The 144,179-nt window shown below is 47.0% G+C and overlaps 2 protein-coding genes across 2 annotated transcripts in view; one reads left to right on the top strand and one right to left on the bottom strand.

Annotated features, from left to right (window-relative positions):
- Positions 1-5,609, top strand: part of LOC119385473 (uncharacterized) — a 58,780-nt gene extending 53,171 nt beyond the window's left edge. Inside the window, exon 6 of the mRNA XM_049414003.1 lies at positions 5,176-5,609. Within this exon, the coding sequence (XP_049269960.1) occupies positions 5,176-5,609 (434 nt within the window). The remainder of the gene's footprint in view (positions 1-5,175) is intronic.
- A 23,829-nt stretch (positions 5,610-29,438) lies between these two features.
- Positions 29,439-96,641, bottom strand: LOC119385472 (cytochrome P450 2C31). Its single transcript, XM_037652899.2, has 7 exons — positions 96,520-96,641; positions 87,057-87,163; positions 72,456-72,760; positions 69,314-69,429; positions 52,975-53,230; positions 47,644-47,834; positions 29,439-29,629 (listed from the first exon to the last, which is right to left on the bottom strand). The coding sequence occupies exons 1-7, from the start codon at positions 96,638-96,640 to the stop codon at positions 29,439-29,441; spliced, it is 1,287 nt and encodes a 428-aa protein (XP_037508827.2). The 5' UTR covers position 96,641.
- Positions 96,642-144,179: the final 47,538 nt, after the last annotated feature.

Here is a 144,179-nt window from a genome sequence, read left to right as displayed (position 1 = left end):
GCTCCGAAGGCCTCTGTAGGAAAGGTGGGTGCCTGAGTAAATGGCAGCGTGTGAGGTATCCTTGCCGCGCACAGCTGCAAGACTTGGCTGACATGTTCATAGCAATGTCTGATTTCTGGTGATACGCAGGATGTGTTTTCATACCAAGTCTGAGAGGTGGTTCATGACCCTTGCAAAAATTTGTTGCGATAGCAATTATATAAACACCGGAGGCCATGCATCAATAATAAATGAGAACAAAAAATTACGAAGTGCGCGATCAGGGATTCGAACCTGCGACCTCTCGCTACGCAGCGCGCAGCGTTAACCACCTGTACCACGCGTCCCGGGACTGCCATTACACTAACGGCGAGCTATTTATATATACCATTTACCGCTGGCAGTAAGCAGATCCAAAAATGCAACAAAAGCCGGGTGAGTTCGTGATTCTACAACATTCACTCCGAGTTAACACAACACAACACTATTCGTCAGCAGGTGCTTCAGCATGTTCTATGACCCGCGAAATATCGCGAAGAGTGCGCTTTAAAGTAACGCTCCTACATCTTTTTTTTTCAGTTTCAAAGCTGCCCTTGAGACGCGCACGATAAAGTCACCCCTTTCTGTATCCACTCGCGATATGGAACACAAAGCACACACTATGTCAGATGCCACCGCGCGGCAAGATTCGCAAAGGGGTCCACGCGCCGCAGTTTTCAAAAAAAGAAAAGAGAAATATTCAAGAGCGTTCGGTTGTGCAGAGTCGACACTTCCAGCGCGCCGCTCAGACACAAAGTAACAACTCTGACTGTTGTTAGTTCACGCTGGTTCTGTGTATACCTGTGCGTTCTTTTGGAGCGTCCTTTTTTGTGCTTGAGCAGCACGCTGCAAGTGTCGAGATGTAACAGTTATTTGTTCGCACTTGCCCGGTGTGTGTTCTTCTCGTGCGTTCATGTGCTTGAGCGCCGCGCAGCAAAGTCCGAGCTGCTTGTCGTTCTACGTGTGACATTCCAATTTCTTGCTAACGCAGTCTTTGCTTTGCCCTTGCGGCGAAACTGTTGCTTTTTACAATAGCGGTCATTAATAAGCTTCCCAAATCTACAAGTGCACAATCTCGCCCGTCCTCCAGCGTTTCTGTTGTCTAAATGAAATCCAACACGGCTGTATATGAAGCTATTTCATATGCAAGGTTATTCTTCAGTTTACAATATGCACTCGCTAGCCGTCGTTGTTGCACATTGTGACGGATCTAATGAGCACATCAGCGTACACAATGCCACCTACTTTATCGTCAGTTAACATTACCATCCTTTACAGCCGTTTTTCTGGTGTTCGAGCTTGAGCAGTCAGAGAGCTATGTTGCGCGGATATAACGAGTCTTCCGCTTGTGAGAGTGGACACGTACCCCCTTAGAATTGCAATATTGCGTTTCACGCGCCAGAACCACGATGTGGTTATGAGGTACATCGTACCGGGAAACTCTCGATTACTTTGGCTACCTGGGGATCATGAAACTGCACCGAAATCTAAATACGCGAGCGTTCCTGCATCCCGCCCTCATGGTAATGCGGCCCACGTGGTCAGGGAACGAACCAGTGCCAGTGATAATAGCAAAACAACGCCTCACCTCCTAAGCTACAACGGCGGCGGCACTCTAGTGTGCTATCCTCTGCGACCCGCTTCGCAGCATGTTGCCACGTTAGCTTCACGTATTATATGTTGCACGCCGTACACGAGATCAGGTATTATTTTTGTCCAAGATCGTAAACCTTCACCTCCTGTCTGTCTGCCTCCCCTCTTTGACAGACTGCGCTCGCTGCCTCGGCCCCTTCATTGGATACCGCGACATGCACAAACGCGACTGCCATTTCTCACTTGAAAGCGACGGGTTTCCTTCGTTATGTATAGACTATGTTACGTAAGACATGTGGGCGCCGCCACCTTGGGGTGGTAAACGAAATTTTGTTATTTTTGTATGTCGTGACGTGAGCAGATATGGTCAGGAAACGCCGAACATACCAACCCAACCATTTTCACCTGTATACGACCACCGCAGGGCTGTTCGCTTAGTTGTTAAAGCTACCAAACGGCAAGGTTAACAGCCCAATATGGCGGCAGCGAAACACATCCGTAAAATAGACTATTTAAGAAAGAATTCGCAATGCCCATAGACTGTCGCACCGCCAAGCGGAATTCAGGAGCGTCCCCTCGAGGAGGGTTAGTAGAAGGCAAAATGGCAGCACTACACAGTCACTCTCTTATTCGGCTGTGCTAGCCTCAGTGTTAACGCGTTGGCAAGAAAGGAACACCACGAGTTTACATGTTCCCTACATCAGTGAACAAACCGGGGCCCCCGTGACGCGAGAAATCTGATTCGTTCTTTTCGAGACGCGAAGTTTTTGTGAAAATACGTGGCAACTCGCGCTTTCAATGACAGCCCACAGCGCAGGGCTTAAAGTCTCCCTTCAAGGGAGGGGGGGTGCTCAGAGAGCGGCGACCTATATATACACATACACACATACATGCAGCCCCTCCTTAAGAAATGTAAGGGGGGCGGGCCCCCCGAGCCCCCCTGACTTTAAGCCCTGCCACAGCACATAGGTGTCTCTAGCCACATAGGTTAGTTCAATATTATCGTCTGACATTTTCAGTTGAAACTCACGCTGTTTTTCTTGCATATAGCATTCGTCAATGTTTTTCGTAGTGCATGAACCCCGTAACATTGTACGCGGGAGGTCGCGCGGGCTCGCGATGTGCTCATCTCAAGTTGGCGATACATGAAATAGAGCCTCTATCCTTTGTCAGGAAAGCGCTCTTACGTATCGTGCGAGCGACGTTTGAGTCACTCGAATACGCATGCGCTCCACGCCTTTCGTGGAGCGAACGCTCTCAACGCCGTCGTTCACAAGTGTTGTGTTGGTTTCATAGCCAGCGCTGCGCGGCTTGTTTTCGTACGTTTGTTGACAGGTGGCAGCACAAGGCAAGAGATTTGCTATTTGCTTGTTGACCGGTTTGAGAGCAAAACGTTCACCACGACCAGACGTTTTCTAATTGTAAACATGGCGACGCTGAGTGGACGAAGTCGTTCGGCGGAGGAAATTCTTCAGATTTCTTTCAGCAGTGATGTTGAAAGAAACCATCTTGACGACGAGGATTTTTCACTGCACATAGAAGGCTGGGAAAGCACCCAGAGTGACAGCGACGATGAACGATCAGCTGCTATCTCACGACAAGAGAGTTTCACTCCACGTCTCCTTTAATGTTCTTACACGCTCGTAAGTCGCTTTGATTGTATTTAATGTATAGTATCCTTTAGCGAGATGAAAATAAAGTCATAGTTTTTCTTGTGCATTGCATGTAGCGCAATTATTGTGGACATTACGGAGCGCCGCATGCTGTCAACACACTCGAGCTCGACCAGTGAATCGAAATGGTTAGTGCGATGAAACGTGCAGTCACAGCCACAATCCACGCCTCTCAGGTAACTTCTCTACTTCAGCGGTACCTTCCGAACGGCATTGCTGTCCGACGAATTCTTCGACGTTGCGAAAAGCATACCTGTGCATTCTTTTTTATATTCATATTTCGATCATGCTGATCGAACCTGCAAGATACGAGTGAAGTGAATTGCACACGACTATGGAGTCTGCGCAATTAGTTACTGCGCAAGTAATGATGACGGCGTAATATGTTTGCAAACCATCACCACGTACTTTAAACATGCCGCCTCGTGTAGCAGCGACAGCGCTACTCGCTGGCGGCCTACTACTGCGGCAAATTCGTTAGCCAGGCTCGGTACGTACTACCTCGGAGTGCCGTTAAGTTCATACGCCAGTTCTAGTTCATGTAGTTTTCTCTAGCACGCACAGGATTTCGCAAGGCATCGTTGATGCAAGGTAACGGAGCTAAATTTTACCTTTCACACCGCAGCAAATAGTCAGGTGGCGGGCACTTAGCACTATCGATGGTTTGGAAAAGTGTTTTGGTCTCATATCTATTTCAGTGCAGCTCGACTTCATCCGGTGAACGTGGCACAGGCGGTACGTCCGCACGTCCTAGCTGTTCTTATGCTAACAGACTGGTTGACTCTACAGCGGGCGCCATCTTGAATCGCACGGCGCGCCACCTATAGACGATTTTCCGCAGGGGCGCACGGGCGCTGCCATGTTTGATCACGTGATCGTAACTGCCCTTCCTCCAGCCATTTGCCCCAACCAACGCATTGGGCCAGCGAAGCGGTCGTGGCCGTACCACACAAGCTGGTTGCAGCAGGGTGTTAGCAAGACACATGCTTGCGCAGCAAAACATAGTTCTACATTCAATCGCCTCAAAGCTGAAAACGTTGAGCCATATGCGTTTGTTTGGTACGTACCACGCCACAACGAAAAGCGATATGTTTAATTTACTTCGTATTTATGGTGTATGCCTTTAATTGTTGTATTAGCAACCGCCAGTAGCTGTGGCTACTAGCCAACATGGCAGCACTCATGCAGACGCGACAGCCCGCTTCGATCCGAACTCACGTTTGCTACTCGCCCACTGTCCTCACAGCAATAAAGAAATGGCAAAATCGGCCATCGCTGGAGAAAAAGCGTCAGGTATGCTTTGTCTTTATTATTGCGATCAGCTGTGTTTATTTAGTCATGCCTGCTAAGGCTTGTCTCCGACAATATGAGAATGAATCTTGGAAACACTGCAAAATACCGACGAGCACATTGCTCTGGAAGCTTCAGGACGCGAATATAAAGCAAACAAATGCGTAGGTGTTGACCTTACGGGCCACACAGCGCAGGACGACGACGTGATAAGTTCGAGGCGGAAGCAAACTGCATCCATAGGTGCCGCCATGTTTACTTTTCCGGCGCTGCCGTCTGCTCGCTTTTACTCGCCTGCGCGCAGACGCATGGGAACGCCGAGCCGACGACGCGACGCGGATGGTGACATATTGAGCAGCGCTGCCAAAGGCCACAGCAGGAAGATGGCCATGCAGACGGCCATGGTGCGGTGGCGCCATCTAGTTTTGATTTAACAAACCAGCTGCAGAAAATCGTCTATAGTTCGTGAGCATTGCGAATAGACAATGCACGAGTCATTGCTTGATGACCAGTTGTCAGCCTACGGTGCCTAAGCTGTTCTTTCAGTGAAGTGGTGCCTTTATATTTAGCCTCGAGCTAAACAGGCGATCTTTTTTCGCAGCTGGAACAGCATCCACTGGCTTGAGGAGGCGGCAGAGCATCACTCGGAAGCCCGAAGAAGACAGCGCTCTTTCGCACCGAAAAGCGAGCCTGCCTACCGAAAGTCACCCTCCTCAGATCAGCGATCGACTGGTAGTGTCCGAGCCCGTCGCATCTGCAGCGCACGCGGGCAGCAGGAGGCCAAGCGTGAAGTCGCTCACCGACTTGTCGGGCAAGAAACCGGCTGACTTTGCGACCGCGTCGCCGGCCTCTACTTCGAAGCGCAGAGCCAGCATCGCGACACTCGGGAAGGGCTCCGACGGCGGTAAGCCTAGCGACGACCAATCAGCTTCGGCGGACAAGTCTCAGTCAAAATCGTCGCAGCAGTCGCTTGGCAAGCGGAGTTCGTCAAAGATCCGCCGTCCCTCAATAAGCGACAAGGGAAAGCCTAAGTAGTGATGCAGGGCATACAATTTCGTGAATTTTATCGACCATATTTTTAGATATATCCTTTTACGCCACCGTGATTGGTAGCAATACAAAATGACTCTAAAGTGAATGTCTGTGTCTGTCTCACTTCGCTTACTCTGTGCAATTTGCCGTTATAAGTAAACTAGACTTTACCAAATAACTTGCTGGAAGGAGTGTCTGGCGCATTGAAGAAAGAACAATCAAGAACAGTCATTAATTTGAGTGCCAAGCGCTGCTTACCTTCTATGCTCATTTCACGTTCTGAGCGCATCTCAACTTTAGTTACACACTACTTCCACTTGCGCCAGAGTTGAACTAGTGAATGCGCTAATTGTACCGTGATGGGGTGCCTTAAATTTAGAGCCGAACGCGTAAATGTCCGGCTTCTGAACTATCGGTGCTGTGTCGCTGCACCTGACTGTTACATGCTATATACTTCTATGTAATGCTGTTAACTCTCTCGAGATTCAGCAGTTAACGTTCAATATTTATCGCCTTAAGGAAGTTTTATTCCTTTATTGAATAGGGCGTATTGCCTATGAAGCCTACTAAGCAGTCCGTACTTCACTTAAAATTTTTAAGAATTCATGATTCCACTGGACATCCGTTATTGTGTTTAGGACAGTTTTGGTCAGGTGGCGCCAGCACGCACCAAAAAACTTGTTGTCATGTCTCATCAGTAAATTATGACGGGCGTCTTAACTCTTTTCAGAATAGGCATGAACAAGAAAGCACATGAAAGAAAATGGTATATTAGTGGCAGTTTATAAAAATATGCACTGCCGTACACATGCTGCTGTGTTGCTTAAGTCTGCTGTGCGTCATTCACTGTAGATCTTCCATTTGAATTGTACCTCACCATCGAACTAGCGTTAGTAACTCCGTTCTTCGTCACACAAGGCTCCTGTCAACATAGTAATAATATTAATAATAATACCTGGGGTTTAACGTCCCAAAACCACGACATGATTATGAGAGACGCCGTAATGGAGGGCTCCGGATATTTTGACCACCTGGGGTTCTTTAACGTGCACCTAAATCTAAGTACAAGGGCCCCAAACATTTTCGACTCCATCGAAAATGCAGCCGCCGCTGCCGGGATTCGATCACGCGTCCCCTGTCAACATAGTGAATTCGAATGTTTATTGCAAAACAACTTCATAGGTGCGAGAGTTGTGACTGTTCACTTTACACCGGTACCCAGTCCATATAAATGTCCTTGAATTGGTGTCCTTGAACTGTTGAACAAAACGAACCACCCCTCACGCTAGAGCCAACTTTCCTTGTGGCAGCTGCCGTTCTTTGTTTTTATATCGGCGGTGCCACTTAGAATACAATTTCTATGCTCTACGGAACCTGTAGAACTGTGTGCCCTTGTGTATGCATATCGTCTTCACCTCCAATGAATATACGGCTATAAAAAGACGAACTATTCGAACGCCCCTCGCACGTTGACGAAATATTGTTTAAATTGCGGTGTTGTCTTCGGCGTCGGTGTCGGCGGCATGGGTTAAGAAAGAAAAATGGTCGCTCTGTGTGAGCGAAAAATTGTAACTAACGCAAAAAAAGAGTAGCCCGTCCCCTTTTAGAAAAATGGCGGCAAGCGTCCTTCCTCCATGCCGGGAGTTGGGTCTTTACCCTCGTGCATGCCGGCACAAAGGTCCTGTTTCTACAGGCAGCAACGACGATCATGCGTGAAATCATGAAAAGCGAATCTTTCTGTACATAGAGGTTTGTATTTAAGGAAAATTCGGCGAACATACTTCAGTAAATCAGATGCGTCAGTAATGGCAAAGCATTACGCCCACAGAGAAAAGGATCAATTGAGCAATCTTTCGCCTCAAGGCCTCTTTCTCTGCTCCATAGACCCTGACTTGAAATCAAGACTTTCGCATCATCTTCCTCACCACCTTGAGACGTTCTATCAATGCAATCGCCTCAACGAAGCGTTCCCCATTAGCTACGTGTGCCGCCTTAGTTTGACCACTGACCCACACTGTGACAACTGCTGTGCATTAGAATCAGAACATATTTTGCTAGATCGCCAGGTATACAGAGAAGAAAGAACTTCTCTCGAAAGAAGTATATATGCTCAACTTGCAAGTACCGCTAGATCTAGGGAAAATACTTGGGCCTACGTCTTCTCCTTCTCAGCAATATCAAATTTTAAAATGTCTGTTCAGGTTCCTTCAGGATATTAACCTAATTGATAAACTGTAATGTAACTTACATCACAATCATTACCTTGTGACATCGACATACTACACTCATATTTTCTTTTTTCTTGTTTTTCCCTGCCCTCCTCCTCTGAGGCCCTTTCTGTCCTCAACTCCCTTCCGCTATACAGAGTAGCATGTAGGCGCCTTTATATACGCCGGCAGAATTCTGTTTCAAATGCGAAGCATTTCTTAGCGAGCTTAAGGCACTTTGAACGTTTCTATTTACGTATCTATCTATTTCGCCGCCTACGTCTGGGTGCTCTCGTGATCGCCCTTTTCGCTTGGTGTAGACCATAATTGGCCTGGGATGGTAAGAGGCTTGGCGAATATGACTGCCTGGTCATGACCTGAATAACGTGAACATCCTGTCGCGTACGTCGTCCGACCCTTTCCCCGAGACACGTGCGGCACATACCCGTATACCACGGGCCGCGGTAAGCGGGTATGCGCCACAGGTGATTGACAGTTTATATCTTCCCAGTTACGGCGAGAACAGACATCGGTAAGTTAAATGTGAGAGTGTAAGGAAAAACCGACTTCGGCAGCGTTGACCCGACGAATGTAAAGCATCAAAATCGGGATCCCAGCAGGAATCGCAGCCAGCGTGGCAGTCAGGCATTTTACCACAGAACTACGCCAGGTCTTGAAACTGCTTTTTAAAAAGACCCTATGCTGGCGTAATGTCAGTGCAGCGTCTGTTGTCGTTGCAGCGCTGGCTATCTAATTTTATAACACAGCAATAAGTACTATATATGTACTCCTACGACACAGGAGTCATGCCGGGTCAACGTCAATTGTGGTTCCAGTGTTGGTTCCGCTTTCACAGATGTCTAATAAACGTTGCATTTTATTCACATGGTTCAGCAAGCTATATTCATCCGTTGCTCGAGCAGGGAGGAATAGGCTAACAAATGGTACGTATGATATTCACATCATCGCACGGTAAAGTACACTCAGTTTTGATAATACTTAGGTCTGAGCTGTAAAGTTATCGCTGACGTTACGTCAGGCCATAAGTTGCCCTTTAAACGTCAGTGTAGTCGACACACCTGGGAAGGTCACGATGTGCACACAACTACTACGCTTACAGAAATAGGTCGATCCGCGTCGTAACGCTTGGCTCTAAGCCAAAAATGCAGCATAGACAACTACTCGCTGATTACTTCGCATAAAACAGGTTCCCACAAGGCGTGGGATCTGCCGAACGTTTTTCAGAATGGAACTTTCTCTCTCTCTCGCTCTCTCTCTGACAATGAAATGCAACAATAAAACACAACAATGAAATGTCTCAACGTGAAGTCACGAGTGATCTCAATAAAAAATCAGATTTCCATTTCATAAACGACTGATCACCGACAGTCCGATGATCGAAGGAGCATCAGGTATAGCAAGCAGCGTAAAATGCGCAGGGGACTGGAACACCTTCTGAAGGCCTATTTTTGTACACCCGCTTTTCTGTACACTCGGCGGCGCCCGCTTTCTCGGGAATAGTGCCACCGCCACCGAAATCTAACTCGTACAAGCTTGAGAGAGGGGTTTACAGAAAGGCAGCGAGGTCGGACATGAGCGATAGTATGCTCTAGCCTACTACTCCCCACGGAGGGAAGGGAAAGGGGAGTTAAAAGAGCGATGAATGACGATGGTGAGTTAGAGAGGTGAGTATATAGAGCACCGTCAATTTGGCGCTACGTGCTATACCCGCGCCTCCAGTCCGGTGGCCTGCAGGGAAGCTGTGAGCGCTGAAACGACCACACTTGCACTGTTGGTGTCAGGCCAAGGGCCCAACAGAAGCTCAGCAGTTATTGGCCTGTTATAAAATCATTCAGTCGCGGAAACCAATTTCTGCCGGTCAAGTCCGTATGCTGGGCAGGCAGAAAGTATTTGCTGAAGTGTTTGTGGCACTTGACAGTGATCACAATTGCGACCGGTGTCACTACAGCCGATGAGGTGTGTATAACGTCTTGTGAAGGCCACCCCAAAACGAATCCGGTGAATCATACTTGCGATGTGTCGCTTTATTTACAAGGCATGCGGAACTTCATTTCCTGGTCCCATTTGTGCAGTGGCCTGTGTCGTCGCTCCGGTTTAGACCAGTGCTAAAGTGGGAAGCTGCGCATTACGCACCGAAGCAGGGCGTTCGCGTCTGGTCGTGAAAACGCAATGCGCACTTCAGGGGCACTGTTTAAGGCTCTTTTGGCTTTAGTGTCCGCCTCCTCAGTTGCCATCACGCCACAGTGCGCAGGAATCCACTGGAAACTGATGAGGTGGCCATTATTTGAAGCAACCTGAAGAAGCTCTGCAATTTCTATAGCTAAATTATGACATCGGCATTGTCTAGAAGCATGGCTTACTAATAAAACCCAGGGGTTCGGGCACAAATCTCCTACAGGCATTATGCGTGGCAATCAGGTGTTCTACCGGAGCCACGCCAGTGCTTGCTTGAAACTGTTTTGCCTAGTCATGCGTCATGTCACGCGAGGAGCCGCGTTAAAGGCACGTTCGCACTTGGTCCCGAAGAGGGCGAAAACGGTAGAACTTACTAGAAATCTGCTCCCTTCGCCGTTTGAGCTACTGGGAAACCTGGCAGTGAGAAAATCGTTCTCCGATCAATTTTTTTCGCCACGCGATACATATTTTTTCGTCACGGGATAGCGGAACATCTTTCCGCTTGCGAACATCCGGTCGTAAATTTAAGTATGCGGACCATGGCGGCCAAAGGGCCACCTGAGACTCTGATCGATCCCATTAAGAACCATCCATGGCTGTGCGACAAGATGCGCACCCGTTATAATGGCGGTGTCCGAAATCTAGTCTTCCAAATCTCATCTTCTTCTGGTGGAGTCCCAAATCTCATCTCCCAAGAACGAGATTACGAACTACGTCGCAGAGGAGCTAACAGTTACCAGTAAGTACACACACATTTCCTCTATGAGCAGCGTATGAGCGACAAGTGTATTTGCCAGCGCTAGCTATCGTGAAGTATCCTCCATGCTGTCGCGTTCGATTTGGTTCAGTGTCACGCTCTATTAGGGGCGAAGCACCTTAGGGTATCGCGTTGTCTGTGTGTCATGTCGTCGTCACGGTACATCATAAAAGGCTTTGCGCCGCGAAAGTTCTGTTAATCTCACTACTCGCATCCGGTGAATGCTATGCATATTGTGAGTTAAAGGTTCGTCGTTACTGCCTAACACATCGCTTGACTTAGCAGAGGTGTCAGAATCCCCGACAAAATTTACCAAAGCTCTCAAGTTTCTTAGCTAAAACCAGACACAAACGTTCATTGCTACGATAAAGCCATCTATTTGAAACATCATGTCTTGAAACATACCTGCAAAGTGATGGTGGGTTAGTGTATCGGTGGCGAGTAAAGCAGTAAAGAGTGAAGACTTTGCTGTGGGAAACACTAGCGCACACTGCGTGTTTCGTCCCTCCCGAGGTTTCACGTTATTTGAGCTGAAACACCCATCCCTACATGCATTTTTTCATAGCGGCTCTTGCCCAAAGTTTTGAGGTGTGTTTTAAAACGGCGGCATGCGACTTTCAGCAGCGGGCACTCGCAGCGATTTGAGCTCTTATATGGGATTCCTCTGCTGCAATACAGTACCCACCCTTTCTTGCACACCGTTTCTGGTGAACTTTAATGTCTTCCCCATACTTCTGCGCTCGACCAAAAAAAAAGATAAAAAGCAGCACACGCGGAACCAGTGTTTATAGAACTTTGAACGTTGAGGACAGCACAAAAGAGAGGCATATGAGCGTTTATCTCACCGTGCTACAATTGTTTCTTCAGTCTTGAAAACGTCGTACCACAGAAATTGATAGCACCTGATATGGCAGCGTCATGAGCTCGTTCAGTTTCTGCAAGAAAAACTTAAATGGAGGACCGCGGTGCGTGCTACAGGCTCTGCTGTGAGTCCAACCGAGGAGATACGACACCGTATCAATTTTCAGGCCTTGAGCAGCTTCAGCCATCAAAGCCATTGATAAAATTTAGCTTGGCATTCCTGGACAGCTGTTTAGAAGATGTAGACCTGTTGTCTTGTGCATATCCGCTCAGGTAGTCAAAATCAAAAGTGGGCGGACACTGCAATTAGCGGCAAACGTCAACTTAACCGACCTCTTATACGGTGGCTCGTTATGTCTTACAGGTAGTCTCGTCTCCGATTATGTAAAAATGCGTCAACAAGTGTGAAAGAGTCTTTCGCCTTCAAGTGTCACAGAGAGTGTAACATGCGGCAGAACTTTCTGTATTTTCGCCACCAAGTGATGCAGTATAGTATGAACCGCTATTAACATATGTATAAGAGAAATTCATTGATTGAACATTTTGTCCAGAACTATTTTACGCCCATCAATAAGTCAATATCTGGTTAGGCCACGTTTTCAAGAATCCCAATGACCTGTATGCCGCCGCTGTAATGATGACACTCTGCTTTTGGGAAAGCTCGCCAATATCACGGAGCAACTCAAGGCTGCCCAGAGGGCCCGAACCGTCGCCCAGAGACTCCGTCTCCCGGTTCCGACTTGGGTGGAGCCACCGAACTGACTCGAAGGGGCCTATAATGTTCCCACGGTCCGTTTCCCTAGGAACTCAATTAAGTTCATTCTCTCTCTCTCTCTCTTGCCGTGAGATCTTTCATCCCGTATATCGCGATAAAAAATATGTGGCATCAGTGTTTTCGATGGCAGGTGCAACCAATTCCTTCAATAGGGATTTCGTTCCGTCATATATATTGGTTTGAAGAATTACACAATCACTTAAACCATAATATGTCGCGCATAGCCTTATTCACTGGCACTCCTGTTTCTCTTCCAAGCATACGCGGTCGAGAACATCCGATTTTCGGAATATCATAAAAAGTATTCTTAAAAATAGAAATGTATGCCTATCGTTCAAGTTAACAGTTATACTGGATACATGTGGTGTCTGAGCATAACTTAAGACGAAGGCCAGTTAACTCTCAGTATAATCTTTGAAAGCTAATTCATTGAGCTCATTGATGGACTGTGAGCAGAGCAAATCGTTGCGGCACCTACTGGAGCAGGTCCTAGCAACGCGCTGCATTCTACGTGGCCTCTCAGATCCGCTTCGGCAGCGCGCAAAACTCCAAGCGGCACACTAACGCCGACGTTCGAGTTCCCCACCAGACACAGAAAGTCTAGGATTAGGGTCGCCTCCAGAATTTTATTTCGATATAACGTTTCGTCATTTTTTTCTGCGCAAATAAACAACACAAATAGTTGTTTCAGATTCTTTCCTGTCAAAGAGCACTGTAATACGCAACTTTGTCCACTTACCGTTAACCTACGTTGCTATAAACCATCACGTTATTGTATTTATTGTACTGGCATTTTTAACACAAAGCTAATAAAGATAGACTAATATGCAAATGCTACTTACTCTAACAGCATCAACGTCGTGCTTATTGCTTGCCATGTGGACAAGGACAAAGAAGCCTATGTTCCTTCGCATTCAGGGCGACTTGCCGTCGTTCCACTAGTCTTAGCAAAAAAACATGGCTGATCCATCTGTCATAGGAATCGGGATAACACGAAAGTGAAACGTGTCTTCACTGACGTAGTTGAGCGTTTGTTGCGCATTCTTTCGTCCCAAGGGCGAAGGAATGAATGCTACAGCAACAAATTGTAATGTCACGCGAAGAACGGCAAGCAGCTCGAAACTTGCAACGCGCTGCTCAAGCAGAAAGGACGAAAAGACGTCGGAACGAACATACACAGGATGAGAGCGAACTGTCACATTTGTAACATTTCTGCGTGAGCACTACGCCCCTTCCGCAAAAGCGGCCGCTGCAGTGGGCCAAGTGACCTTCCTGCTCTCAACGCAAGACGTACGAACCACCGCAATCACGTGATAAGCGCACGCATGAGCCACCACGCCCTGTAGAGGCGGGCGCTCGTCGCGACGGCGGCGACTTTTAAAGCACGCTCTTCGAGCCCTTCGCGCCATCTCGCTACTGATAACGAAAACACGCTGTAACACGGATCTCTCAGCATCGTTACCGGCAAATGGTGTATATAAATAGCTCGCAGTTAGCATTTCAAAGTCCGTGGCCGAATCGTTTCGCGCTGCGCGCTGCGGAGCGAGGGGTCGCGAGTTCGATTCCCAGTGACGGAACTTTTCTTCTGTTTTTTTTCTTTGCCCACTGTTAGGCTTTATATTTTACAACGTCATATCCGTGACGGAAATACGTCAGTTGAGCCGTCACGGATATGACGTTATGATGGATATGACGTATAAAACACTTTCGTGTTAAAAACGTTTCCAAACGTTATTCAGAAAGTGAAGAATTACTGTTAACTCAGAAAATATTCTTTCACTTGAGGCATATTCTCTGGGCCACAGCAACAAGAACATTTGCTTAGCCGTATGCGTATTTCTTAGAGACACAATAAGAATTCCTTGTTATTATTCTCAAAATTTGGTACATCCGACTTCCTCCCGCTAATTCATTGTATTCCGTATGATTGGCACATTCCTATTTTTGTTAGCGCATAAACTACTAATTCTTCAATTTTTTTTTGTATACCCTACACGGCCGATTAGTTCATTTTCCTTCTTATAAATTCTAAATTTCCCCACTTCTATTAACCGCAGGTTTCATGGCCAATCCCCCGTAGTCGGTAAGAGCCAAGAAGGAAGGATCAAGCAAGCAAGCAAGCAAGCGATCACCACGGTGCCTGCTGCAAGATATCAGCGAGGTTCGCTCGAAGTGCGAGCGAATATCCCTGGAAGTCTGGTCCGCGGCCACTCAACCGTTAACCTGTCGTGAAAGACATGCTGATCTTTAGAGGTGCTGTCATGCAGCACCCCCGAGGAAGTACCTCGGCGCCGGCCATGTCACCGCACTACTGGATCCCGCCAACTTCGGTATCATGCACCGGCGTCACCGAGGTCCATTACCTACTGGCGCCTTTCTCAGCCGCCATAGCTCCGCGCCAACGTTGCCTTGGCGTAGCACCGCCAGTCAGTCATCGCGACACCGAAACAGGCATGGATAAGGCTGAAGGGAATGCTACCATTGTTTTCGTGCCGTCGGAACACCTCGGAATCAGCCTCGCGACTGAGCCGTCAGCCAAGAGATCGTGGAAAACTGGGATCGCATTCTTCCTCTCGGCGCTTCTGGCGTTCGGCGGTTCGTTGGTGGTCATGTTGGTCGTCGGCCAGCTGGTGCAGCCGAGGAAGCACGTGGTGGAAGAACACTTGGTGGGGCTGTTACCTCAGCAGCTACTGGTTCCCGGAGCTATCTTCAGGACATTGGTATAAATAAGAGGCGGTGGCAGCTTCCACGACATCACAACTCTACCTGGCTCTACCAACCATAGTCTGAAGCTGGACCGCGACGATTATTCAGCAGAGGCGACAACGATCTTCATAGCATGTCGCATAGTGTTGCACGGGCGAAGGCGCCGACGCTCCAAAAGGCCGCAGACCACTGTTCCCACTCCGCCGTCGCAGTTGACAACTCCCTCGGGGCAGAGACAACTCCTTGGTTGGATTAGCGAGAGCGTTCAAAATTTTGTTTGTTCTTTAGAAAGATGTTATCCTGATATTTAGCACATTGCACTCAGTAGTACCAATACTAACGTGTCTGAGTATATTATTTTAGAAATGAAATACTACAAACCTGGATTATCTGTTGCAATACGTGGTAAGCATATCTGCACAGTAGAGCCAGGATTATGAGGCTAATATATTTTGCAGAAATAATTTATTTGCCTATGTTTGTAGGGACGCCCAGCACAGACATGGACGTAATGGCACTATGCCGCATTCATCTACATTAACCGGGCTCACAATCATGGTGTACGAAATACTGTGTCTGCCTCAAAAGTCATATGTAAGTGCGGTTTCCTGGCATATAGGCAGATAGATTTGTACGACCTGTCTCACATTTTTCCAAGTACGCTTGCAGCGTTGTTAAATTAGTAATTTGTATTGCGAGAGCAATATCTGTTGAACAAATAAACGCGTCAACTTGTACGGTATACCACAAGCTCGCTGCCACAGGGTAGAAACTACGAAGTGTAAGCTACATGCTTGTATAGCAAGACATGTGCTTATGCAGCGCGAGTCGTAAAACATCGCGCCTTACAAGCACACAGCGAGCGAGCCCGATGAAAATGCCCACGAAGGCCAACGCACGCCTCACCAAAGGAAAACACGAAACTTTCTAACTGACTTCAAAGCCGGCGCGCCATCGAGGCGGTGGGCGCGTCGTCGGAAGGCGCGCCGCTTGCCGGAGAGGGGGTTGGAAGGAGTTGCGCGGAAAGGGAAGGGAAGGGCCGTATGCTGTGTTGCCGAGTTGTTTAGCGCATCGCGGTGCGGAGCGGCGTTCGCAGCTTCGCATACCCGGTTGCACGCTTCGAATAATTTCTTGCTAACTAGTTTTACAGCCGAGCTGTTGTGCCCGACGTTTGCCCGTTTCGTGTTGTAGACAGGAAACAATGATCATCATGCTGGCGCGCACTCTTCACCATCTTCATCGTCTGCGTCCCTATCCGAACGCGTGCGCCCGGCGCGTGCTCTCCCGCTGCGCCTCTTTATGCGGGGTGGCACGCAATAACTGGGATGGGCGAGAGAACGAACAGAGAAAGAAAGCGACAGATAAAAGGAAACAGATAGAAGGAAAAAGGAATATACAGAAAGAAAGGAAAGAATTGAAAAAAATATCCTGATAGTGAGATCCTGACATCTTCAGGGTACCCATGAGGAATACGTTGAAGATTCACTGACAACTTATGAAAAAGCGAGCATCAGGAACAAATGGGACTATCCCCAGCAGCTCAGGAACGCATTTTTTCGTTAACCGGTGTGACCAAGTTGTGGCACAGTCGAACCCGCATCTCAGCTAAAAGCGAAAATTCGATACACCAAATAATTCGATATACATATTTTAATTAGGCTATTGAATTTTCGATGGAAATTGCGGAGAAATAGTTGACGATATCATTAATGACGATAATGCAAGGAAGACGACTTCACAGCAATGCACGTTTTTTTGTATGTTTCTGCCGTTTGTAAGTGGGGATGCGGGGTTATACGCAGGGGCGGGTCACACGCGATAAACGAGTATCGATGTAAATAGCGCCTGAGAATTTTCATAGGCAGCTGTGAGTGCTCGCCGAGCACGTGAAGTGTCTAGTCTGCCTTGGCCATAATTTCGGCCTTATTCTTTTATATCATAATCACCATGCTTCTTGGGATTCCGTACGGAGGGGCGACGTCAGACTTCCTTTCCCCACGTTCTACTGTACTCATTATCGCCAGCGTTGGGCGGAGCAGCATGTCATTCTGTTTTACTGCACCCACAACGTTAACAAACTGACCGGAGAAGCGAACGGCGACCCCGCAAACGAGCAGCCGGTGCAGTGACGAGAAATCATGGGGGAAAGCACGTGATGGCAAGCGGTAGTTTCTACTCTCTCCGCGCTGTGCCCGCTACTCACACCGCTTGCTCCTTTAAACGCATGTGGGAAAGTGATGAAAGTGCCCTTCCCTGAGGAAGCGCTAACTTCTTGGGGCGTTTTGTGCGGCCTGATGTTCGATATATCAAGTGTTCCAGCTATTTTTATTCGATGTAGTCGTATATCTTCTTATGCATTGTTGTTAAAGCATTGTCTTCTTCGAATGTAGATAAATATAAAGGATAATTCGATTTACCCAAGTTCATTATAGTCGGGTTCGACTGTATAAAAATCACGAAGCTTACCTCCGAACGTGGGCGAGTTTCAAAACCACCGTCACAGAAGTTTTCGGTCGCCCTGGAGTGTGGACACTTTGCGCCGCACGTCCCCTACGAATTTGATCCTTGTAAACTGGTGAAACGGTAACCAGCTACATCGACGACATTGACCTCTGCCGACGTGTCAACAAGGAAGGTGACGTCATGAAGGGCATTTCCGATTGTGTCTTTTATATACTGCTGTCAAGAACCCTGACACTACTTTTCTCAGGTCATTGGGTATCAGCAGAGATTCTACGAGGTCTGCTGACCGTGTCTTGTCACACGCGGAGTGCCTAACTAAACCCTCCAGAATGTGACCACCGTTCCTGGTATTGAGTTTCCCGGCTTGATCAAGGAGTCCGTATGTACTGAGGTCGCTCGTCAGACAGGGATACAGAAAACTCTGCCAGTACTTCGAACCTGCCAGTGCCTGCCAGTGTTTCCATCCTCGTGCGGATAGCTCGGCCATGTGTCGCTCTTCATATACGCAGGCTTCCACGAAAATACAAGGCAAGAAAAGGGCTAGGAAGCAGCTTTAGGCCTGTGTGGCATCAATAATTATAGGCATAAAATGATTTATACAACAATTATGCATGTCGTATACATAAGCCGGCCTGTATGTAGCAACCATCCGTAGATAGCCGTATATTAATTTAGGGAGATAAAGCTATATGTGGCTTGCATTCATATGTCTACCTCAATCATGTATCGGCCTATCAGGAATTTGGCATTTCTGCCCATATATGACGGATATACATATATGGCGGCATATGCTCTATTTCTGATATAGCCATATATGGCAACCTGTATACAAGTCTATCGCATTTGTGTAAGAGAATTTGGCAGTTTTAATTGCTGCAACTGTGGTCGCTCTCCACTTTCACCCATTTTACCTTTCCGTCGTCGGGTGTTTGCGCATTGGGGCAGTTCATACACAATCGACAGAAATACCAGAAGCGTTTCGTCTGCCATGGCTGCAAAACAAAATGATCGAACAGAAGGCCAGCGACACTTACGCCTGCATCCCACTTCGCTCTGATTTCGTTTTAGGCAGCGTCGTAGTCGTCGGTCATATTTTAACAGAGGAGTTATTTCAGCTTGAGCTCTGACAGTGCCGAATGTTAGCAGAAAACTACGAATATAAACGGCCTCTACTTTGATCATGAACGGCCTCTACCTTCAAAGTGCCGAGCTTTCACAGGAAACTCCGCTTGACGAAGTGGAGAGGAGGAGCAGGAGACCAGAAAGAGAAACAGAGAGATAAAAAAAGCTTATACAGTTGCACTCAACGTGAAAGCTGCAGGAAGTGAGGACCAGTTTTAGGGGCGAAGCTCCTTAAAGCGGCACCCGTTCGTCCTTCGTAGTCGTAGTAGTGCGTAACCAGTCGTAACGCTAGTACCAGATCTTGACCTCTAAGGTGGTGCCGGTGGGAGATTTTTCCTGTGCGTTGTTGAACAATAAAAAATTCGCGGCGTGCGCGTTAACTAAAAGCCGAATTCTTCTGTCTCTCATTCCCCATTAGCAGCCATTGGCATGTTCCAGTAGGAAACGTTAGTAGAAGTGTACGTGTTAGCTAAAAGCCGACTTCTTCTGTCTCTCATTCCCATTAGCAGCCATTGTTTACCTCCAAGGTAGTGCCTGGTGAGATTTCTCCTGTGCGTGATTAAACAATAAAAATTTTGTTCAAAACGCCGTTGATTGATGAAATAAACCAACGAAAGACGCCAGATGTTTTCTAAAAGCAAAACGAAAGAACGCCAGATGTTTCTAAAGCAAAACGAAAAGACGCCAGCTGCTTAACGAAAGACGCCAGATGTTTTCTAAAGCAATGGTTTTCTAAACAATGAAAATTCACAGCGTACATGTAAAACTAAAGTGAGCTGCAAGTCGTCGTAACTCATCGAACCTTTAGTATAAACGCGCCCGACCTCACGTCGGTGATGATGTACTGGGCAGAATTCACGGAAGATTCACGGTTTACCGATGAACCTCCGCAGCTTCGCCCACTCATCATCATTCACTCCGTGGATATGCTGTGGTTTTTTCGCCTGTCCTTCATCGACGTTCGCGTTCACAGGCGCGCGCTGGCGTTCCAAACGTGCAGCCATCTCGGCGTACATGGCGGAAAAGGAAACCTTCATCTGTGATGCAGTCAACGCGGTGGTGCCCTCCCTCTTCCTCTTTTCCGTCCTCCTCATATAGTTTCTTATCATCATTACTTCCCTTTTTCAGTCCGTTGCTGGCTATGCATACATGGTTTTGCCTGCATGACGCCAAGCGACGACAAGAGATTAGAGCATACGACAGCCCGGGCCCATAAAGTGATCCGTACTTAAAAAGTTAACAAATAACCTTTCTAGGCGAAGCGGGGTTCGAACCGGAGTACGCATGGTCCGACAGCAAGCGTGATAACCGCTAGGTTAAGCATCCACCCAGCAGAACATGGTTTTTTGGGGAGGCATATGGTTATGTTGCTGTATGGTTTGTATGGGGAACTTGCTATAGGCGAGAGAAAGAGAAAATGAGAGGAAGAGAGCGAGAAAAAAAGACAGAGAGAAAGAGAGATATAGACGGTTATAGAGAAACGAAGAGAGAGACACATACTGGAAGAAAGAGAGAAATAAAGTGAGCGATATAAGTAGAGAGATAGAAAGAGAAATATGAAGAAAAGAAGAGAAAGAGATCGAAAAAAAGCAATCTTCCTTTGCGAGGTAGCAGTGTAGCCCGGTTAGCCACGGTCCGAAGACGAGCACTGAGAAATGGCACGTACTGACATTTAAGTGTTAAAAGTTAAGTGCCGGTTTGCTGAAAAATCGCTTCTCCTTTACGTGACATTGTGACGGTTTGCTAAGCCCCTTCTGGCATTTATTGTCTGCGATAGCAGAGCTGCCCCGAATATTTTTGTCGAGAACAACTATTTTACCCACTGTAACTGAATCAACGACGAACGCAAACGGTGTGAAAGCTCCGAAAGGAGTACTTCAGAAAATTCTCCTAGGAGTGTACTACCGGCTGCGAACTGGCGCACACTGGCTTATGCTGCTTTCACCGTGGCCTGGCGAGGAGTACCGGCGCTATTTCTGGGCTACAAAACGTCATCAGCCCCATGTGAGCGGCTCGACTTAGGCGTGTCCAGGCGGCGTGTCGACGAATTTCGTATTCACCGCGCTTGCTTTCGGCACGCTCAGCGGCAATGGGCACCTTTTTCATTCGCGGCATCAATGATCCACGCACGTATCACTCTAGCGAAGTTTCGTGGACGAGAACCGGCGCAATTCTGTCTTATACACAACACAGGCATGCGCCGTCGCGTTTCTGTGTTAAGACGTAATTGGCAAGTGTAAGGTCTTTTTTGGCCACATTTGACGTCTAGCACACATATATGTCTAGCGGCGTTTCTTCTCTTTTTTATTTTGTTCCTCTTAGCACCGTTTTTATGTTACTTCTCTGCACTCTTTAGCTAGTCGCCTGCTGCGCCCTTCCTATACGATATCACAATACCTTTAATACGCTTTTGGGGTAAGAGACAAAAGAGACGTCAAATGCCCTTTTGAGCTTCGCAAGAACACTTTTCTTTAAAAGGTGTCCGCAACACCTAGACTTTCGTTTCGTTAACATAGGGTCAAGCTCATGTGCTGCTGAACGTGCGGATAATAGTGTCACGCCCGCTTCTTTTATTTTGATGTGTTCGAGTTTGACCAGCAAGGACGGTTATCAACGCTCGACGCTGGCCCCGAAGCAGTGTTCGAGAAGCTTCACGATTTTGGTAGATCGTTTTGTTAAGATTGCGCGCCGCACGCGAATGTTCCAGCTTTGTCGAGAGATAACGCCGCCACCAGCGATATTGCTGGAAAGTTCGATAGCGCCTGTATAAAAGCCGGCGCGCGTGACCGCTTGTCAGTTGATCGACGGACGACGCCCTGTTCGCCGCTATCATTGTACAGCGTGTATTGCTGTAGTTCTAGTTCTCATTTTCCCGGCCACAAGTTCGGCCCAAATAAACAGTTTCATTCTGCAAACGCCGACTGCTGTCTTCGTCGACGTCACGACCACGTGACATCTGGTGGAGGTGCTGCTTCATGATCCGGACGCCACCGCGGAGCGCTGACCCAAGCCCAAGCTGCGAAGAAGACGACTCTAAGGTCAACCCGGATCCTCGAACCAGCCGCCGGCAGAAGGGACTACAACCAGAGTACGGGCTCCTTCCCGAAAACGCCAGGCAGCCGAAGACCATCACATCTACCGCCGAGACGATGACAGACCAACTGCCACCTACAACGGTAGTGATGCAACAGCCAAGGGAGCCACCAACTTTCCGTGGATCGTCTTTTGAAGACCCGGAGAGCTGGCTGGAGACGTACGAGCGAGTCGCCGCCTTCAACCACTGGGACACTGAAGAGAAGCTGCGCCACGTCTACTTTTACTTAGAAGACGCCGCGAAGACGTGGTTCGAGAACCATGAATCGAGCCTTCAATCCTGGGACCTCTTTCGGACGACGTTCCTCAATACCTTCGCGAGCATCGTCCGCAAGGAAAAGGCCGCTGCTTTGCTGGAGACCCGGGTGCAGCTGCCAAACGAAAACGTCACCATCTTCACGGAAGAGATGACTCGACTTTTCCGTCAGGGCGACGCTGCGATGGCGGAAGACAAAAAAAGTTCGCCTGCTCATGCGGGGTGTCAAACAAGAACTTTTCGCGGGACTTGTCCGCAACCCGCCCACGACGGTCGCCGAATTCCTCACCGAGGCTACGACTATTGAAAAGACATTGGACATGCGGACGAAACAGTACAACCGCTCGCCGCTGTCTGCAACTTATTCCGAAGTGCACTCACTAGCCACCGACGACTTGCGCGAAACCATCCGAGCGATCGTGCGGGAGGAGTTGCGCAAGCTGTTACCTTCGCCGCAGCCTCAAGTGGATTCCATCGCAGACATTGTCCGCGAGGAAATCAAAGAGTCACTGAGTGTTCCTCAGTCGGCACCGCCGCAGCTTCAAGCAATGAGTTATGCTGCTGCAGCCCGACGCAACGCCCCCCCTCCTCGCCCGCGTCATGACGCCGCGCCGCCCCAGCAGTTCCACCGCCAGGCACCACCGCCGCCACCACCGACGCCATACCGCCCGCCAACCGGCCAGCGATACACGCCGAGGAAGACTGACGTTTGGCGCGCCCCCGACCATCGTCCACTCTGCTACCACTGCGGAGAAGCTGGCCACACCTACCGCCGCTGCCAGTATCGACGGATGGGACTGCGTGGGTTCGCCATCGACGCGCCGCGTCCACAGCAGGGTGAACGACCACGTGACATCGCCGACTATCTGGCAGGAGCGCATTGGACCCCCCGAGGACCTTCCCGATCGCCGTCGCCAGGCCGCTACGCTTCTCCCCAACGCCGCCAGTACACTGGCCCGTTCCGGGGCCGGTCGCCTAGCCCGTATCCGGAAAACTAAGGGCAGCAACCGATGGAGGTGCGGTTGCTGTACGACGAACTACCGAAGATCCTCCGCCGACGACGACGACGTCGCGACGAAACCTTCAGAACACGACGCGAACCAGACAGAGCCCTGACGACGAAGCCTCGCGGACCGAAGTGGACCTGACAACGCAACGGGGAAGCAGCGGAACAAACCGACGTAGCCGTGACCCGACGCCACGACCTAACTGCAATGCAAGACGACGAACTAGCGACCTCGACGTCCTTATCGACTGCCACAACGTCACAGCTCTCGTCGACACCGGAGCCGACTATTCTGTCATCAGTGGACCGTTCGCCGCGAAGCTGAAGAAGGTTAAGACCGCTTGGGAAGGCCCCGAAATCCGCACCGCTGGAGGCCATCTGATAACGCCGATTGGTGTCTGCACGGCGAGAGTCACCATCAATAACCGGACTTATCCTGCGAGCTTTGTAATCCTACAAAACTGCTCCAGGCATGCAATACTTGGAATGGACTTCCTAAGTGAACACGGCGCCGTCATCGACCTGAGGTCCGAGTCGATAACACTAACCTCAGATAAAGCGCTCCCGCCCCGCGTGACGCCAGGGAACCATGCATTGAATGTGATAGAAGAGCAGGTGACCATTCCGCCGCGTTCCAGCGTCATTAAAAAGCTGAAGACATCGAAGGTGTCATCGAGAGCGATCAGCGTTTGCTGCTAGATCGTGACATTTGCGTCGCAAGGGGCATTGCTCGGTTGCATGAAGGAAAAGGAAGCGTGATGCTAACGAACTTCAGCCAGGAATACAGACACCTGAGCAGGGGCACGACGATTGCATACATCGAAGAAATCTCGGCCGTCAGCGATGCGTTTGCATTTTCGGATTCTGACGAAGCTACGACGACGATCCCTGAGCCACCCTTCGACGTAAACCCAAGTCTTCCCGCTCGCCAACAGCAACAGCTTCGACCGCCTTCTGCAGGAATACAGGGACTGTTTCTCGTCGTCATCGCGGGTCCGACAAACGCCCCTTGCTAAGCACCGCATCATAACAGAAGAAAATGCTCGACCACTCCGTCAGAGTCCCTACCGGGTTTCGACGCGGGAACGGGAGGCCGTTAAGAAACAAGTCGATGAAATGCTACACGACGACATCATCCAGCCGTCCAACAGCCCGTGGGCGTCGCACGTGGTGTTAGTGAAGAAGAAGGATGGGACCCCTACGTTTCTGCGTCGATTATCGTCGCCTGAACAAAATCACAAAGAAGGACGTGTACCCTCTCCACGGATAGACGACACCCTGGATCGACTCCACAACGCGAATTACTTTTCGTCGATGGACCTCAAGACCGGCTACTGGCAAATTGAAGTCGACGAGAGAGACCGAGAAAGACCGCCTTTATAACACCGGACGGCCTGTTCGAGTTCAAGGTCATGCCTTTCGGCCTTTGCTCGGCACCTGCGACTTTCCAACGAGTCATGGATACTGTATTAGCTGGCTTGAAGTGGCAGACTTGCCTTGTTTACTTGGACGACGTCGTTGTGTATTCCTCGAACTTCGACGAACACCTCCAGCGACTTCAATCCGTACTTCAAGCAATCAAGAACTCCGGGCTCACCCTGAAGCCAGAAAAGTGCCGCTTCGCGTACGAGGAGCTCTTGTTTTTGGGTCACGTGATCAGCAAGACTGGAGTGCTCCCAGACCCGCAGAAACAGCTGCCATCGCCGCTTTCCCGCCACCCACCGACAAGAAGTCCGTGCGGCCGATTTCTCGGCTTGTGCGCCTATTACAGACGCTTTGTCAAAGACTTTTCACGTATCGCCGAGCCACTAACGCAGCTCACGAAGACCGACGTCGAATTCAGGTGGCAAACAGCGCAAGTCGACGCATTTCATGAACTGAAACGACGCCTGCAGACACCTCCGATACTTGCGCATTTCGACGAATACGCCGATACGGAGATTCACACCGATGCAAGCAGCATAGGACTCGGCGCCGTCCTTGTGCAGCGGACGGGCGGACTGGAAAGGGTTATCAGTTATGCTAGCCGGTCGCTGTCTAAAGCAGAGGTGAACTATTCCACAACAGAAAAGGAGTGCCTCGCCATCATCTGGGCTACGTCAAAGTTTCGCCCCTACCTCTACGGCAGGCCCTTCAAAGTTGTGAGCGACCATCACGCCTTGTGTTGGCTAGCTAACTTGAAGGACCCTTCAGGTCGCCTCGCACGGTGGAGCCTAAGACTTCAAGAATTTGACGTTACTGTCGTGTACAAGTCCGGAAGGAAACACTCCGACGCCGACTGCTTGTCTCGTGCCCCCGTCGACCCACCAACGCCCGACGACCAGGATGATGACAGCTTCTTGGGAGCCATAAGTACCGAAGACTTCGCCGAACGACAGCGAGCCGACCCGGAACTGAAGGCTCTAGTGGAATACCTGGAGGGCAGGACCATCGTTGTCCCAAAAGTATTCAGGCGAGGATTGGCATCATTTTCCATGAAAAACAACGTCCTCGTAAAGAAGAACTTCACTCCGGCCCGAGCCAGCTACCTTATCGTTGTACCTTCGGGACTGCGACCAGAAATTTTGCATGCCCTGCACGACGACCCAACGGCTGGACACCTCGGACTTTCCCGAACGCTCGCACGAGAACAAGAAAAGTACTACTGGCCGCGCCTTGCCGCCGACGTCACTCGCTACGTAAGGACGTGCCGAGACTGTCAGCGACGGAAGACACCGCCCAGAAGACCAGCAGGCTTCCTTCAGCCGATCGAGCCTCCTCGGCGACCATTCCAGCAGATCGGGATGGACCTCCTGGGGCCGTTCCCAACGTCGACTTGCGGAAATAAATGGATCGTCGTGGCTACCGACTACCTCACCCGCCACGCCGAAACAAAAGCCCTGCCCAAAGGCAGTGCCGCTGAGGTAGCCAAGTTCTTCGTTGAGAACATCGTCCTTCGACACGGCGCCCCAGAGGTTCTCATCACCGACAGAGGTACGGCGCTCACGGCTGACCTGACTCAGGCGATCTTGGAATACAGCCACACAAGCCACCGCCGCACCACCGCGTACCACCCACAGACCAACGGCCTCACCGAGCGTCTAAATAAGACCATCGCCGACATGCTGGCCATGTAGTACGTCGACGTCGAACACAAGACGTGGGACGCCATCCTTCCGTACGTGACCTTCGCGTACAACACGGCCGTACAGGAAACGACGCAGAGGACGCCATACAAGTTGGTCTACGGACGGAGCCCGGCAACGACGCTCGACGCCATGCTACCAAACGTGACCGACGAGGAAAACATCGACGTGACCACCCACCTACAGCACGCCGAAGAAGCACGACAGCTCGCCCGCTTACGGATCAAGAACCAGCAGACGACTGACAGCCGCCGCTACAACCTTCGCCGACGCCACATGGAATACCAACCCGGTGACCGTGTATGGGTATGGACGCCAATACGCCGACGAGGACTTAGTGAGAAGCTTCTTCGACGATACTTCGGACCGTACAGGGTACTTCGACGCCTCGGCGCACTCGACTATGAGGTTGTCCCTGACGGCATTACGAACTCTCAGCGGCGCCGTGCGCGACCTGAAGTCGTCCATGTCGTGCGCCTTAAGCCGTTTTTTGCGCGTTAGCGAGCCTGGGGACTCTATTTTTTTTTCCTTTGTTATTGTAATTTATTTGTGTATGCACTTGTTTTTTTTTCTTCTGTGTTCTTTCACAAGCATCGGGACGATGCTTTTCAGAGGGGGGCAATGCCACGCCCACTTCTTGTCTTGTTTTGATGTATTCGGGTTTTGACCGGCAGGGACGGTTATCAACGCTCGACGCTGTCCGCGAAGTAGTGTTCTAGAAGCGTCGCGATTGTAGTAGATCGGTTTGTTAAGATTGCGCCCCGCACGCGAATGTTCCAGCTTTGTCTAGAGATAACGCCGCCACCAGCGATATTGCTGGAAAGTTCGATAGCGCCTGTATAAAAGCCGGCGCGCGTGACCGCTTGTCAGTTGATCGACGGACGACGCCCTGTTCGCCGCTATCATTGTACAGCGTGTATTGCTGTAGTTCTAGTTCTCATTTTCCCGGCCACAAGTTCGGCCCAAATAAACAGTTTCATTCTGCAAACGCCGACGCTGTCTTCGTCGACGTCACGACCACGTGACAATAGCTTACAAAAGAATTAAACTCTTCTTCACGTTCCCACGTCGCACCTGCTAAATTTTGTTAAGCGTCGCCGTGATATTGAAAGATGCAATATTTGTTCGAAATGTGTATAAGATTTTTACCCATAAAATGGACAGTATACACGACTTCCGCCAAAAGATTTCCTTCATACGGCGATCGGCTGATGCGTCGGAGATCAGCGAACATGCCTTTTCAAAGAAAAAAAGAAGCCCCCCCCCCCCCATTCTGAAATGTGGCACGTGAGTACAAACGCTAACCTCAGTGACTAGACAGTGCAATTTCGTACAGTCGCGCCCATTTACAACAGCCCAGAGGGGGTTATGGCGGCACCCAAGGAGCTTTCTGCGAAAGGTGCACGTTATCGTCAAAAAATGCTTCGAAGTCTTCTATGAAGTACATCAGTGTACGTGCAAAGGCAACTGTTCTGGTGGCTCTAGATTTAAGTGTACCGTATGCCGTTGAAACTGCGGCGTACTAAACAAGCCACGCTCGTTGTGTTGAACATAACGCTACTCTGTTGAAAAGCTATTGCCTTCAACTTCTTCCCACCGTAAAATGTGTCTAAAAGCTTTATGTCCTAAGTCGTGAATGTTCTAAGTCTCTATGAAAACACCAGTTATTCGTGCTAGTTGAATCATGCTCACACATGAAAGTGCCACCTAGCTACATAAATGATCTCCTAGCAGCTTCCTCTACTATCCATTCGTTTTACCACCACGCGGTAATATTTGAGGGAATAATTGAAACCAGGAACAGCGCTTCAGCGCTACTCGTCAACACATCGAAGAAGTCACCACATCGCATACCTGGTACTACAACGCCACCTTGCGGGTTACTCTGAAAGAATGAACCAGTCAAGAGAGCGACGGACGAAGGAGAAAAGTGGCACACAGCTACTGTCGGCGGAGTTGCAATGACTGGCTGCTTTTAAGGCCGGTAGCAGCGGAAAAATGGCTTGGCTGATTTCTGGCGAGATTCTTGTTCCCTCGATTTGAGCCAAACACTCAAAATCTGTGACACCTTGCAAAGTTAGTTGGCACTATAGACGATCATAAAAAAACACGGCAAGAATAGGACCAGTGCTGAACAGTAGGGCGACGCCGCAGCCACTGGCGTTCGAGTATGTGGCGTCAGAACATGGCAGCCAAAGCATGTTTACAGCTCTAAAAATGGAATTCTTCACTTGCATTACAGAACGAATAAACTTTAATGACAAGAATGGCTCAATGACCTAAGCAGGAGCAAGGGTTAAAGGTGATGATCAAGAAATAAATATAAAAAACTACACGTTCATGAACTACCGGTCAAGCAGGCCTTGCACAGAAAAAAACTAACAAATGCAAATGTTTTTGGATACGCGGCCGGGACTCGGGGAAGACTATTGTACGGGGCCTATTACAGACCACATGTTGCTTAACACGACTTTAAGCCATAATGGAAGGGAACAAGGCCATTGTAAGCGCTCCGTATCCAGAGCGCTCTCTACACCCATCGATATTAGAACTCGGATATCCGACGTACCGATTTAAATCGTCATTCCTCAGGATAGGGGGCGGGCGGCGATTAGGGAATACTAACAGTTCGTACCTTCTCATCATGGAAGGAATAACTGTGAAAGGGACTACAATTTATACGCAAAATTCGAGCAACTGTCACTATGAGGGCACTCACGACGCACACTCAGATTTACTTACTGTCGTTACTTCTCGTCCCTTAAAAGTTATGCCTGACGCGCTAAGGGAGTGTCCTTTTCGCAAAAGCGCAAGGAACTTAGTCATTCCGCACGAAATGATTATTGAAATCAACACATTATGCTTGAATCTCGGCAACTGTGATTGTAAAGTGTTCATGATGTACGTGTTTACATTTTCGCCGAAAGGGTTTTACATTTATTCATCTATATAAAAACGCAGAAGCTGCTTTGCCACAGGCATCACTACTTTTGGCTGCTATCACGGGCTTTGGCTCAAGTTGGCTACCTTCTAGCTTGGTTTTCCAATTTTATGGCTATTTTTCGTCTTTTCGACTTGGTAACCCTGACTGTCATTGTGTGTGTAACACTTCTCTCTTTTGTCTGTCGTCCTCTTGGCTGGTTTATTCTTTCAGCATTGTGTACCAGCCTTCAACATTACAGGGGGATACTTCTTATACTGTTCATAACTCAGCTAAGTCTGTAAGAAGCGATGATCAGGCCAGACAGTAATCAGAAATGAAACATCACGGAGTTGCATTTATTCGTGGTATACAGCGCATCTTGTATCGGCCGGGCTTCATAATATCACTGTATTCCACATCCACGTGAACCGCACTTCCGCTTACCGGAACAACGCGGTATCTCTGGACGATGCTGGTCAAGTATACGTATATCTCGACAGATGCGAAGATTTCGCCAGGGCACATTCTTCTGCCTGCAATGGATAAGACGATCATTTGTTTAAAGTGTGGTACTATTAAAGGTGCCCTCCAACAACATTCAAGCTCTCGTTGTCCAACTTTTTGTAGCGTTAGCTACGTTGCCTAGCCGGAGCCGATTTCGCGTGGATAATCATGAGCTGTGCTGCGCATGCGCGAGGATCAGTGATGTCATACAGCTGGGTCACCGGAGCCGGCATCTCAGGCGCTCTCCACCACCGCCGCTGCTGGTCTGCGCGTTCGGGAGGAGTGGCGTCGTAGCCGCAGCAGACACACTGGCGCCGGCGTGCGCGCGGACTCCGCTACCGCCGCGCGCGACTCGCCGCTGCTGGTCTGCGCATTCGAGAGGAGTGACGTCGTAGCCATAACAGACACACTGGCCCCGGCGCGCGCACGCAGCTATTCGCCTTCGCTGTGCAGTCGCCGTCTGACACTGCGCTGGGGCAGCTTGATAGCGCCTCTGACTGGCGTTTGCAGGTGGGTAACGCCACGGAGAAGGGGAGCGCAAATGCTGCTCAACGGCAAAGAAGAGCGAAGAAGCTTATGTCATCGGATCCCGAAGTAGTTACCTAGCAATTAGCGGTTCAGCGTACGAAGAATGAACAGAAGAAGGCTAATAATCCTAGACAATCTGGAAAGCTAAGAATAATCAGGTGAACCTTCGCTAACGCTACGTATATCCTGGCATAGCCGAGCTAAGCCACTGCAAATTTTTACTTTCGCGTTGTATAGACAGAGAGGTGGACAGATTAGTGAACTGTAATAAATGTAGGTAAATTCATACACCTATTTCTACACATTACTTCGTGCACAGCTTCTGCCCTAATTTGGCACACAGATAAGTTGCGGCATTCTCAATTTTCCGGTGGACCTCATAAGTCAGAAGCTTAGAAAATTCGACATATTTACACAGCGCTAATTAAACGAGGACATATGAAAGGACACAACAGATGCGCTGATTTCCAACTAAATTTTATTAGCGAAAACGCTAGAAATCTATACACATGATAACACCAGCACACATGAGCACAAACACACAACCTATTGCATTGCAGCCAGATACGCGATTTCATTTTTTTAGGGCAACGGATGGCATGCTCACACAGAGGTCACCCAGCTGTTGCATTTCATTACCTTCTGTGATTTCACGCGTGAGCTGCTCACGATGTTTCGCGACAACGGTGCACTTTTCAAATTCTGGCTTACAACCACAAGCTCTACAATGTATGCCGAGATGGCCCTGAACAGCTGTGTTGCCATGATAGTAATGCTCCTTTAAACTCTCGTTTAAGCATCTGTCCCTTTGCCCAACGTACTTCTGACCACAAGACAACGGGATCAAGTACACAACACCCATAGCGCATGCTCCGACCTGCCTCTTATGTTTTGCTATGCAAACGCTCCTTCGTGTGGCTTGGGCATTCAAGTGCAGTGATAGTCTTGATAGTCTGAAGCATTGGTAGTTTTTCCGGAGCTGAGAATAGAAACTTAACGTCTACCTTGTCCCCAATCTTTTTCAAGTTCTGTGAAATCGTATGCAGGTAGGGAAGCACAGCGACTCGTTTATTATCTCCAGCGGCACAGCTTGCTGGTGCTTCACCTTCCTGTTTAATGGTTTAAGCAGTTTTTCTGCTACCGAAAGCAGCACAAGCTCAGGAAAGCCGGCACGTCAGACGGGAAGCCTGTTCAAGAAAGCTGCATTTCAATGAGTGGCCGCAAGATTTCCTAAGAGCATTGGTGAAGCAAAGATTCGCAATGCCCTTTTTACAAGCTTTGAATGAGCTGACAGATACGGAACAAATGGCTTGCATCCTCGGGGCTCATACTTTTAGCGTAGGTGATCGCTAGAAATGCTTAATCGCAAATATTAAAAAAAAATCGGCAGCGTTGAGGCAAGCCCTTGACGTCCCCTCATGGGAGGCCTAGGCCCGGCCACTTAAACCTGCTGGTTTCCCTTAATAAAGTTTATTCCTCATCCTCCTCCTCCCACGTACCGTGGCAGTCGATGCTATGCGAAGCATTTGGCGGGAAGGTGACTGTGGCGTAATTTTTTTACATAGCGAAACGCTACAAAACAACGCTAAAGATATGTATAAATTCTATATGCACACATATATCTTGAGGAGCCGCATATGTGTTATATAACCAGTTTATAGCTGGGTAACGCTGCCAACGGGAACATGGGTGTCACGAACACGAGAAGCGGTATAGCTGATACGTAGTGCTAATATTTGTTCGTTATGATAGAGAACGTAAGCACGTTTCACGAACCCGTGTGCATGTATGGAAGAGGTTCTTGACAGTTTTTACACAAGGTCATCATCACCGTGGTCAGTGGCCACCAGCAGCTGGTCATGACTTGTGATTGGATCCGGTCGTGATCGCGGTGACGAGGGGTTCATATGTAGTGAGGTATGGTACAGCTCCTGGAAACGTGGATGCCTCGGTCATTTCTTCGACAAATTATCTGTCGCTAGATGCGGCGACATGTCGGAACCTGAAGTCACCCTTCTCATTGGTAAGTTATAGGCCGCCGAGGCTGGTAGGCCAGGATAGTGCTACGTAGACCAACATCAGTGGATGGCGCTTGTCGTACTCGTAGGCTACCTGGGCGTATGTGGTCTACGTAACCTAGTCTACAAAGCGGCTGTCAATCAGTCTGGAATCATCCTCGGTCAGGATGAGGTCATCGCCCAGCCTCGTAAGAAATTAAGAGGACACTGCGTCGCTCTGGCGGACCATTTGCATTTTACGGTGCGACGACGTGAATATCATACGTAACTTTTGGTAATGTATTCCTCCGGGGTCGAGCAACACCTCAATATACCTTGCTAAATCCTAAGAATACAAATGTAATGCTGATAAGACTGCAATAAAAGCGAAGCCAACACTGGAACCCCAGAGTCAATCTGATATGACGCCTGTATCGTAGGAGTACACGTCGTAGGAGTATCATGTAGTGTTTATTGCTTTCTTGCAAAATTCGATAGCCAGTACCATAATCACAATTGACGTTGCACCGACATTACGCCTGCATAGGTTGTTTTTCCGAACGGCTTTACAGACCTGGCGTGGTTCTGTGGTAAAATACCTGATTGCCACGCAGAATGCCTGGGTTCGATTCCTGCTGGGATCCTCATTTTCATTCTTTCCAATCGTGTCAACGCTGCAGATTTCGGTTTTTCTTAACGCTCTCGCATTTAAGTTACCAATGTGTGTTCTCGCCGTTCCTGAGTAGATGTAAACTGTCAATCACGTGTGGCGCATACCCGTACACCACGGCCTGTGGTACACGGGTATGTGCCACACGTGTCTGGAGGAAAGGGTTTGACGACGTACGCGACAGGATTTTCACGTTATTCGTGTCATGACCCGACAGTCATGTTCCTCAAATCCCCTTACCATCCCATGCAAATTTTGGTCTACACCAAGTTAAGGAGGCGACCATGAGAGCACCCAGACGTAGGCGGCTAGATAGATAGATAGATAGATAGATAGATAGATACGTAGATAGAAACGCTCAAAGTGCCAAAGGCTCCCAAAGAAATGCTTCGCATTTAAAACCTTAACGAGGCATCCCGCGGCAACTCATGCGTCAAGATTAGGAATGTGCGAATATCAATTTTTTTCGAATACGAATCGAATACGAATATCCACCTTCGAATATCGAATCGAATATCGAATATCAAAGGAAAAATTCCTCCACCGTAACGATATTTTATTTAACATGTAGCTATTTGAAAAAACAACATTAACAGCTTGACTGGCAACACAACATACACTGCTGTCTCCAGAACACAATGTCCAGGCTAGCACAATGCACATCACAACACAAGCAAATATAACGGCCCAATGAAAGTAATTACTAGATGTTACCATGAAGAAATATTAGTTGCTCCACATGATCAGGCAGCAGGCGCTCCCTTGTAACAGAGACAACCCTCCCTCCCCCCTTCCACTGAAAAGGTACGCTCGCTTGGAACAAAAGTGGCTGGTATAGGGAGATACATGGGGCACAGCTTTGCCAGACTGGGGTATCTAAAGGTGTCTACAGTCCGTAACCAGTCACGTGGGCCACTGTCATTCATCAGAAGTGATCCCGCATAGTGAACGAGTGGTAGTGCGGCACGTTACGGCCGCATAATATTGAAAATGTACGGTTACATGATCGCCAACAGCGCTGCACGTCGGAGACGCAGCAGCAATAAATCATAGGTATTGGGGCGCTCGTCGCAAGCTGACATCGTGCCTCCCTGTACTTACGATGTTTTTTACGTATAGCTACGTTTTTAGCTATACAAACGCAGCAGAAATGTGGAAGACGAGTTATTTTATGCATGATAATCGAATCGCATATTCGAATTTTTATATTCGAAACTTTTCGAATACACGATTTTCGAATCGAATACGAATATTGCAGATGTACTATTCGACGAATATTCGAAACTTTCGAATATTCGCACACGGCTAGTCAAGATTAGTGGTGACATACACTCTTTAAAATTACATAACGCGTTTGAAACAGTATCTTGAAAGCCCCTGTCAACACAATCAAAAAGCAAAAGAAGGTCGTCGCAAAAATTAAGACTTTCACAACAGTCGCTTTATTAAGGCGGCTAAGAAGTAGTCGGCCATGAAGAGCAAGAAAAATGTCACATAAAACTGGCTCTATGCATGAGCCGATGCCCAATCCTCTTTTTGAATGAAAATAACTTCGTTTCACGATGCAAAATTTGCTCTTATGTAAAAACCAAGGAGCTCGGGAAAATCGCTTGTCGATACAGCCGCCGCTTCTGGAAAGCAATTGAGCCAAAGTTGTCAATACAGTCCTCAACGCACCGTAGTAGCGTGTCGTGCGGTTAAGAGTAGTACAGGTCCTTCATGTCTACTGAGCAGGCGTTAAGGCGATCCTAAGGCTAGCAGGCGATTCTAAATCACCGACTAGCCCATTGTGCTGTTCTATCTAGAAAACTCAAAATACAAAAGGGAAGCCTACCCACTAGTCATTCTTGATGGACTTACGTGACAACATTTCAGTCATCACTGAAGTTCCAAGGCGCCGCCAGTAGAATATGCTGAAGGCTCTCATGTTGTGGAAGGCTTGCACACCAATTTGCGTGTTTCTGTTCGACGTATTCATGAAGCTCTTGCAATAACAACAAGATGGTGCCTCAAGAGTAAACCGCGCGTGTGAGACGACGCAGCTGGCGAACGCCTCTACTATATTTTGCATGTTTTGTAGTATTGGTCATAGAGCCTTATAGAATATTTACTAAAGGTAACTGCGGCACTGCGGTCGTTCAGGCTTCAAAGGAATAATGAGTAGTACATGGATTTGCCTTGTCTTCGTGCTTGCGGAATCAAACGAATTGTGGCTTTGCTTGATTTGGTGCTTTGGCTTTTGTTTGTCATACAGAAATGGCTCGTTGTTAACCTCGTGAGTTGATTCGTGTGAACCTCGCGAGCCTAAAATGATCCAGGTGGTGAACTGAGCCTGCTGAACATCTGCTAAGCAAAACTTCGCATTGTGACAAAGCTGCTGCAGGCCACATAGAGCCAGACGGAGACGAAAGCACGAGGCTTAGGCCAATCCATGTACTACCCATCATTCCCATGCAGGCTGAAGCGCCATACGTTGCAACTCCCATAGCCACTAGCGCCACATTTACCCTAGTGTACAGGTATGAAACTCAATAGTGTTAGAGATCATTTTTTGGTGCTACAGCGTCCACTTCAAAGCTCTTACATTATTTCTGCAGTTGAAAAACTACGTCGTGCGGCGCGTCCCCTGTGCATTTCCGGCAGCGCGGTGGCGTATTGTTCGCCTGGCGCCCCACATCACGAGTGAAAACAGAAAGGGTTCACTTTTTCGTGCGCGCCTAGGGGTGAGTTTTAAAAGTTTAAAGATGTGTGAGAGCGCTAGTCTGTTTGGCATTCGATGAGAAAGCATGCAAAAGAAAAACAAATTCGAATAATAATATATCTGATATGCAATGCTGTGATTACTTCAAACGTTGCATTTATCAAATAAGCAAGCTTGCGCTATTTTCCTACATTTCCGCTTGCAGTTATATGCACAGGCACGCACACATTAACACACACACACACACACACACACACACACACACACACACACACACACACACACACACACACACACACACATATATATATATATATATATATATATATATATATATATATATATATATATATATATATATATATATATAGCGCGATAGTATTTCAGATATACTTTTGAGTTTCTGTATTTCTAGTATCCAGATACATTTGAAAAATCTATTTGTATCTCACAAGTGAAATACTTTTACGATGTATCGTTTCGATCGCGATACTATGCAGGACACGGGTATCTCGTTACATTTTTTTGTCGGAAATGAGTGGAGGCGTGTTTCCAAGGGGGGAATGATATTTATTTTTTGTTTGTTTTTGTGCCAAGACTAGCAGAAGCGCACCGCCGGTCGCTTACAGAAAGGGCGGCGATGGTTTCCTCTCAAGCACGGAATGGCTATGGTGGCCATAGAATGGCCCATCTGGTAACGCTCGCGACGCCACAGACGGCAGAATCGCGAAGGCAGTGTTATCGGCCTCTGCCGACGAAAGTCGCTGTCTCTCAAGGCCAGTGCAGCACACCAAAATTTTTCGGGTGGCAAACCCTTACTTCGTGACCCCCCGCGCGGATACCGCCTTGGAACAGAGGCTTTGCAATGGTTCGCGTGCGTTCAGTTCTCAAAGCGGCGGCACTTCCAAAAGCACTTCCCGCAGCTGCGGCAGAAGTGACAAGATTTTTTATTTTAATATTATCTTGTTTTTAATTTTGTTTTCTTTCTATCCCTATGGGACAGCACCGATTGTTACGGGAGACGCAACGGCGGGGACACGCCGGATGGAGCGACGACTGACCAGGTGATGCTATAAGGAGCTCCGCTCCTAAAAGTCTAATCTTGAAGAAGCTGACTGCTGCCTTCGGGCACATCACGACCCCGTGATATGTCGTGGAGGTGCTGCTTCGTTCATGTTCCAGACTCCCGTCAGGCCGTGAGCACAGCCCAAATTGCGAAGAAGACGACGCTAAAAACCACCCTGATCGTCGAACCAGCCGTAGGTGGAAGGCACTGGCGCCAGAGTACGGGCTCCTCCCCGAAAACAGTTGGCAGTCCAAGACCGTGACTTCTACCACCGGGACGATGATAACCCTTGTGCCGCCTACACCGATCATGCTCCAGTAGCCCAGAGAGACGCCATCATTCCGCGGATCATCAGTCGAAGACGCCGAATGCTGGCTGCAAGAATATCACTGAGTATCCTCTTTCAAGCACTGGGGCAACGACGACAAGCTACGGCATGTCTATTTAGCTTTGGAAGACGCCGCTCTTACCTGGTTCGAAAACTAAGAGCACAGACTGACAATGTGGGATATTTTTCGCACCAGGTTCCTCGCCACGTTCCCAAGCGTTATCCGCAAGGAGCGGGCCGAAGCGCTGGTCGAAACCCGCGTGTTGTAGCCAAATGAAAATGTGGCGCTCGTCACGGAAGAGATGAAGAGACTGTTCCGCCACGCAGACCCTGTCATGCCCAAAGAGAAGAAAGTTTGCTCCCGCATGCGAGGATTTAGGCAGGAGCTCTTCGCGGGACTGATTAGAAACCCACCCAAGACCATCCAATAATTTGTCTCAGAAGCAACGACCATCGAAAAGACGCTGGAAATGCGAACCCGCCATTGCAATGGACGATCGATTCCAGACAGCCCAGCTATCCAAGTCCTCGGCTCCGAGGACCTGCGCGGAACGATCTTGCGGGAGGAACTGCGCGAGCTGCTACCCTCACCATAGTATCAAGTGAACTCCATCGCAAGTAGCGTTCGAGAGGAAAGCCAGAAGTCGCTGGGAATCCCCGAGTCAGCGCAACCGCAACCGCAAGCTGTGAGCTACGATGGTGCAGTCCACCGCCCTGCTCGCCCTCCGCGACAACGTCAAGACTCCGCATCGTCACTGTTCCGTTCTTATTGTCATTTCTATGTGTACGCATGTTTTTTCTCTTCCATATACTGTTTTCGTTTCACAGGGGGGCAAAGTCACGTGCACAACATTTTGTAATTCCATGTAACAGATCCGTTACACGTTTAGCCACTGCCTTTCGCAAACCGCGTGGAATGTCTGGGAAGCTTCTAGATTATTTGAGAATATTTTGATAGGCTTCAGAGCTGAAACGCGAACAGTTGAGTTTGTTCTGGAACTAGCGCAGTCACCAGCGCTAAGACTCCAATGTTCGAAGTCACGTGTACAAGAGCCGGCGCGCGTAGCGGCAGATCAGATTACCGTCAGCCGACGCTCTGTTCGAGGCTATCAGTGTAAGCGTGGATCGCTTGCAGTTGTTTACAGGGCACAGGTTCGCCCTCATAAAAAGTTTAGGCTCGAGCAAGCCGACTGCTGGTCGCCTTTGTCCACGTCACGACCCCGTGACTATAAATATATATATATATATATATATATATATATATATATATATATAGTTGAAGGACTGGTTGCCTTTGCTTGCCGTATAAGTATGAGAGGTGGCACTTCAAGAAAACTTCATTTATTACGTCGAGGTTTCGGTCAGAGCCTGACCTTTCTCAAGACCTCCGCGACAACGTCAAGTATCCTCTTTGAGAAAGTATCCTCTTTGAGGTCTTGAGAAAGGTCAGGCTCTGACCGAAACGGCGACGTAATAAATAAAGTTTTCTTGAAGTGCCACCTCTCATACTTTATATCTATATCTATATATATATATATATATATATATATATATATATATATATATATATATATATATATGCGGAATTGGTACGGCGGACCGGACACCTTCATGCTGTCACGAAATCCCCTTTACTCGTGCGGGCTCTAGTGCTCGGTCTCGCCTGAAAGCTTGATCCGAAGCGTCTCAGCTGGTTCCCGGTTCCCGGTTCACTTTCTTCGTGCAAATAGTGATGACACCACCATCTACATAGGCTACGTCATCGGACTTGCATATAAATTGTGATTACGGCGCAAGGGAAGACACGAGACAGAGACCAATTTGCGGTCTCAATTTGTGGTCACAATGTGAAATGGTATGCCAACTGCCCGTACTCATACCTTGCTTTGTATATAAAGGGTTGCCTGCAGACCATCATCGTCAATGGGTACGGCGGATCAAACAGCAAAATGTTGTCATGATATCCCCTTCTTTACTTTTTGCAGGTTAGTCCCGTGTAGAGCAGCTTCTGTGGTGATTATCGTGAGCTTCTGCCCCTGCCGTGCCCACAACAGTGCAGTACAATCGGATATGATGTATTCTCTTCGTGTACACTTCTTTTGTGTAGCTATGTGGCGACTAACCCACACCTTAGAACAGCAGAAATGCTGTAGGACCTGTTGGCAGGGCAAAACAAACTAGCTGAGGAAATGACTGTTCTTATGGATCAGCAGAAAATTATGGAAAAATTGATGTCTAGTCTTACATTGCGCCTTCTTAATATAGAACAACGAACTGCCAATGTCGAATCACTCCACAAATCAATCAACGTTTGGAAATCTAAATTAAACTATCTAGAAGACCGCGTTTAGTTATTTTTGGAATGCAGGAAGATCCGAGAAAAAAGGAAGATCCGATCGAAATTAATGCAGAAAGTTCAAAGCGATCTCTTTTTTTCAGTAAAGCTACAGCTATCCTTTGGTAGAATTTACCGCTTCGGCAGAAATATTAATTCTGGATCAATTCTAGTTAATTTTCAGTACTATGATGAGAAGCAAGCGGTGTTAAAGAACGCGCAAAAGTTTAAGGGGCAAAACTATACATTCAGAATGATTACTTTCGAGAAACACTGCAGAAAAGACTATTATGGCAAGTGATAAGTATAGAAGACAATAGCGAAACAATGTTTCACTTAGCAATGATAAACTGCGAGTCAGAGGATAGCCATTCAATAGAGATATTTAAAATCTACAGCGCCATCTGTCGACAAGCCCATAAACTCAATCCACCATGTTTTGTTGGGCGCGAACACGAAACCAGTCGCATATCACAGCCTTTCAGGTGCTAGCTACTGATTTTATTTTCGTTCTGCGATGACTTCCCAATGCTTCGTGCGCTGTTCAGGCAGCGAGCTGTGACAATGCCGGGAACAAGGTAACACTATTTTTAATCGAATTTATCAGCTACCTGAAGTAAGAAAAACAATGTACCGACGCCAACTTGTTTCGTCACCAAGATCGGCACTTTGATTTGGTTCGGAAATGACCGGCGCGCGCAAGAACGCTTTTCATTCTCAGCTGTTATTTCTCCGTGGAATTTATTTGCTCGCCGGCAACATAAGCTAGGCTTGCAGAGCAATATATTACGCTATACGCATTTTAAAAGAGACGGCCGACGTCGCACACGCCCGAGAGAGTCTCATTGATCAACATTAGGTCGTCAGTGCTGCAGATCGATAAAGGCAATTATTTACGTATGTAAACGTGCGTAGGCAGTGCCACATACGCTGCTCTGCACGTCCGCGGTAAATCAGTGCCGCCACACGAGACTCCATTGGCACAAATATTCCAACAGGCATTTATTTGCAACCTTTCCAAGGCAGTGTGCGCCAAAGTACATAGACCGCATTCCGCGTCTGCCCTTCACTTTGCCCCGCCTTATCGCTCCCCGTCTTTTATTTCTTTTGCTTTCGTCGGTCAGCGTGCACTGCGAACACGGAGAAAAGAGTTACGGAGCCGTACTGTAAATGGAGCTGGGTGTTCGGTAGATCATCGCACTCACTCATCCTTATTGCTGATGGCGGGTTACCATGAACAGCATGCGATCGCGGGATTGCATGCTGTTCGCAATAGCACGCGATTATGCACGCCTCCGTGGCATGCGAAATGCAAATAGCGGACAATTTTAAAAAGGTATGTCATTGAACGCACACGTATAGCGTTCAAGGAAACCAGAATGGCAATACTAAATCCGCACGATAGATTACGACCACAAAACAGTGTTAACAACCAGTGTTCAATAAGAGAGGATTACTCGGCCCACTCTCTTTGTATAGGCCTCGACAGCTCGTATGGTGGCGCTGCGGCGCTAGGACAATAAGCGCCACCAGTAGAGGCCGTGCGCGACATGTTGCGGGCGCTCTTTGCAGTGACATTGCGGAACGAGCAGCGCGCGTTATTGTCCGGATTCCGCAGAGCTGAACCCGTAGAAAGATATTTAAAATGCAAGCCGTCTTCCTCACGGCAATGATCTTTACGCCGGCAATCAGGTTTACGGCGTTAAGGAGGAAACTGTGTCTCCAAAGGGGCCCTCCCAATTCATTGGAAAGTGTGTTGCTCAGATGAAGACTTCGGCTAGGACTTCCACCATCAGGTTATCAATGTTTTATCAAGGCCTTGTATTAATTACAAATAATAAAAGTTTTTTTTCATCTATTACGCCAGGAGCTTCCTTTGACTTTTGCATCCGTTCTGTTGGTAGTTTATGTTCGGGCTAAACTAGAGAAAAGTCCGTTAGTTTCATTCCTCTCGCTTTTTTAAGGTGAAAGCCTTAGATGCCTCATCAAACGCAACATTTGACCACTGACGGGGTCCCGCGGCGTCGGGGACGAGTGATGCGAAAAATCATGACCACATGGCGTCATCATACGACGTCAGGATAACGTCGCAGATGGTCAAAATTTGTTGTTTTATGACGTCACAGTGACGTAGCCTCACATCATAACGTCATCACATCGCACCGTAGCTTGGTCAAAGGAGGTGCAATCACGGAGACAATGCAAAACCACGTGAGGTGCCTCCGGTCTTGGAGGCAGTGGAAAACCACGTTAGGTGCAGAAGGGTGGAGGGGAAGCATCAATACATCGGCTAAGAGGAAAAGAAAGATGGCTCCCCCTTCGTGTCGTCTTAACTGAATGCATAAGGGATCCTGTGAGTTTTTGTGCTCGCTGGTTCGTTGGGGCCGTTCTATTTTTCTGCACATTTCGCCAGGTGTCTGTAGAACCAGTTGCACAATGAGTGAGCAAGGTGCACATGCAAGGCTGGGCGCCGAGGATTGTGTCAAGCACGCCGCCGCCTTGGCTATGTTTCTCAAAAAGTGCGAGCACACATCCTGCACAGATCTACCATGCGCCGCCTGGCTCTGGCAATCGCCGCGTTTCCTTCCAGAGTATGAAAATCTTTAACGCTTCGTCGAAGGGTCACGTTGTCGTCTTTCCCATAACACGCAGGCAAAAGTGTCGAAACGTATAGGCAGAGAGCATGACTATCGAGCATTTCTCATCATAGCCTAAGAAATGGGCACGGCATATGCGGTTGCGGTGCTTCACAAGCTGCCGAAGACCTCCATCGGGGTTCAAAAAGGCAGAGTATATGACAACGAGAAGCAAATATACCCAATAAGCTCCCCAAGCACCGCTTAGTGGCGCTGCTACTCTTGGCAGGCAGCACCTTCTCTGAAAGACAAACAGAAACTGGGAATATACAACATGCATTTTCCCTTGTCGCCAACCGCGCTGCCACTCGCTTCATGCACATGCAGAGCTGCTCGCGGTGCACTTGCGGCGCCTCCTCGCCTGCAGTGTGGCTTGAAAAAGATCTCTGAGCTGGTACAGGCACATCAGAAAAGCGAACTTGATAAAAGGATCCGTCAATCACGTTTACGGCGTACAGCAGACGATCGACGACAACGGCGCTCGACTCAACGCGAAATGCATTTCCCAAGTCCGCGATAACACCGTCTACGACGTATACATCGAGGTAAGTATCATTCTCTTATATGGTGAAAGACACGTAATAGTCTATATGCACTGCGAAATGTAGCTGTGTACGCTATCGACGGCTTGCGTTGTGGACTATGAAGCATATGGTTGCTATTTTTATATGGAATGATTCAAGTAGCTGCTGTGTACTGTTGTGAACAAACGTTTGCGGCGGGCGAAAATAAAATGATACGGCGATGACACTAAAAAACCTGAGAAGGTTGGAGTGAAATTCTCGTGCCGTTGAGCATCAGCCGACGATTTAGCCGCGGGACAGCCAGCTGACCTTTAACCACTGTGAAGCAAGTTGAACTGCTCGCCTATTCTTTTTCTGCTCGTGCGTCATGCTTGCACCCTTTCTTTATGAGAATAATGACTTTACAAGCGTATAAAAGCTACTGCGCGAACGCGCTAGAAAATCGCACAAACTCCGAAGTTGGCTATACTGCAAGGTGGAAGCTGCAAAGCATGTATTAAGTGCCAGTTATATATATCGGCTTAAATACGTAGCATTCAATAAGTGACAGAAACAACGCAAACCAGCAGAACGATGTCAAACTTTAGTGCAAATGCACAGACGTCCATTCCGGCGCGATAATGCAGCCTTCCCGACACGTAAATTGAAGCGGACGAACTGCTGAAGGTATTGACTTGAATTAAACCACCAGCGCAGCGCTAACGCTATAACGCGACTGTGAACGTTCAGCAACGACAGCTAAGTCTCACACGGTTAATCAGAACATAAAGTTGTTTCACCTACAACCGTAACTGGACTTTCACAATGCGAGAAGACAGCGAGCAATCTTTGCTGTAGTCGCTGCGTGCATGCGCCGCGTTACGTACTGATTCAGGGACTCTAGACGAAAGAAAGCGATGAACTGAGATAGCCAAAACAGAAGGCGAGAAAGCGCTGTCAGCTAGGACATACTTCATTCTCCTTACTGTGGCGATTCACCCTTGTTGCCATTGTTTCTCGTCCGACCTGCCCTGAAACCTGTACAGTTTCACAAGTGGATCGCGTGCTTTTGTGTTGCCTGCGCTCTTGTGACAGCCTACGACACAGCAATACTTCGGACCTCGCTTCCGCGGCGTCGCTTCTGCCACCGTGGAAATGCAGCTCCGAACAGCAAGCCACTCGGTTCAGCATGCCGATCTGACGGCATGGCGCCCTAGTTCCCCGCACCGACTGAGCAACGCGCGCGCGCGCGCGCGTGCTGCCGCTGCCGATGCACTGGCTGAGTCTCCCGCGCCTATCCACAGTTTCGGAGATTATTCCAGCCAGAGCCGCAGCGCGGCGCTTTCGTCGCCCCGTAAACTTCAGCTTGGGTTCCCTATAACTAGCAAGTATTTAAATTATCAAGAGCGTCTGTTTATCTCGCACGTCGCACCACCTTCATCCAACGCTGTGATCACTTTTTCTCGTGAATCTTCCGTATAAATCCGTATACATCTATTTTTGACAGCTTAGCGGCGACGTCTCTGTAGCTGTTGTGACAGCCATACACGCAGCAATAGTATAGTTACACTCCGGTTTGACCGCGAATTAGCTTCGTTCTTTCCAGCTGCTGTAGTTCCGTCAGTATGCACCCGCTCTCAGCCGCCACTGATTAGTAGCGCGCCGCGCGCCGCGCGTCGGGCGGCGCCAATTTTTCAGTCATTATAGACAAAGCTCAAGCGCACTAGGCCGATACAGATGAAACGCGCGATCAGTACTTTTTGTTTGGTTTGCGGCGCACCTGCGCATGGCCATGCCTTGTTTATTTCGCAAATATACAAAACACGCTACTACGGAGGGTGTAGACGTACTTGTGGCTAAAGAAGTGAGCAAGGAAAGCAGCACAGCGTTGCACAGGTCGCGCAGGAACAACGTGGTGTAGATATCTGACGAGTGTTTGTGACGCGTGTATAAAATCAGTGAGAAATACAATGGAGATGTATTGCAGTGCAAGGTTATCTTAGAAGTTTGAAAGTCGCATCTCCTCTGCAACGAACACTTTTTTGAACGCCTACATCAGATCGGAAGCCCACGCCACTAGCGAACAGCAGTTCGGTTTTTCGAAGCAGTGCGCCTTTGAAGCTGCCGTCCGGGTGAGTTATTTAGGCGCGCAGAGCTCCGATATTAAGTTCTCGTCGATTTGTCGAAGCACAGTGAGGTCCTGCTGACCGTTAGGCGCTGTATGACGAAAGAAACAGCCTGATTTTTGTGGTCCGAAAGCTTTGCCAACGACAGCGGCTCCTTTCCTTATGAAGACGCTGGCAGACGATTCCTCGACCGGCCCCACAAAAAATGGCGGACGCGCCCAGTGTTGCCGGCGCACAAAGCATTATGAATATCCCCTATTGCGACAAGTATGCCCGAACCAGAATGACTGTTCATTTAGTTCATCGTGATTCCAAAAATGATTGACCGGTACGGACTTCTACAGAACAGCTAAACCTTATTAACATAAATGCGCGTAGCGTCTTCAGCAAATCGACAGAACTATAATATCCTTATAGTCCTGTTGAAATATTACATGACGTTCTGCGGTAGATACGCCATATGGACATTGCCGCAGTGGCGGGTGGGCGCTAGCTGTCGATGCAATGCGTAACAGCAGATATAAGGCAGAAAGAAGTTTGCGCGGCTAACGAAAGAAGAACGAAATTTTTCTAACGAGCACACAAGCTGGGAACGCTGGGTCGGCGTAAGGTTGCCAGCAATGAAGGAATTGTATACATCAGCGGGTGCTGAATCAGACCTGGAAACAGCACTAAGCGTACTAGAACTGGGACAGTGCGTGTCATCGGGTGCGTCCAACACTTGTGCGTCTTCGAGGGGTTCCGCTAGTGCCGAGACATTCCCCTCGCAGCAGCGTAAGAATGTGTGGGGACGGGTTGCTACCGAAAACTAGCTGTCGATGCCCTGAGTGACTCGCACTGGTCGCCAAAGCTCCAGCAAGCCTTTCCTAATGCAAACGCGGTCAGATAGCGAAAGGAGTGCAACGACGTCTTAAGAGACCGGCGCAGTAGGCAAGCACTTCTGTTCGGCGAGTTTGGGCGCATTTTCGTATCAGCCCTTGACGAGTAGCTTTTCTCTAATCCGATGGTCTGTCTGCCGGCATCATATCTCAGAACGGCGAGGGTTCTATTTCGGCTGGTGTGCAACGTCGTGGCGGGAGACAAAATCCCATCTTAGGATGACGCCGTGAGAACATGCAGAAATTATGATGAATTCGGCTGCGTACAGAGCGACCTGAATGACGACGCGGGCTGTGCATATGGCTTTAGGATGAATACTTTGGACCGCTAGCTGTACGGAGGGACAGTTTTGCTGTCCATAATTGATACGGCGGTTCCAGTGTCTACAAGGGCAGATGCGCGAACACCATTCACAAACACGTATATTACGTTCGATAGGCTTCGCTGAGGGCTTTCAGAATTCGATAGGGTCGCCGTCCTTGACTTGTGGACTGCCAGGACTAGTTTTCGTGGTCTCGCGCGACCGGACGTGGCCGCGTCGGCGAGAGCGAGCGGCGTCGTGGAGACGGTGAACAACGGGTATGTGGAGCTGGGCATAACGTTGGTGACATAGGCGGAAGTGGGTTGCAATACGGGCGGCTAGACTGGCTTTTGACAGGTGATGCGACTCGAGGCAGTGTGACTTGCCCGGCGTAAACGAACGCAAAGCAGATGGGCGGTTGTCGGAAATGCGCCACCGGTTCGCTGGGGCAGGTCCCACCCATGCCGGAGGGCTGGATGGATAGGGCAGCTGCTGATATATAAGCATGGTGGGTTGCAGTCGAGGGCTAGGGATGAAGTCGGCATATTTAGACTGCACACCCGCTTCGAAGGGCTGAGCTCTAGCTGCGGCTTCGGCGCCATTAAGTGGAGCAGCCACAGGGATTGCCTAGAGCAGCCTGGCTACAACTTGAGCGTAACTCAGTGGCGCAGGTTCCGGAGGGTGTTGATGGTATTCATGGCATGACCTAAGCGATTTCCTATTGAATCACTCGTTAGAGCGGAACGCAGGAGCGTGGTTGACGGCTGATGAACATGCCGCGGGTAGAGCAAAGGCAAGCAGAGTGAACTGGCGTGCAATTTCCTTCCGCAGTGAATGGCTTCACTTCTGCGAGCAACGTGGACTGGTGAGATATGACAAGCCAGCGAGCTCTGTGACGCATGATGGAGAGCGACGGGTCATCGACCGCTGCCGGTGAGGCTCCTAGTAGCTTTGGCAGAGCGTTATGACCTCTCCCACTGTACGAGTGTTTTTGGTGAGCAGCATCGTGAAGGCATCGTCGTCGGTGCGTTTGATAACATTCCTCATCTTGTCAGATTCCGACACGGTTGAGTTGGCTTTCTTGCACAAGACGCGGACGGCTTCTATATAGACGAAAACGTCGATAATGGTTGTCTTGAAGTCGGACCAACTCGGAAAATCGGATTCCGGGTTTTTGTACCACATGCTTGCCACACCGGCGATGTAGAATACCAAGTTGCTCAACTTTTCTACCTCGTCCCATTTGTGGGGTACGCTCACGCGCTGGCAAATTGCGAGCCAGTCCTCCACGTCGTCGCCACCGGCACCAGTGAACCCGGAGACAAGGGTCACAGGGACATGCGGTGGTGCGGGAGGAGGCGTTTCCTGGGCGCATCTTCAAGCATGGTAGATGGCAATATATGGGATATAAGTTTTAGGGGCATCGAAAGAGGATCGAAGTTGCTGTGAGGGCACAGCACTCTCCACCAATTGTAAAGGCGTTTACTGAACGCTGGCGTAATAGTCGAGCAGTAGCTTGATTTAACGCTGAATTCGCGGACTCCGCCAGCGAGCGGTGTTCACGAGCAATGCGCGGTACAGACAAACCTTATACTTGTCACTAGACAGGGTGATCCACTATAGCGTTCGTTCCTCTTCGCTACAATACGTTAACATTAAGACGAAGCAATGCAAGCAACGCTCGGATTGTCGTCCCTGTATAAGAATGCCTACCGCTTCTTTATTGTGGAGTAAGCCAAGCACGTATGTAAGAAAGGGGCGGAGGGGGGGGGGCTGCCCCCCTATCCCCGAAATTCGTCCAGTCCTGGGCAACTTTTTCCCGGGCAACTTTTTTTTTCATTTTGCCATGGAAAGACTTTCGCACAATTAGGCCTTCCCCCCCTCCGTCCCCCCCCCCCCCCTCCGCGAAAAAATATCCTGGCTGCGTGCCGGAATAAGCAAAATGCAGACAACCAACTACAGTAAACACTTACCGACAGAAAAGGGGATCACCCTCTGAAGCAACTCCGGGGACAGCGAGCCATCAGTCATCAAGAAACGTGTTGGGTCAAACTTATCCGGGTCCTTCCATAGTGCGGGATCGTTGTGCAGCGCCCAGACGTTTGGCACCACAGTCGCACCTTCCGGAATGAAGTATTCGCCGATGATAACGTCTTGACAAGCTCTGTAATGTGTTTTAGATGCGAAGTATCTTTAGGCGGAGCTCAATCCGGTGGAGGTGGTGGTGGTGGTGGTGTGCGGCGTGACCACCCTTACTGCGCATGCACATACTCTCTCCACACACCTCCCCTCCACTCACCCTCTTCCCTTCCCCTCTCCACATTCCCTCTCCCCTCCACCTCTCCACTTTACCCTCTACCACTCTCCCATACACCTCTCCCCTCCCCCTTTCCACTCTTCCTCTGAAACGCGGGCTAGACATGCCGAAATTCTCTCCTGCGCAACGCCGCGATGAGCTCGAGCGCATGTGCGTCCCCTCCCCTTCTCCCTCCTTTCCTACGCTGCCCCCCTCTCGCCCGCCTGTCGACCGCGTTCCCCGCTCGCCCTGTGAGAATTAACGGCCAGGCTAGATGGAAGATACGACGCGCGTAGCGTCCCTCTTCGCGTTCCACGACGCGAGGTCGGTAGCATACCCAACGAACGCCAACGGAACGCGATCGTGCAAGTGCTCCGGCTTCGCATCGCCTCATGGTCCCCTTTAGCGGGAGATGGTGTAATTTTTTCAGTGATCGAATGTTACTGCTTGTTTTCTTCGGGAGGCAGCACTTTGTTCCTAATTAATATATTCATAGATTTCAATATAGAGAACAGCGAGCTATGTTGCTGCATTGCGTCCTTACGAAGCGCGCGCTGATTCAGTAATTATAGCTGTCCCTCACCTCAGACTATTGCAAACATACTGTTGGGGTCGTCATTGATCACTGTCTTTTGGTAGAATCTTTGCGAAACAGGTGACGGCAGTTGCTAACATATTTTATTTTTTATCAAAAATGAAAAATGGCGTATTCCATATAATTTTCCAGCTCTCCATAATGTCACCACTAGCTCCCTCTAAGCACCACGACTGGTGCTCAGTATCGGATCTTTCCAGGCAGAACTTCCCAGACATTGCGATCGACTCTCTCTGATTCCGTTCTAAAATATCTTGAATAATCATTTTGGTGCGTCATTTGCTGTGGTGAAGCATTTTTGCAAGAAAAGTTTGTTCTCTTTCTTTAAGAGTGATTTGAACGTTGGCGATGTGGGCGAAACCTTGGATGCCAAAAATCACTCACAAAAATACAATAGCACAGGAAGCGCCTCAGATCTATGCCTGTTGATAGAAAAGAAATGGCGTTTTCTCATTACCTCTCAATGGCGTGAGCTACGTTGGCTCACGATGTGGTTTGCGGCCAAGCAATACGGAAACTTGGCGCCCATTTTGACATTTTTTCGTCTGTCAAAGCACGCGAGCGTGCGAAAGTAGATGACTTGTCCGAGAGGCTCGTTTTTCCGTATTATACCGAATTAATGACACCACCGACTAAGGCTGGGGGCTTGACCCTCGGGATGTAGTTTCTCTGGACCATAATAAAGTTCCATGCCATGAAACCTACATACAATTAAGCCAATGAAAACACAGGAGACATTACTTTTAATTCCTTAAGTGTATTGTAATGATTCTCACTTAAATTCAATGAAAAAAAAAGTGGACGAAAAGTGACCCTTTCCGTCGGTAGATCGGAACCCACAACCTTTGAATTACGGGTCCGATGCTCGACCATTTGAGGTGCAACGGAGGGTGCTCCCACGTCCACTTTTTTGTAGGCGATTTATGTGTGGTTAATAGCTGAGATTGTTACTGAGCGCCACCTTTAGCCGAGGCACCGAGTGCGGAACACCCTTTTTTTGCCAGAGGGCGTCACGGGGCACGTGATCTCTGCACGACATGGTGGCTGAAGAATAAACCCTCGAATGCTACACAAGGCTTCAAGTCTGCCGGGACGAAGCCCTTGCTATTAAATTACGAAAGTAGGGAATTGTCCGAGCGGCTCGTGTTTGTGTATTATACACAACTAATATAGCCTACACCAGAGTTAAGCCAAAGGAACATAGGGAAGATCATTTGAGGTTTCTTAATTGCGTTATGTTTATTGTAACCAAAATTTAAAGAAGTTAACATGGACAAAAAATCACCCCTTCCGTGTACGAACCCATTACCACTACATCACAAGGCTGGATAGTTTACACTAAGCCTGTCAAAAAAGTGTTGAAGCCCATGACTAAGCAGGATTGAAGTGAAATCCACGCAAACACAAAAAAATGTGTCAAGTCCTCATTAGTGCGACATTTCATGGATTTGTGACACGGTCCAAGTAAAAATGTGCCCCCACCTCCCCGAAGGGAATCGTGAGGAAATGCGAATGCATTTCTTGCACCGAGAGTACACGGCGTAGTAATTTTAATGGCGTAAATTAATGACGAGACGAGGATTTGTACCGTAACCATTTATTTACACATTCATCAGCAACTGTTTGTGTTGTCATTGTACCTGACGGCCATAATCTCAGCCTCTTGGTCACCGTTCGCGTTTCACAGCGGCGTCTCGAGCACACATTTCCGGATGTTCTTGAGAGGCGCCCAGCCAGCGAACGGTCGAGAGTGAGGCGCGGGCGGACGAGAGAGTGGGGCGCAGGGAGGAGAGAGAGCGAACGGCGAGAGAAGAAGGGAGCGGCGAAGCACTGCACCTACCCTCTCTACACTCTCTCGCACCACATGCTCCGGTTTCTAGGGGCGAGGATAAGCGCGCGCGCCCGCAGCTGTTGCTATGGGAGAGGGAGCGAGAGCGGAGAAATAACCCTGCCGGCGCGCAGACAACTGCCGGATGCCTTACATAGCCCGACTAAGAAATGTATTCGCAATTAAAAGAAAAAAACTTGGAGGACGCTTGAACTTTCTGCTTCTTTTTTTTCCTTTGACCTGTCTCGGTGCGCCTGTTTTTCACGCTCAGTATTTCTCAACTGGCCCGCCAACAATCAGTGTTGCTTGAGCTTCGCTTTCAAGAATAGAACGCGAGAGTGTAATCGGACCGAACAGCAACTGTGAACTTGGACTTAAGGGCGCCGTCGGGATGGCTGGCGCGTGCGCTATCTCGGCAGGCGTCAGCAGACGGCTCGTATACCCTTCTACGTTCTCTCACCGCGAGAGACTGCGAAAAGCCAAAGTGCGGGAGCCCTCCGGCTCATAGCTTTATATCCATCTACCTCGAACTTTCGCTCACAGACAACGCGGTTTGCTAACAAGCAAGGACGCCGCTGCCGCCACCGCCACCAGCACTGGAATTTCTGTGCAAGCGGTTCTTTAACGCTGTCGCGGTAAAATGCGAACTTTGATCAAAAGGGCGTGTCGCGAGCGCTGGCGCGTGCTATCTCGACAGACACCAATAGACGGACCGTATACCGCTTTGCTATCACCAATTACTTGGCTTTGAGACGGGAAATAGCACAGGAAGCACTTCAAATCTTGGAGAGGCATATTCCCTTACACCAGCGTTTTCTATAGCTACGCCAGATATGATCCAAAAGGGTTAGCTACACCCTCACTTCGTAAAACGTTCCAACTTGTCGCTACAGCATTCACTGCTTCGCCCATGCAGCTAAACTGTATTTTTATCACTGAAAACAACAATCGCTCGAGATAAATTTCAGGAATAAGTCTGCTTTGTACACTCTTTCAAATGAGGGAAGCATGAATTTTACTTAGACCACAGAACCAAGCTGCATGTGGCTAAACAAAAGGCATTTTGCAGATTTTGCCATCTTTGCGCGCCTTTCATATTGAAACTACTCAGTCATCAACCTCAATGCTTTTGTGGCAACGCTTACTGGCTACTACCCAACCTTTTCACGTTGTTTTGTTCGTAAACTTCAAAACGTCTCCACAATACCTATTCAATATTGGCGCAGAGTTGTCGTATTGCTTCACCACAAGTCATATTGAGAGCTGAAGTTGGTTACGTGAATAGGGGCTAATAGGAACGCGCCATATTATTTTTCTAGAAATAAATGAGATTTAAATGGGCGCTGCAGCACCTTTCCAAGTAATCTTTCTCTTGGTGAGATGGCGATCCCCAGCTCACATTTACTAAGTTTCGCTAAATTGTGCTTTTCCTGGTGGCCATCACCAATTCACGTGTCATCCCCAAGTCGACGAGCTAAAATTATCGGTTCAGGCCTCCATACGCAGGCAAGTCATTTTCGCTAAAAGATTTTAACATCTAAGAAGGCAGCTAAATGCTTATGTTTCGCCTACTCCGGAAACATTCAAATCACTCGAAAAAAGAGAAGAAATTTTTGTTCCAAAAATAGTTCACGAGGTCAAAGAATTTTGAACTGATTGTCCACCTATTCTTAGAAGAAAATCGGAGAACCCTGCAGGCAATGTCCTGGGGCATTTAGCGCGGCTATCCTTACTTAAAAAAGCGCCAAGTATTTCCTACACTGCGTACGTAAGTACGCTTTTCACTTGACATTCAGAGACGACGTTAAGTTGCTGGAGTACGTAACATGCCGGGATGGCCTGATTCTTTCTGTGTGGTTAGAACGGTTGCAGTGATCCATGCGTGCATCGGCTAATGGCAATCTTACGACAATTATTTGCGAGTGCGAGAGTGCTCTATTCACGTAGAAACCTCGATCGTTGCGTAATGTGCTGCCTCAAGCACGGTGTAAGATAAAAGAGGAGCGTTGACTCCGGCGCCGCCCAATGCATTTGCTCGGGACAAACCGTGCAACGCAGACGCGGCGGTCTAACTCATTCTTTAGCTCTCCCCATCCGCTGCCTTCACGCTTTGGCACATGATTTCTCCTCTCCTTGCGTTGATCACAACACGTGGCGCCATCTGCCGAGGCGCATGGAAATCATCCAACGCCTTGGGCAAGTGACTACAAGACTGACCCACTTACCAGCCTATATAACCAAGAGAAGGTTTACATGATGAGCATTTGCAGTTTCTGGTTAGTGACTTCTCGTCCTGTATGCTCTATTTCTGCAATGCACTTGGACTTGTTTTGTAGCCTGTGCCAATTTGGTCTTCTCGTACGCACACACTCTGGCGAATGTTTTTGCCTTATTGAACCACCTATAGATAGAAGTGCTATCGACTAGTCTTTTCAACCTGCCGTTAGGCTACAATTCCCGTCATTTTGTCCTGTTTTGGCTTGAACACACTGCCTGTACGCCCTGCTCTTTCTTCTTACTCTCAAATTATTCAACTCAAGAGCAGGCACCTTTCACGCCCATCTTACAATAAAATACCACCTCACCGCCTGGGTACTCCGAGTGGCATCATGGTGTATCTCCGGTGTGCCTCCCAGATAAAGGCCATCGTGTAGGGAGTCGAGATCCTGTCTTGCCAGGACGGCTTACGCTCGCCGCCTACTGAATCGGCGACTTCCCGTTGTATGCGAGCCTGCAATGTGTCCGGGTTGGCGGCGACCAGCAGCAGCTCTCTCATTAACGATGCCGCCGCGACAGTGCCAGCCAGCAAAAAAGCGACAACGTTGCCTGTTAATGAGGACACTGAAATGAAGACGAAACCAGCGCTTTTTCGCTTAGGTAGAGTAGAAACTTTTGCGTGGCATAGAGCCGCTCATTTTTCCTCGCGATACAGTGAACATGTGAACGTTCTTTGGCCTCATGCAGACGCTTCGATAACCTTGAAGTAACCATATACCCATGTCGCGCACCAGAGGCTCTATTTACTATGAGTGCGAGAATCATTCAGCATTACTTACGTGACATCGAAGCGGTAGCACGCTCCGCATAAAAAATGTGGCTGGCTCTTGCGTAATACATGTAAGGAAGAAATGGCTACCCGCAAAGCAGCTTTGTTGGGGATGATACTAGCCTACAACTCTTCAGCGTGTTATTTTTTTCATTTTCGAACATTTACTGCACATGCAAGTACGTTTCACTAGAGTCCTTTTTAAAGAACACTGGTTCTCGAGCGTTTAAAGCGATGCGAGACGCAGGTGCACTATCTTGAAAAATGCAGGCCTTAATGCGAAGGCATGTGCATTCGCCTTCTCGCACCCTTCTCTTGAGTCACTGCGAGCTGCGTGATAATCCTCTCCCCCTTCCAAAGAAGGCCCCTGGATTCGCCCCTGCGCTCGGTTGCAGCAGGTGCACATAGAAGCGTCTAAGACAGCATGCCTTCGTGTTGCTGAGGTGGACTGTATTCATCGAGCAAAAAAGAAACGAAGACAGCCATGCGTTATGAAATATTTTGTTGACTGCGTACATTCATGAGGAAAGAAGTTGGGCGCAATTGATCTCCCCAAGGCAATTAGACCTCCCATCGCGACGGCCACCGTGACGCCGGCGACCTGGCAGTCTTCAGCAAGATCAAGTGCTTGAAAGCAAAAGTGCGATTTGAAACAGTACGTAAAGGAAATGACCCATTTCATCAATTGCATTGCATACATGGTCGTTAATTAGGTTGCAAACTATTGTCAATGCAATCACGTTGAAGATCGCATACTAGTAATACCAAACCGTCAACCTTTACCACCGGAGGCTTTTTGGGCGCGTTTTATGGTGACAGCGTGAAAGCCCCTCACAATCATAAAATTTCCAGTGCAAAAAATCGCCTGGGCAACAGACGTGTTCATGTCGATAGGGTGATTTTCGGTGTGCAAAACAGCGTTTTTCGCCACCACTGAAATAGAGAGCGCTACCGTCACTCGGAATTACAAATGTGAGACTACCGCTCGCGACTGCTCGTGTCCAAGATGTCTCCTGCCATTCGGCGCCGTATGTCCCCTGACAAAGTAACGTGAGCGTCTCCAGAAAGTTTAGGCATTTCAAGAGTCGGGAAACGAAAATGCCAGCCTTGTTTGCACCAAAATTAAGGAAACTGTTCGTTCTCTTACATATAAGATTTCTAATTAAGCAGTTCCTGCTTGACCAGCCTGTTTTTATATAAAACCAAACGCTTCATTAAAACTGCTTCTTGCGTTCCTTTGCAGTACCGAATTAACAAAACGTTCTCTTACTTTCCAATGAAAAAAAATCCACAGCACATCCACGGGGTGAATGATGATGAGTGGGGCGAAGCTCCAGAGGAAATCATCGCTAAACCGTGAATACTCCGAGCGAAAGTGAAAGCGCGCCAACAGCGACCGGATTTTATTACAACGGTCCCCCTAGCGTACGTCGCCGCTCTAAATCGAACGATTGTCTTCCACCAATGACACGCGCCATATGTGAATCTTCCGTGAATTCTGCCCAGTACATCATCAACGACGTGAGATCGGGCGCGTTTATACTAAAAGGTCGGTGAGAGTCATGTCGACTTCCAGCTCGCTTGAATTTTACATGTACGCTGTGAATTTGTATTGTTTAATCACGCACAGGAGAAATCTCACACAGGCACTACCTTGGAGGTCAAACTCCGGTGCCTATATAAACGGGGTGGCCAGTGAACGGTTGCGCAGCGCGAGCAGTCGGTTTTTTCAATCAAGCAACGCGCTAGCAGACGCTGCCTGCGTCGGCCTCGCGATGCGAGAGAGAGGAGGGGGGGAGACTAGAGCACGCATCTGCAACGCTGCGAGCGCGGAGCGTTGGCGTCGCGAGGCGGGAGCTCGCCCGATCGGCGCTCGCCCGTTGCCGATCCACCTCGCCCGTTGCCAATCGGGCCAGGTGGCTACATGCTACTACTAGAGAGGAGGGAACGACCCACACCCTAAGGAGCTTCGCCCCTAAAAAAAGTGAACATTGCTGTATGGTGCAGGTTTCGCACGCGTACTTGAAAGCTGGCGGATCAGCGTTATATTGCCGGATGAAGTAATGTGATTAGCAGAATTTTGAGCAACGATTCCAGGTGTTTGTTCCTTCCGTGCAAAATCCATGAGTACAAGAAGAACTGTGGTATCGTTCGAATAAAGCTATAGTAACCGATGTTTCACAAGGCTATTTGCCAGATAACATCATAAGCCGTGAACGTTTCGTACGAAAACGCACATGTTGTATACGCTTGGAGACAAAAACCGCCTACAAACGGGCTACTCAGCGCAGTAACACATGCAGAAATTCTGCCCCCGGGGCTTTGGCAGTGCTGCAACAGAACGTTGCCGCCAGGTATAAGAGGATGTGTTGGTATAAGACGCCTGTTGGGGCCTTGGCGTCGATTGTCTCGTGTGGCGGCGCTAAATATTTTCCGCGGACGCACGCAGCAGCGTCCGTAGCACTGATTATTATTATATATCGTTCTCATTTTACGCTATCAACGGAGACTCCCAGCACCTTTATATAATAATAATAATCATATTATTAATAACAATAATAATTGTTGGGGTATAACGTCCCAAAACCACGATATGATTATGAGAGACGCCGTACTAGAGCCCTCCGAAAATTTCGACCGCCTGGGGTTCTTTAACGTGCACCTAAACGCAAGCACAATGGCCTCTAGCATTTCGCCTTCGTCTAAATGCGGCCGCCGCAGCCGCGATGCGATACTGCAACCTTCGGGTCAGCAGTCGAGCACCGTAACCGCAGGCCGCTGCGGCGGTGTTCATGCAATGCAATGAAGGGTTGGTATAAGGGCGCCACTTGAGTAAAACTATCTGATCCTGTACCTTCCCGTAACAAAGAAGTGACGGGCCTTGAAGGCGCGTTGCGGCAGCGTCTTGTCGAGGAAAGCGGCAAATAGCTCTCTTGCACCAGCGGATCGTGAGCTCACTTGCAGAACAAAACAAGTTTCCATCAATTCTTTCACTGCGCAGCATGAACCTAAGGATTAGCTACAGCGAAAGAGTGCTTCCATCGAAAATGCGGCCGCGGCGCCCGGGATTCGATCTCGCAACCTGTGGGTCAGCAGTGTAGCGCACACGTTTATATATGTAAACCATTTCTTTCGTCGATCAACAACACCAAGACGCTAATGATGGTCGATGATGTTCCTTCACGCGTGTGCGCCGTCCATCTTTTTACAAATACGTATATCGAAATTTGGTTCCGCAAGTGTACCTTATATTGTAGACAAGGCAAGTAACTTTTACGGAGAAAAAAAACTTGATCGACGCTTGAACTTCGCCTTCAAGGAGTAGAACGCAATAGCGCAAAAGGGCCCCGTGCGCATCGCCTTCAACCATGCCGTAAGGAAAGGATCGTTTGTTCGCGTAAGACTGGACGTTTCAAACTATCCTAGAACGTCCACTGGATGCGCAGTTGCTAAGTGCCAACTACGCCATAACTTTACCTCTTTCAAACAGACGTTTTACAAGCACAGGTGCGCCACCAACGGGCGCGCAAGCGCTCATGGGAAACGTGTGTACGCCGCAGCAGCCGCCGCGACGAGCGCGCGGGCCTCGCGCTGTATCTTTCCGCTTGCGTCCTACCAGCACTTCTCAGATAAATTGAATTTGGTGAGGTTCAACATATTACCGCGTAATTCAATCACGAACTTCTTCAGTTTTTAGCTGCGATGGCCTCTGTACGATTTTCGCCTGTTCCACTGTCGGACTATCTGAGTGACTCAGGAGTGCCACTTTTCTTTTTTGCACCAGTATGTCTTACGCCACTTATTAAATAACAAAGATGCAACTTGGTTTCGTATGAAGTACAGGAGCGGTCCATAATACCCGGATGCACTTGGAATCAGCGTCGATCAACACTGTGAACGAGCACAAGGTGAAGTTATGATATTTCAAGAGTACGCTAGAGAGCATAGACGGCATTTAGTAAAATGAGATACATTCACTAGACTGCCTGCGCATCACTCGCACCATAGTTAACAAACGATAAGCGTCTATCGCCCTTTGTTGACATTAACTACAGGTTTTGGATTTTAGAAACGCCGGTTCTGTTTTCGAGTGTTGGCTCACAGGTGACCATACCGTAGATACGTTTATAGTCACGAGTCTTGGATGGCAAGGCTAAAGACAGAACAATGGCTGCCTGACTGGGCCTTGTCACCCGTAGAACCAGGGCGTCTGTCGAGTTGACATTTCTAAATTGCCTGAATATTCGCTGAGTGAAACAGAACTTTGTTTAATGTCAAGATCGGTAGACACCATTTCGCTCGGTGATGTCACTCTCTAGTACGCACGTTAAAAAATAAAGATGACTTAATCCCATTTGAATAGTACACAGAACAGTTAAACCTCACTATAGCGAAGTAGGTAAAAGCGGCAATTTACTTCGTAATATAAAAACATCGTTAAACTGAAATTCGACCTTTCATGCAAGGCATAGCTACCGAAAGTATAATTTTCAACTGAAAATGACACAAGAATGCTTGACTAATACGGCAACATGAAAAGCTTTTTTTGCGTGAAAAAATCTATTTTTTGAGCCTGAGGTGCAGCAATCACAATTAGTTGCCTTGCCAGAGTGTCACGTGTAGAGGCGAAACAAATGCAGGTTTAACGCACTGTGAAATTGCGCTTATTCTGCTGCTGCAGCTTGTTGTCAAATCCTCGCGCGTTGCCCAGAGCAGTACGACGCCTTTGCTATCACGTTGCCCAACCGAACCATTTGCTCTCCACGAACGCGCAACATCGAAAACCGTCACACGTTTCAGCGCGAGAGCGAATTAATGAATCCGATAGCAACAAATAGGAATTTTATACGAGTATAGGCTAGCAGCTCACTCCTTCAGAAAACGCAGCCACTGCAGTAAGAGAAGTGGCCTATTCGCCGCGAGATCGGGCTACAGGTGGCAGCACCATCGTCGCGTTAGTGTGGATGGGCGGTTGTCGGCGCGTATACAAACGCACACAGGAGCGCTTCGTTGCGAGTGATTTTACCCGATTTCCGGCAAACATAATGCGTTGACTGCACCTTTCTGGTAATATGTGCGCTCTTCATTTCCGAAATAATGCACGACGCGCGCCGAACGTTACTATTACTGATGAGAGCAGAGCATTCTGCCAACGAGTGGGTTGCCCGCCTTCGGCAACAGTCAGTGTTTTCGCAATGGATGACATTTTCTTGTTGTTTAATTTGCACATGTTTAGCTTGTGTTCCACCTAATATTGGCCGCGAGATCGACCTATATGTGGCAGCACCGTCGCCGCTTTAGTGTGGAGAGGCGGTCGGAGGCGGTTATACAAATACACACAGCGGCGCTTCGTTGCGAGCGGTTTGAGCGAATTGTCGGCGAATAAAATGCGTTGACTGCAGCTTACTGGTAATATATACGTTCTTCATTGTTGAATCGATGCACGAAGATCATCCAACGTTCCTATTACTAGTGAGAGAAGCGCAATCTGCCGATGGAAGGGATGCTCGCCCTGGACGACAGTGCGCTTATGCACTATATGACGTTTTTTGTTGTTTTTTCTGTACGTGTTTAGCTTGTGTTTTGTGTACTACGCACTGCAGATTTGAATACTGAACTAATGTGTTTACTCCTTGTTTATTTGTATACCAGCCCATATCCTTGTCCAATGAGTTCAATAGCACTGTTCACGCGAATACGCATATATACGCAGGTAAGAATTTAGCACAGAGCTTTAATCGATTGATTACGCACACGACAGTGATGCAACAAAGGTCCGGCTATTTAATGGAACAAATATACCTCTTTTTTCAAACTAATAGTGTCCGCTGCCTTCCATCAATGTATAACTCCATGCAAACGCTCAAGATAATGTAAAAGAAAGGATGAGGTTTTGTGTGAAATTATACGACATAAATGTAAGGCACGACATCGGGATTAATGCTGAACATCTGGTTCCTTCAAAGCATACCTATAAATCTAAGCACACGGGTGGTTCTGCATAAATTTCGCCCCAAGTTAAAATTGCGCGCGGCAACTCTATTTTATCACTGCCGTGTCATTCCATTGTCTGTTTTTTCTTTTCTTTTTTTCTGGGACAGTTTGAGTACCGAAGTCTCAGACTTCACTGGATAGAAATACTTGGCTGTAGCGGGACCACTACCGTACAGTAAAAGGACATCTTAAGCACAACTAAAGCTCATCATGAACTCGAGTGCCGTAGTTGTACACCTAACAACAACGCGTATGTGCACGAGCCTCGTTTTCGTTTACCACCGAGTCGCTAAAACGCTGCATTCACACACTATTTACCGTTCCTCATGTTTGGGACCATACCAAGCGCACGTTAGGGTGTACTTGAACCAGAAAGCGGCACCAACACTGAAATGATTGTGGCGAACGAAGGGTACGACACCAATACACAGCCCTCTCGAAAGTCGCACTCACTGATCTTATTACAATGCGCATGCAGCCGAGCAAGCCCATTTGCTTCTGTACACCATGTTATACGTACGAGCAGTTAAACTCGCGCTAACATAACAGAACAAACCGCCCTTTGAGAACCTCCATGACGTATGCGCACATGCAAACACGACGTGGCTAGCAGACGACGCAGGGAGCAATCCACACTAGGCGCGCTTCGGCCAGTAGCCGCCAGGCGGCGACTCCGCTCGATCTCGCGGCCAATATAGGCTCAGGGGCAGGTCCAGGTGTCTACACTGGAAGGGGCGGGGGATGTCCATCATCCTATCGGGTAAGACGGGGGGGGGGAGTGTAAAGAAACTATCGATCAGCAAAGGAACCACACAGACAGCCGTTCATCGTTCCAACTTCTTCTTCTTCTACTGCAGTGCTCGCCTGCACGCGTTTATTCCTTTTCTTTTTCAACATACTCCCCCCCCCCAGTAGTGTCGCTGAATTCGAGCTTGTACAATTTCTGTACTGGCTTTCTTAAAAATTTTCCGTCTTGGGCTTTCACCCGGCAAGCTCGGGTTATGCCATCTTGACCCGGGTAAACGTCTGTGACTCGCCCTAGGGGCCAAACACCTCGAGAAATGCCAGGCTCTTCGTTGATTACCACATCATCTACTCGTAGACAGCTGCTGGGATGTGCAGGGTATAGGTGAAGTGCCCGCAGTTCTAGCAAATACTCTTTTTTTCCATCGCATCCACATGTGATCTATAAGCTCCTGTCTGTGTCTCAACTTCTTGCTGATGTCACTTCGAGTAGTCTGAGAACTTATAGCATCGTAGTCATTGTTGGGCCGCTCTGGAGAAGCTAGCAAGGAACGTCCAACAACAAAATGCGCCGGACATATCGGAGAAGGCTCTTTGGCGTCCGTATACGTGTAGGTCAATGGTCTTGAGTTAACAACTGCTTCAACCTCCAGTAGCATCGTCTCGGTTTGTTCGCTGGTGAGTTTGCTCTTTCTCATCACCTTGCGCAACGATGACTTCACTGTTAGGACAAGCCCTCTCCCACCAACCACCCCATCAAGGTGCACCCGGAACGATGAACTTCCATTCGATGAGATGGGTCAGTAGGAAAGACGCGAACGGAGAGCTCTTCATGACGTTGCAGATGTTCCTGAGGTCCCGTGATGCTCTCCTAAAGGCAAGAGCGTTGTCGGAGTACAGTGTTGCTGGTACCCCTCTGCGAGCCAGAAACCGGCGGAACGCTAGTAAGAAAGCGCTTGTCGAGATTGCACTCGTCAGTTCAAGGTGTACTACTCTCGTCGTCGCACAGGTGAACAGCAGGATGTAAGCTTTCGATGCATCACCATGTAGCTCCTGTTGCTTTATATATAGTGGACCTGCAAAGTCCAATCCCACTACATCAAACGGTCGTGACGAGAGAAGCCGGTCCTCAGGCATCGGCACATATTGTACGATTCCAGGTTTCATGTTGTACCTTCGGCAGAGAAAGCAAGCATTAATGATTCGTTTAACTTCTTGTCGAGCGCGGATAATCCAATAACGCTGTCGTATTTGCATCATAGTGCTTGCCACACCACCATGCAAAGCTCTGTAGTGAGCCTCTGTCACTACCAAAGCCGTGAAGGGATGTCTCTCTGGTAGTATGACCGGATGCTTTTCGTCTTACGTAGCGTCGATTCTTTCAAGTCGTCCGCCAAGCCGAAGCTGTCCGCTTTGGTCCAAGAAAGGGTGAATATCGAGCAGCTTCGAGTGTTTTGAGAGAGTGTCTCCAAGTTGAAGCTGTTCGACGTCCTTCGCGAATACTTCGAGTTGAACTCGTTGTACCCAAAACCTTTCAGCCTTGCATAGCTCCAGTGTCGAAATTGTTTCGCTGAGCAATGTTTGAATACCACGGCATCGATCCACAAAGCGGAAGACCCAGGCGGTGACGCGCAGGAGCTTCTGCAGATTGTTGTGCTTGCTTAAATCAATCACAAAGTGTAAGTTCCTGGATGATGCTTGAAGAAATACATGTTGCGTGTCAATCTCTGCCTCTTCGTTGATCGGTGTGCACTGGTTCTGTTCGGTAGGCCAGTTTGATTTCGGCTGGGACAACCATTCAGGTCCATACCGCCAACAGCTACATACACGTAGAGTCTTCAAAGGTATGCCCCTAGTCAGTACATCTGACGGGTTGTCTTCATCCGGGCAGTAGCGCCATAGCACTGGTTCAGTAGCTTTTGCTATTTCAGTCACTCTGTGTTTTACAAACTGACTCAACTTGCTATGGTCACCGCGGATCCAGCTCAATGTGATCATAGAGTCAGTCCACATGACGCAGTAGAAATATTTTGAATTCCATGAGGAACAAATGTACTTTAGCAATCTGGCTTCCACTACCGCGGCCATAAGCTCGAGCTTTGGTAGTGTTAATGTCTTAATGGGTGCCACTCTTGACTTCGCTACTATCAGTGAAGTAGCCGAGTTCCCGGCTTCGTCGAATGCTCTCAAATAGGCACATGCTCCAATAGCCTTTAGGCTGGCGTCGACGAATATATGCAGTTCAGCCTCTTTCACTGCTCCATGAAGCCCGTCTCTCACGCAGCGCGGAATCTTTATGTGGCCAAGCTGAATCACGTCCGCACACCAGGCTGCCCACTGCGTCTTTATCTCCTCGGGTAATTGATCATCCCAGGAACGGCCTAAAACCCAAAGGCGTTGAAACAAAAGCTTCGCTGTTACGGTGAAAGGCGATAGAATGCCAAGCGGGTCATAAATTCGAGAAGCAACCTTTAGTAGAGTACGTTTCGTGTCGGGCTGGCCAGCGACTAAATATTGTGCCACATATTTGGAAGAAAACTTGAAGTAGTTCTTTTCTATATCCCATTGCATTCCCAAGACCGCAGCTGCTTCTCTGGATGCTCCTTCTACTTGCTCCTCCTGGTTGTCGAAAATGTTCTGCAGCTGATGGTTATTGGTCTTCCACTTTCTGAGATTCATGCCTGCATCTCTCATAATTGCCTTTGACTGTTCATAGATGCGCAGACCTTCATGGAATGTCTCCGCACCCACCAATAAATCGTCCACATCAAATGCCTTCTTCAATGTAGAAGCGAGTGCTTTATCTTCGCCCGCGTTATCCAAGTGGTAGTGTATAGTTGCCATGAGCAAGAAGGGACTTGATGTTGATCCAAACGGCACCCGTGTCATGCGCCATCCGACAAGCTTGCTGTGTTGGCTTATGGGAGTAGTATCAAACCACAGAAACCGGAAGGCATCTCGGTCAGTCTCCTGGATCTCAATTTGTAGGAATGCCTTTTCGATGTCCGAGTTTATGGTGACCGGGAACCACTGAAAGCGAAGGAGGACTTGCAACAATTCTGGATTGAGGTTCACTCCTTTGTCCAAGCAATCGTCAAGCGATGGTACGCCTTGAGTGTGTGACGATGCGTCAAACACTACCCGCAGTTTGGTAGTTAACGATTCCTGCCTTATGACTTCGCGATGTGGCATATAATATATGGCCCGATCCCGATCCAGAGGGCTATCCTTAGGCACCACTTCAGCGTGACCCAACTCCAGATATTGCCGCATGACTATGTCGTATCGCTGCAAAAGTCCTTCCTTCGTCGATAGCCTCCGTGTTAGTCTTTGTAGACGTGACAGCGCGATTTCCCGGTTGTTTCCTAAGAGCGGTTTCTTATCTTCTTTCCAAGGCAACGCCACGGTGTATCTGTTGACTTTCTTGCTGATCGATCCACGGAATCCTGCAACAGACTCATGGGACAGAGATTGCCCCGAATCTGTAATGCCCATGGCTTCTAGTTGCCAAAACGATTGCAAGATCTGTGACATTGTTTCGTCATCACCAATTGCTTGTACTTTTAGAATGCAGACCATGAGGCTGGAGTCGCAGTCCAGAAAGGCTTTTTGCTGACTGGGTCCTTGTAGCGTCCATCCAAACGCTGTGTCGATCGCTACCAGTCCTGGAACTTCTGCGCTCTTTACATTTTCTCCAGACATTACTTGCCAAAGATGGTCAGCTCCTATCAACAAGCTGAGGCCATTTTCCGTCTCCGCGTCGAACTTATTTTCGTGCGCGATAAATTTCCCTTCGAGCCGCAGGTTCTGAAGGAAGTGGTTGTCAGCTTTCGGGGAAGCAATGTCGTGACAAATAACTGGGACAACAATTGCACGCACTATGCGGGTGTCGGAAGAGTGCTGGCTGCGCAGGGGAACTTCTACAACCTTCCGTCTTTCCGCAGTACTTGATGATGCGCAGCCAAACGTGTTCAGTGCAATCCGTGTTTCTCCCAGTACCTGCAGGTGTAACTTCCTGACGAGCTCTTCCGTGACGAAGGATCGCTGGCTGCCTCCGTCGAGAGTCCCTCGGACATATCTTGAGCTGTTACCTTTCACGACAAAGGCGCGAAAGGTCTGCAAGTATACTTCTCTGTCATTCATCTCGCACCCGCTCAGTGAATCCTTGTCGCACAGCATAACCGACTGTGATGACACCATTCCTACTGTGCTTCCGGAGGCGTCCACTGGTCGAGGTGTCACTGCCATGTTCTTCCTGTAGTTAGGGTCGCACATGCTTGATGCGTGCCTCCCATGACAGCTCGAGCACATGAGTTTGACTTGGCAGGACCGTGCCTGATGACCTCGTGACGTGCATCGATAGCAGCGGTTGTCCTTAGTCAGCATTTCTTTCTTAGAAGTGACAGAGAGGTCGGCGTCGCAGGCGCGTGTGCCGTGCTTCTTCGATTTGCCGAAAAAACAATCGTTCCAATTGCACAATGCGCTGTGTAGTACAGAAGCGGTGCTGGTGCTGCTGCCTCGAGTTCGCTGCGCACGGTCATCAACCGGTCGCTCTGCAAATGGCTTACACTGCTCCCGGCTTTCTAGTTCGACGCGTGTAAAGGTAAGCAGCTCCTTTAACTCTGCATCCGATGACGCAGCTGCAGCGGCTGGCTCGAAGACGTTTGCAGAAGACCCGCTTTCCCTTAACGCTTGACTGCGCTTTCCACGTGTATAGGCCAAAACGATGTCATACGGCAATGCTTGCTGTAAAATGTCGATCAGCATCGCTGAGAAACTGAGCGTGGGAACGTTTAGCGCAGACAGACACCTGATGTTGAGCTGCACGGCATCGTAAAGTCGCCTGAGGCCTCGAACGTCGCTTCCTGACTTCACGTGAGGGAGACTGCGAAGCGCTGACAGGTGGTGTTGTTCTATCCGTTTCCGATCTCCGATACGTTCTTTTAGCAACTCTATGGCGTCTGCGTAACATGATTCGGAAGTCGGAAAACCAGATATCGCCGCTGCCACTTCACCCGCAAGGTAATGCCGTAGATAAAAAAACTTCGTCGTAGTTGATAGAGCGTTGTTGAGATGAACAGTCTGCTCGAACTGCTCCCAGAAAGCTGACCATTCGTGAATGTCTCCTCTAAATGTTGGCATGCCAAGGTTCGGCAGTCTTGGGCCAATTCTGGTCGGAGCATCAGGAGCTGATGGGGTTGCGTTCTGAGGAGCAGTCGCCGCTGTACTGTTTCCGCGTTCCAAATCGGCTACTCTGCATCGAATCTCGGCGAGCATGCTAATGGCTTGGTCGTTGTACTCCGCCGCCGCTACGTACTCCGCTTCGAGCTCCTCGTCAGCTAGGTGCTCTTCTAGAGCATCATTAATCTTCGAGAGCTCGCTGTTGCTAGCCGACAAACGGTCATAAATACTGTTAGCTTGGGATTGTCCGCGGTAGGATCCGTCAGCAGGGACCGTGCTTCTCGTATAAGCTTGGTATTCTGGGCTCGCCGAGCTGCGCCCTTGGTCTTTAGGCGATCCATCCGTGCAGATGTCGAAGTGTCGGGCCCACGCTGATCACGAGTGATCCGTTGCGAGTCCTCGCCGCCCGCAGAGCGACGCGGTCGAGTAGACGGTCCCCTTGAGTCGTGCGATGAGAGAGACGTGTCCGCACGAGGGTTTTCGGCACCAAAATGTAAAGAAACTATCGATCAGCAAAGGAACCACACAGACAGCCGTTCATCGTTCCAACTTCTTCTACTGCAGTGCTCGCCTGCACGCGTTTATTCCTTTTCTTTTAAAGACGATAGTCTTTCTTGGGATACTTAAACGGAGAAATTTTGGTCTGTCTTTCTGTCTTTCTGTTTGTCGGCACGTCCCTCGATTCAGCCACTCGGCCAAAGTTGAACCACTTGCCCAAGGGCCAGCCTTCTTGAACTGGTACGGCTGTTCATACTTGTGAACGTTGTCGATCAAAAAGTAAATATCATGCATATCTGAGGTGCAACATCACTAGGTAAGTATTAGGTGGCGTGTTCCTTTAATAGAAAATGCATACATACGTAATTTTAAAGACTCTAGTTTCTTAAGCTGCGCTGAAAATGCATAAGAATGCAAGCTCGAGCGAGTTGGTATGCGTTCATCTTTGTTGAAACAGCGCTCACTAGACGACGACGAAGTAAAAGAAGGCACAGGACAGGCAGCGCCTGTACTGTGCCTTCTTTTACTTCGTCGTCGTCTAGAGCGCTGTTTCAACAAAGCTGAAAATGCGACTGCGCTGAAATTTGCCTTCCTCCGTGCCCTTCGCACGAGCTCATTGTTGTGTTTCGGTTTCGGTTCTGTATTGCACTGTGCGAATGCCATGGGTTGGTGTTGAAAAACTCTGGTTTTGAGAAGGCCAAGAAGGTGAAAAAAATATTTAACAAATGAAAAAGCAACGTTGTGGGCTGCGTTCAGGCTGCCGGTTGTGGGCGCCGCTCTGGCGTTCCTGTTTTACCCAGGCGACGTGTAAATAAAAGTGTGTGGAGAGTACTCGTTGAGTGCGGACGTTTCTTCTGCTTCAGCGCTTCGCGCCAAACCGCGTGGTCGGGCTGGATGGCGTCCCCGCCGGTCGCGTTGGTCACCGCCGGTCTTCGCCTGCTGCTGCGCCGGGACTACCAACACGCAACACAGCACTCATGTTTCCCGACGTATTGCCAGATGGCGTCCATATCTCACACAGCGCCTCTTCTATCGTCTTTACACGACATTTGCAGCGAAGCACGCAGATACGCGGCCAATTTTTTCAACAGGGAGTACAAAGGCTGAAGCCGCCGCCTCAGCAGTGCATTTTGGTCAGTCATGCATATTTCCAACAGCCCAGAGTGGATTAGGGCGGTGCCTAAGAAGCCTTCGGTGGAAAAAAAATCACGCCATATTCACGGAATGAATGATCATGAGTGGGGCGAAGCTCGAGAGGGGAGATCATCGGTAAAACCGTAACTCTCCCGTGAAAGTTCGCCCATTACATCATTAAAAAAGAGGTAAGACTCGCAAGTGCACTTCATAGAACTCGCAACTCGTAAGACTCGCAAGTGCACTTCATAGAACTAGGCGGTCACGTACCACGAAAGACATGCATGTACAGACCCACGGCTTTAGGAAGTATAGCGTAGTGGGTTCCTCGCAAGTGCACTTCATAGAACTAGGCGGTCACGTACCACGAAAGACATGCATGTACAGACCCACGGCTTTAGGAGCTTCGCCCCTAATATGCATAAGAAAGCAGGAAAGGGTAGGGCGATGAGAGAGGTAGAGAGCAGGGACAAGATTCTCTTTACCCCTTTTGGGCAGTGGTAGACAAAGCAACCTGTCGAAGGGAACAAATTCGACAGCTGCCTGAAAAAGGAAGTCGACGGTAGACACTGAAGGCAGGAGGGGGCTGGCTGTGGGGGGGGGGGGGGGGGGGGCAGGCGATCACCGCTACCCTCTGGATGCGGCACTGCTACGGCTTTAACGGAAGTGTTGCAATTAGAGCACAACACCTACAAAGGTATGAGCCGTCTGCTGCTCCCCTCTAAAGACATCACGGCACATGCGACCACACCCGCTCGTAGAAAGTACGCACTTCCTGTCGGACTCACGCAGCCCCCCTCTCCAACCCTCCGGCTACTATCTCCATGTGCACATCGCGCGAAGGAGACGGTCGGCTCGTTTCATCTCTGGTTAAGACCCGTTCGTCGGCGGCGCTCGCGCACTTTCACTGGCACATAAAGTATACAACGCGCAGAGTGGTGTAATCGCGATTTGGACTTCATAAGCAAGATCATGGTAATGGCAAAATTTCGCCTGGAATGTCTATATAATCGCTATCGCAAAAAAGCAAAATACCTGCGGGCTAAGATCGCATGAAAGCACAGTAACAGCCTGAAAACGGCACATCTGATTACGGTGGCCACGTTACTGTTGTCCGACATTGCGCGCCGAATCGAGCAAGCGGGACCCGTGCCGGTGTCGCGAATTTCGGTCGTCGCTATGCCTTGGCTCTGAAAAGTTTCGTTACTGGGCTTTGTAGCAAAACATCCACATAACCAGTGGGGTGGCTGATAATTGCGAGCTGCAGCCCCCAAAAATATCGATCGACCGCCTAAAACTTGTTTCAGCGGTGTCCTCACCGGAAAAAAAAAAGCTTTCACCTGCTGTAAATGGGCCTGTTAGTTACGCTCGCTCTCGCCTGGAAATTTATTCTATTCTTCAGAGCTGATCGCATTCACTCCTTCGCCTTTGCGATGGAACTGTGACTTCTTTTTCGAAATCTAATTCGTTTGACAATTTATGTGCCAGCAATCCAACCACAATGGGGCCTTTTTTCTAGGTTTTACTAATGCTGCCTTTCTTCGCGCTACGTTTAAGCTGCAAGGAACGCCAGTTTGTCCTGTAACAAAAGCAATATATCAGTTCACTTTATTCAGTTGCTTTATGCAGTTCATTTTATCGGCGCTACTGTGGTAAATATTAAAGGTGCTCTCAAACTCATTTCCCACGTTTTTATTCAATTATCTCTATGTCATAACTTATTAAACCGTAAACTATTCTGAGCTCACGAATAGAGCCGATATTGGTGGCGTTGTTGACTGCGCCGCCACCACCATCGGTGCCCGTGGCAGCTATGGCGCACAAAGAAAAAAAACAGCAAGCCAGTGCAGCATTTGCAGCACAGTCCCAGCGAAAGCAGGAGGAGAGGGCTTTGTGAGCTCCCTAAGAGCAACTACTGGAAGTGCAGTTGCAAGGTACCCAGTAAGAGATAATTATCGTCATTAAACGAAGTAGGTAAGTACACACTACGCCATAATTCCTAATTAAGCGAAGTTGCCAGGTATCCACATTGCGTCTGTAGAACATTATGCGCACCTACGCAGCTGCACACTTTGTTTATGCTTCGGCTGATGATGATGAAGAATTGTGGCTTAACATTTTGTACTGGGTCGTAAGCTTTAAACCACTCGCTCGTTACGCCATTCACATTTTGTGACGGCGGTGGTTGTTTCACTTCTCTGCCATGCAGTATTACATCTCTCAACGTTCTGGCTCCTATGTAGGTTTGCGATACGTGAAGGCCAGTTGCTTTTTCTAAATCAAAGCGCGTATCAAAACAAACAAAGGGACCAAGAACTTATACTCACAACTATACGTCGAATCAGCCCCTTGATCGTCTTCCCTGCATTTTCTTAAGTAGGCGTCAATGAAGTCGCGGTCTTCTTTGTCATCTAATGTTGCCATGTGACGGAACAGGTGCGTACTGCAGAAGAAGGTGTTACATCATGTTCCGCGGTATCTTTCAGGTGATTCACGTACTATTCCTTCGAAAAAACGTGCTCATCGCTTCTTCGTAGACAGTTGCAAAAAACTTGACGGAAACATGAAAATTAACAATCTTTCACCACTTTGTATGCATATTTTCATAATACACACGGCATTTGCAACTGTAGAATCCGTCTACAGTAGAAACTTCGCCTAGTTCATAAAACAAAGCATATAATGTGGCACAATCCGCAACAGAAACTGTCGCCCTTCTTTATCTTCCGTGGTAGCACAGTAACATTTGTTTTTTTAAATGCGCGCAGTAAATCACCATAACCAATAACAAACGAGACAAACATACAGTACATTAACACCGCAGCTCTACGGCGCGTACGCATAGGTACACACCCAAAGTTAGCCCTGTCTTAATATCTTCGGAGCAATAAGCGAAATCACATTTGATTCTCACACAAAAAAACACTATTCACTTATTTTTGTTTTTACTCATTGCGCTAGACCTTGCGAGAATCGACAGCGCCTTCCCTTTGCTGCTCGTTCCCGAGCTAGCGCGTAGTGCCGGCCCCGCTCGGCAGCATCACTAGGTACCGCGGTTAAACGGAATATTGCGGCAATAACCACAGCACAAGCCATGCATCTCCCTCCCCGGTGTCGTACATCGCGCTATCATACGTCACTGTACCACGCCCGTGCTAAGTGGCCGCCAGTGACAGCCCCCCAAGCCCCCTCTCCAAGTGTGATCGCTTCTTTCTCGCTCCAGTCTTGCCATTGTTGGTCATTCAGAGCCAATTTAAGCTACAGAAAAAAAAAATTCGGCGTCGACTTGGTCGACTTGGCTACGTGGCTATATTTGGACTACTGAAAAATCTGCGACATGCCTTTGGGCTATAAGCAGGGTCCCTAGAATGGACCGTACTATAAGTGGCGCCCTGATCCACACTCCAGGGGTCATTGAGCAGAAGCAAACATCTAAAGGCACACAAGCGTTTTCAGGTGAGCTAGTTGGTTCATTAACGTTACGGCAAAACAGCGCAAACTGCGGGACAGCGAAACACACAGGACACAGCGCTTTGTCTCATGTGCTTAACTCTTCTGTAGTTTCCGCTGTTCTGCGATAATGTCTAAAGGCGCGTTCACATGTGACCTTCGCTTCTCGAGTGTGAATTCACACATGGCCTCGAAGGCGGCAAAAGCGGCAGTACTCGCCAGAAATCCGCGCGCCTAGGCGCAATGGGGATGTAAGCCTATTTGTTCTCGTAGCGATTTTCTCGCCATGGCGACAACGGAACGCCTTTATACTTTACCAAAAGGCATACCTTGGCTTCACTTGCACTAAATAATGTGATGTAATTATCGCGCCTCTAATTCAAAATGATGGCCAAGAAGTCAGCGGTGTATCCTCGTCTTTATGTATCTTAAGCGGCTGGAATGTCACCGTGGAATCCCTAGCCAAATAATCGCGTTTTAATTCGATCGCAAGCGCGATGCAAGTAGTGATAGGCCTGTGCAGGGTTCCTCATAAAGGGGGGGGGGTAGGTTCATCGCAGCGCCCCCCCTTCCTACTAAGTCAATGTATGGGGCACACTTTGCGCCCCCCACCCCTCTTATGTGACTAGGGGGAGGCCGCCCTGTCCCCTTTGTGCGCACGCCTCTGCAAGCAGTGGTGATACTGAAGAACGCAAGCAATCCGAAGCGGTTATGCTGAAAAGAACAATGAGTCATGCATGGGCATGCAAAAGAGATGACGTGTTTCAATCAATCTGAGATTTTGGCTACTACGCTTACTGCTCGGGCTTTGCGTGTTGTCTGCGTTGTCAGGAACAAGATTGCCCATAAATGTTTGGCTAACGCTTGCTCTGCTCTGTTTTTCACTGCCCCGACAGTATTAGAATATCTCATAAATGTTGAAGTGTGTATTTTTTATTTTGCGACGCTAAAATGAATTCGACGCATGAACGTGGGGCAGGCGGCAAAGGCTGGCAGCTCGCTTTTGTAAAATAGAGTCCCCCGCCTTCGCAATTCTATTTTTTTCCGCACATTAATGTTCGGTCACTGCTTCAGCAGGCGCCTGACGGGTTGTGCAAAAAAGCAAGGCCGAAGTCGAATGTAAAATTGTCTCTACTGTAGAGAAGCCTTGGAGATGAGTGATGGGTTGCGCTCTCTAGCGCCTTCCAGTGGGTTGTCCTCTTTGGCTCCTCCCGCTCGCGCTGTGAGTCCGTGTTTTGCCTTGACTGCCGCCCTTGCGCATCGTCGCAAAGTGCCGTGAAATAAACACCTTAACAAATTGGTGGACAAATAATATTGCAAATAGAAATGGCCATAGTTGGCTACAAATATTTTTGCTCTTTTTTTGTCTTTGGCCACATTTGGGCTACAATTTCTCCCGCTTTTGGCTACGCCACCTCGCGGAACCTGGCAACAGCCTGGCGCTTCGTCACCTCGAGAGATACTCTCAAGCCTGCAATGAGGGGTTCACCCGCTGCCTTTGCAGGCGACTTCTCGTCCGCGCGATCGGCTGCTCCGTTTGGGTGATAGCCGTAGCGCCGCAAGCAAGCGCACTCCATTGGTCTTGCAAAGCAACCCTGTACGGCCCGCAATCCCGCGATGGGCGCTGCGCTGCATCTTGGGTTAGTGAACCCGTGTTTGTTGACAAGTTCCAATTTCTTCGTATGCGTAGTGTCGGAGAGCTGACGAACCCGGTCATAGCGTCTTTGTTCGCTGTGGCAGTGGAGGAACGCCACGTCTCATCTCGGTCGCCTTCTTTTGGTAAATTTCGTGCAAACCTAACTCCACAACCTGAAGCTATACTTTCCAACAGCAGTATTGAAGCTCTCATTGGTTGTGTATCGTTACAAAAGACTTTGTATTTCCACCACTCAAACGATTCTTCGTAGAGACTGTTGTTTCGCAAACAAAGCGGCTCACTGCACATGCCATGAGTACTGTGGGACACGATATCGTTTAAGGATCAACCCTTCAGTGCAGTTTGCGGAAATGTCGGCTTACCTTGCGAATTCCTGAATCGATCTCATGGTTCTCATGACTGTGGCCACACGAGAGGACGGCAGGTACCAGGATAACGTCCTTACTAGAGACGGAAAAGATAACACTACGCTCCCAGCTCGATTACTCATGAATTCCTCTCGTAGTACACTGCAGAGACGCTGCTGTTCTGGGTGTCCAAAGGGATAGCGGTAGCCAAGCACGAACACCTCGATGTTGCTCAGAGCACTGGAGAGAATGAGGTCGAACAGGTCTATGGGCTCTCCTTGGGACTTGGCTATTTCACTCAGCAGCAGTCGACAGCCTTCCTGCGGAAAATATCATCAAAGAAGGATGGAACCACAGGCGGACAAATAAATCCAAGTAACGCGTGCGCTCCTTTACCATTTCCCCATCGTGTTATCCAGGTTGGCCTCATAAACCAATTAATTTGCGCGGATGAGATTGATTAGTACATCAGGCTTTAACCAGTAAATCAACAGCAGTGTTGTTACAAACACCGGGATGAAAGGCAACGAATCAGTTATATATGTTTCACGACATGCAAGATCACTGCCAGTATCGCAATGCACCTACAAAAGAATGCGGGTGCTATAGCAATGAAAACAATTCTTAAGGAAGGCTCATAATGCTATTAGTAGCACTAAGAACGTTATGTACACATTACTGCGCTTGGTGGTTAGTTGGTTCACTTATATAGTCATCCACGCCGTACAACTGTTTCAAAACCACACAGACGGATCCTACAGAGAATCTATACACTTTATTCGCCTACGGACCCTCTGCCTCACGCGAAACGACTCGAGGACACTTGGTTAAGCTTTCTTGCAAACTCTCTGTTCTTTACTCATATGCCATGAGTGTTATGTGGTGCCTACAGCGCACACACCTTTTTTAGACGCGACGTGACAGCAATTAAATCGCGCAACAAATAAATATGATCATATTGTTATCAGACAAGAATACTTCACAAACAGCCCAACTGATCTAAATGTGTAGAGTCACGTGGCCCTCGTCACCATTTTTAGAAACTCGCACCTTTTTCGAGCCGCAAATATGTTGTTTGTGATGTTCGCCTCCGTTCCCTGTTGAATTTGCGTGCCCAAATGTCCCTTGGCTGAAGTGTTCCGTGATCAAAGCTGTGATATTGCCACATGAGTTGATATCATCGTACAAGCATTTTATATAGACTTTCGTGGCAGCACAGACAACGCCACTGGGAGTGCACCGTCTCAACGTGAGCTTTTCATCCATCGCAGCAAACAGCGACAAAAAAACGAGGCGAGGCACACAGAAAGGATTGACAAGATGAAGCCCTGTTGTGATGACAAGATGAAGCCCAAGATGAAACCCACCGCGATGATAATGAGGGACGCAGTAGTTGGGGGCTTCAGAAAGTTCGACCGTTTGGGGTTCTTTAACGTGCGCGGAAATCTAAGTACATGGGGCTCCAGCATTTCGCCTCCATCGAAATGCGGCCTCCGCGGCCATAATTTGATATCGCGACCTTCAGGTCGGCACTCGAGCACCATATCCAGTAGACCATCGTGGTGGGTGCTTCCACGTCTGTTGGTTGTACAGTTCAATGTCCAACACAAACCTACTACCTTCCAGGGGTGCACACTCTAAAAACGGGCGAAATGTGCCATCATTGCGTATAGGTGCCTTTCCGTCTTACAGAAATCTTGTGCATAGACAATATCATCAAGTTTCGCTTGTCAGGTCAAGCGTCTGCTGTCTGCTGGCTACCCGAGGACACTAAAGGCAAATGTTAAGGGACACTAAAGGCAAATGTTAAGTCGACGTTGATTTCTTAAACGCTCCAGGAACTCTCTAGTGCTTGTTTCGTGCCAAGGAGATGCTTATTTTGAAAGAAAATCGCGTTTTTGTGGTCTGCACAGGGTTAGCGCACTCCAAATGTCCCACCTGGAAAGGCCTCTTGAGGCAGCGTTGGCCTTGCCTAACGTTGCCCGCCTTTACTGCCCGGCAGCCTACGCTGCGGTTTCTGCTCTGAAGGGCGCATTAAAACCTTGTCCAAGCTGCGGTTGATTTCGCAATCATCTGCATGACAGTGCACCAAGCACACACGCAAATGTATTGGTTGTTTAACACACTGTCAACGAGGTGCACGGCACTCAGCCACTTCGGCGTGGGTTTATTTACGGCACCCATTGGAATGTCACGTCGGCTCTTTGATGCTGCTGCTGTTGCTCAAGCGGTGCACACCATTAAGGTATCCGGAAACATAACAGGGACGCGGCATTCTGTCAAACGTTCCGTTAGAGCGACTTTCATGAGCGTGCAAAGCACACGGAACAGTGCGCGTTAACGAAACTACTACTCAGACGCGACTGCGCGAACGGAGAGCAGCCCGGCGGAAACGAAACTTTTAAACCACCCGCGCCCGTTCTCCTTGGTAACGCCAAGTTTTTTCCATGCATGAAACAGAAGCGCACAATCAGCATTTCATTGCGACTTGTAATGTCCAGAATGTTATTCTTTTATTACAAGTAGTTTTAGTACTCGTGATTAATTGCACTCGGGAATCGGAGCTCTTGACGTCATCGGGCTTATACCGAAATGTCCCTCTAGTGGAGCATATCGTGTCCTACATTTACCTTAATTTCTCAATTGGTATAGCACTGCTGTTGATCACACTGACGTTTTAGGCGTTCTCAAACGTTGACCTTTCACTCTGACATAAAATGTTATTGGCCTTTAGTGTCCCTTTAAGAAGGTCGCTGAAAAGTGTGGTCGGCTTCTCAGCGCCTTGCAAAATTAAATAGTGTGCCCATTGCGTATAAAACAAAACAAGAAATTTTATGCACGAATAACCGCCTACTGGGTGCATTCTTGAGGTTATCTACAAGATGCCCCTTTCATGCGGTCGCACTTACATAGGCTAAACCTGTCGACGTTTTATGATCGTGTACAGGAGCACAACCAACCCTTGCGCACGGGCACGGGCAGTAATCACACCTAGCATTGATACAGTTGAGGAAATCAAAACAGTTGGCGTTATCTGGAAAGGACAACATTCCTATGGGAGGCTGTGTCTTGAAGCAAAAAGGAGGTCATCGGGGCATTTCATATCGCAAAAAACACGCGATAGCTGACTCAGCTCTTCTTGAATGTCACTCTAATGTAATAACTGGAGTTTTACGATCCAAAACCAAGATATGATTGTAAGACACGCCGTAGGAGAAGGCTCGGAAAACTTCAACTATCCGGTGTTATATAACGTGCACCGACATCGCACAGTTCACAGGCGTCGAGCATTTTTCCTCCATCGAAGAGCGACCGCCACGGCCGGGAGCAGCCGAGCACCGTAACCACTGTTTCACCGAGGCGGACCTCACATCACTTTCGAGGAATAAAATAGATTTCTTAGACAGGAACATCAGGTCACTCCCGCAAATATGTTCGCATGTTCTTGATGTTTTTTAAACAATACCATTGCGTTTCTTCCTTGCTGTGAGGTATTATCAGGGGTGGAAGCGGGCTTGAGTGTTTTGGAGCAGCTCAGGGAGCAGGAATAATGCTGTTTTGGAGCAGCTTTGGAGCACCAAAATGTGTGTTTTGGAGCGATGCAAGTTAGTTTTGGAGCAGAATTTTACGATCAAATATTGTTTTTTTATTTCTGGTAAACACAAGAAATTCCAACGATTTTAGAAAACATTTAATAGTTTACAACACTTAACACACATTACATATATATATATATATATATATATATATATATATATATATATATATATATATATATATATATATATATATATATATATCTATATATATATATATATACACGCACACACACGCGCGCGTACGTGTTATCAAAACATCACAGCTGTGATAGAGCAATGACTCAGGAAAATGAGATAAGCGATGTTCTGAATAGCTACACTTGACTAGACTGACAAATGAACAACATTAAAGGTAATGAACGTTTTTCAGCAGCGGCGTTTTCGCACTGCGTTTGCCGGGTTGCTACATTTCCGTCAAAAGCCTACGCCGGCTTCAAAAAGTTCCTTCGAAATGCGCGGAGGTCAGCGCCGTGTGGAGGCATTGGCACGTGTCTGCGCCCTAAACTCCGTTTGTCGGACGAGCGGGCGATGTGCTGCGCGAGGCGTTTTCTTTTCTACTTCGAGTAGGAATACACGGCGGCGCGATTTTGAGATGGCGTTCGTCAAAAGGACGCGCGCGACCCTCCGACCACGCGTCAGTCGCGCATGAAATCAAGCCATTCAGGACGCACGAGCGCGAGGGCGTTTGTCAAAAAAGACGCGCGTTCCTCCAAACCCGCGTAAATCGCGCCAAAAATTGCGCCATGCGGTTCGACCCCTTCAAGTTCCCTTCCAAGATATGTCAATTATTGGTGTCGCTTATATACACGCAAATCTGGTACTTGGGATGCGATGATACTAGATGTCGCAATCGCATAATTTGTATCCCGTGGTTCTGTTTTCGTACTACCTCACATTCGTCTTTTCAGTAATAAACGTTCCAAGTGTCTATCTTGTTCTTTTTTGTATATTTCTTCACTCGCCACCTGATGTACCAGCCACACACAGCAATGCTGCGGATGGTACGAGCTACAGCGTACACGACCACGGGCCGAGCGCAGGTTCTGATGAGCCAAAATCGACCAACGCGACCGATTGCACTAGCGAGACTAAGCTCGTCGCTGCACGAGCGCGTTTACATGCTGCATTTATAACGTCTAAGGGCTTGTGTGCAATGCAACAAATTCTGCACATGGAGAGGGACGCTTTCACTAAAAAAAACGAGTTTCGGAAATGGCCCAACCGACTTCCACAGACCGAGGCCCTGTGAGTAGTTTCGCGGTTAGTACTGGCTTCATTGACCGCAAACGGATAAAACAATTTTTTCTTCCTCATGCAGACTTACCACACAAAATCCATATTACACACTCAGCTATACAGCGGTTTCCTTAATGCAAAGTTTCTAAATAATCGTCGCGCGTTTAACGTCCGCGGCGGCTGCTCGTACTGTCCTCATGGCTTCACATCAAATTAAGTATTCGCAGTAAATAGAACCTTTTCGACATTGTGAAGCGTCAACGCACTTACTTTTGTTCTTGTTCGCAATCCCAGGCCACGATAACAGCAACCACCTCGTGCGCGCAGCGCGCCAGAAAACTCCGTTGCCGCCGGAGTCACAATCGAAATATGGCAGCACAACTCACTTTCGTGTAGCTAGCTCCTGTACAGGCTCGCTAGCTTTTTTGTGCCTTCGACAAAACACGAGAGCGCGCCAAGTGATGTGATGATGATATAAGCTCGCATAGGCGCGCCATGACACGGATGACAGCGGCACATAAAGGCACCAAACGTACACTCTTAATCAAATCCTGGCTAACGCATGCCCTGTAGGCGGGACGCTTCAAAACTCAGGAAAACTCCCGGCTATAGTAGGCCTTCGAAAAGGAATTAGCCGTGACAAGTGTATATAAAAAACGTGCTGCTTTCACCGCCGCCCTATACACCAGAGCACGCCTGTCTCGCACCCAGGCTGCTGGCGAGCCGAGCGGATACTCTCGCACCCAAACGCCGGGGTGACCGGGCTGCCAAGGCGCGCGCGGGCTGCACCAAGTAAACAGGGCAAGCTGCAGTTCTGAGGCTTTAAAGTGCAAAAAAGTACCCGTTCACGCCGCTTCAGCGTATAAGAGCTCGTCTGGGCACTACTGCGTCGTCTTTGGATGCCAAAACAAGCAGCGCAACAAGAGGATAATAGCGTTGTCTGCGACGATTATACGACGCGCCACGGAAATAGTGCCGGTGCGGTGTTTTCAGCTTCGCCGCGAGTGGACAACTGTGTTTCAAGCAAAAAAATACTAGGAGCCGAGTGAAAATGCTCGAGTAAGTGCACTAAATGCGTGTCTTCTGCAGTGTGATGCCCACCTATTTCATTTTGCGAACTTAATTTGCGTGACACGCAGCTGGGTTGAAGGCAGGCGCGAGCTTTGTGTGAGGGTGCACTTCATACCTTTGAGCGTTTCCGTTGACGAAAATGTAGTGCAAGGTAGTGCTTTCAAGCACAAGAAATCAGCATGCTTTGCCACTTTGAACGTAGTATTAAGCTTTAGTGCTTTTGACGGCATCCACGCCTTCGAGATTTCGTCTTCAAAAGGTAAAAAATGACACGGTGCTCCTCAACAGCTGGCCAGACTTTCGTGCTTTTATTGCAGTGTTCGATGCCCCCAAATTTATTTGGACACGACGCATCCAGCTGCACATAATACATATATTGGCACGTAAGTAAAGAGTACTCGCGCCAGTGTCCTTTACGTCGCAGACGTAGCTAACCGGCTTAACTAAGAGTAGCACAGTTTCGCTTGTAAAGCACCATTGTTACAAGAATAAAATCGCGCAGATAGCTTCCAAAAGGGATCGATGAACGTCACTGCAGGTGATACTCTCTGATAGCACGCTTTTGTGAGCAAGACGCATTATTGTAAGAGCGCTCGTGAAACAAGAATTGCGTTCCGCGAAACTACCCGTAAAGCGTACTCTAATTATTACGCGATGCATGCTGAAATGATGAGCTTTCACAAAACTTTGTGCACAACTTGTAATATGGGGCAACAAAACACCGTTTCACTCTTTCGCGAGCTGCACTGCTGCAATTACGATTGACGCGTACTACAGCGAGAACGTTTTTTTTTACAAACGTAACAGCGTACGTATCTGACGAGGTTGCTTCCGCAGCCCACTCAGCACGTACTGTACACATTGTGGACTTGCATGAGCAAGATGTTCTTGATGTTCCAATAAAATCAGCGAAAATGTCCAGGCCAGAAAAGACGCGAAACACGCTCTCTGACGGGCTGAGTTTCGGGAGTTTCACGTTTGCTCTGTGCAGCGTCTGCTAGCGTGGCAGCCCGCGCACGTTGTTTCCTCGTGTGTGCGATAGATGGCGCGACGCGCGATGCAAATATGGCGATGCGCATGGAATTCGCTGTGTTCTGGTCTATAGACGGCCTGCAGTATTAGTGGCGCGTCGGTGCGGGCCGCGTAATTGAGAATCCTGGCTACAGCTCAGCGTATGCTCCCGCGTGTTATAACTTGTCGGCGCAAGGGTCGGTGTATGCGCATGCGCCGACAGCGTCAGCCGCAAAGGCGAGCAATGCTGCGAGGAGGTATACGCATGGAGCTAACTACGCACTCTCTCTTGCGTGCGTGAAGGGGAATACGGGCCGCTACGCTCTCCGTTGCACTCCGCTTCTGCTGTGTTTGCGCAGAGAAAAGAAAGGAAGGAGCTCAAAACGAGAGTTCGAAGATATTGTGCGACGGGAAGGGGGTTGCATTCTTGGCGCGACATGGGTTAGTTCTAGCGCATTCCACGACAGCGGCGGATGTTGAGCCGGTACTCGGCCGCCATGGAAAAGTTCTCTTATCTCAATATTAAGGGGGTGTTGCGAGGACATAGCGACATGCCCTTGGACGTGCAATGGCTGCACGCAAGCTGTTGACGCAGGATTACACGACGCTTTCGCGCCATTTCTGTCTAGCTGGTGCGCACACTGCGGACACAGCCCGGCGCATCATACCTGCCTGGGTGAGTGCTGTTCTTTCTTCACATATATGTTCGTGCTGTTAGCGTTCACATTGTTGCATGCTTGCGCTTATGTATATGAATGACGGCATTGAACCGCCAGAATATTCTTTTGACGGCTTTTGAAGTAACTATACGAGTATGCGTACGAGTAACTTATACGAGTGCTTATCTTTGTTGTAATCGTCATCCGTCTCTATAGTCGCGCACGTGTTATCGCGCTGGTCGCATTTATTGTGAACTCTCATACAGTTCAGACGCTTTCGTCGCTCTTGACAGGTGTCACTGAGATGATCAATGCGTGTTGCTGGACAAGCTGTGTAATTTTAGCTCTCGCGTGGCTTCTTATCTTTCGGCTAGCAACTGTTCTCTGCATTTGTGGTCAATGATACAGTGCGTCAATCAAAGGAAGCATATTTTTGCTAGCAGTTGAACGATATTAGGATCTGCTTGCATGGTAGGTCGTTATATTTGGCATTTACATTTCTTTTTTACCTTTAAGAAGCGGAAAAATTTTTCCACAATCAAAAAGTAATGAAACTGCACTTACGAGTACTGAAGACGTTAGTAGGTTTCATTGGATCAGGCGCTCATAGATGCGACTAGCTTCATGTCATGTTTTTAGGAGGTAAAATAAGCAATTTCACTTTCTGAATAGCGACAGTCTTTAAAACGCGGTTTGCGGCCGAATTTCTAACAAGTTTTAAAGCCAGCCTCATTCATGCTCGTGAATACATGTGCTTATTTACTGTGTCCCTTCACTTATTTCTGTGGTGTCTGGTCACATTTGCCCATTGGTCTTATGCAGTGCCAAGTCAAGTGTGCGCAAGTACATCAGTGCATCATGCACCAGCTGTGGTGCCTGTGCAAACTGCAGATCTCGATGAAGGTAAAGTAATGCGTCGTATGTAATTTAGGCGTTAGCTAATTGATGGCATTTTTGTTCTCTCATCTATCATTTCATGCGATGCAACAGCGATATATAACCGTGGTTGTATAAAAGTACTGTTGTTTTCGTTGGCAGCTTATTATTTATGTTGGATTGCTCATTGTTAATGTTATTACAGAGAAGTGAGATGCGTACAGCAGTCGTAATAAGCAGGGGCGTAGCCACGTTAGGGCACACCCGGGCCCGTGCCCCTCCCCCCCCCCCCCCGAAATTTTTTTTTGCCATAGCATACAGAGCAGAAAATGACACTCGACCACATCTGCCTGCTCGTCCCCACTACAGATCAAGGAGGTGCCCCCCACCCGAAAAAAATTTCTGCCTACGCCCCTGGTAATAAGGGATATAATTCTCGTTCATCCTCGTGTTAGTATACACAGAATTTGAATACGTTTGCAGGTGACAAAACCTTCTGACACAAGAGCCAGGCGCAATTTTATCGAGCAACATGCCAGGAGCTCACACCTTGCAGGGTCTCCAGCAGCAGCAGCAGCAGCAGCAGCAGCAGCAGCAACAACACCGGCCGTGGTGTTGTTTACAATGCCGTAACTGAGCATACGATCTTTCTTTGTGTTTTTTATTCACTTTCTTTTTGTGTGTGTGTGTGTTTCACTCCCATCTAAATATTGCAGCCGAGCACTACCCCGCCGCAGCGAATTAATTTTTAATCATGCATTGGCTCCTACCATTCAAATATTTGCCGTAACTGGCATTCCCCTGGTATTAAAGTAAGTTCGTTTGCAATATTGTGTAATAGTGTGCAACCAAGTTTCAAGCCAAGTTTAGCTGCCACTTTATTTACTTAACGAATGAATCGTGAGTCTATTGTTAAACTGCTTTCCTTGTACGTGATTCTCATCAAATTGCGGCTGTGCTGTGGTTTTGACTTGCAGCCGACATTCGAAACAGAGCTTCACTTTTAAGAAAAACTGGAAGTTTCATGGAGAAGTTCAACAAGGTCAAAGTCATACTCGGTCAGATGTGCAATGCCCGCATGTATTTCGTGGAGATCGATGGGTATACCTGAGGAAATCATGCTACGCTTTCTCTCATACCTGTAGTAAGATTATGGTTAAAACACTATTAGAAAGCTTCATTAGCAACTTCTGAAAACACTTTCATATTTCTAACTTCTGCGACGCTGTCTACACAAAATTCGACAAGGTGTATAATAGATTGGAAACGTCCGTTTACTAGGTAGAAGTTTTTGTGTGATGGGCGAAAACACCAGGTGATCTAAGAACATAACGTCGCATGTGTCCTCTGCTTTTCTTTTTTTTCCGTCAGGATGACATGCCAGCAGCCCGCCCCATCACCTGACCGCTGAATTTGGAGGAAGTATGACAACAAGGCGTTCTACTGCGATCAAGTGCAAGAGAATGTGAAACCTTCGGTTGACACACTTCTAGAGAAAGCCCTTATTTGGTGCTTGAGTGTGTACTATGTTAAGGACAACTGGTCTTAGAGACAGACTCTAAGTAGTGCCATATTCTCGTTTACTTTTTTCCCCTCTCTTTTTCTTTTTCCTTTTCTTGCTCTCTTTTTTTGTAACATCTCTCTTCTATCATCTTTTATTCCCCTTACCCCTTCCCCCAGCACAGGGTAGCCAGCCGGTCTAAGAACTGGCTAACCTTCCTGTCTTTCCGCTTGTTTCTTCCTTCCTAAGGACCTCACATAGCCAAATCGGTATGCTCAATACTTCGTCTTGTGCAGAGTATTATGAACCCAGTTGTTTCCCAGGTGTTTTGCCGGCGGGAAGCTGCTGAAGACACATTGAAAAGATGAAAGGTATTCGTTCAGCACCAAAATATATTTGTCCAAAAAAAACATCGGATGGCACGTTTATAGTTTCCTTCAGCGCTGTTTGAATTTTTTTACAATAAATAATTATTTTTACACCTGAGCAGTACATGTCTCTCGCATGCTTATACACGCTAGACACAGCGGGTACTCTTGAACTATGAAGCTGGTATGGTCCATGAAGTCATTCTCAACCGAAATGATTCCGCTGAACGGTACATTTATGGGGAACGCGGTGCGTCTATGCTTTAAACGCCGCTACTAAAAAAAACGATGCGAAATTTTATACGCATGTCTAAACACACTGCATGCTTATCGTTTACAAGCTCACTGTTAATGGTTAATCTAGGTACCCATCAAGGGGGAACTGAGCGCGAAAACGCTCCTATGTGATGTAATCGGTTCACGTTAAAAAAAATCCCAAGTGGTTAAAATGAGGTAGTATTAGCATACGGTAACCAGAGCTTCGTGTGCACAATTTCTTGTGTTTGTTGCCACTGCGCATCTGTCAAAGACTAAACACGGGTATACGCACGTTACTTTCCGAATACAGTATAGCGTACGTGCCCAGCCAACGCAACGTGTGCGTACACAATTCTAAAACTCTGTTAGCCAACAATCAACCACTACACGGCCTGCCACTTGACGTCAAGGGAGTCCGCATTAGGGATACCGCAACCTGACTGCTTTCTTCGTTCTTGTGTATGCCACAAACACATAAAAATAGTAATGAAGACGCTAGATAGGATCAATGGGGGATTAGTGTAGAGATCTTCGTCCTCAAGTGGACATAAGATAGGTTGGTAGTGATACAAAACAAAATGCTTCCTTGGACAAATGTCCGAATCGTTTGCCGTGAAATGTACATATCTAATTTAACGTTCTGCTATTAGTAACGGCATACTGTCGAAATCAAGTGCAGGCAGTAGAGCTTCCACAAGGTGTTCTAGATTTCGCAAAACCGTTCACCCTTTTCTCCTAAATCCGCGGTAAGCAATGCCTATGTCTGGCAAACAATATTTGCATAATTAAATGACCATCATCTGGAGCGTACATATGTGCCAGGGCGAAGCGCACACGCCGGTGGGTGTACCTCGTATAACTTCGCTGCATTGGCTTAAAAAGTTCAGAAATCGTTAAACACTCCATGTTCGACAAATGGCCAGTCTACGTTAACTTTCTTGCGATATGTCATAATTTAGCAGTTTAAGTTCCTCCTGACGACAGCCACACTGAGGCGCAACCGCTTTGCATGTGCGCAATAAAAAAATTAAAAAATCCAGCTTGCACCAAAAGTTGCATCCTTCGTAGACCATACCTCGTCTTTTAGCATCTTCGCATAGCTCTGCAACACTAGAACCTACTGTTCGATGGTGGCAAATTAATTTTCTATTAAAGCAGCACTATACTACGTTCCGGTTTTCTGCTGTGCGCAACGCGTCTCGATAATCCGCACATAAAAAATTAGGTGCGTGTATACGTAAAAAACTCCAGAAGGCTATCCCATGCACTCTAGCACAACAAACATTGCCCAGTCGCGTGCGCATGCAAATGCAGCTGTGTAGATGTAGCTCGTAAATTTTTGCGTGTTCCGCCGTAATAATCACGGCGAGGTTTGTCAAAAATTTATCAAAACGTGAAATTTGTACAAGGCACTGCATGCTCATGAAAGTGCCTTTCGCACCAATACTGGTACATTGCATGGACTCGCGCTTCCAGAAAATGTTTAAGTAAATTTATGTGAAAAATATAGTAGCTTTGAGATTAGTGTGAAGTGATTTAAATAGCGCGGCGAGACTACTCAGCGTGAATCCAGATGTTCTAAAAAATATGGCCAATGATAGAGCCCTAACAGAACGCCACAAATATTTCTGCGATCAGTGCTGCCGGATATAAGATCCAATCCATGTTAGCATCATATTCCTGCCTGCGCACTGCGTGCCGGAGAACGGCGAACCGCGAGCCACGTCTCCAGCGTGCACAGCCGAATTCACGAGTCACGTATGTCGCGCGAGTGGCGTCCAACATAAACGGCATTTCCTCCGGGGCGCAGTCCGCCGAGCGACTGCGAAGCTGCATGCAATCAGCGCCAGCTCCTCGCTTCCATGTGTTGACGCAAACGTCGCCCACATTTTTTATTGAAGATAAAATAATGTCTACTGGGTAGTGTCATTCATTTGAGGGGTAGCGACGTGCACTATCCAACGTTTAGAGCCAAGATGAGTTCCTTTACAAGTGAAGTTCATCTGCAGTGCGTGCACGGCGTACCGCACCTGCTCGGGCGTGTTCGCATATTGTATATACGGCTGACAATACCACGATTATCAGCGCATGTTCATCTCAGTGTGTAATTATTACGGGGAGAGGGTCGAGCCAACGACGGTAACAGGTAAAACATCCTGGCATATGAGCGTGAGCGGTTTGTTCTGAAGCACGGTCGACTACGGCTTCGAAATAAACTGAATAGGCTTAGTGACGATATCGGCTACCGGCCCGGTAACCGTCGGCGGTGAAGCGGCCAGCGACGTTACTGAGAACACGGCGATTCTCCGTCGGTAATCGGCTACGTCGCTGTGCGGTTGCCGCGGATGGATTCCGAGCACACGTTCCACGGCAAGCGAATCTTGACGTTGAAAACTCGTTCAATCCACGAAAGGCAACAGGCTGACGGCTAACATCAATAGAACTCGGGTATTATGCGCACCAAGATTCTTTAAATGTCACTGAGGCGCCAGTGCCGAATACATGCGGAACAGTTTTATCTTTTATACCAAGCACGCAAACTCGCTTCAAGCATGCTCCCAGAAATAGCTCGAGTGACCCCGTATATATTTTCACGAATGTCATTAAAAAAAATGTCTCCTTACGTATCAGTGAACGCTACATTTTAATACGACTTCCACTGCACGAATACGCCAGAGCACGTAGCGACGCATTGGTGCATATAAACCCCCGTTCTTTAACCGCAGTGGCCGCAGCGTGATGTGGTGTAGTGGTTAGTGTACGCGCTTGGCGATCGAGTGTTCGAGAGTTCGAATCCGCGTGTGTTTACTGTGAAATTTTCTGTGGTTTACTTCTGAATGTAATATGTGTATATGGATTATGTATGTCATGAAATGTGTGTAACATTTTTTTTTCGCCGCTTCGTACACCGCCTATAGCTAGGACGCGCCGCAGCTGGGACGCACCGTAGGTAGGACTCTCCGTAGCCAGGACAGCTGGTCACGTGGAACGAGGAGATGTCTATAGCCGGCCTTAAACAAGCCGGGATTCGAGACGAAAAATCTCCGGCCTATATTGAGTCCCGCCTATGAGATGAGCCTCTAAGGAAGCTACTACGCCGAGGGACGGCTACGGGCGGCACCGCCTACAGGTTGTGCCGGCTAAACAGACAGTCTATAGGCGTTAGATTTTTCGTCTCGTTTCCGGGCTATAGACTGCCACTTTAAGCAGGACATGATTAAGAGTGTAGCCTCGGTGATCGGTTCCGGAAGCGCACTGGAGCCCATCGCGGAAGCCGTGCACCAAATACCGCTTGGGAACAGTTTCGGCGCAATAATGCGTTTTGGAGCTGGATGGCGCAGCAGAAGCGGATTGGCGCAGCGTGGCGCAAATGGCGCAGCGCTTCCACCCCTGTATTATTTTTAAGAATTTATTAATCATCTGCTTTTACCTAATAATGTAAATTGGAACTTCTGCGCGAGGGTAGCGAATTGGGCGAGTTGGAAAATGCTCATGATGGTTAGCGCAAACGCAACACAGAAGCAAGAAGAAGAAACGACGACACAAGCGACAATGCGGCTGCGCACCCGTGCTGGACAAAACGGTCCTGGGAACTAGGCACAGGAGCCAGCGTAACTCGAGAAATACGGAGGCATTTGAGATGATCAAAAAGAAAGACACGTGCGTGAGTTGCTTCTATCGCTTTGATTGATGAGGAAGTGTCTTTCCTGGAAAGGGCGTAGTTTTGTTAGCAGACACATTTTTGTCTGTCAATTATCTTTGGCGCATGTGCGGGTTAGTTGTATTTTCTCTTTCTTAGACCTATATATTTGCGATTTTTCCAATAAACATTCAGTTGTTAGAAATAACGCTTGTGTCGTCGTTTCTTCTTCTTTCGTCTGTGTTGCGTTTGCGCTAACCATCATGAACTTCTGCGGTTTGTGTGTGCATCTGTGTTCCTGCTTCCATCCTTCCTTCTACGCTCAGTTGAAAATTTTGCTGCATCTATGACCCGGCTAGCCTAAAACATTCCTTGCTTCTGAAAAAAAAATACTTACAGCGATGGTTTCGTCCATGGCCGGTCTTCGAAATCCCAGTCCACGTAACAGCTTCGAGGAGAAACGGCGGTTTTCATCCCAAGACTTGCCTCCGTAACTGGCAAACCCTAGAAATATATCCGTCAGTACTCATTACGTCTTAATGCATGCGTGCATGCAACTAAATATGCAACTGTATGTGCGTGCAACCAAATACCTTAAGTTGGCCACGAAGTCCTTGACCCCCTTGACAGCGTGGCATATACAACACAATTTAATTACCCTTATTGAGGTGTAAGACAGAAAGATGCATGCAGCACCCTCACTTCGTGATTGGGCATACGATTAACAAAATACCTATTTCGACGGGCCCAAAGATGCACACTTTAGAATGCTTAGAGTATTCTTTTGGTTGCCATTTTTTTTGAAGTGTGCGCTACTTTTCTTCTTGAAGAAGAGACATCCTTTTTGTATAAACAAGTTGCAACAAATAGAGCTGTCCCTTGCTAAAGAGAAGGTATGTATCGCATCTCATTCAACACTTTCCAGCAGTCGAAATCGTATAAAAGTAAACAATGGCGCATTAATCTATTAGCAAATAGTTCGCCACCTGGGCTGTCACAAATTAAATGTAGTACTTCGAGCATTCCTGCAACGGGCCAGTTTGGAAGAGTCATCCAGCTAAGAGTAACTTGAATATAGTAACTCGAGGAGCGTGCTTATACGAGCACAACATTGATACATTATGAGGAGTACCTCGGCTCCAGGTGTACGTTTCTCTCTTTGTTACTTCATTATTTCAAGATCAGGAAACAGCTAATTTTGTTGTTGTTCAACAGAGCGCTTGTAGGGCAGCGTGCATTCGATTTATCGAGAGGAATAGAGAAAACATTTTATTGAAAAAACGCCAGGCCTGCGGAGAAAGCGCAGCACAGTCACAGCGCAAGCTGGAAGAGCGGCATTTCCAGAGACTGTTGTAAACTGTCTTGGAGCTCCTTTACAAGTACACTAGCAAGGTACACACTACGCATTAAATCATAATTTTTTGAAGTTGGGAAGCACCCACTACCATTATTCGTGATTCTGCGGAGAAGCCAGGTACCAGAGACACATCTGTAAGGCATTATGTGCGGCTTGTTGATGCGACGGCTGATGACGATGAAGAATTATGGCTGAGCCCTTTGTAATGGTTTGGAAGGTTTAGACGACCCACTAGTTACGTAATTCACATTGTGTGACGCTCTGTCGCTTTTTTACTCTCCCAACACGCTGCATAGCATAATTTAGCATGGGAAATAGAGAGCGAGAGGGAAAGAACATTATTGAGACCCTGAGGAACTTGATCATGGGGCCTCATGGGCTTCCTTGGCAACCAATACAAGTGCACTTGCGAGGTATTAACTAGGCTATGTATCATCATAATGTTTGTAATGTAGGGAAGGAGCCACTATGCCATTTTTCGTCAATCTGCGGAGAAATCTGGAACCCGATAAACACCTGTAAGGCATTATGTACACTTTGTTAATGCTGTGTCTGATGACGATGAAGAATTATAGCATAGCCAATGAGTGGGTCGGAAGCATTCAACCCACTCATTGCGCAACCCACTCATTGCGCAACCCACTCATTGCGCCTGGTTGTTATTTTACTCTTCTACCACGCTACAATAAATATGTTAATGTGGTTCCTTCCCGACATGAAGCCTCTTGCAAAGGATTTTCAAGCACCGGCATGGTTCTGTGGTAGAATAATGAACTCCCACGCTGTGGGCCCAGGTGCGAACCCCGTTCCATCCTGGATATGTTTTCCCTATTGGATCTTTTTAGGGGCGAAGCTCCTTAAGGCGGCACCCGTTCGTCCCTCGTAGTCGTCGTGGTCGTAGTAGTCCGTAACAAGTCTAACGCTTTGACCTCCAAGGTGGTGCCGGTGGGAGATTTCTCCTGTGCGTTGTTGAACAATAAAAAATTCGCAGCGTGCGCGTTAACTAAAAGCCGAATTCTTCTCTCATTCCCCATTAGCAGCCATTGGCATGTTCCAGTAGGAAACGTTAGTAGAAGTAGAAGTGTAAGTGTTAGCTAAAAGCCGACTTCTTCTGTCTCTCATTGCCATTAGCAGCCATTGTTTACCTCCAAGGTAGTGCCTGGTGAGATTTCTCCTGTGCGTGATTAAACAATAAAAATTTTGTTCAAAACGCCGTTGATTGATGAAATAAACCAACGAAAGACGCCAGATGTTTTGTAAAAGCAGAACGAAAGAACGCCAGATGTTTTTCTTAAAGTGTAGTAGTAGTAGTTGTATGTTGCCACCTCGCCCGATCGTCAACGGGCGAGGTGGACCGGCAACGGCGCGAGGACCCTGCCGTACGAGAGTTAAATCACACTAAAAGACATACTTTGCGGGCGATACACTCTAGTGAGCTTTCAACTTTTCGTCTTAATGTACATGATAAAGAAATTATTTCTACGAAAAACGCAAGGCACACCTTGAGCAATATATTTGGTTTTGGGACGCTAAATGGAACCATGAGGCGATGCGAAGCCGGAGCACTTGCACGATCGCGTTCCGTTGGCTTTCGTTGGGCATGCTACCGACCTCGCGTCGTGGAACGCGCGTCCTGTCTTCCCTCTAGCCTTGCCTTTAATTCGCACAGGGCGAGCGGGGAAAGCGGTCGCTCTTGGCGCTCTTTCGCTCGGGAGCGGACTTCTTCCTTGCATTTCACCGATCACAAGTGATAATGAAGGGACCACGTAAACCAACAGTACAATAAAAGTTTGATGTTTAATATATACACGATGTTTCACACTCTTTATATTATGTACTGGGCGCATTTCACGGAAGAGTTTCACGGTTTACAGATGATTCCCTCCGTAGCTTCGCCCCACTCATCATCATTCACCCCGTGGATATGCTGTGATTTTTTTTCCTTATTTCAAGCGATAGTGTTTCGGACACCGGCGGTGGCGGCCATCTACGGCGTCATAACAGCTTTCGCTGCAAAAATATAATTTAACATGCGATAAGGAACCCTATCCGGGGTCGCTGGGAGCTCTCAGCGACCACGTGGGCCTCATTTTGCGGCGCGCTCCATCAGGACGTGGAACACCTTTGGGGAGCTGCCACAGCACAGGCAAGTGTCTGTGCGTAGCGGTCTGGGCAAAATGTGTGCAAGGAGAGGAGGTTGGCGAGGGCATGCGCTTAAAGGTGGCGGAGTGCTTCCGCTCGCGAGGACGGTGGTTGCATGGTGTGTGTTCTCGTATTTCGTGCAAACATCTACCCATGTGTTGAGATAGCGTTGCGTGCTGCTCAGTGGCGGTGGCCATGGCCAACTTGTGCGCTACCAGAGGTGCAGCCCGGTCCTGCTCAGGAGAGTGGCTCCTTGGCTTTCGCTTAAGTTGGGCGCCGCAAAAAGCGGTGGCTGATTGCTGCTGACATGGACGTGGACACCACCACCGTCTACTACCACTGCCTTGCTCCGACCGTCACATATGAGCCGTACTTGTAAATAAACTGTGTTTTGTGCTTTCAGGCCACCGTCTGTGTTGCTATGACTACGCAGGGGACGCCGGAAACCAATATCCGCGAATTTTAATTTGGAGGGAAGGGGACGGGGATCTATACCCTTTATGTATGTTTGTGCGTGTGTTTCTAATTGTACGTGCATACGTACGCATACAAAATATGTACAGAACTCAGTGCCAATCCACTCTGTGAAGATGGGCGAGCAGCGGAGCTGACGGGAACAATGTCTTGCTTGGGAATTGTGTAAGGGGTGCATAAGCGTAGAGTTTCAGCGCAGGTTGCAACCGTCACCAGAATGTTGTTGTCGGGTTGCACCGGCGTTCTCTCTGTAGCGTTCGTAAGCATTTTGAGCAGTCCCTTAAATGTCGCACGGAAAAAGTATGTTTGGTTTCCTGATGTGCACAATTGTCCATGTCGGCTTGACATGTTGACATGTAAAGTGAAAAAAAGCCTTTATAAAAAGTGTGCACTTTTTACATGTGTGTTGCGCTGCGCGCACGACGCATTCACATCGTCGAAAAGTAATAATTCACTGTAAGCATGGGTGGTCAAAAGTAAGAAGACGCCGACCAAAAACTTAAAAAATAACAAATTTGTTATTTTTTAAGTTTTTGGTCGGCGTCTTCTTACTTTTGACCATGATTGTTCCCGACCAGACGAGTTTTCGTCGAACTCTTGATTTCGTTAAGAATGGGTGTTTTGATCTGCTTTATAAGACGCTGCTTCGTAAGCGGGGCGCCCAGCTTCAAATCTCACCCTGTGAAAATAATTTATATTGCTTATTCATTTAATTAATTATTTTCCAGACGTTTACTTCTTTAATGCGTCAGTTGCATCCAGCACTCCTTAGAGGGAGCAAAAGGTTCCGCTTTAGTGCTTTAAAATACAACACTATTCCCAAGGTGGCGGTGGCACTTTTGGTCTACGTACGCAGCAAGCTACTGGACAATAGCATATGATAGACCTGCGCTCTAACATTCTGGAGCGGTGTTTGAACCGGCAAACTCTGGCCACGCAAGGGCAGCAATTGTCGTTTTCTGAGAAAGCTTTATTGCGCACGCGAAGATTATGCTCAGTGGCTTTCCTTCTGGTAGGTCCTCTGTAATTGATTTCTTGCGCGCTTTTTGTATAGTGCTCCAAACGCAGCGTATCTGCGCCCCGATACAATCACGCATACTGCCTACCATCTTATAAATGATCTAAATGAACCCAGAACTCCGCTCCATTTATTCACATTTTAGGTGTAGTGCACTAAATTTCACATTATGCCCCGGGAATTGGAGCTACTGTACTGAAGAATATTTTACGGCACATATGCACTATCTCTTCTTACACACATGCCTACCAGCGAAATGAGCGAAATTTCCGCTCGTGCAAAAGGTGGCAGTGCTCAGGTGATCGTATGTGTTCAAGAGTTCGACGGGAGTTTTTCTGTTTAGGCACTGGATGAAATCAAACATGGTCACTGGCAAAGTCTGATGAATTATGCGACGTTTCGGAATATTTCGGTCGTATACACGAGCACTATTTCCCATAATGTAGAGAACAAGGCATTTCGTAATCAAAACACCTTACGATCCAATTGCTTGTAAGTGAAAGTTTCAGTCAATAGTGATGCTGTGCACATCATTGCCGAAGGTGGCCGGCCCATGGCAAGGCGAACTTACGAAGGAAGTGCCTGACTTCGGCTCCAGGTCGGTGTCTTTGGAAACTGCTGCAATTTCGCGCAAACAAATCGACATGCTATGCGATATGCTGGGTCGCGCAACAATTACGTAGAATGATAGAGTGCGTCCCTTTTTAGATGCGAAGCATCTCTTGCTCGGAGGTATGTCCCGCGGCGTGGTAGTCTGCACTCACACTACGCAGGCGCACCTCTCTTCCTTCCCTCTCTCAACAGCTGCGGTTACTCTGTCCACTACTCTACCAGCACCTGCTTGCGTTTCTCCTGCGTTCTCGCTTCTGCTCTCGCGGCGCATGCGCTACTCTCCTCCCCTAGATTCCTCTCCTTCAAGTGGTAGAGCGCTGCGCGCGTTCAGTCCAGAGCTTGCTTCGGTTGACTCCTCTGAAATGCGGGCTCGACATGCCGAAATGCTCTCCTGCGCAGCGCCGCGATGAGCGCCGCGATGAGCGCCAGCGCATGCGCGTCACCTCCTTCTCTCTGTCCTCTCCTACGCTGCCTCCATCTCGCGCGCCTGCAGACAGCGTTCCCCGCTCGCCCTGTGAAAATTAACGGCCAGGCTAGAGGGAAGACACGACGCGCGTAGTGTTCCTCTTCGCGTTCCACGACGCGACGTCGGTAGCATGCCCGAGGTCGGTAGCATGTCTAAAGAACGCCAAGGGAACGCGATCGTGCAAGTGCTCCGGCTTCCGATCGCCTCATGGTCCACTTTAGCGAGAGATGGTGTAATGTTTTTGCACTGAACTCCCTGTATCTCTTTTCCATTCCTGAATAATTTCGCCCCAACAACTCTTTTTTGGAACAGCATTACCAATGAACACTTCCTTATTGCAGTTTTCGCGTTGACATCACCATCAGAACACAGTGGCGATGCGTGAAGAAATAGCGTTCTGTCTCGTATAATTGTTAGTTGGGAGATAGTAATAAAGGCAACCGAGGGGTTACATTTCTCTTTCTTACAAACTCCAGAACCAAACTAATATCAAACGCATGGCGAAGGACAACGAAACACACTACGCATGAAGGTATTAAATGCGAAGCATTTCTTAGCGAACCATATGCACTTTGAGCGTTTCTATCTACATATCTATCTAGCCACCGACGTCTGGGTTCTCTCGTGATCGCCTCCTTTACTTGGTGTAGACCAAAACTGGCATGGGAGGGTATATGATATGACGAATATGACTGCAGGGTCAACGCATGAATAACGTGAAAATCCTGTCGCGTACGTCGTCAAACCTTTTCCTCCAGACACGCGTGGCACATGCCCGTTTACCACGGACTGCGGTGTACGGGTAAGCGCCACAGGTGATTAACAGTTTATATCTCCCCGGGAATGGCGAGAACAGAGACTCGTAATTTAAATGCAAGAGCGTTAAGAAAGACCGACACTGTCTGTGTCGACGCGACGAATGCAAAGAATAAAGATTAGGATTCCAGCAGAAATTGAACCCAAGCATTCTGCGTGGCAGTCAGCTACACTACCACAGAGCCACACGAGGTCTAGAACCTGCTATAGAAAAAGACCCTATGCAGGGGTAATGTCGGTGCAGCATCAATTGTAGTAGTGGTGCTGGCTGTCTAATTTTATGACAAAGCAATAACACTATGTATATACTCCTACGATACAGGTGTCACGCCACGTTAGGTTCTGTGGTTCCAGTGTTGCCTCCGATTTTATAGCAGTCTAATAAACATTACATTTGTATTCCTATGATTCAGCAGGCTGTATTCAAGCCCTGCTCGGCCCAGGAGGAATGCATTAGGAGGAATGCGTTACCTATGATATTCACATCATTGTAAAGCGCACATCGTTTCAATAATACTGACGTAAGTGCTCTAACGTTAGTTCTGGCGTTGCGTCACACCATAAGTTACCCTTTAAACGCCAGTGTTCTTGATGTGCCTAGTAAGCCTACGGTGTGCGCACAACTGCTACACTTACGAAAATACGTCGATCCACCTCATAACGCTTGGCTCAATGCCATGAAATACAGCATAGAGGTACTCGCTGACTGCTTCTCATGAAACCGATTCCCATGAGGAGTGGGATCTGCCTAACGTTTTTATTTATGACGTCGAATGGACCAAGGAGGCCATTTCTTTGTTAGACACAACCTAACGAAGCCAAAATATAACAGTCAAGGATCCGTAAAGTACGCCAAGAATGTGCACGCTCCTTTTGCTCGCCGGCTTCGCATCCCACTACTTCCATAGGGTCCAATTTGAAACGCACAAAATATAACTAGGAATGATGATGAAAGACGGAAGTATTTTGGCCTTTTGTCTTCGAATATGATGCAGAATGAGGCTTCGAAATTTTTAAGGCGACCCTAATTGTCTCGTTGAGCGGCTTCTTGAGCGTAACACGGCATGCGATTGATGTAAAAAACCCACATGACCGGCGTTACTAGTGACGTGATGTTGCAACGTCACCAGATGACGTCACACCGACCTAACGCATCTGACGTCACGTAATGACGTCATCACATGGCAGCGTCGCTTATTCGAAGGCGGGCTGATCCCGGATGTTGTGCTACGCCACGTGGACTTAGGCAAACCAGACTTCTTCGTGTCTATCCATGAACACAAAAAGAGTATAGTGCAAAAAAACGACGAACACAGAAAGAGCGGGTGGACAATGTACGCAGCGCCAATCCGTTGTCCACACCTTTTTTTTCTTTGTTCGTTGTTTTTTTGCACCATAGTCTTTTAGTGGACAGCACGTGAGTTACGAAAGCTTCTGGGAGCGAGGAACATTTTGACTGACAACGTCAATGTAATTTAACGCGTCTCTCTCATACTATGGCTCCATATGTGATGTGAGAAGTCTGCAACCCGATCACATAATTTAATTGAGTGCGCAGCAAGCTTTTGTCTTCAATTATTAGAATGTAACATGCTGCTGGTCTTTTAAGTTACTTACTTCACTAACATATTAGACAACTTATATTTAATATTTTATATAGTACTTACACCCGAAAAAGCTCGCCAGTATGCGCCAGGCCACCACGTAAAAACGCCACTGGCCAGATCACCATACCTCGTTGCCATTTTTATTTATTAATTACGCTATAAGGTCAAGCACACGACTACATGGAATGATGCGGCCACCCACGTCCGGCCTTTGATAGCATGGTCTATGAAAGGAAGGTTAATTATCTCCGTAGCTCGTCCCACATTAGCTGCTACACTCTGTGTATCTATATGTATACGGGCAAATGTAGAGGTAGCTATAATGAAATCGTGCCTCACATGCCAACTGGGTGACTGAACTGTTTCCTGCGTGTATATATATGCCTTGAAGGTAAAAAGACTTTGGATTCAGTTTCATTTTGCAAACACGCACGCGGTACTGTTTCTTTTTTTTCTGCGGTTCACGTGGAGAGTTGATTGCCACGATGACCGAAGTGTGTCAGCCAGCCCGAGTCACAATTTCGCAGAGCGCTCGCGGCAGTTCCTAGCACTGAATTTTTCTGACACAGCGAATAAAGGTTCTTGCGTAGTTGCATGCAATAGTAACTGTCCTTAGCTAAAGTGTGCAAATAAAACGAGATCTGAATGACATACAACAATCTGAATGTATATTATGAAGAAAGAAGACTGTTTTAAAATGTATACTATTTTTGTATGTATGCAGAAATAAGCAAGTTGTAGATGTACAGGTCTTTTTGGATGCATATATATGAAAAAAACTATACATGCATGTGATAGTATGTAAAACCAAGTAAATATCTCATACTAATGAAATGTATAATATGTGACTGATGCAGACTGCTTTAATTATCAGGAGGTCAAGACCTCGTCAGGGTTCTTTGCCTTTAGTCTTTGTCTCCTGCAAGGAATTTTTGTATTTTTTTCCTGCATATAAGCAATGTTCAATGTTCCAAGACAAAAAGAGAGCTCTTCTTGAGAGCTGATTGAATACATTCTGCGCAAGAATTTCGAAGCTCCACCTCAGTGAGGCACCAAGTATTCTAGTCTGTAGATTACATGAGTATCTTATAAGACAAAGACAGTTGCTGCTTATAGTATTAGTGCATATATTAATTAAATTTGCTTATGCCAGAGATTAGAGATTCCTTGCAATGACTCATTTTCCTTTAGACAGTGTAGCACATAAATATTTTTCTTATTTCTAAACATAAGAACCACGGACAGCTTGTAGAAGGCAACAGAGTACCTATCTGGCAGTTCCAGTAGTACGGTTACATATCTGTTCCTACGGAAAGAGTTGTCCCATAAATTTCCTTTTGTTAATTTTATATGGGTCAGAAAGCTTACCCAAGTCAACAGTTTCGCTCAGGATCCAGCTTCTTGGGCGATACAGCAAGTCCTTGTGGTTCAAAAATGTCCAGATTACGTTCAGGTCATTCAATACTATAGTTTCAGACGTGCCTGCCATGACTCTGCATTTGTAAGAAAGACAATGCCAACAAGGTAAGATTATCGCTCTCTCTTATACACACCGCAGCGACGGCCTGCTGGCTCATATTTGAAACGTCTTACACGTACTCATTAACAAAAGAACGTCAAGTCCTTAGAAGCAGCACCCAGCACAAAGAACGGTACCAGCTGCCCCTCGTGAAGTGCCATGTTTCTGCCAAACTTTTGTTCAAGCCTACCATGTACCCTTCACACGCCCTATGCGTGCCCGAAGCCGTGTTGTTGTTCATTTGCGTCAATGCTTTAATTGGCGCACTAACATTTTGGCTTGTGCTCACGTTCCGTGCAAACACTCTTTTTGCTAGGCATGGCACGGAACATGTCCTCATATATATTTGCTAGGAAAAGCAGGCGACCACCTCATGACATAATCCCGCTCCCACAAGCGAATAGTGCACTTAGGATACACGGAGAAATAGGGAACAGAGTGAACTTGAAGGTGGAAAACATCAGCCTCTGTATATAGTTTACTAAGAGATATTTAAATAAAAAACAAGAGATATTTAAATAATATTTATAAGAGATATTTAAATAAAAAACATAACCAACAGTGTTAGCAGTATAGCAGTAAATGTACGAGGAGGGTGCAATATTTAGACAATCTTGATTGTATATCCTGTACGCAATCTTGAAGCAATGACGAAAAGCTAGCCATGAGCTGGAATATTGGTGGTAATGTTAGGTAGGCCGTTTGACTGCCCTAACGGGACACTGCAACACTTTTGCAAGCATTCATCGAATGACTTAATTAAATGAGTTCATTGCCTCACGAATCAACTGCCGCAAAAATTTTCGAACCCCTCAAGTACGAACGGAGTTACAGGCATTTGTCTCACGCTTTAGGCGCTTTCTCTCGCCTTTCGTGTAAGCGAGCGTGCTGAAAGCTAATAATTGTTGAAGTTTAATGTCCCAAAACCACGACATGTATATGGGCAACGCCGTACTGGAGGGCTCCGGAAATTTCGACCACATGGTCTTCTTTAACGTGCACCTAAATCTAAGTAGCACGGGCCTCAAGCATTTTCGCCTCCATCAGAAAATACGGTCGCCGGGGCCGGGATTCGAGCCATGCCGAAAGCTACGCAGCGAGGATGACAACGGGGCATGAAGCAACGCCCGTTCGTCAGCGTGTGCCATCACTAGAGACCAGACTATAGGGAAATGCCTATTTTGTTCCTTGCGCTCCTATCGCCCCACTTTGATATATGAGCATAAATGACAGGTAAAGGGCTTTTACAGTGTTCTGTAGCGCCTATAAATGCTCATTTTGGCGTGTGTGCATAGATGCCAAGAAGGACCTACAAATGCCTATTTTCAAATTCGGCGCCTATAGGAACACTATTTAGCCTCAAATTTCGCTTTAGGGTGCAGTTTGAGAACGTTATTTATGTTACCGGTCAACGTTGTTTCAAAATCTATGCGGTTCAGCCTAGCCCTGCAGTTCAACCAACTCCTGGAGAACAACCGCAAGCAGCAATGAAGTGGGACGCGCCGGCCAGCTCAGGCTTGTCCTCATGTATGCGTATTAATATTGCGCCGGTCAGCATACGCTGCCACGTGTACGTGACGCGATTGGTTGGTGAATGCGAAACTACGGAGAGCCGTCAGGGGAAAGGAGAGCGAAGCATAAAAGAAGAAAGGAATAAAAAAATGTGATGTGCGCGAGGGTTGCATTTTGTTTTGATGGTGTTCACCACCAGGGTGTTCGAACCTCGCCCGCCCCTCCCCCCCCGACAATTTTCAATTTTTCTTGCGTATTCATACACGCACACATACAAACGCACGCATGAACATAGGTAATGTATAGGTTGACCCCCCCCCCCGAAAAAAATTTGTGGCTACGCCCCTGTTCTACGCGATTCGACGCGGCCAATAGGAGGCAACATCTCCCTTCTGGTCTTTTAGCTGTCTGGCTCCTACTCTGCCCTTCTCAGCCAAGCCGAAATAAGACACCCAGGAATGTGCTGATTCAACAGTGGACCCTTGAGTCGCCATTTAACAGACCGTGTTCTGCGAACCGCGCGGAACAAACGACAATTGCACGGCTATGTTGAACTGTTGGCGTCTTTGTGCCATACAGGTCGCGCACGTCTTCATTTCAATTTATTTGCACCTATGTAAACATTTATTGTGCCTATATTTACGATGTTGGACGTATAAAACATTGTTTTGCCTGCCTCATTGCGGCGTCTAAAACGCGCCTTAATGTATAAAAATCCGACCTCTGGTCATTACCTCGAGCACTTTCGTTTTTTCTTTGAACGTGCCTCTTTCACTGTGACTAGCGAGCGTGCAGCGCGGGCACGTCGCGGTATCCCGCGGAGGCCGCGGTAGCTATACAGCTCACTATGCTTAGCTAAGCCATTCGCCGTGAACTTGGTGTTCATCACGCGGTAATTTTGGATTAGGGCATCATCTACGGAGAGAAGAGCGAGCAATTTTAGCTGAATTAGAAAATAAATTCAAATTCCAGGCCTCATACTGCACTATAATGTTCGAATCATATGTTCTCAGGAGCCTGCAGTGCCGATCGGCAGCGTTTTCTCACCATGTTTAAAAAAGTGTTGCAAGGTCTCTTTAACGCTGCCGGAAAAAATTAGCATTTAAAATTTTCAGTACGAAAAAGATATTCCCTTAGAGTGCGTGAATCGTCATGTCGCATTGCTGCTGTGCTTGTAATCTTAATATACTAGGAAGCATTAACATCTACCTTGTAGAGGCTTAAAAGGGGCAGCCATTTTAATCGTGCCATAGTGCCATGGGTTTTAGGGACGGTAGATTCCCTAACTGCTTTGAGGAGAGCACATCAAGATACTTTCAGGTGACACTTATTAAGAATAAATTTCGTTGCTTTCATTGCCCTCCCAGTCTACTATATATGTTGAATGACTTCTTAGTCGATTCGATGGAAACAAAGCTGGCAGTGTATTTTATGAGTCTATTTTATGATCTGAAAGTCATTTTGTTAGCAGAAAGAATACAGGCTGGCAAGTAAAGCACCACTGCAAATTATGTTCTGCGTATTTCGGCTGCCTTGAAGCACCACATTCGTTGAGATTAAGGTTTTTCAGTTACGAAAGACACGGTTCACTTCCTCCTGGCCGTGGTATTTTAAGATGAAATTAATGGTCTGTTTCCCCAATTCCCCATATAATGCTCGAAGCGTTTTTCCCAGAGAGTTATAAATAAATGTGCTGATACCTGATAACAGGACCGTAGGTACGAGACCAGGCGAGCGCACGCTGAGCACTTAGGTCACTAAGCAGTATTGGGATATTGCCCAGGAATGGCAGGCTTGAGGGCCCAGGGGGCAAACGCGCGCCATTGGGAATGACCCTACGGTGTCGTCCATTTGTCTTTTGAAGTACATCGATGACCAGCCAAATAATTACTATCAGAATACCGGCTTCCGCCGTTGACATTTTCGAGAATTCCATGGGAGCAGCCAGCCTGAATGGCGCTGAAAAGTGGACGACAGTTGAGTCATAAAATCATGAAGCACCATAAATAGCAAGACGGAATGATGGTCTTCCATGAAGTTACAAACATATTCAGGAGCAAACATCTATCAGTCGATTGCGCATAAAATAATGCCCATTTTTCATTATTTCATTCGACCACCAATTCTCTATTGAAGGCAACCTGTGTTTGCAAATTGCCTTGATAATCATAGCAAAAAGCCCGGAAAGTGCCTGACCATAGCTATGTCATTCAGACAGCAGCAGCAGCAGTGCGAGGCAGTGCAATCGCTTTCATATTATAAATTACACAGCTACAAAACGTACATGGGGCAATAAACAAGAAAACAACATTTGTATTTTACTCATGAGAAGAAAACATGAAGGAAAACAGAGCAGAAATAATATATAGATGTGATATTTCGATTGCATGTGCATCGCACGGCACAACGAAAATTAATAATACAATACCTACAAAGAAAACACAAGGCAGTCCAAGACCGTAACTTTGGCCGCCGGGACAATGACAATCCCTGTGCCGCCTACACCGATCGTGCTCGAGCGGCCCAGCGAGCCGCCAGCATTCCGCAGATGATCAGTTGAAGACCCGGACAGTTGGCTGGAAGCGTATGTAGTCGTAGTTTTAGCGCGTGTCAGACGTGACTCTGCTTGTGTCGTATTTTCCCCCCTCTTTTTACCGTTTGTCTAATAGTTTCATTTTATTTGTGAAAAATGGCTTCTCCTTTCCTGATTTCAGCCTCTGCCTCAATGAAAACAACCACGACACAATACCTGCATCAGGCCTCGGAAAGTCTCAAGTTCCAGCCATCGCCGAAGGGGGGCGAAAAAACCGACCCCGCCGCAGCTAAAAAAAAGTCATAATGGCTCCGTTCAAATCTGCCGTGGGGGACGGGAAAAATCCACCAGAGGCGCCGTAATAAAAGCAATATTTAAGAGAAATACAGCTATCGTTTCCGCATAAAAGTGCTTTTTCTTGCGTAACTGAAAGTAATGTTTGAATGAGGAGTAAATTTGTTGTTTAGTGATTGAAAACATGGACTGCCACGTGACTTCTACCCTGAATTCCTCGATTCAAACGTTTTGGCACGAGATTTTCGGTCCGGGTAAGCTGCGGTGCAAACTTTGTAAGCCGTGGTCCAATGCTTATGGTGTTCGCCTGCTGACCCGAGAGTCGTGACTGTGGAGACCGCATTTTAAGATAAAGGCGAAAATCTGCAGGTCAGGTACACACTGAAGATCTCCAGGTCGAAATTGCGGATCCCTCAACTACGGTGTCCCTTATAATGACATTGTGGTTTTGGAACGTAAAACCCTAGAAATTATTACTTTACTTTGTTAGCTGCAACACTGAAGTGTGAGCAACATTGTAGGGCGATATGAGTTTAAGTTTTATTGAAGCAATAGGTTGAAGTGGTGTTTGCTGGCCAAAATTTGCCCGTATGAGAGAGAGTGACATTCGCTGTAAATGGCATTAAATTTGCCGAGTGACAGGCGTATAAGTTTCTGAGGTCTTACGAGCCAAAACAAGGCGGACTCCCAAACTGTCGACCATAATGGGTTTTTTACCTGTGCACTAGCGCATGCACACGTGTCTGTGACGTTTCGCCTCCATCGTAATGCGAAGGCTTAGTAGTGTGGTAAACTCTAGGTAGAGTTGAGTCGGTCAACAGGGCAGCTCTTGGCTGAGCCCCACAACAACGCTGTCGTCTTCATCCAATCGGTGTAATTTCGTCGCCCGTGCCAGAGCGACAATAATTAACCCATACCCGTGACCAAATCGAAATGGCAAGCGGGTTCTGCTACACACACGCTTATTAATTAAAACGTAGAAATCTGCAAAAACGTCTCTGGTGGTCGGCAACACCCGGCTGTCCCTCCCCCACTATCAATTAGCACCTGAATGCAGCTTGCTTCACTTCATTAGAGGGAATTTTGTATGTTTAATGACTGGCACGTATGTATGCCATGTTAGGGAAGACGCAATGTAGCCTAATGTGGGTTATTTCTCGACACGAATAATGGAATAAACATAACCATGGTTAATAAACTTCGCCATGTGTTCTTGAATATTACGAAAGTCTGCGTGCCGTTTTTATTTTTCAGGTTAAGGAGTGTACCGGTGGTGTGTCCATATATAGCAGACGTTCCGCAAGGTAGAGGTACAGCGGCAGCCGTGAATTGGCATATTTGCCAATGTGACCGCCGTTCAATACTGGGCATCGCCATGGAATCGCTGGATATCTCTGCCTTGTCGCTCACCGGTGACGGCCGGCGCGCGGTAACGAGCAAGCGGACCGTCGCTGTGACCAGTGACGAAGCTCAAAAAGTGCGCCGCTGCGCCTCGGGTGCCGCAGATAACTCGCACAATATACGCAGTTATCGTCCGATGGTTGGCAGCTGGTTTGCTACTCCCCATTTTCTTGCGAATTCTATCGTTAATGTTGTCTAAATTACGCATGAACGTTTTTTTTAATTCACCGATGTAATCAAATTGCAATTATGGTGGGCAGTCGCTGTGCTACTGTATGGTGCCGCAGGAGCTGCGATACCGGCGATGGCGTCAGTTTCCACAGGTTCCTCGACAATGGCAGGCACACGTACTTCAAGCTGAGCGTTTTTCTTTCGGCTTTGTGACCTCGTTAAGATATCACACTTCACTGTTCTCGCTTTTGAGTTGTTTGCTAACACGTGTGGACAAAGCTGCTATTTCACTTGTACTTGCAAGGTATGGTGGGCTCAAATGAACGAGTGAATTATGCGATGGCATGAGCAAGACTTGGCCAGACTGCTGATGAAGCCTACTTTCCAGTGGCGATGTCACAATAAGAGAATCACCGGGATTGAAAATCGTTTCTCCTTTCTCTGTATTTCTGCACCTCTTTGACGCCTTCCATATATGCCATGTATGGGTTGTTTCATCGGCATCACGTGTTAAAATGCTCATGTTTTCTGCCATTCTGTAGACATCCGCCATATTGTGATTTCTTTGCGTGAACCTGCTTGGTATTCTCAGCCTGACCGCAATAAGTTGTAATAACAACAAACCCGGGGGTCTTCAGGCGTACTCGTTGAAAGCAAGTACTGAAACTGTAGCAAAAAAAAAATATATGCTGATGCTTTACGCCTGTCCTACAATACAATTTAGTTATTGTGAGCGCTAGCTGACGGTGGAAACGGGCAACCAACGCCATCTAATTTGTTTTGTCTCTTTGAAGTATGGCGAAGGCTAGTCGTTTACGAGCTCACGATGTCTCAACAAGGGACTTTTACCGCTTGCTCACTGTCAATGAAAATTATCGTTCCTTCAACTCACTCGTGAATTGTTCTTACTGGTGCCAGTTGCCAATGTATGCCTTTCGGTTCCATGTAACCTTCGTACGCACAGGTACTGCGTTCCGAAGGGCGCTTTGGCGTGCTGCTGGGCGTATCGACGTGCTTAAAACAAGCGGGCGAAAGATAATGAGACATCCGTAGCCCTACGCGAGTCCCGGCCTCTTTCGTCCACTTCTGTTTAAAAAGGATAGAATAAAAAACCAGCCGAGGCACCCGCGTATGCGCATACACACCCGGTACGGAATAAAAAAGGCAGCCATTTGCTTTTTTCCACCTAAAAAACAAAAAAAAACAATAAATTTTGTTTTCCGCTTCCTGTTTACGAAGCGCCATCTCTTGGCTACCTTCGGTAGTTCCATGCGCTACCGCTGCTTATCTTTCGTACCGTTGTCAAGGCTACAGTTTCCCTTCTATAAACTGGTTCTTTATTCTATGCCTGCATCACAGTGGACAGGGTTGCCAGATCTAAAAGACAAAAACTAGCCAAAAAGTAGCGAAGTTTAGCCGATGGCAGTATAAGTTGCTAAATCCAGCCAAGCGCGTGTGAAAAAAAAACTGCGACGCTGTTATTTGCATGACTAAATGCAGAAGCCTCTTGGAGATAGTGTAAATAACAGCAGCATGAACACTTCAAAAACAAGATTGGTTAGATTCAAGCACAATTTGTTGACTTTCGCAATTACTGCGTTACTGGGCACAAGTTTCCCAATAAAAAAACTGTGATTACAGCGCAAGGGAAGAAACGGGACAGGGACCAAGCAAAGACGAGCGCTGACTTCCAACGTCTTCCCTTGCGCTGTAATCACAATTTGAAATGGAATACAAACTAGCCCGTACTCAGACCTTGTCCCAATAAACAGTTCAATAATTATTTGGCGCCATCCCTGCTGATGCATTCAGCGCCACAACAACGTAAAATGTATGGCGGATATTTTCAGCAATCTTTGAAAATGTTTTCTTTTTTGTTTTTGTTTTTTTACAGCGAGCCTTTATATGGCTTAGGGTCCGTGCATTTCTCCAGTCTGTGGCAAGTGGATAGTTTCCTTAGGCTCTCCGAGGTGGCTGTAGTCGTCCACGCTCGATGCGCAATGCCAGGATACATTCGCGCCTCGGGCCAACGGCAGACAATGAATTGTTTAAAAAATGCATTTTGATATAAGACGGTCTATATTGGCCCTGAAAAAATGTCTTCGCAGTAATGCATTTGTGTTTAGAGGTAAAGTCGACTTTAAGGGGATCGGTGTAAGATTTGCCTTCGCAAGCAAGATTCCCACTGTGTATTGCAGTGAAGCCTACTCACAAAGAAAAAAAGTCGGCGGCAAACACCAATAAATATGGTGTACAGAAACGCTACGCAGATACGGCAAGCCAGACAAGACTACGCATGTCGCGAACATTTTAAATGCGAAGCATTTCTTAGTGAACCTCGGGCACTTCGGCCTTTTTATCTATCTATCTATCTATCTATCTATCTATCTATCTATCTATCTATCTATCTATCTATCTATCTATCTATCTATCTATCTATCTATCTATCTATCTATCTATCTATCTATCTATCTATCTATCTATCTATCTATCTATCTATCTATCTATCTATCTATCTATCTATCTATCTATCTCGCCGGCCTACGACTTCGTGCTCTCCTGGTCGCATGGTTAATCGAATATACACCAAAATTGGTATGGCGTAACATGACTGTATGAAGAGCACAAATGACAAGTCATAACATGAAAATCATGACACGCATGTCATGTACAGCATGATTTACATGCCACGCTCATGGTGCGCTGGCGGCTGTCTCGCTAGCTCTATATACACCAAAATTAGTATCTTGCGACTTGACTGTGTGACGAACATAAATGACACGAGTTAACATGAAAATCGTGACACGCATGTCATGCACAGCATGACTTACGTGCCACGCTCATGGTGGGCTGGTGGCCGTTTCGCTAGCTTTATATACACCAAAACTGGTATCTAGCGACGTGACTGTGTAACGAACATTAATAACACGAGTTAACATGAAAATCATGACACGCATGTCATGTACAGCATGACTTACGTGCCACGCTCATGGGACGCTGGCGGCCGTTTCGCTAGCTTGATCTACTACGAAATTGGTATTGCGCGACGTGACTGTGTGACGAACATAAAAACACGAGCTAACATGAATATCATGACACGCATGTCATGTACAGCATGACTTACGTGCCACGCTCATGGTGCGCTGGCGGCTGTTTCGCTAGCTCTATATACACCAAAATTCAGGGGCGTAGCCAGAAATTTTTTTCGGGGGGGGGTTCAACCATACTTTATGTATGTTCGTGCGTGCGTTTGTATGTGTGCGTGCCTATATACGCAAGCAAAACTGAAAAATTTCGGGGGGGGTTTGAACCCCCCCACCCCCCCCCCTTCGCTACGCCCCTGCCAAAATTGCTATCTTGCGACTTGACTGTGTGACGAACATAAATGACACGAGTTAACATGAAAATCGTGACACGCATGTCATGCACAGCATGACTTACGTGCCACGCTCATGGTGGGCTGGTGGCCGTTTCGCTAGCTTTATATACACCAAAACTGGTATCTAGCGACGTGACTGTGTAACGAACATTAATAACACGAGTTAACATGAAAATCATGACACGCATGTCATGTACAGTATGACTTACGTGCCACGCTCATGAGGCACTCGCGGCCGTTTCGTTAGCTTGATCTACTCCGAAATTGGTATTGCGTGACGTGACTGTGTGACGAACATAAAAACGCGAGTTAACATGAAAATCATGACACGCATGTCATGTACAGCATGACTTACGTGCCATGCTCATGGTGCGCTGGCGGCCGTTTCGCTAGGTTGATATGCACCAAAATTGGTATCTTCTGACGTGACTGTGTGACGAACATAAATAACACGAGTTAATATGAAAATCATGACAGGCATGTCATGTACAGCATGACCTACGTTCCACGCTCATGGGGCGCTGGTGGCCGTTTCGCTAGCTTGATATACACCAAAATTGGTATCTTGCGACGTGACTGTGTGGCGAACATAAATAACACGAGTTAACATGAAAATCATGACACGCATGTCATGTACAGCATGACTTACGTGCCACGTTCATGGGGCGCTGGTGGCCGTTTCGCTAGCTTGATATACACCAAAATTGTTATCTTGTGACGTGACTGTGTGGCGAACATAAATAACACGAGTTAACATGAAAATCATGACACGCATGTCATGTACAGCATGACTTACGTGCCACGATCATGGTTCGCTGGAGGCCGTTTCGCTAGCTTGATGTACACCAAAATTGGTATCTTGCGACTTGACTGTGTGACGAACATAAATGACACGAGTTAACATGAAAATCATGACACGCATGTCATGTACAGCATGACTTACGTGCCACGCTCATGAGGCACTAGCGGCCGTTTTGCTAGCTTGATCTACTCCGAAATTGGTATTGCGGGACGTTACTGTGTGACGAACATAAATAATAGGAGTTAACATGAAAACAATCACACGCATTTTCCTTAGTGACATACAAGACGATGTATGCAGCTCTTTGCTGGCTGCTTCGCATTACGTCGATTCCCACAATGCGTGGGATCTGCCGGCTTTTTTATCTATCTATCTATCTATCTATCTATCTATCTATCTATCTATCTATCTATCTATCTATCTATCTATCTATCTATCTATCTATCTATCTATCTATCTATCAGTTAGCTAGCTAGAGCCGCCTACGTCTGGGTGCTCTCCTGGCCGTCTGCATGACTTATATCACACCAAAAGTGGTATATAAGGACATCAGTGTATGACGAACACGATTCACTAGTCATGACATGAATAACGCAAAATACCTCTCGCCTACTTCATGAAACCCTTTCCCTCAGTCACGTGTGGCACATACCGGCATACCACAGTTCATGTTATGCGGGTATGCGCCACAGGTGATTCACAGTCTCAATCAACACATTAACAGTGTACATACACATTGAAACCCAAGGCAAGTGAGACAGTTGAAGGCAGAACACGCCTGGAAGACGGTCGACTACCGTCCACTCGTCCACGTGGTCCGCCAGAATGACGTAGTCTTATCTACATTTCTTACAAGGATGGGCGGTGGCCTCATGCTGAGTGAGGATGACGTCAAATTGATTGATAGCAGCTTTGTGACACTCGAAGCCTCCGGTAGGTGCCCTGACGTCATACGGCTATACTACAGCCAAGCCCGTAGGTAGGAACTTTTATCGAGGGGGGGAGGGCACTTGCTCAAAACCTTGTCTGTTTGAGAAAAACACCTATTTTCACTATCTATTTTCGGTAAAAACACCCACTTATCCAAATTACAGGGGGGGCCTAGCTCCGCCCCCTCCCCCTGGCTACAGGGCCTGACTACAGCAATGCGGACGTCGACCGCTATAGCGCACGTTGCCTCGGCGCTGCGGACGACGTTTTATATGAGCGGGTACACAGGAATGTCCGGGCCAAGGTAGTCAAGATGAACGCAAGCGACAGTGGTGGCCTGCCAGCCTCAATATGCCTGCGCGTCGGTAAGTTCGAGAAGATCGTGTCAATATCGACGTAAGCGACGGCCTCGTTAATGGCAACATTAGCACCTTGCGGTACATTGAGCGTGACGAACACGGCAACCTCCTGCAACTGTGGCTTGAATTTAAGACGTCCATGTTGGCATTGACAAAACAAATCACTAAGGCACACCCCTCAATACAATTGAAATGCTTTTCCGTGGGACTGCGAACCACCACAACCACGATATAGGCAGAGAAAACATCTCGTGTAAGAGGACAGTTCCCCCCGCGCAAGCAAACGCCATAACTATACATAGGCCACAACTGGCCACATACACCGAGGTAGTCTTCGAATACGATAAGGAATTGCGTTGGAGCATAGGAAGGCAAAAATATTGGAACTCACTCAGATTCACTCAAGAAATATATTTTGCTCTGAGATCTCACTCGGACTCAGAGTCATCGAAATTTTTCTCAACCAGACTCACTCGGACTCAGACTCACCAAACATTTTCTCAACCGGGCTCACCAATGTATTACTCAGCCGGACTCAGACTCAGACTCACGGCTTGGCCTGAGTCTGCGTGAGCCTGAGTGAGTCGACTCACGAGCACGCTGGCATAAAATTAGCTTTTCCGATCATGGTGTAAATGCTCTTTAATAAGCGCCAATATCACACATAATCGGTTCTCTACGATATCCTTTTGATCTTGTACCGTAAAATACGAGTTATCAGTCGTTGCAATCCTGTAAGGATGTTTTAACACGAAAGTGTTTTATGCCGGGGTCCACCACTGCTCCACTGACGTATTTCCGGCACGGATATGACGTTGTAAAATAGAGAAACTAACAGATCCCAAGAATAAATATTTTCATACTTTCTTATCTCTTCATGGAAAATGTACATGACATAAAGCGCAAATGATATGTATAAATTTTCTTGACAAAGTCGTCGAAAAACTTGCGATAACTAAACGGATACCATACATACATATCCTAATATATATATATATATATATTGTCACGTGGTCGTGACGTCGACGAAGACAGCAGTCGGCGTTTGCAGAATGAAACTTTTTATTTGGCCGAACTTGTGGCCGGGAAAATGAGAACTAGAACTACAGCAATACACGCTGTACAATGATAGCGGCGAACAGGGCGTCGTCCGTCGATCAACTGACAAGCAGTCAAGCGCGTCGGCTTTTATACAGGCGCTATCAACTTTCCAGCGATATCGCTGGTGGCGGCGTTATCTCTCGACAAAGCTGGAACATTCTCGTGCGGCGCGCAATCTCAGCAGATTGTTCCAAAACAATCGCGAAGCTTCCTACACATCACGGCGAGGCCTGCGCAGCGCGTTGCCCACAGTCTTTGTGGGTGAAGCTTACACTCATGAAATATAAGACTCGCGGCAATATTAAGGGTAACTGACTGGTTTCCAAGAGATGGCAAACGCGTGAAGGGGAGACAGAAAATTAGGTGGGTAGATGAGATTAAGAAGTTTGCAGGTATTACGTGGCAGCAGAAAGCACAGGACCGTGTTGATTGGCGGAACATGGGAGAGGCCTTTGCCCTGCAGTGGGCATAGACAGGTTGATGATGATATATATCTATATATATACATATATATATATATATATATATATATATATATATATATATATATATATATATATATATATATATATATATATATATATATATATATATATATATATTTATATATATATATGTATATATATAGGTGTATAATGTTTTCCTTTCCTTTTTTTTCTTATATGCAGCCTGAAATGATCCTGACAACAAAACTGAAACCTCAAGACGTTTTTGTTTGTTGATTTTCCTTTATACGTAGGCACTCTGACCGATAATTAGTGGCGTACGTAAGCTTTAAGATATATTACTCGGTTTTAAAATAAGCGTGAGTGCTCATTTGAGTTGGCAGCACCTCGCGACATCGCCACTGGTATGACGTAGATCCAGGCCTCTTGTGACGTTCCATGAATAAAGCGAGCATTGACGACGTCGCAGAAGATTTGCGGGGTGCATACAATACCACAACTGGCACTCAGCCAGGGCTGTTGTTCCTCACCCCTCCCGCTCTGTTGTCGGGCTGCTCTCAAAGTAGTTCTGGTTGCTTAGGCCAGGAATGCTTTTTTCTTTTTCCTGAGTAGACGCGCACTTTGCAGGCTTCACATACCGAAGCACCCACATCGTTTCGATCTTTACCGCGCGCATGGCCCCGATTTGAAAACGACAGAAAGCTTGAGTGCAGGTGACCTCAGGCGCTCCCATGCTGTGGAATGCTCATTTCTTTTAGTTTTAGATGCGCGTTTCGAAGTGCCGCAAACTTGGTCGCAAATAACCACGCTAGTATTAATTATACGATAAGTAAGAGTACTTACCATTCACTTTCGGGATTACCAGACACAAAGCTACAAATTACAGTAAAAACGTCAGGAACAAAAATTTCGCTGTCAGGAGTGCTTCAATGTATGGTGAATATATTGAGGCCTCTCACTGAACTACGAACTACGCGCATGCCATCTGTTACATTTTTTCCATATTCCATATTCATTCCAGATCGCTTTGTTCTTTCTGCAACAACAAATAATGTGGCCAAGAAGCATTTCTTCTATATGTGTGAAAATACCAACTTATCAACTTCGAAGCGAATTCGAATAAGGAAATTCAAGTGCGAAGCGCATGGAATATTTTTCAATAATTATCAAGTACACAGCCGCTCGCAGATGCACTACATCTGATTTAATCTTATCGTCATAGCTAATCTTCTAAGCTTGCTTTCGGCAACTAAAAAGCTTTCTTCCTGAGAAATCCGTACGGATGTCTTTGTGGCTTCGTGCTACAAGCGGGTGGTTATCAATTGATCTTTCTTAACCCTTCCGTCACCTTGTGGGATTCCACAGAATCGCTTTGTAACAAGGACTATTTTTCCACGTTTCGGTAATACAGGATCTGCAAAAACCAATGATATGTCTACCGAAGCCAGTTTATTCTATAAGACTGTACAGAAGCGAGGTCCGGTCCTGTAACACAGAGTGTCGGAACGGAACGAAAACCGAAAACGAAAAACGAAAAAAAAAACGATATTTTTGACCGGAACGAAAACGTAACCGAAACGTTATTTATTATTTCGTTCCGGAGTGAAACCGAAATTTTTTCAATCGTTTTTCAGTTCACGAGAAAATTTCGCAATCCGGAACAACTGAGCTCATGCAATGTGTGCATATCTCAGGGTATAGTATTAGCGCGTACCTCAGACAGGAAACCCAAAGCAAAGATATGCTGAAATTGTGCGAAAAACGAGAACAGTGGCAAACAGAGATGTTTATATTAACGCAAGTGGACTTTTGCGCGCCTGTCAAGCAGGCCGAAGTGGAGAGGGCACTGTCGTCGCTGAAGTTTGTTACAGCGAAAGCTGTTATTAGATCACAACAGCCGATTTTGGCTTCATAGTTGTACGCGGCCGCCGGTGTACGTGACCGCTATCGCGTGGTATAAGAAAAAGATAAATGAGAAACAAATTTCTAGGATCCGGGCCCTCTGCGTGGCAGTCGGGTCTTCCACCACAGTGTCACGCTGGTGCTTATAACTCCATCGGAAAAATACTCTACACAGGCGTCATGTCGGGCAAGGAATCGCGTTAACATATGTAATATAGCGTGGCAGTCAGTCATCACACAATGCTAATAGCGCAAAGAGTGTGCGGTTTAATGCTTCCCACCACTGTTGCGGAGTTACCACTCCTGAATTGGAATGACTCCGGAATCATTCCACATTTTCGCGACCTCGCAATGGAATGGCGACAACGCTCAGAGGAATGGAATGGGAATGGAATTACGTCTTTTTCCGAAAATAGAGGACGTTTTCGTCCTACGTGCTGTTTTTCAAGCTTCAAACGTTAGTAAGTCAGAGCCTCGCAAGTTAACACTAAAGCAGTATTTTGAAAATGGCTTAGCTGATTACAAGCATGGTACATTTATAAGCAACGCGCCTACTACAAACGGAGGCATAAGTTAGTGTACAAACAAATGCATTATCCCAGCAGATACCGAAGGGAGAAACAAATTACCCCTGCGCGTTGGTTCCCATTGATACCCCCACCCGTAAGTGGCGAATACTTTATGCACTGCCTGATCTTTATCTCACGAGCAGTTTAGTACCTGGCGCATGTAAATAACCTTTGCGACAAGGAAGACATTGCATACCTGCGCACAGGCGAACACAGAAAGTTCTCCTCACCCCATCCATACTTGCGAGGTGCGCTTGACAAGCGTGAGTGCTGACAGGCAGTGCGGCTCCAGTGTTCCGTATTCGGTGCAAAGGCGCTTTTGTCAGCATAAAAATACGCTATGTCGTCATTTTAGCATTAACAGATTTAAGCTTAAACAATATTGAAACACCACCATTCGTTCAAACATGTTGACCACGCAAATACTATCGATAGCGGGAGAACTGCCCCTATGGGAATTAGTAGGGCGGTTATACTGCACGAGATATGTCACCAAGCTACTATTCCTCGACCTTGGCAACGTGTTTTGCGTACTTTTGCAGTTCTTAATGCATTTGATGAAATTAGCTTTAGGGGGCGTTCATTCTTAACTCGATAAAATTATCAAGATGCCTTTCCTACGTTGAGGAATTACATGAATGGAATCGAACTGCCAGGCCATTCCCTGAGTGCCAATGGGCTAAGTTTTTTTCATTGCGAGGAATTGAAAGGAATGGAATTGGAATCGAATGGAGGCGCCCATTCCGCAACACTCCTTCCCACCAACTGCAAAGTGCTCAGCCATAATTCTTCATTATAAGCCACAGCACAAAGTGCAGATAATGCCTTACAGATGTGTAGCGGGTACCGCGATTCTCCGAAGAATGAAGAAAAATGGCATAGTGGGAACTTCGCTACTTCAGAAAAATTGCGACGATTTATGACGTAGTGGGTACGTTGCATGTTTACTTGTATTAGTTGCCCCAAGAGATAACAACGGGCTCTACAAAGTCCGCTCTTCTAGTTTTTGCTGTGACTTGCTGCGTGTTTCACGCAGGCCTGGCGATCTGTTTATCAGAACAGCGGTCTCACACATCAGAGAGTACACTCAATGACGTGCTGCTTCTGAGATCGTGCTGACTCCCTTGACACAAAGAATTAAGCCAACTAAAGAAGTTCGTATTTGTCTTGTGAGAAAATAAATCTATGACTTTGAAATGAATACTGGTTTGCGCTAGTTGGTAGGAATACGTGGTACAGTTACTTGCGCTACTCTGAAGAACGTGTTTTACCCTTGTCCCACTTTCTTAAGAGGAGGGCAAGCAACTACATCACAAATCCAATGTTTTTTTAAATGATCGCCTGACCTTTTTCATACTTCCTTTTTTAATACAAAGAAAAAAAAACCATTACGAACCGTTACGGAACGTTTTTTTTTCGTTCCGGAACAGAAACGAAACGGAACTTTTTGCGGTGAAACGAAACTAAAACCGAAACGAAAAACATTTCTTTCCGACACCCTGCTGAACATTAGGAGAATAAATTACTTGTAAGACCTTTTCTGAAGAAAGCGGACGAATGGAAAATGAGTGAGGGCTACGTGGGGGGTAGGGTAGAACGTCAGGTGGTGGCGTAGTCTTTCAAGTGGCAAAATGGTGACTTTACACATTTACTGCATCAGCTTCGTCATTCCATTCCACATGGTTGTGCATTATATTCAAAACTTCTGTCAGACTCTGTAATATTCAGAAATTGTTTGATGAGCTCCGAATCATGTCTGCTATTCGTTCAGTTCTGAATTATTCTTATTTTGAAGCTAGTTCCGTTTTGACGTTTAATGACACTAGGAAGTACGTTGCTGCAATACGTGAATTTAATTCGGAAAATTAAATTTAAAGGCTGCAATTTCACTTCTTTTTCTAAAGGTTATTCTTTTTCATTATAGAGCGCAGCAATGCTTTTGTAATCCTCCAAATATACATCACTGCATGATGTGCGACGCGTCTGACGTTTTGCCAAGAAAAAAGAGTGCCGAAGAACCCAGGCCTGTGCCAACATGCTGTTTCTTTGCCTTCCTCCCTGGCAAAGAAGAATTTCAGGCTTCTAACGCATAGTTGGTCAGTGGCTGTGCCATTGAGCAGGGCTCTGGATTATCTTCAACCAGGCCAAGTTGTTTCACTCACTGGACAGCAGTATCCCATAGCCGTTGCACGAAGAGGATTAAATGAAGCAATCACAATTTATTTATTGACAAAGCGTAACCACAACATTGGACGTTTAACAATGGAGATGAGGCGGAACCGCAATGACGCAATGAGCAAGTATACGCACAGCAGACTTATAAAAGTTTTTTTTATATATAACTGGGGCCCCATCTACAGCAAAGCGCTATGTACTCACCCCACAGAGTGGAATAGAAGCTGGTGTTCACGGTCAGACAGCTGTGCATTTTTTCTGCAACATCAGGCCAGAACACAGATGAAGGCCGACCGGACATCTGGAAGCAATATATCACCCGCTTAGGGTAAACATTATATACGTACGTGAATAGTCAGCTTTGCCACAATTTTTCTTCCCAAGAATTTCTCTCTTTCTTTCTATTTCTTTCTCTCCCTCTCTCTTTCTCTCCACTCGTTCTCGCCCACGATAGCGTGTTCTGCGAGAGAAGAGGATGAAGATGAAGAAGAGGCCGATGATAACGCGTGCCGCTTCATATTGAAGATAATTTCCATTCTACGACACGCGGCAAATCTCGAACATAAGAGCTCTGCTGTAAAAGTGGCCTTGGCCATTCATACTCAACTCAAACGGTGGCTGGCGAAGTGGGCGAATTGGTTGACGTAACTCGTGTCTAGAGGGTAATAAGATATCCGGACATATTGTAACTCCGCAAAGAGTTACCTAGTCAACAATTATCTACTCAACTAAAAACATCTAGCAGGAATGCGCAAAAGCAATTCGGCAAGCCGTAATATTCGCCCCCTAGCAGATAGGCGCGATAGAAATTGGGCGAGCACCACTACTCACGACTGATCCACTAAAAATAGACATAAAAAGTAATTAACTAGATAACACATTTATTAATCAAATAAATAAATGAATAAGTATAGAAACGCATAAATAACCTATGCGCTCAATTTTGAGCCTGCACAAATCAGCCGTAGTTGTCACCTACGTGCAACAGGCCTCAGGCCTTGCCGACCACCCGACCTGAAACGCTGGATTAGTGGACCTCACCACAGCTCATTACTGGACTTCATACACGAAACAAATTTGTATGTGTATTTCTGAGTCAATAATTATTATGCCTAAGGGCATACTTTCGAAAAAAAATCAGAGGGTAATTGCTTTAAAGCAGCAAATGCTAAATTGAAATGTTATAAATAAACGTAAAATTAAATACCTCAATAAAAATATAAAATAAGTACGTTTCGAAAACAGCTTCACTTGTTATCTACCTTTACAGAGCGGAATGGCTCATTACCTTTGTAAAAACTATTTTCGATTAACTGTCCAGAATTCCTACCTTCATCATCTCATTTTAGCCTATTACACGACTTGACTTTTATTTACGCATTATTCCACGCACGTTGACCTCACGTTTTTTTTTTTTTTCTCCTCCATTCCACTGCCTTCAGAGTAGCAGATTGGCGGACATACGCTGAATCTCTGATTTTTTTTATAAAGTGCTTCTTTCTTTCTTTAGCTCTTTCTAAACCACAATATAGACCGCTTTTTGATAATTTTCGATTATATAAAGTTTTTTCAAGCGCTCAGCGCAGACCCTGCATTGTTTGGTGGATGTCGTACACCGGCTTTCCTCACTCTACGCTTTCATTCGTTATGCGGGGCATGAATAATTCATAAAGTTCCGTTATACCGGGTGCCTCAATAGATGTGTCCACAAATCTCAAAAATTAGGAAAATACGTACTTGTTCGCCACTTTCATACTGGCATTTGCTGTGGAGGTAGGTATCTTTAGATGTGTGGATCTACTAATCACAGCAATAATTTCAAGAGTAAAATAATTAAGTTTTCCATTAATGAGAGAGGTAGTCGGTTCAAATGAGAGAATTGAAGTCGTTCCTGCTAAGAGCCTAGTCCTGTTTTTAGATTTCTAAAAAGCGGCCTCTGGCAGTTGTTGTGGTGGGATGAAATTTGATAATATTCACCGGTGAAACCGAAACCGAAACGCCTCTGAGTGCACTTGGCACACTTTACCAGACGACCAGGATGACGTCACTGTTTCGGACAACGATTGCAGTCGCGTTAGTTCTTCACTCATTCTTCCTAGCGTTCTATAATGGCAAGCACAGCCGCTTGACCCATGAGGCGAAGTACATCGATGGTTTTTACGATCCCTCATTCCGCACTCATCTATTATGGCAGTTGCGATTTACGGGGTCTCGGTTTAGCCGGCGAAATTTGCCTAATTTATTCACGTCGCAAAAGTAACCCGTGGCCGCTTTTCGGAAATTTCGAGGCTGCAAGAGGCTCTTCCTATGAAGGGCTTCATTTCTCCAATTGCACCCATATTCTGTTTCGTCTGATTAAACGTTCACTTTAGTTCCATTATTAGTGAGGTCCCTGCCGCTACACGAAAATTAACTATGAAGGCAGCGAGCAAATCCCGCAGTTTCCTTAATTTTAGGGGATTTTCAGACATATAGCTTTGAAAACCCTATATAATCAACAGCGTTTTCAGCTTACTATTCCAGACTTCAGCCGAAGTGGTACTTCGCATGTCCTACGTAACTTGTTGAAACCCCACGGCACAAAACACAATACCTTAGCGCTAACAGCACTGAAATGTCGAAAACGCACCGAATTCCGCGAGAAGGGATTAACGTTTGCGATCATTAGGAGTGATTCCAATAGTGAGAACTTTTGACGCTATGTCGTAGCAATTTTCTTACCTCAGATGATACCGTCCATGCGTCGGAGGCGTTCTCAAGGCCGTCAGGAAACTGTTATTTGCCAGCACAAGTTCATTTTTGCGTGCCAGTGCCAGCATAGATGACCTGGACAAAGTTCTTCTGGCGTAAATCCCTAGTCGAAGTTTCTGGTGGCAATCGTTCTGACTATTATAACAGATGCATCGCCTTTCGCAAGCCTCGAGAGCTACGCGTGACGACTCCACATAAGATACGTTGTCAACAGAGCCGCAAGACATAGGGCGTCACATCAAACACGCAAGGAAACATGGATGATTGTGTGGTTCATCGTAAGATTTCCTCTCATACTGACCACATCACCTTGCAGCAGGATATTCACAGAATCACCAACTGGTGTTCACATCGGCAAATGACCCTTAACACGGATAAATGCAAGTTACTTTCAGTCGTAAACGCGATAACTCGACATTTCATTACTTGCTTAGCAATAATTTTGTAAGTCAGATATATATGTACAAATATTCATCTGACACTAGACTTATTTTGGTCTAGCCATATAGAAAAAGTCACCACAAAGGCATCGCGTACGCTTGGATACTTAAAACGAAATCTTCGGGATGCACCGTCAGCTACACGAAAACTAGCCTATTTATCATTTGTCCCTCCACAGCTCGAACTTGCATTATTCATATGGTCGCCGCAGCAAGCATACCTAGTTCATTCACTCGCGTCCATACAAAATCGTGCAGCTCATTTCATCGTCGGTGACTACAGGCGGGCATCAAGCGTGTCTGTTTAAAGTCGAAGCTACCACTTCCATCGTTGGAGTCACATAGGAACATTGCACTTATCAGCCTCCTTCGTAAACTTATTTGCAGTCATTATGCATCTACACTACCGCTTACTCATGCGCATCGTATATCTCGTCGTCTTCAATATCATCGAAGCTTGCAACGTCTGTTCGGACGAACGAAGGCGTTTAATTCATCGGCTTTACTACGTGCCATAGATCATTGGAATGATCTTCCAGATAAAATGGTGGACATACACGACCATGGCATCTCCAAACGAGTACTTCACGTTATGTTTTCATAACTCTTTTTCCTTATTTAGTTTTTTTATTTGTGCATTTTCGTTCCACGTAGCCTCGACCATAGAGCCATTGTATAAAGATGTTTCCATTTGTGCAAAAGCTGTCGCTCTTCTTTGTTGAAATAGTATGGTCTACTCGAGTGTGGTTTTGATTCCAGATGTAACAACTTTAATTCACATTTTCTATGGTTTTCCGCCTAAAGACTACTAATCCAAAACGTTCAGTGCGTTAAAAATATTTGTATTTAGCATTCACTGCAGAACTTAACTGTTTTTGGATTCGCTAACACATGCTCCATGCTGTTCGAACTATGATGTACAACCTCCCTCACAGAATGTTTTAATTGGAACATGTGGTGTACTTGAATAAATAAATAAACACTGCGAGATGCAGTGATTTCCATCCGAATGATGTTCCACAAAAAGCATACGCCGACAGTCCAAACAAAAATGTTATGCATGCTATCTCGATGTCATTCTCTGACGTCGACAATGGCCAAGTGCTTAGCAGAAAACTTGTGTAGCGACTAGTGTAGTTCCACATCCTGCACTAAATGCAGCTACACTACTGTGAAACCAGAGGAAGTGCGTAGCACGGGCACCCAGCAATTCCCGCTCGTAGAGTTCCCATTGCTCCGTTTACTAAACTGCCGGTAATGTCAATGTTTGACGTAAGCATGTACGGTTTCCCCGGCATTAGCAGAACCTTGTTAGGGATATTCGCAAACTCGGAGTGCGACACGCGCGCTACTTTTTGCTGCGGTTTATAGACTTCCTACTTGTGGAGGCGTTAAGGAAATCGAGAGACGTGTTGTCTGCAGCGAGTTCCATCAAATTGTTCCCCGTTTCCCCTTTCAGATGTACCGACGAAGCACAGGTGAAGCGCCGATAGGAGGCACAATTGCGTAGTTGGCGAGGCGGTGGCGCCCTCTTTTGCGTGACGCAAGTTTTAGGCACATGTGTCTCGAAGTGTTTTTAGCGATTTTAAGTTAATTATTGCGAATACTTCGTGTTTTTTTCTATTAAACATGATAGCTTAGACCTTGTCAGGTTTATTTTATTCTGGTTTTCAGCATCGCTAGCCTTGTTAATGGCCTGTATTTAACATATAATTGTGCTCGTGGTCACGTCACATGAGATCTACGGATGATAAACGAGGTCCCTAAGGTGCTACGCACGGAAATGCCCCTCGCCACCGAAAGACTGCACGCATCGTTCAGAAGCAACAGCGTCTGCAAGCGCGACGTGAGGAAAACGAAGGGTGTCAAATCAGTGAGAGTTTCACAAAAGAAAAGAATTAGCGGTCGAAAGATGGATGTATGATATCACCGCGACGAACGAGGAAGCAAAAAATTCGGCAGATCCCACGCACTGTGGGAATCGATGTAATGCGAAGCAGCCAGCAAAGAGCTGCATACATCGCCTTGTTTGTCTTTGAGCCAAATGAAATCAATCATGCCATGGCATCTAGTCCACCATATATCGCATGTTTGCCATGCACGCATGCATGCACCATCTAGTATACACCATGCCAATGAAACGCATATTCTGGTATATACAATGCATGACCTGTCGCTTATGTTCATCACACACTCGTGTCGTGCCATACCAATTTTGGTATATATCCAGTTAACAAAACGGCCGGAAGCACACCATGACAGTGGCATGTAAATCATACCGTACATGACATGCATAACATAACTCGCATGTTAAGACCTCTCATTTATGTTCATCATACAGTCACATCGCGCAATATTAATTTTGGTGTATATCAAAAGAGCGAAATGTCCGCGAGTGCACCACGAGTATAGCATGTAAATCATGCCATGCATGTCATGCATGTCATGATTTTCATGTTAACACCTTTCATTTACGTTCGTCATACAGTCGCTTCGCGCAATACCAATTTTGGTGTATATCAAGCTAGCGAAGCGGCCACGAATGCACCATCAGCGTGGCATGTAAGTCATGACATACATGGCATCATGTCACGGTTTTCATGTTACCACCTGTTATTCATGTTCGTCATACAGTCGCGTCGCGCAATACCAATTTTGGTATTTATCAAGCTAGGAAAACGGCCGCGAATGTATCATGAGTGTGGCTTGCAAATCATGTCGTACATGAACTGCATGTCATGTTTCCATATTACCACCTCTCATTTACGTTCGTCATGCAGTCGCGTCGCGCAATACCAATTTTGGTGTATATCTTGCAAGCAAAACGGCCACGAATGCGCCATGACCATGACATGTAAATCATGTCATGCATGTCATGATTTTCATGTTGCCATGTCTCATTTACGTTCGTCATACAGTCGCTGCGCGCAATACCAATTTTGGTGTACATCAAGCTAGCGAGGCGGCCACGAATGCATCATGAGCGTGGCATGTAAATCGTGACATACATGACATGCATGTCATAGTTAGCATCTTGCCAACTGTTATTCATGTTCTCCATACAGTCACTTCGCGCAATACCAATTTTGGTGTATATCAATCTACTGAAACGGCCACTAGCGCACCATGAGCGTGGCATGTAAATCAGGTTGTACATGACTTGCATGTCATGATTTTCATGTTACCACCTCTCACTTACGTTCGTCATACGGCCGTGTCGCGCAATACCAATTTTGGTGTATATCATGCAAGCCAAACGGCCGCAAGTGCACCATGAGCGAGGCATGTAAATCATGACATACATGTCACAGATGTCATGGTTTTCATGCCAGTACCTGTTATTCGTGTTCTTCATACAGTCACATAGCACAATACCAATTTTGGTGGATATCAAGCAAGCGAAACGGCCACGAGTGCGCCATGAGCATGACATGTAAATCACGTCGTACATGTCATGCATGTCATGATTTTCATGTTACCACGTCTCATTTACGTTCGCCATACAGTCGCTGCGCGCAATACCAATTTTGGTGTACATCAAGCTAGCGAAGCGGCCGCGAATGCATCATGAGCGTGGCATGTAAATCATGACATACATGACATTCATGTCATGGTTTTCATCTTACCAACTGTTATTCATGTTCTTCAATCAGTCACTTCGCGCAATACCAATTTTGGTCTATATCAATCTGCTGAAACGGCCGCTAGCGCACCATGAGCGTGGCATGTAAATCAGGTTGTACATGACTTGCACGTAATGATTTTCATGTTACCACCTCTCACTTACGTTCGTGATACGGTCGTGTCGCGCAATACCAATTTTGGTGTATATCATGCAAGCGAAACGGCCGCAAATGCATCATGAGCGTGGCATGTAAATCATGACATACATGTCATGGATGTCATGGTTTTCATGCTACGACCTGTTATTCATGTTCTTCATACAGTCACATAGCACAATGCCAATTTTGGTGTATATCAATCTAGCAAAACGACCGCGAGTGCGCCATGAGCGTGGCATGTAAATCATGTCATACATGACATGCATGTCATGATTATCATGTTACCACGTGTTTATTATGTTCGTCATACAGAAATGTCTCGTCATACCAGTTTTTGTATATATCCCTTCATTTAAACGGCCGCGAGCGCCCAGAGACAATGTCATGTAAATCATGCTGCACATGACATGCGCGTCATGATTTGCATGTTAGGACCAGTCATTATGTTCTCATGAATTCTTGTCACGCCGTACCAATTTTGGTGTATATGAAATTAACGGAACGGCCGCAAGAGCCTAAGGTCGTGGAATGTAAATGATGCTGTTCATGACATGCGTGTCATGATTTTCATGATATGACCTGTCATTTACGTTCGTAATAAGGCCATGTTATGACACACCAATTTTGGTATACATCCGATTAACGAAACGGCCAGGAGAGCACAAAGTCGTAGGCGGCTAGATAGATATATAGATAGATAGATACGCTCAAAGTCGCAGAAGTTCGCTAAGAAATGCTTCGCATTTAAAAGTAGATTGGTGAATAGATTGATTAGCCGTAGAAGAAACGCGGAGTCTGCAAGGAAGAGTTGATGTGACAGATACAAAAACGAGCATCGGTACGTCGGCCTAAGAGTATTGAAATGCTAATCTTGCGATTGTTACACTGCAAGTCCGGAGTATTGTTCAAAGCCGCGTACGCCTCCACTGCTGCTTTGATAGCGCGGCCGATGAAAGAGTTACCTGATTTTTTGGCCCATATTGCAGGACGTAGTTGATCACTTCGTGCCTTGGGTATGTCTGTGAGGGTGGTAAGTGCTCGCTTAAAAGCGCGTACGGGGTATGGAGCATCTTCCGCTGGTAGCATCTTGCGACGGTCGAATCGTGTAGTCATCGAAAGGCGCGTTTATTTCGCGCTCGCTCATGTTTACCATGTTGCACATTTCATTTATCAGTTTGTCGAGGACACCTGAATTATTTTGGAAGGATAATTAGTAGTCTCCAGTTTACGTTGCAGTGGTGCTTCTGTAATTCGGCAACCTTGTGGAATACAGCTGACGGCAGGGAAGCGTGACGGGCAACATCTGCTAACACTAGTCTCGGGAAGCCGACTGTTGTGTCGCGTAGCGAACAATGTTGCGGTCGCAATCTCTATCGTTTACGCAGGTCCAGAGACTCAGCGCGACATGAAAATGCCCAACAAGCTTCCGCAGCCGTACAGCTTTCGGAGGCCTACAGATCACGGCAGCGCAAGAAACCAGGACGGCCATCACCTTCATTGTGTCAAGCGATGATGGACTTATAGGCGCGTACGTAGCTGCACGGACTGAGAACAGTGAGACTACTAATTCCAGAAAAGCGACCATCTTCATGAGCCCCTTATGACAAACGATAATCCCTTGCAGGCAGTGCTCAGCTTCTTCAAGGCATCAGACTTGCCCCGACGGTTGTAGAGTAACGACGTTAGCATGACTGTGAGGTGTGTAACGTTTAGTGTCTGCGCGCTCTCCCTCTCTCTCTGCCTATCTCTATACTTATATCTCCCTCATCCCTTCCCGCAGTGTAGGGTAGTATACCGGTCTTTCTAGACAGGTTGACATCCCTGCCTTTCCTTTCTGTCCTATTCCTTTCTTCATTCTTGCATACGTTTTCTTCCATTGAGAAGGAGTCGTAGTTGTTACAATTTTAGCCATCCAGGTGTCGACGTTCTAATTCCGTCTGCCACGGAAAGACAAGCCACCGTAGAGCTGTATTCGCCGCGGAACACGTGTGCTCGCGAACCAAGAGAGCAGCGCTGCAGTTAAACAAATCAATATAATGAAACCTTCACTTAGCGACCCACGAACTCGGGGAAAACATCATCTCTTAAGGCGATCGATATATTTTCCTTCGTTCTATATGCGCTCCTCTGCACATCAATTTCTCGGGTCCAGTTCATTACAAAGTTTATTGCTGTCCTGAGAAGACTTGTGCCGCCAATTAGCTTGATATTTTCCCGTTTCTATGTGTTGACTTCGATTAGCCAACGCATTAGCACAATGCAGTCATTTCAAGTGGACCGAATAATAATCGAATCGTCTGGGTATACGTGCTTTCCCTCTTTTTGTTTATCAATTTGAAGCAACGACGCAGATGATGCGACACGATCGTCTCTACGAAATTCCGTGCACGTCAACGATATCGATTGCCAAGCACTCACACCATGTGCCCAGTGTTGTCTTGTCACGGCCCTTAATTTGTCACCCGCGATAGCAGTCAAAAATTTAGAAAAAAACAACACCAATGCGTTGTGCGTGTCGATTCACGTTTTGCAGCCGTCAAGCGAAATAGCAACACCGCCGGGGAAATAATTTCACTATTCAGCAAATATCAGTCATTCTTCACTTTCTATGTCTAACCACGACGAGATTGATAAGGGAACTTTAAGGGATTTTTTTTATGTCACTGTTTCCTAAAGCTACCTCGAGGCGGTAAATCAGATGTTGACGCAATGAGAGGTGGCACACTTTTGCCACTGCAGCAGTAGCATTACACACAACAACGAGTTTTGCTCAGGCTGTCCAGCGGCGCACGAACTGGAGGGGTGGGGGTTGAACAAGAGTCAACAGTGTTGCCTAGAACTTTATTGTCAGGTTAACGCGGACAAATGTAATGTACAGACGTACATATATGCCATTACTACCTTGTTTACATGGACGCACTTCATGCGATTCTACTTTCAAGCATAAATAGCTTAAAAGCCATTAAATTACTGGCCTCACTTGGCCAGATGTAATGACATTAAAGGCGCGACTTCGATAGTTGAGCATTAAACAGGTTGAGTTCCCTATTGTCTTTCACGTGTCACAAAATATCAAAGTTCGCTCACTTTCAACGTAACAAAACGCATCATATACAGTAAAACCCCATTATATCAAATTCGGGTATCACAAAGAGCCTTTATATCAAACTATTTGCGAACACGACAAAGCTTTAACGTCAATGCATACAAAAATTTACGTCTACATCGAGCTAACATAGCCGGAACAGTTGATATATCGAACATCGGGCACTGTAAAACACCCCCCGATGTTGGGTTTTCCTCAAGGATCGAGGACTTTCCCGCTTGCATTTGTGAGAGTGAGCGGTGTAGTTAGGGGGGCGCCGTGTAGAGCGAGTAGAAACTGCTGCTTGCCATGGTGTTGTTTCTCCCATGATTCTTCGTCGTAGCGCCCGTCGCCGTTCGCTTCACCGCTTCCTTTGCTAACTCAGTGGTTGCGGTAAAACGGAAGTACCTGGCTGTTGTCTCGAAGGGTGGCGATAATCAACTCAGTCAGACGTAGAGGAAAGAAGTCTGACGTCACAGCTGCGTATAGCATCCCAAGAAATACGCTAAGTATAATATCATAAAACAAAGGCCAATTTGCGCCAAGGCAGACTAGAGGTTTCCTGCGCCCGACTAGTAATCACAGCTGCGCATGAAGATGTTGAGGCGCTATTTACATCGAATCGTATTTCCTCGCGTATAATCCGCCCCTGCATATAATCCGAACCCCCAACTACAAACCGCAGAAACTGAAACCTAAAAAAGAAAAAAAAAGAACACGTGTACTGCCGTGAAGTCGCCTTTCTTGCATTGTCGTAAAATAGTGCCGTGAAGCCATGCTGTACACCGAAATTCACGCCAAACCGAAAACAAGTAATTATTATAATACCTTTATATCGAATATACGATAAACTGAACTAATTCGCGTTATTTTTGCGAGTTTTATATATGCGGGTTTGACTAGAAGTAGCAAGCGCCTTCGTGTACACTCAACGGTTTACCCGCTCTGGAAACGAAACACGCTTGGGCGTGATGCATACTTGCAGTATTCCTATTCGCGGGATTCTCGGCACTTCTTTTGTACTATCACAATGCGTACCATATTGTGATAGCTGCTTCGAAATGGCATACACCTCTTGCCTGTAAGACACCATCAAACCAACAAACGGCCGCAGATTTGCAGTTACTTCCGCACAGTCGGATGCAGCTGCAAGCGTGAAGATAGCCACTTCGATGCTTGTTTGTTGAGGCGACCATACCTCGGCAAACCTAATTTTTTTATTCGTGTAAAGTTCTCTGTTAGATATGGTTTCTCTAGCTTAGACACCACTTCTTGTCCTGACATGTTTTGCATGGTGGGAATAATTCCAACGAAGCGCTTGATGCTCTGCTATTGCTGCGTAGTGTCAGGACGCTTCATGCAATCCGGGATTGAGAAATTAGCACATGCTCTGCTAAATAGGAGTCCCTGAAAAGGGACAGCATGCCATAGGCGCTCTAGTCCCAAACGACATTAAGGGCAAGCGTGGATAATTCTACAGCTTTAACTAAAGGATGGCACGCGCCACGTTAAGACTAACTAGAATACATAAACTGAAAGTAATACGCGCATATGCTCAACGTCCAGCTATAATGACGAGAAAATGGGCCATAATAACTGTTAGGTTTTTACGCTCGAAAACCTCGATATGGTTGAGACGCCGAGAAATTTTCTTTCCTTTTATTTATTTCTTCTCTCCTCCTCCTTTTCCTTCCTCCTGTCTACTTCGATGAGCAGACTTTTCGCTTAACGCTGGCCTCCTTCCTCTCCGGCTCCTTGCCTCCGCACTCCTCGTTTTATTAGGCTCTATTCTCTCCCTCCCAAAGCTCCAACCTCTTTCGCCACCGCTCTTCATCACTCTCCTTCGCTGCCCTCTCTCCCTCCACTGTCCTTACTTTCGCTCGTACCTGCTTGCCCAATTCCTGTGGCACATACCGGAGTTTTTGTGGACGCTACCCAAGAGTTTGCCAAGCTTAAAGGGCATTTAACCACCCAAAGGTCGAAATTTGTGTCATTGCAGTTGTGCACGAGCCTACGGTGAGCGCTAGTGGAGTCAAGCGCATTTGGTAATCGAAATGCGACCTTTGCTCCTTTCGTTTTTGCCTTCGCTAAGCTGCGTTTGTCGGCTAGTCTCTCCACCCCTCCAAGGCGAAAGAGCAGGGAGCGCGCGCACCTCCTAGCAGACAAACAGGTACTTGTTCTCCTACTCGACAGCGTCTGCTGCTGACGACCTCACCTAATCGGACAGGTGACGTCCCGACGGCCACTGGGGACAGCGGAAAGGCACGGGGAGGTGCACGCGAACATTGATTCGTGGTTGAGGGGCCCTTTAAATGGCCCCGCTATTAAAAGGCACTATGCGGCATTCATAGATTACAAGCAGGTATACCACTTGGTAGAGATGCTAGCAGCTTTCGAGGCATGCGTCGCCAGGGAGAACCTAGAACGTGCGTGAATATCATAGCCAATATCTAAATTCCACTGCTAACCCGCTCCCCCTTAACACAAGCAAAACAAAACAGAAATTCAGAAAGGAATGTGACGGGGGAATGCAATCTTCCTGCTATTATTCAATCCTTTTTAGACGTTTTTGCACAACAAGATTGGAAAGAAAAACAAATAAAGGTGAATGAAGAATGTCTCAGGAACTTACGGCTTGCACACGACGTAGTGCTCTTCAGCAATGGCGGCTGAAAAAATGACTGGGGATGTAAACCAACAAAGCACTGCAATAGGGTTCAAGATAAACATCCATAAAACAAAGGTAATGCTACGTAGCCGGCGAAAGAGTTGTTTTGTGCGATAGGCAACCCACCATGGGATGTACAAAAGAGTTCGTATATCTAGGTCAATTAAGTACAACGAAGCGTAGTCATGTAAAAACAATTCATCGTAAAACAAGAATGGTCTGGTGGGTCCACCGCAATTAGATAACACCAACTTCGGCAATGCTCTGCTAAACACTGTCATTACTTGATGTTTACATTTATTCACATCAAACACGGACTAAATCTAAATCACTGCATGGGAGGCGTATTCGGCAACGCACATAGGAAGCCTAACCGCCAAACTCGAATCAGTCCTGTTATGCCCATGGCGTATGGAATCAAAGGCGTTCGCAACAAGCTCAGCTTTTGCCATCGTGGTTCGAGGGACATGCACGCCACGCGGACCGTAGAAATGTGTGATTTGTGCAGCGTCGGCTATTTATTTTCTGTCAGTAAGAGATTGAATGACGCCAAAGGGGTCCTAAATAAACTGCATAGGCTCATCTTTCAGAAACATCATACCTAAATCACCATTCATTAAATTACCAGCAGAACTGCTGTCGAAAGCGCATATATTTTAACCTTAGCTTCTAGCTGTGAGATACCACGTTTAATCAGTTCATAGAGGCAAAGAATAAAACAAACAAAAATAAGGCGTGCAGCACGCACGTCACCCTTTCGCTCTTACCATACACTCCTTTCAAACCCTCCCAGAAAGAGCCGCGTCACTACAACAACTCATGGCATATCCTCGCAGAGCAACTCAAATCGAGTCTTTCCCACGTGCCCATGCGGCCAGCCTTGCTTTTTCGCCGCACACAGCCCAATGCTGCATTAATCTAACCAGCTGTGTCGCTCCGACAACAGACTATCACCCCAAGAAAACCGTCATAGAACTGTACTTTCCTCACCAGTTGTAGCACGCCATTTGAAGGATTGATTCCTCGTGAGGTATAATGTACATATAAGAAAATATGTACACAGCAAAATAAATCAATAAAGTGATATGTACATCTCCATTTCTTTATTAGACTACACTTCTTCAAGTTATTCAGAGTGTTACAAGAGGTAATGCATTATTACAAATAAATAGAGAGAACCCAAAAGAGTTATTCGCAGCTTTACATTGCCTTCTAGATTTGTTTGTAACGAATCCGTTATTTCATTTTTGTTGCTCACACACTAAGAAAAAACTGAGTATTTCTTCCACACAACTTATCGTGAGGTACCTCGCGTCTTCTGGACGCATGATACACCGCAGGTGCTTGTTTCTCTCTTCTAAAGCATTGTCCTAGTTGCATTCATGAATGAACTTGTATCTCACAAAAACAACAGCTGGCTGAAACACTTAGGTGGTATGCCCTCAAAGTACCTAACAACACAGCTTATCCGCATGTCTAAGGCACTTCTGTCTTCGAGAGCAAAATATTCTTAAAATTCAGAAGCTCAATAGTCTGGGCGAGTTCGTGATGCAGAATTGAGCACTCTGGACAGCAATACGCAGGACCAAGGCGAGACATGCGGGACAAGCGCTTGCTCCGTGTGTCTCGCACTACTTGGACTAGTCCATTGCGTTACACATTACTCAAATATTGTTGAAATTTTGGAAGTGGTAGGCTGACAACTTATCAAACGAGGTGTACATAATGACCTATATGGGGTACTATTGCGTAGCGAGACATTACACTTAGTTCCTGGCAGAGCAGCGGAACGGTCGTGTGGATATAACATAGATATTCAGGGCACACTTCTACACGGGGCGTTTATGGATAAATGAAAAAAAAACTTCTAGTACACTGCACTGCAAAAGACAATTCCCACAATAGTCCTCATAGTAGCATGTGCGAAACGCTGCCATGAGAGTGAGGGCGCCCCATGGTGATCTGTAGCAGTCCTTACTTGGATGGATCATCAGTGAGAGTGGTCATGTTTAACAATACTAACTAGCTTTGGACTGTGTACCGTGCAGCAGACGCACCCCGTCCAAGACAAGGATAGCCGACCACGTGGAACGCAGTAGTTTTCGAAAAAGACTCGTAATCGTAGCTGTCAGTCTCGAGGTGTCGGAGTGCGGGCAAGGCCTTGAGCACATTGTGGAGCTTTCCGGGTTCCAGGTGCAACTCCTGCAGTGTGTGACTCGTGCACAAGGCCACGTGTTCGAGGCGCGAAAATGGCAGGTCTTGGCCGAATCGAACGCAGTACCTGAGGAATTCGGAGCACATTCCACAGTCACCGAAGCGCGCTGTGCGAAGCGTTTCGCGGGTGACAGAAAGAAATGAGCAGAAAGTGTTCAGTAGCATGTTCCCGCTGATCTCAACGTGTTGTAGATGAGGGAATGCGCGGGCGTTCAGCGTGAGGTCCCTTGCCGACACTGTGCAGTCTTCAAGCTGGAGGACCTTGATTTCGCGACACATATTCGCAATTGTGGAGAACACCACGCCACCGCAATGAGCCAGGCCCAATTCTTCGAGATCTGGGAACTTTTCAAGAAGTTGTTTCAATACTAAACCAACGTCTTCGCGGTCCCCCTCTGGCCAGAATGCCCTTAGGCTGCGAAGATTGCGGAAGGCGGAGATCTTGGCGAATGCTTCCATTGAACCCAGAGTGACCTGCAAGATTTAGGCGCTTGGTTAACTTCGCTTTCCAGAGAACAAAACACAATTTTCGATATGTTTGCGTTCTTTTTTTTGTTGTTGTTGCTGGCCTAATTCACTTGTGCACGCAGGAAAGCATCAAAGAAAACAGTGCAGCACATACTAGCTAGCGCTTAGTGCAGCGCTATCTATTATGTCTTGCTTTTCTGCGCTACTTGGAGCATGATAGCAAAAATAAAAAAAAAAAGTAAAGCGAGCCTAATGAAATAGTTGTGCGTCTAAGAGTGGTACTCGCACTGGTTGTGTTGGTGAACTTGTGGTTACGTGTGAGCGATCTTCTTTTTATTTGATGAATTGATCCTTAGCCCCCGCGCCACAGAATGCTTTCTGCACGTAACGTGCTTTTTCACCTGTCGCCAGGATGGGAGGATTAGATGCTTTCTGCACTTCAAGTGGTATTTCACTGCCTCCGGGATCGACACACCTTTGACCATGCGATGATTTTATGAGATGACGTCACCATGTGGCGTCATTTATGTGACGTCATAGGGGCGTCACGATGTCGTAATAATGACATCCAAGTATTGGCTATATGGGGTGTCATTATGACGTCATGAAGCCTTAATATCTGATCACGTCACTTTTTGCATCAGCTGTTGCTGACGCCGACGGCCACTTTCTTCGTTTGATGAGGCATTTAAGGCAGTTGCTTTAAAACATAATAGCTCACTTAAGCCACAACCATCAAATTCGTACTGTTTTACCGAAGCACTTATACTAATTGCTGCTTCTGCTAATGTCTACTAACTCTGTGACTCCAATTTTAATTTATGGCATACCTGAATGTGTACCCGCCACGGTGGTCTATTGTGTACCCGCCACGGTGGTCTAGTGGTTATGGTACTCGACTGCTGACCCGCAGGTCGCGGTATCGAATCGCGGCCAAGGCGAAAATGCTTGAGGCCCGTTTACTTATACACAGGTGCTCGGTAAAGAAACCCAGGTAGTCAAAATTTCTAGAGCCCTCCATTACGGTGTCCCTCATAATCATATCGTCGTTTCGGGACATAAAACCCCAGCAAGAATTGTGCCGCAATGTGTACTCTAATGTGTACCACCATTTGCTTAATGTGTACTCTATCGTGTACAACCCTTAGCGTAACCTCTTTCATCGCTTTAATATTTCTTTTATCAAGGTTTTCGAACTACTCCCACCGCTCCTTGACAGGGTGGTGTGGAAGATAGGAAAAAGTGTCAATCGGTAATCGTGCCTACGCTGAAAAACGCATTGTTCAAGCCCGATGCACGTGCGTGCGTGCGTGTGTGTGTGTGTGTGTGTGTGTGTGTGTGTGTGTGTGTGTGTGTGTGCGTGTGATAATGGAATCTTCGGGACATGAATCCACTCAGTAGAGCAAGCTGTAGTCGAACATTCCTCGTCACCGCAAACACTCGCCAAAAGATGTTGCTCTTGCACTTCACTTCGATAAAACTGACGTCAGTGCAGCAAGTGTCAGCACGCCATTGTGTACGAAATATTAGCTACCTTGTACACGCCAGTGTAGTCGACGTGCCTGATACACCAACGATGTGCACACAACTACTGAATTTACACAAGAACATCGAGCAAAGTCGCAAGTCTAGGCTGTAAGTGAACAAATTCGCCTACCGCAGCTACATGCTTGAAATACGAGCGCGTTACTTAAAGAGGGACTTAGTAAGACTACGACAGTATCGCTCGTATTTCCAGTATCCTGAATCACCAAATCGCCGAATGAGCCATTTTGACAAGCTGCTCGCTGTTTCGCACAAAATCGATTCCCGAAATGCGTAGTATATCCCGGTATTGCGAAGAGGTTTGCAAAGAGGAACCCGGGACCAACGCCTTTCCGGGGCGGTCGCTCTACCAATTGAGCTAACCAGGAAGCTAGCAATTGGCAGCGCGAGAGCGAATTCATCGACAACTCGAAGCAACTGGACACATATTGCAAAGAGGTTCTGCGGAATCCCGCAAGGTGGCGGAAGGGTTAAGAAAAGAAACAATAGACAACCACCCATTTGGTGGTTGTCTATCCTTCTTTTTCTTATATCCCGGTATGTGTTTCAACATTTGTTACTGTCTGCCATATATCAATGTCCTGATGCTGATGAAGCTATCATGACTTCTGTGCACGATGGACCATTGCGGCAACGCTGCCACCACTTACTTGTGACAGTTAATTTCGATCTTCCGGAAATTAAACGTAATGGTATAAATTATGAAACCTCTTCTCCAGCTGACCACCATTTAGACAATGTTTTCGCTTAATTATCAGGAATTAATTAACCGAAGTGTTTGCCGGATCAAGGTAGCCGCTGAAACTGGCATTGCAGAGCACAATTTGATGTTTTTTCTTCGGTATATTTATGGTCGAAAAGCACCCTCAGAATCGGCTGTAAAATACTGCAGCCGGGCGGATTATTTTACAGCGACTAATTATCTAGAACACATCTCACGAAATCTGTAAACGACATCTACAGCACCTGGAACTATTTCTGCATAATTGCTGATTTCTGCACAGCGGGCCACTAAGAAAACTGCGCGAGCATTTTCGTAATCGGCGAGTTAGCCACGAGATTTCTCAAGCCAAGCGATAAATAAAGTGGTTACGGATTATGGAAATACTGTTGCAGATTGTTATTGACAATAGGGACGAGTTTTTTTTAATGAAATATTTCCTCCGTTTACCATATTATGTCCCGATATCGTTTATCGCTATCTCAAAACAACTAAGAGGTCTCCAAGATAATGCTAGATGACGTCGGAAATAATTTTAGCAAATGCCTTCAGAGTGTTCTTTTCGGAGACAAGTAAATATACTCAATACGTACTGATGGGCTTGTTGGTGAGCTATGATGTTGATAAAGCAGCGCACAAACAACAGAAAGACGCGTACATGAATATTAAAACAGGTCAGCAATTCGATAAGGAACGGCGATCTCGCTTTATAAAAATTGTTATAACGTGTTCTCGCTTGTGCGCCGATTGTGTCTGTGTACTTGTGTCTGTTTTTGTCTTTTTCGCAAGAATTCCGCAACCGAAACCAAGAGATTCAACGCATACCCAGAAGTGGCAAAGGTGGTTCAGGTGGTTAGTGAAGGTGACTTCACATTTGTGCAGACAGGATTTCTGTAGTGCGCTAAGGAAGCATCAACTAAGCAATCACTCCCTTTGAAAGTTTCCAGTGCGCCGAATGGTATAGGGAAGGACGGCTATGTTTCGCTTAATTTCACTCATGTTTACCCTCCCCCTTGGGCCTAAAATTCGCCTGCAGCAATGCAAATGATAAAAATAAACGGTTATTGAAAAGATTGATACCATAGCCCCGCCACGTAAACATATAAGTTTGCCCATTATTTATCGTGACAAATTTGAAACACAAGGTCGCTTAGCTTAAAGGTATCCTTACAAGAAAACATTTGATGTAAAATAAGAACGTGGGTGATTCCACGTAAGCTCGAACAAACGATTGCTGGTTGACCTGATCAATTTATTTCAAAATTATATGTATTATTGCCTGATGAGTCGAAAGAAGAGATCCGCAATTTGTTTTGCCGCCAAAAGTTCTTTCGAAGCACAGGAAATCAATAATGACGAAGAGGTGAAGTGGAGCGCTCATCCGCTCTGCCGTTTTGGCCAATTTTTGTTATCAATTGCACAAAGTATATTAAAGTTAGGTAGCTGAAATTTGTTTAACTAAATATATGCATGTTTTTGCTTCTGCTCAGGTATTTTTAGTTTTTATGTGTAGGTGTATATGTTTTTATAAAAGACCTTGAATTTTGCCCAGGAAGCGTTATTTTCTTTAATTTGAAGGTCTTTATCTCAAAAAAGCGTTGTAGCAGGAGCAACAAAAATTCTGCATTACATTATTCGCATACTTATCTACCAAACTGCCGAATCTTATATTTATCTAACTTTTCAGTAAATAGATACGAGTGGGATAAGTTCAAGAAAACACCAAGCAATGGAAACTTCTGAGGACAGTTAAAACAAACATTTTTTATAATTCTTACACTTTGTCCACTTACTCTCCTCCACATCAGCTTTCACAATCATTGAAAATATATTGCATAATTTTGTTGCACTAATAGTTACGGCCCTCTCCAATGTGACTCTTAGGCAAGGATTAGCAATTCCGACGTCTTGCCCAGCAAGTGTAAAATGCAGGCAGAATTTAATTTCTTTTTATTAAAAGGCCAGCAGTACCGAAAAAGGTGTCGACGTCACTGAAGAGCTTAATTTTGAAATTATTTGGTCCACGACAGCGGGCACGAGCGCGTGGCCAGCAAGCAGGCGCACGCGCACCCGATATGCTCGTTGTAAGAGACGGCGCAGTGAGAGCTCGTTTTCTCGACCTCAGACCGATCGAGTTCGAAACAGCAACACCTCTCGGGTGACTTGAACGCCCGTGTACCGGTAGTCGCAGTGATCTGGTTAATTGCGTCGATTTCTTTTTCAGGGAGCATAAGGATGTCATCGTTCAACTGCGCGTTCCATGAAGATCTTTCACTGCAGTCGTATCAAAAGCACGCGTAGCACAAGTAGGCCGTCTCACTGACAGTCACTGATCTTTCGGGTGTTAAACGTTCCTTCAAAGCACTGATGTCTAGGTCGGTAACTATGCCAAATTTTGGCTTCTTTGCAATAATTAAAGGAGTACTGACACGATATCGAGACATCGCAAAAGGGACATTTTTTGCTTCGTTCGTATGCAGTGTCAACGCTGTCCACACACCGGAGTCGGAGAACACGAATAAAAATTTTTGGACACTGAGCATCTGGAAGCCAGCCCCACTGAAAGGACATTATCCCCACGAGTCAAGACAGTTCCCACGAGTTTGCGAGTTCTGCGTCCTGCATGCAACCTAAATCGTAGAAATCACTGTAAGGGTCACTGGACGACAATTCACTCATCATCGTGTATGTGCACCACGAGCAGATGACGGATTTGCCGCTAGTATGTCGCGAGTTTCTGTATCCCCGTGACCTCACACTGCTATGAAACGTCACAGAGAAGCCACCCCCCTCGATATTGAAACCGTAAGGGTCTTTTTAATGTGGCGCTAAATGAAATATATACGATGCATTCCCAGGCAGCACAGTAGTCGTTTTAGGTTTCTCGACACCAGTATTTTATTTAGAGCAACAATCCTAATTTTTTTTAAAATTCATGTCCGTAGTCCTTTAAGCTTCTTGTTCTTCGAAAGGTAGTCTCCACAATACACTCATTCAGAGCTATACTTTCTCGCCATGAGACGTACAGGAGGAGTAGAGCAACAGCAAAGCGCGAGAACTATCGGCGCCGAATGAAGTGTGAATAGCGGACCGAAAGCGCGACCAGTTCAGGCCATCTGCTGCCGACATCTAAGATAGGCAAGCGCATCCTGTAACCGATTGTTTTGCTTTTCTTTCCTTTGACATTCTATATTTTGCTTTGCCACTTTAGCGCCACGTTCATGCTTTCCACTGATCGCAACTGGCGCAGCGCAGTTTCTCTGGCAGCAGTGTGCGTGAAGCGAGCGCTCATAGCTCCCTTATAGATTAACTGTAGCAACAGCGCTAAAAGACGGGACGAAGAAAGGACACAAACCGCGGCGCTGACTAACAACCAAATGTGTTTTATTCTTCCAGTCTGCATATATATACTCCGCCACAATCTCAAGGAAACAAAAAGCACAGAAACAAAGAAAGATGATTAGCCTGCGCAGAGGCCAAAAAATCCTCAATCGGACAGAAACGTTAACTCCTTCGGAAGAGATGGAGGGGGGGCTGACACATGCCTCTCCGCCATTGTAGATATGATACGCTTCAGAAATGACACGCGCCCGTTCATCATGGTACTTCGACAGGAAAATGGAATCTTTAAAAGATGGCTGGCAACCACATTCATTACAGTGAAGCGACAATTGACTATCTCTGGCTTGTTTACGGACGTTGTTCGCATGCTCGCGCATGCGGTCTTTAGCGCACCGCCCCGTTTGGCCAACATAGTAACGGCCACAAGAAAGAGGTATCTTATACACAACACTATCACAACATTCAACGTACTTCTGGTGATGCTTCTTGCTGCATCTTTTCGTCTTGGTCTCTCGATTTACTTGCTGACACAGGCTACCAAGCTTTATTTTTGGCAGAAAACAACAGTCTAACGCCTGCCCTGCTGACCACTTTCTTCAGATTATGTGCCACCTTGTGCACATAAGGAATAACCACTACTTTTTCTGCGGGTGTGTCACTGATTGAACAGTAGGTGAGCACTTGCTTTTAAAACCGGACACGAGGCTTTCTGCGATGCTGGTCAAGAGCGTTCTCGGGAAACCTGCAAGCTTCAGGTGTGCTACTTGAGAACAAAAGCTCGCTTCGACTAGGTGGTCACAGCACCTCTCAAGCGCCGCCTTCATGCAAGCCCTTGCAATACCGCGCTTCACAATTTTTGAATGCGCAGAAGAAAAAAGGGAGAAGGCTCTTTTGAGACCTAGGCGCATAGCACCAACATACATGGCTGTTTGAGAACGAAAGTTCCAAGTCCAAGAAGCGTAGCCTATTGTCTGAAGGATGCTCAGTGGTCAATTCAATTGGGCTTAATTCTGCGAGGAACACGTCAGAAATTTCCGCAGCAGGGTGCAGGTCATGAGAGTTTGTGCTATAAAAAATTAAAAAGTCGTCCACGTATCGCATCACCTTTACCGTGCTAGTCTGTCTGAGCTGGCTCTCGAGGTTACGGTCATAGCTGGCTAGTAGAATGTCACTGAGAACAGGGGCGATGCATGAGCCTATGCAGACTCCTTTCCGTTGAATAAAAAGCTTATCGTCGAAACTGATGAAGGTGGACTGCATGTAAAACTTTAAAAACTCTAAAAACTTGTCTACAGTGATTCCACATGCGTTCTGAAACTTAACAACACCGTATCTGTCAATGCAATTACCAACTTCGGCACACACATCATTCTGAGGTAATGAATAATATAAGTTTTTGACATCGACCGAAAAAGCACAAGCACCCACTGGACAGTCATCTCGGAGAAAGGCAGAAACGCCTGAAGCTTGCAGGTTTCCCGAGAACGCTCTTGACCAGCGTCGCAGAAAGCCTCGTGTCCGGTTTTAAAAGCAAGTGCTCACCTACTGTTCAATCAGTGACACACCCGCAGAAAAAAGTAGTGGTTATTCCTTATGTGCACAAGGTGGCACATAATCTGAAGAAAGTGGTCAGCAGGGCAGGCGTACGACCGTTGTTTTCTGCCAAAAATAAGCTTGGTAGCCTGTGTCAGCAAGTAAATCGAGAGACCAAGACGAAAAGATGCAGCAAGAAGCATCGCCAGAAGTACGTTGAATGTTTAGTGTTGTGTATAAGATACCTCTTTCTTGTGGCCGTTACTATGTTGGCCAAACGGGGCGGTGCGCTAAAGACCGCGTGCGCGAGCATGCGAACAACGTCCGTAAACAAGCCAGAGATAGTCAATTGTCGCTTCACTGTAATGAATGTGGTTGCCAGCCATCTTTTAAACATTGAATTTTCCTGTCGAAGTACCATGATGAACGGGCGCGTGTAATTTCTGAAGCGTATCATATCTACAATGGCGGAGAGGCATGTGTCAGCCTCCCCTCCATCTCTTCCGAAGGACTTAACGGTTTTGTCCGATTGAGGATTTTTTGGCCTCTGCGCAGGCTAATCATCTTTCTTTGTTTCTGTGCTTTTTCTTTCCTTGAGATTGTGGCGGAGTATATATATGCAGACTGGAAGAATAAAGCACATTTGGTTGTTAGTCAGCGCCGTGGTTTGTGTCCTTTCTTCGTCCCGTCTTTTAGCGCTGTTTCTACAGTTAATCATGAACCAACCAGCCCAAATGCGTACCTTATTCCTTATAGAGTTTTCATCTTGCTTCCACGTCCGCCGTGTTGTCAGCGCCTAGCTGCGATGCGAACAGAGGATGGATAGAATAGCAAAGCTCCAGTGCACGTTCGTTCAAGTCGTCCGAGAGGTGTTGCTGTTTTGAACTCAGTCGGTCTGAGGACGCGAAAACGAGCTCTAACTGCGCCGTCTCTTACAACGAGCATCTCGGGTGGGCGCGCGCCTGCTTGGTAGCCCCGCGCTCGTGGCCGCTGCATTGACCAAATAATTTCAAAATTAACGTCTTCAGTGCCGCCGACACCTTTTTCGGTACTGCTGGCCTTTACAAAAAAAAAAAAGAAATTCAATCCTGCCTGCATTTTGTACACTTGCTGTGCAAGAAGTCGGAGTTTCCAATTCTCACCTAAGGGTCTCATTGGAGAGGCCGTAACTATTAGTGCAACAAAATTATGCAATATGCTTTCAATGATTGTGAAAGCCGATGTGGAGGAGAATAAGTGGACAAATATTAAGAAATATAAAAAATCGTTTTCTTAATTGTCGTCATAAATTTCTATTGTTTGGTGTTTTCTTGAACTTAGCCCAATAGTATCTATTTACTGAAAAGTTATATAATTATAAGATTCGGCAGTTTGGTAGATAAATATGCGAAGAATGTAATGCACAATTTTGTCGCTCTGCTACACGGCTTTTTTGCGATAAAGACCTTCAAATTAAAGAAACTAACGTTTCCTGGGCCAAACTTGAGGTTTTTTATAAAAACATCTACAGCACACATAAAAACTAAAAATACCTGAGCAGAAGAAAAACATACATATATTTAGATAAAGAAATTTCAGCTACCTAACTTTAATATACTTTTTGCAATCGATAACGAAAGTTGGCTAAAAGAGCAGAGCGGATGAGCACTCCACTCCACCTCTTCGTCATTATTGATTTCCTGTGCTTCGAAAAAATTTTTGGCGGCAAAACAAATTGCGGATCTCTTCTTTCCACTCATCAGGCAATTATATATAAAATTTTGAAATAAAAAATCGTTTGCTCAATCTTACGCGGAATCACCCAGGTGCCCTTCCACAACTGTAGATAAACTTTGCTATCTGTGGGAACACGCTTGATAGAGAGTAAAAGCTGAAATAGGCAAGGCTGGCGGTTATGCCGCCCTGAAGCTCCAGAAACGTTGTTCGCCAAAGCAACATATTGTCAAGTGGTCGTGACGTCGACGAAGGCAGCAGTGAACACGTCCGAGATGAAACTTTATTTGGCCGAACTTGTGGCCGAGAAACTAAAATTCCAACCACAACAATACACTGATAGCGGCGGACAGAACGTCGACCGTCGATCAACTCACAAGCGGTCAAGCGCGTCGGCTTTTATACAGGCGCTATCGAACTTTCCAGCAATATCGCTGGTGGCGGCGTTATCTCTTGATAGAGCTGGAACATTCGCGTGCGGGGCGCAATCTTAACAAAACGATCTACTACAATCGCGACGCTTCTACAACACTACTTCGCGGACAGCGTCGAGCGTTGATAACCGTCCCTGCCGGTCAAACCCGAGTACATCAAAACAAAACAAGAACTGGGCGTCGCAATATATTGGAGGAGTTTTTTACGACCCCGCTAGTGTAAAGTCGAGAAAATGAAATAGCGCTCTGAAGCTGCCAGAGACTTATCTTGCCAAGTTTCTGGAACATTCACAGAGACACTGCGGCTAAGACGAGACAATATCTCAGTTTTCTTTTATGTTACACCGATTTACCAGTGTTGACATTTGGCACAATATCTATGAAATCGAAAAGTAAATTTCGCGTTCTCTTCGAATAGCAAATCTATAATTGCGAAAAACCGCTATAGAGTTTGAGGAATCATATCAGTCAAGATTGATGTGTTTCTTTTTTAGCGTGCTCCCTTTTCAGACAGCGTAATCATGGTCTATCTAAACATTATTTCAGGGTGCTTGCCGAGATACTCCTCACACAGATACACACAAGAGCGCTTTATTTTTATTGTTTCAGAGTGCGTGCGTGCGTGCGTGTGTTTGTGTGTGTGTTAGGTAGGTAGGTATTGGCAAGTATTCGACGGCAGCCTGCATGATGTTTAGGAAACCTCACCAACATTCCCAATAAACTTTATAAGCCATGCGTGACAAATAACCATGCAGGACAAACGACTCTGTTCAGTAACCTCGAGTTATTTCACAGCCATTTTAATTACCCATTATCAGCTCTTACCTTCAGGGTTTCGATGGCGGGAAATATTTTTGCAGCAAGAGTCACGTCAGCTGCCTTCACTGGAATCGACCGCAACTTGGTGGACACTCTTTGCCAAGAGAAGAGCCAGAGGTGGGTGCAATTCTTTGCTTTCGGCAGTTCCGTAGAGAGAGGTAGGCCGTGCGGCTGCATGAAGCATCCCGCGAGCGTTACCGAGTCGATGCGTCCTATCTGAAACCAGGATGCGAACTTTCATCACTGTCAAGCATTCTCCGCCCGATAGCTTTGTTCCACGCGTCAGTAGAACTTATTCTGAGGGTTTTTCAATACTCACGGCAGGCGGCCAAGCGGCCAGCGGCAATCTTTAATTCTCCTTTAAATTCTCAGGTAAGCGACAAAATAGCCGCATTCGTGAGGATAGCATCGGAAACGAATACGATCCAGGATTCTTTGCTGTCCAAGAAAGATGGCGTCTGAGCGAACGTTCGTATAGCTTGGATCTCGACTGCATGGTTGTCTGCACACAAGTAGGTGCTTTGCGTAAGCCACGTTAAGTTTTTTATTGCGATAGCAATTATATGGACACTCTCGGTTGGTTTTTACCGTCGCCGTCATTTACCCATATATATATATATATATATATATATATATATATATAGGTACTGAAGTAGAATAATTCAGAAAATTTTCTTCCGAAGCGCGGAATCGAACGGGCGACCTCTCGCTCCGCAGTGCCCGGCATTAGATAGCTAGAACACAAGCCGTACGTCTCTCAGCATGTTAACTGCGTTCCTGTTTCTATTCATTTAGTTAACTCTCTTCTTACACTAGTAATGTGCTGGTGGGTTTGGTGCGGTGACGTGGTCAAGAGCGAGGTGACATCACGGCTCACTGCTTTTTCGAGTAACTAAATGCGCTCTGCTGAAATGGAGTGTGGACATCTCCTTTGAGTGGACACATTGAGAATAGCTCCCCGGAAGGTGTCCTTCTTATCTTTTTCGTCTCTAGAAGTCTCACGAGTATTGGCTGAACCTAATTCTGCGGCATCCTCCATCCTTAAAGGGACACCAAGGGCAAATATTAAGTCGACGTTGATTGTTGAAATAGCGGTCCAGAAACCTCGTAGCGCTATTGTGCCAAAGAAGTGCTTATTTTGAAATGAAATCACGTTTTAGTGGTCCGTATCGCGTTAGCGCACTTCAAATCACCCACCTGAAAGCGGTCTTTCTAAGGTCACAGTTGCCGTGCCCAACGTTGCCCGCCTTTAATGCGCGGCGGCGTGCACTGGCGGCGTGCACCATTCGGGCATCCGACAACATCACATGCATGCGGCATTTTGTCGAACTCTCTGTCAGAGCGACTTTCACGAACGCGCCAAACACACGTGGCAGTACGCGATACCGAAACTACCACTGAGGCGCGACCGCGTGAGCGAAGCAGGGCGTCAGGCGAAGCGCAGTTCGGCGAAAACGGAACCTTTGAACCACGCGCGCCGTTCCTCATGGCAAGGCCAAAGAGGTTACTTTTTCCATGAATCAAACAGAAACAAACAAGCAGCATTTTATTACGTCTCTTGATGCACGGAAGGTTCTCTTTTTATTGCAGCTATAGTTTGATTACGAGCGATTAATTGTAGCCGGGCTCTCTCACGTCATCGGCATTATTGCCAAAATGTCCGGCTCGTGGCGCTCATCGTGTGATACATTTAGCTTAATTTCTTTGTAAGTAGGGCACTACTGTTGATAATATTGCCGTTTTAGACATTGTCACACAATGAACTTTCATTCTGGCATAAATTGTTATTTGCCTTTAGTGTCCCTTTAAAGAGCGACGACCCAACTCGCTGGCTAGCATATTCTTGGAGTCTTGGACTTAGTTCAATGTGCATAGATAAATGAAATAGATAAGTAATAAACGGAAAACTTAAAATATAGCTGAGGTGTTTGGCAGGTATTCATGTTAAGAAGACAGGACGTGGAAACACTGACGTAAGAGAAGAGAGTGAACAGCTCTCACGTAGGCCACTACTCGCACTTGATTTATAAGCATCGCTTCTTGCGTGAAAATGCGCAGATAAATATTTGTGTCTACCTTCTTTTCCGCCACTGTGTGATTTTTCAGTTGTTAGCGGCGTTTATGGTGTCTTGACTACTCTCCTATGTCGGTGTTTGCACGCCCTGTTTTTATAAAGGGCCCCTAAACAGCCTCTGAAAATACAAAAAAGAACGAACTCGTTATTCACTCTTGGCGTTTATTCTCTTTTGGTGCACATCCTGACGCCAGAACGGTGATTCACGTGACATCATCAGGGTACATACTCTCAACTGGTCGATATGCGAGAAATAACAGTTGCTAATTGTCTCCTACACTGCTTTTCCATGCAGTCGTCAACCCGTTCTTTCTTGTCTCGCATGAGTATCGTGCGCGATTAACTGATTTCGTTTTTATTTGTCCGCTTGCTACTGCGCATGCAGACATAACAGACTGTAGCCGACAAGCGCGAAGTCCTGATAGGTTCAAAGCTTAGTGCTGACATTGTACGCGTGCTTTATGAAGAAATAAGTGGCGAGGAGACGTTCCCTGTAAGAAGGGTACTGAAGTCGAGAACGAAACCAATGGAAAAGGGGCCGGAATAAACGATTCTTCCAACGAATGAACTCCTTACAGCAGAGACGATGCAGCTTTCCAGGAAAAAGGCGAGCGCGCTTCGATGGTTCTTGTATATTTTTTTTATTACGATAGCAGTTATATGGACAATCAGGACAGGTTTTCAACTTCGCCGTCATGTTCCCTATAAATTCCAAATCGATAACATCCCTCCGCGCATCGTATTTTCTACCTGCGAGCACTGGCAAGGAACATGGCTAACGCAGAGATGAAACAAGCTGGCCATCTCCGTCACACGGAATAACATCAACCAACGTGCAAGGCCCGACATAAAATTTTTCCGACGTTGTATGGGCGCGATTGTCCGTAGTGTCGCGACTCGCCGCCAACCCTTTGCCATATCTCACGGGGTTGCAGTAAAAGGCCAAATAACCTCAACTGCCTACAGCATAAGCACAACATAGAAAACTCTTTGGAGCAATGGGAGGCACTCCTCGCTAGCTCGGACCCGGAGGTGCAACTAGCGCTTCTGGACCATGTCCGGCTGGCGGCACAAGCCGGTGGAGGCTTGGACATAAGGCCCCACCCATCTAGCTCCTGACCCCTTCCCTTTCCCTCAATAAAAGATATTCTGCCATCGATTGCTCCTCAAGCTGAAGGAAACGCCTCGCCCGTTATTTGCTGGATGAAGGAACAGGAAGCGATGTCTGGGAGTCTGACTGCGTAGCCCGAGCTCCGACTGTGAACTTTGAATATAAGGGCGCGGTCGAGAGCGCTGGCACGCGCGCTATTTCGGCAGACATCCCCAGCGAACGGCTCGTATACCTTCTACGCCCTGTGAGCGCTGTCATTTCACTGCTTCGCGCTCGGACCACTGATACGACAAACTGACCGAAAACCGCTTCTCTCCCGGGAACGGCCGTACTGACATACACCAGCGTTTGGTAGAGTTACACGAGATCGGATCAAAAAGAGTTAGCTGCTATCCCTCGTTCACGTAACATTACGACATGTTCTTATCGCATTCGCTGCTTCGCCCTTTTGGTGAAACCGATTTTATTTTCAAAACTGAAGAGACAACTTTCCCTACCGACTCTAGAACCTGCCCCCCCACCCCTCTCCGCGCCGCGCCGCCGCCGATCTGATGAACCCTGCGCCGTTCGCGGGCCGCTGCCGATGATATGTATTGGGACCGGCACACAGGTCTAATTTATAGACACCATTTCCTTCAGCGTGCTTTTAGATGCGAAGTATCTTAAGGCGGAGCTCAATCCGGTGGTGGTGGTGGTGGTGGTGGTGTGCGGCGTGACCACCCTTACTGCGCATGCGCATACCCTCTCCACACACCTTCTCTCCACTCACCCTCTCCCCATCCCCTCTCCACTTTCCCTCTCTCCTTCCCCTTTCCACTTTCCCTCTCCACTTTCCCTCTCCGCTTTCATCTCCCCTTCCTCTCTCCACTTTCCCTCTCCCCTCCCCCTCTCCCATACTCCTCTCCCCTCCCCCTTTCCACTCTTCCACTGAAACGCGGGCTAGACATGCCGAAATTCTCTCCTGCGCAACGCCGCGATGAGCTCGAGCGCATGCGCGTCCCCTCCCATTCTCCCTCCTCTCCTACGCTGCCCCCCCCTCTCGCCCGCCTGTCGAACGCGTTCCCCGCTCGCCCTGTGAGAATTAACGGCCGGGCTAGATGGAAGATACGACGCGCGTAGCGTCCCTCTTCGCGTTCCACGACGCGAGGTCGGTAGCATGCCCAACGAACGCCAACGAAACGCGATCGTGCAAGTGCTCCGGCTTCGCATCGCCTCATGGTCCCCTTTAGCGGGAG

This window comes from Rhipicephalus sanguineus, chromosome 3 (assembly GCF_013339695.2).
Source record: "Rhipicephalus sanguineus isolate Rsan-2018 chromosome 3, BIME_Rsan_1.4, whole genome shotgun sequence".
NCBI lineage: Eukaryota > Metazoa > Arthropoda > Arachnida > Ixodida > Ixodidae > Rhipicephalus > Rhipicephalus sanguineus.
The sequence above is the reverse complement of the archived record's forward strand: the minus strand, read 5'-3'. Positions and strand labels throughout refer to the sequence as shown.

Excerpts from the sequence above, each read along its gene's own strand:
- LOC119385472 (XM_037652899.2), bottom strand. The coding sequence starts at position 96,640 with ATGGCAGGCACGTCTGAAACTATAGTATTGAATGACCTGAACGTAATC. Across the intron at positions 72,761-87,056 it reads CCATGGACGAAACCATCGCT|GAAGGCTGTCGACTGCTGCT; the intron begins GTAAGTATTTTT and ends TATTTTCCGCAG. Across the intron at positions 69,430-72,455 it reads TCGATTCAGGAATTCGCAAG|TACGCACCTGTTCCGTCACA; the intron begins GTAAGCCGACAT and ends CTTCTTCTGCAG.